Source organism: Notothenia rossii, assembly GCF_949606895.1.
Source record: "Notothenia rossii genome assembly, chromosome: 7".
NCBI lineage: Eukaryota > Metazoa > Chordata > Actinopteri > Perciformes > Nototheniidae > Notothenia > Notothenia rossii.
In genome coordinates, this window is record NC_136905.1 from 76079422 (window position 1) to 76203200 (window position 123779).

Consider the following 123779-nt stretch of genomic DNA (forward strand, 5'->3'; position numbering starts at 1 on the left):
GACCTTAACCACTTAACAGGCCAGGCCATCGGGAAACCTCCCGGTGGCCAGTCCGGGCCTGGGGAGATGTAGACAATGTAATGCAGCTGTTAGCTTAAGTACAGTGATGCATGAATATCATAACCTGGCTTATCGCAAGCCATGTGAGCATGAAACCAAATATAAATGAAGTGCAATATGCGCAGCATAAAATGATGTACGCTTAGGTAAATACTGAAACATGACCCATGATATAGGACTAGCTTAATTAGCAGATTAATTACGCCACGGTGAGACATAGATGGTGATATGCTTGATTAGATTGGGTGATTAAGACTGTCTTCTATCATCTTACATGAACTTCTCATTCTCCCTGAAAGAAACCCCCCAAAACCAACGGATGGGGCAGCACCCGTGACTGTTTTGAAGCTTGAAACTGCGGTACTTACCGAGCATTGTGACGGATAGTAGTTACCCGAACTGCATAACTCTATGCTGTAACACGTTACACCCAACACTGCTTGGAACTCACCTTAACCCTGAACTAAAGGCAGCAATGCATATAACGAACATCTCGTGAATTTGTTGCAAACTGCCTCTTGCCAGCGCTACCCTGACGCCTGTTTTAGCGGTGAGGCGCAGGGAAAGGAGGCGAGATCCTGGCTGTGCACTGAACCTGCTAGCCGCTTATGAGGCACTTAGTGTCCAGTACTGACTACTGAGCCGGGAGGAGAAGTAGCTTCAATGGGATATAGCTTGAGCCCTGCCTGCCTGCAAGAGGGGTTGTGGTTGAAGCCAGAAGTGGGTGAAGCTTCGCAAGTGATGAGGGCCCGTTCCGTGTGAAGGCCGGAAGCGCCGCATTTGAGCGGCCCTGATGCCAGTGATGCCCTCTCGAGAGACTGGAGGCGTGCGTCAATTGTTTGCGTGAAGTGGCCCGTTTCCATTAAGCCGGAGGAACTTCCGTGGAGCCCGATATCCTTGTCCTTTTTTTCCGCTTCCGGGTTTGCGGGGTGGCCGGCTTAAACCGCTAGCCAACTGGGGAACGCCGCCTGTAGCTTAATCCGCAAGACTGCAGAGCTGATGAATATATACCTGGAGCTGGGACGAAACCCTGCTGCTGCTTGCGTATTGTCACCTGAAATGACGGCTGACAAGAGGGAAGAGCAGATATAAAGGGATTAGCAGGTGCAACGATGGCTTGTGAGAATGGAGAGAGGAGTGATTGGTTAGCTGGGCAGTGATGCCTCCGATCACTTAATGAGGGAGGAGAGGGTAAAGAAGTGACGTGTAATATGAATGGAGAGCTTGGTCTTCCTGTTTGAACTTGCGCTAAACTTCATGTGTTCAAGTATTTAGAAAATGCACGAGTGGGTGTCATAGCACCTACGCATTTTAAATAATTCAAGGAAATGCGTTGGTGGGTGGCATGTTGTTTCAGGTGTCTCCAAGATGATGAGATCAAATTATGAAAGACAGCGAGGGGAAAAGATCCATTAGTTTGAGATCTTATCAGGTGTTCAAGCACTGTACAGTAGATTAATGCAGTGATTGTATGTATAATGTGTTTGTGCACAACCCAGGTGCACCATCATAAATCATTAAACTCAAGATCAATCACTAAGTTTAATTTTAGTAAATCACAAACTTGATGAAATGGTCAGCTTATATTCACTAGTGATTTAATTGCAAGTGTTGTTCCAGTAATTACTTTTAATTGATTGGATCTTTAGCCCTTTTTTCCAAATAGTTATTTAACAGTTGACTGAAACTTGTTTGAGGTGTTTATTAGAACAAATATCACACCAACCAATCACAAATATGTATTTTCCAGGCTCATGGCATGCGTTATCATTAATTGCGGCATCATTTTCAGTATTTTTTTTTAATGTTTTCCAACTAATACATACAACTTAGAGTGAAATGCAATAATCCATTTGGAAAAACAAGTTATTGATGTGGAGGCCAAATTTCCCATCTGCATACCTCTGCAGTGAGTGTTTCCTCCTCGTGTTACACGCTCTACATGTCTATCATGGTGTTAAAATAAGAGGAGGTGAGAAGAGTTTCTCGCACCTCGGAGACGCTGGAGCGATAACCAGAATCTGTCTGTCTTCTTCCTGTCTCTCTGTCTGTTTTCCAGGAGGGCAGTTATCCGAGATCCATCGGCTGGACTTCCACAAAAAGCATCTGGGACTCAAACCCCCTTTGCCGCCATCAGACTTTGGTTAAAAGCTTTGAAGCGTGGGCCAACACACCAACCTGCCTGCACTGGCCAGGCTGAGGTGTAGGATGGCTGCAGGGGGGGTGGAGATCACACAGGAAGTACAGAAATATGCCCCGATTTACATACACTGGTGGGCTTTTTCTCTTTTTTTGCCCATGTCCTGTTACACAGACTTTAGCTCCTCTGCACAGGGAACATGGAGATGTTAGGGTTCCACATGTTTCCATGTTAAAGAAGTAAGGTGATGATTTATGTCGAATGGATTCATTTATGGAAGGCAATAAAATCCATTGCAGTTAAGGGTTGCATCCTAGGTATTTATTTGTGAAAGCAGAAGTGAAGTGCAGCATCATATAAAGTTAAAGGAGTCCTTTGGTATTAAACATGGTGTAAAAAAGTTGGTGCATGTAAATAAAAAGTGATTCAACCCTGCCATAGATTTGTGCATTTGCATTGTCGGTGAAGCCGGGACAGAGAGTTATTTATTAACAGGGCAATAGCAGAATAATCAAAAATCAATTTTGGAGGGTAGGGGAGGAAGAGAATACTATATCAGGCAAAAGATGGACCAAATATCCCCTTTAGATAAAGAAAAATCCTTGAAAATAAAATACTTTATATTAAAAGATGACTGCCACCTTTCTATTAGGACTGAAAAAAACCCTTATATATGTAGAATTGTGAGTTTCAATGGATGTTCGATAAACTCCACTCATGATTCTCTGAAATAAAGTTAATTATCTAAATTACATTTGGCTGATTTTGGGTTGAATTTGGTTAAAAGTGCAAACTTTAGTTATCCACCATTAGTTTTTAGTCGTTATCTTAAGTGTTGCAATTGTCTATGTTGTCTAAATTTGAAAAATGTACAATACTACTATATGCCATTTTAAATGCATTCATGGGAAGGTGTTGTCTTAGAGGGTTTAACATTCCTGTCTTTGAGAGAAAGGTATCATCTACCCCTCTTGTCTTTAAGAGGGTCGGGGGGTTTGTCTGTGTCACGGAGCTGATGTCTATCTTGAGATCTGACCTGGAAACTCAGAGGTGAAGTGGCCCATTAACCTCCGTCTGGACGTCTGAAGGCCTCTTCACAGGAGCCACTTAGCTGCTGTCCTCTCAGCTCAGCTCCCTCTGGAGAGCAGTGACCCTCTCTTTTCAGGACAAGTCATCCATCCCACCCTCCATCCATCCAGCAGCAGCAGCAGTACGCAACAACACGCCTGCTAAGAGGTGTTCAGTTCAAAGGCTTTTTCCAAGTATAGGTCAGCAGAAACCCGTCCTCGACCACCTTCCCAAAATCCGCTCAGCTCTTTGGTTTCACTAGCAGGGTGGAAAAACACAGGTATTTTTGTTGTGGGACATCAAAGCTGAGGAACTGAAGAGAAGAAGTATGTGCTGGACGTGTTCCCCTGTCAGGTTGTTCGATGTTTATACACGACTTCTCTCTACTTTGACAGCTGCTGTGGTCAGAAGTATAGATTATACAATAGCTTGGCAAGCCTACTGTAGGAGTGCGGATGCCATTTTAAATCCTCTCAGAATAAAAAAAACAAAGAGTCGAACCCCACCTTAGTGTTAGCTTTTCATGGTATACCAACAATCCAATGAATCATCGGTTAAACTGATGAAACAAACATGATGCTTTTCCTGTGGGGAAGATTACAAAGACAGTCTGGCAGACTCAACCTCGGCAATGACGTGTTCAATCATACCGAAGATACAAAATCACAGGATATTCAAGAGGTTTGCCAAACCCATCACCAATCAAACACCATGTTCATACCTGAGCGTCACCGAATCATCGGTACGATTCACCAAAGGTACCACCGAAGTTATGACATGTACGTACGTCTCCACTGCACTGCATTACACAGCGCCCACTCAGTCTGCTCTGATTGGTTAGCTGACCGGCTCTGGTGTGATTGGCCCTATTATGGTTTTTAGGGTTTTCTCTCTGCTGTAGTGTATTATACAGTAAAGGTGTGTGTGCATGAATATGGTCTGAAAAATATTAAAATCCCCTAGTTCACTCTGAGAGTTTTCTCTCCAACCCCCCCATAATGTAAATGATAGTTTCCGTCCAAAAAAAAACATCACTTATAGTGAAATCCCAGTGGCGAACCGTCAGGGCCTTCAAGGTATTCAGAGAATACCCTGGAACACTCAGATAAAACAAACAAAAAATCGATTTGATTATATAAATAAAGTGTATGTATGTAAAATTAATAAATGAGAATCGTATCAGTGTTGTTGATCTGTAATATTACAGTGTTACGTTGATTTGTTTGTCCTATCTCTGGAACCCATTGGTCGATTTTGGTGATTGTCAACACTATTGAACCGTTGGAGCCAATATAATCGAGGGGAAGTTCCTAAATCCACCTACACGTTACCATTGAGGAGTGAGAGTGATGAGAATGCAGTTTTCCCAAACCGAAAGCTATGTTACGCTCTGAAAACTGAAAACTAGGCTTATTGCCATAAATATGATGATGGATTATCAGTAATCATTTCAAAGGGACACAGAGACATTGGATTAACCTTCAGCAGAGTTTATCTGCGTTTTAATGCCCTTGAATACAACTTTGATCAGAAAACAACAAAGGTAAGACGTATTTGCCGTTTTGGCTACGTAAAGTTAAGTTGTGTGTTGTCTTTGCTGGTTTTCGATGCTGCAAGTTTTGGTCGCACAGTGATGATACTTATACCATTGGAATCTCTGGAAGCTCAGCTTTCATATGATATTGAGTTTGTGCAGATCCGATGAAGTATAAAATATTTATACCGTGAGTTATGTGCCAAGTGCGTGAGCACTCTTTCGCTTAGTGCTCATTCAGAGGCTTGGCGTTAGACTTGTGTTTTGTTTCGGTAAAAATGGTTTATATCGTCAGGTAGCTGAGTTTCTTCCCGTTAAGTGGGTATGACACATTCATAGTTTGTTAAATGTTAACAAGCCCTCAGACCAGGGCTCGACATTAACGACCGCCCGATGGCCCGGGGCCATCTAGTATTTAGCTCGGGCAATGAAGCCTCACCTGCTGGTTGCCCGATCGGGCAATTATGCCAGTATCATGCAGCTCGCAGATCCAGTAATGAGTGACCCGACAGTAAAACTAAACATATCTATAACTAGATTAGGTGGTTTGAGAAGTAATTAAAATAGCTACGTGTGATATTCTAACCTGAAGTGTGTGTTTTGTCCGCTCACCGCTGCATGTGATCATGCAGAGCTGCGTGTCGACTCGTCAGCAGCAGCTGACTCTCTCTCCCGTCAGATTAGACTTCACTCGCGTTTATGTCCATATCGATCAGATCCAGCTAGTTCTAGCTGACTACCTGCTTATTAAAAGACAGCTAAACAATAAGTGTTGCTATGCAACTGGGTGAGGCCACAAAGTATAGCGCAGCATTATGCATTTGTTTACATGCCCACCGGAACCCCGAGGCATTACCAACAGATCAACGCAAAATCAACCCATACAGGACATCTCTTTCTCCACATTAAGTGTTAAACATTAGAATTGACTATTCTTGTCTGTCACATACTCTTCTTGTCATTAAGTTATTTTGACCGGACATTTTGACCGAAGAGATTTAGATTTGCCGGCTAACGGGAACTCTGACGTCGCCATTTTGTGTGCTTCGCGGATGCGCTCGGCTCCTCTCGACTGCTGCTCGGGTCTGCTCGGTCAGCTTCTGGATGAGGAGGCATTCGTTCGACCAACTTACAGTAGATAACATTACAAACATTTTTAACAGGGGCCATAATAGTGTAAATAATGTTTGTTTTGGCAGTTATAACTGAATGTAATGTTTTCTCCTTTTTACATCTGGGAAGGCATTTGCCTTCATCAGAGGAAAGTGTCTTGACCAACAACTTAAGTATTTCTTATAGCTATGCAGGGCATGTAAGCGAGCAAACACAAACAAGAACTAACAAACAAGTGAAATTAAGAATAAAATTGAAATTGTACAATATAATATTGTGGTGGTTCATCTTATAATTCAGTCTAGAGAATGCACCATACGGCATCTAAGACCTGCAAAAATCTAAATGTTCTAGGGGGATGCCCCCCAAACCCTTCGTGCGTAATTTTGTCCGCGCGCATTTTTCAGGGCAATCTCTATTGGGCTCAGGGCCATCTGTAAATTACTCATGCACTGCCTCAGATGCTGTTTCTTGCAAGCAGGGGCGCCGCCAGGGATTTTGGGCCCCATGAAAAGATATCACATTGGGGCCCCACCACCAGGCCCAGGCCACGCCAACCAAACACAATGCTGTAACCACACCTCCAGAACCCAACCGACTCATTTATGCTTTAAATAACTCTACCTGTACAGGCTTGCATCTATCTTGTATTCCAATACTAACTGCACAATATTTACTGACACTGAGCTGTGAACATATAACACTGTGCAGACGTGCAACATTCTGCTGCAGTAGAATTCACTATTTGATATAACACTAACATTCCTGACAATAGACCTCAATAGTCAACTTTTATGGTGTACATGCCTTTTTAATAACATTTTTGAATGGAACATTCAAACATCAAAATAAATATAACTTAAAGGTGACCTATCATGCAAAATGCACTTTTGTACGTCTTTTATACATGCATATGTGTCCCCGGTGTTCCAGGGAACTCACCAAATGTCAGAAAACACAACCCTCTCTATTTTCCTCCATACCCAAATCTCTTAAAAAGGGGCTGCAACGGATCTGATACAGACTGATCCAGATTTGAACACTTCTATGATGTCACAGAAGTGGCGCTACGGCTATTTGGCCAACTCCACCAATCAGGAGGAGACAGCCACGGACATTGCCATTCGAAAGCGCTGAAGACGCTGTAGTACATATGCCAGGCCTGTAGATGGTGCTGTTCTCACAGAATCAGCCCATGCAAAGGCAGTGTTAAATTGAGCGAAATGAGGAATGGCTAAAATGCATGATCTGTTTGGTATTTTGAAAAATAAAAAGTAGAAATATGCCTTATATAGGTATGGACCTACACTATATTATTAAAATATAGCATGATAGGTCCACTTTAAATATACATGACCTCTTAAATTAAAATAAAGTGAACATTAACACCAATATTATCATTTATAAAATGCTATAAAAAAATAAATAACAAGCAGCAGATTTTTTAATTAAATATACATATTTAATACAACTACAAAATAAGCGGGTATTAAAGTGTAAACGGACAACAAAACGGAAATGAAAAGGCCTGATGGTGGTGCTAAATCAGAGCCTGTTCTCAATCTTTTTCTCATCATGCATCTTGTGTGTAGTGATTCAATATCATTACCATAGCCTCGCCCTTTAACAGTTATTACGAGCCCTGGCTCAGCCTTACTCACCAAGAGCCCAGCGCCTAGACTTCTTACGGGCAAAGTCACTGATCAAGTCCTTGAAGTCCAGCTTTCTAGCCAACTGGATTTCAATGGACAGCATGGCAAGACTGCAAGGCCTTATGGGGGGACAGGGCTGCGGAGCCTAAATATGGATCTGTTGGTCCTGGCACCAGGGGAGGGACAACTGATTTAGTATGAATAGCTGCAAAAAATGTACCTGCATTTATTAAATGTCAGCTAAAAGAGCAGTGAAATTAAAAACCTCTGAATTTTCGGTGAAGATATTAACACTACTTAAAGGTGGGGTAGGTAATTTTGGAGAAACCAGCTCGAGTGCGCTAGAATTTGAAAATACACAACCGGAGAAAATCTGCTACTTCCTCACAGAGCCCCTCCTCCAACACACATGAACGCGCACATGATCAATGAGGGCACGAGATAAGTTTGTACACAGATGGAAGACTGACAGGCAGGTAGGCCATCCAGTTATTTTAGCCGGGCCGGCTCAGATGATTGGTCGTGCTTTTTACAGTACTACGGCTTCCACAGATGACTTTTTTTTTTTTTTTTAAGATATTCATTGCTATCAGGATGTTAAGAGCATTCAATGGAATATAACAGAAAGTGTATCTCGAGCCGGTCTCTCAAACGTACCCCACCTTTAATGTCAGCAAAACATTACAATTATTATTTACAATGGACTACGCTTAGCTAACAGACTAATTTCCACCACTCATGGACCACACCCACCTTTTCTTTTGAAAAACTGGGTGACATACTGTCGCCCTTTAGTCCCTCTCTCTTGTCTTTCTCTCCTTTCTTTTCTTTCTTGAAAGGCTGACTTTGTGAGTCGTTGAGACATCGTACACATGTAAGTACTAGCATCCCTGCTCCTCACATGCTCTCACACTCTGCTAGAAAGGGCCGGTGCCGCACAGTGTTTGGAGACAGGACCAAACCATTACATGTAAATAGAGAGGGGTGTACAGAGGCTTTGTTTAATTAACTTTTGGAAGAAAAAAAGTTAAATGAATTGTATGTTTAGTGAGTACATCATCAATATGACGTTATATTAATGTTAATTAATGATGATTGATGAAAGGTTACATAAACATTTTTTCTTAATGTTCTAAAAATGTTTGGGGCCCCTGTCAATCACGGGCCCTTAGAATCGTCCTAACTTTTCACCCCCTTATGACGCCTCTGCTTGCAAGATGTTGCTTGTTGCCCCGGGGGCGGGGGCTCCCGGGTTTAACAGATTAAGGGGCGGGACATCTCTAAGCGGGTAACCAATCACAACAGAGCTGGCCAGCTAACCAAGCTTGTAAAGCAGTTAAAACATTAAAGCATGTAAACATGTCAAAGTAGAGGCACAAAATATAATTATGAACCTGAAAATAAGCATTATAGGGCCCCTTTAATACATCCTGACACTGTACTGTGCTTAGCATTTTTTAGTACTACTCCACTGTGGGTATTAGTGTAGTACAGCATTGGGAGATCTGCCTGTGTGTTTACTGTGTGTCACAGATGGACAACAGAGGGACTGCATCTCATATGGTAATCATCGTAAACCTCATGTTTATCATAAAATAAATGTTTGTGTGCGTGTTGCATGTGTGCTGACAGTCACATCATGCATGCAAATGGTTAAGACCTCTGTATCATGCTCGGAGGCTTCAGTCAAATGGGATCAGGGAATAAACCTAAATAGAATTAAACATGTGCTGGTGATTAGAAAAAGGCCTTTTAGTGTAATCCGGAAGAATCCTCAGGTCTATTTTCTCTAGACCTCCTTGTAGTTGAATATACAATTTCTAAACCTGCAATCTGAAGACTTACTTTTGTATTGACAGCCAAACAGTAAAACTGTCAAATATTTGGAAAGAGCTATTAAAAGGGCTTTACCAGCCCATGGGTTGTGACACTTCCTCAAACCAAAGATGAACTATTAATCCTTAAATTCAAGCAGAAGCATGCTAAAAAATCATAAAAACTGCAGGGACAGTGTTGTCAGCTGACAGCGGCTTTAAGCTAACTTTCCTCCATTAAAAACTCTCTTTGGTTTCTGTCGGCTCCCTGAAACAGACAGACCTCAACATGTTTGATTTCAGCTACTCTAAAATCCCGAGGGCAGTGGGGGAGGATTCTGATGAATGGCCTGGTATCAAATAAATCCCTCACCCTTTCAACATATCAAACTATGGCACTGCAAACATCGCCTGTGGAGTCAACTGACGGGTAGCATCAGGTGCTAAAAGTTAAATGTGCCCAGGGAGGAGTGGGCAGAATATAAAGTCGGTCACAAATTGAATCCTGCAGTTTTTGTGGAGAGAGATGGAGTCTGATGTAAGTGTGAGTAAGACAAGAGTGGAGAGGAAGCAAAGAAAGACACATCAGAGGCGACTGGTACTACAAGTCAAAAGTACCCCAAGAGGAAAATTCAGGAAGACACAGGTAAGTGTAGTGTTTCACTTTGGAGAAGATTCAATGAGATAAAAGAGAAGAAGCAACACCTCTGATGGGCAAAAATACGAGACAAGCAGACAGGAAAACTGGTGCTAACAACAAAGTAAAAGATGCAAAGAGACTGAAAGCAGCAGCAGAGCCACTGTGTGAGTTCAAGGGGGGGGGATTTGGATCCAGGGTTCAGTTTCTGAAAGGGAGCCGCGCTGCACTCACGATTGACATGCTCACTCATAATGAGAGCTGATTCGGGACTTAATCACGCATTAAAGCCTTATTGTTGCACCTCCGGCCGACTGATGACACAGGGCTCCATCACGCTGCCTCACCAAAAGCCTCCACCTCACAGCGTGCTGATGGCATGACGTGAGGTGTGTGTGTGTGTGTGTGTGTGTGTGTGTGTGTGTGTGTGTGTGTGTGTGTGTGTGTGTGTGTGTGTGTGTGTGTGTGTGTGTGTGTGTGTGTGTGTGTGTGTGTGTGTGTGTGATGTCCAAGCTAAAAGAGAGGGGAGTGAAAGGTCAGAAAGTCAGGTCTGGTTCACACTGCTGTTCTGAATAATAAACATACTTAAAATATATAATTTAATAATATTGGTTGATACTGTATGTACATACACTGTAAATGTTCATACTCTTATAGATATTATTTGACTAATATTTGACATGCCCATAGAATAGAATAATGTAAATGTTTATAGTACTTTACCATTTTCTATATTTGTTGTCAATGTTAGTTATTGTGTCAATTTCCTCTAAATATTTTTCATATATTGATTTACATAGATACAATTTATGAAATCTAAAGAGCTAAAACTGTTTTTAAAATGCGTTTCATTTGAAATGGTTGTATTAATTAGAATTGTATATAAAAATAGTAGTTAATTTTTTGGGGTTAAATATGTGCATGACATCCTAAAGTCAATCTGTATATGTTAAACAGTATAAATACACTAGTATCTCATATGCACATATTTAGTCAAATCTTTAAATCTTGTAAAAATATGTAACTCTGTTTTAACATATGTTTAACATAGTTATATTTAAATTGCAGTATTTGATTTAAATTGCGTGTTTAGAATATAGGCGTCTTTACGTGCGAGTGCAGAAACCACAGCGAGCAACAACCCCAGTCAAACCTCTTCTTTCCCTCCAGGCTATCTTTCTAACAAAATGAAAAACGTACAGGCCGACATCATTTGATAAATTAAGTGTGTGGCACGCACTGTGTAAGCATATGAACATAATGCGTTTTACAGCATCACAATGAGCTCCACTCTTCTCCTTCCTGTACAGGCGTCTCCACAGCTTTCATTAGGAGTGTGCACTAAAACTCTGACACGATCCAGTCCATTTGTGGAGATGAATGGGTGGATGATGTTGGGACTTAAGGCGTTCCTCTCTCAGTTGAGGCTTGTCTATAAATGTGTAGCCTCGGGTGGTGTGCATGCGAGCCAGGCGTGCCGCATCAAACTCTTACGAATTCAAAAGGCAATGAAATGACTCAAAGTATTTCTCTGTATTCTGACTGAACGCCATGTGCGTCTTAATGACTTGTTCCTATTGCTTACTTACACAAATATCTTCTGTCTCCATGTTTGGATCAAAAACAGAAGGAGGTCATCAAGGTCAAATCTTACTCTCTGTCTCCTGTTGGAAAACGTCCCTTTGATCAGACAAAAGGTGTGCTGGGCATGTGATTATGCAGTAAATTAAATGTGATAACCCATATTTTCTATCAAGCAATTTCATTTTTCATTCTTTCCAAACGAAGAATAATTTTCAATTATTTGACATCACATGCGTTGCAATTAGAACAAATAGCAATGTGCTGCAAGAAAATCACAATGCAACATAATCTGCACAAATGTATTCTACTCTGTTTCTTCTTACAGCATTTATTTTTCTTATTTGTTTTATGTCCTATGCATTGTTGGAGGAGCTCGGGACTTACGTTGTTCATTGCCATGTCTACACTGTAGTTACTGTGCATATTACAATAAGGCCTTTGAGAAGGTACATACAGTAGAACATGAAAATGCTGCTTACATGTAAATGCATCAGTGACCATATTCTAATATTCTTTATCCCACTGAAAGAAAATGACTTTTAGGCCCTACTAAAATTTGCATGCAGGACCTTTGCATGTAAATCTTTGAATTCACGTTGTGGTATTTTTACTTTTACTTGAAGATATGAAAACTTTCAACACCACTCTCGTACCGTGTTGAAATGAACAGGGAATCAATCACTCATCATGTGTATACATTACAGTATGTACAGTGAAGCATGTATGTACAGTACAGTATGAATGAAACTGTTAGCAGAAGGATGCCGGTGTTTGCTCAAAGTGTGCGTTAGCCCTTTCTATTCTCCCTGATTACATACCCACAGGACATTAACATCAGCTATTTTGATGAGGCACCCAACCCACTTCTTACCCTACTAAATCCTTGATTCCCTCTTTCTGCACTCTCCTTCCCTCTGTGGAAGTGCTCATTGTTTTGAGTCCTCCTCCACACTTTGATGTGCAGGGGTCAGGCGGAGGTCCCTGGTCCCTGGGGAGCGGCGAACAGCAGAATATTCAGTGTCAGGAACATCTGGGAGAGCGGTGCGAAGCAGGGCTTACTTGGCAGGCGGTTGGTGTTGACACCGACAACCTTCCTACCGGGGGCCTTTCATCTCCGTTTGAACATGTGGACTCGGCCCTAACCCCGGGAGGAGGGCGCTCCGCCAGCTGAGAGGCCGAGGCGTGGTCGCTCCGAGAAGGAATCCGGCTCTCCTGCTGTCCTCAGGAGCTCCGCAGGGCATTCCTGCCTCCTCCCTGTCTCCTGATCCATGTGCTAACCCCCCCCCCCTCCCCTCCCCTCCCCTCTTGAAACATGCTCCAGAACGACAGAGGCTTCAACAGCTTCCAACATGTCAGATTGGTTCATTAGGGTCCGGGTGATGAGGGTTTTATCGCAAAGATTTATTTTTGTCAGGGTCGCAAATCATCTGCCAACTTCGGAAACCTGAGCAGGTTCTATTCTCTAAACCAGGGATAGCACTCCTTAAGGGCAGGTACAAATGTTTGGAGCAATATTGAGCCCACAGGTGCAATCCATTGGAAGATAATTGAGGTGAAAAATGTAATAAATCAAAGTCTTGAATGTCACTAATAAACATAGGAACAGAGTGAAATATGTCAGAACAATATCAAAGATCGCTTTGGTGCAAAATAAAAATATAAGACTTAAACCGACAGTATAATTTCAGTTTGTGGGGCTGGTAGGCACTACAGATAGTCAAATGTGTGCACAAGTGATTCAGTTTATGTCATCATGCTGTTACAACAATCATATTTGTGGACACAATCAAAGTACAGTACTGTAAAGATAACATCTAACTCATGTTAGCCACAATATTGCCTGGTATGGCAGCTGCACCGCCCTGAGGGACAGTTTCATCCCACAGGCCATAAGAATGTTAAGCACCTGCACTTTTGAAAGAACATGCATAACATTCATCTGTTTGCAACTTATATATCAATATTCCAATTACTTGTATATAGATTATTCTTGTACTATTTCTATTATATTCCGTTTTATTTGTATTATACTTGCACTATTTGATCTGTTTATTGTGTTGCACTGTGACCTAAGATTGTAATTGTCATAACTACACTGTAGCTATGTACAAATGACAATAAAAGCCTTGAACCTTGAAATCATCAACACTTTGATCTGATTCTAGCCTGACTTTATCAAAGAGAAAATGTCTCTGGTTCAGACTCAGAGTTTGTTTAGTTCATGTCGATGCAGGGAGATTACTACGGTGGCCGACAGGTGTAAAAGCATTAGGAAAAACTTGCTGCAGTTTAAAAGAAAACACAAATGTGCCAAAAGAACATGCACATAAAGAAACATCTTCACCAACTTGACAACCCATGCTAACTAAAAGTCCTAATTGAAATTAAAATGGACTTTAAGTGGAAACATTATTGGGAGACGTGGTCTCTCCACAGACTCACAGGGAGCTGGACAGCAGCAGAGGTTGCAGCAGTATTTCATCATCGCTCGAGTCGAGTGTGTGAGACTAAAGCTCACTGCTTGTGATCCAATGAAAACAGGTGTGTGTGTGGACTGAGTGGACTGTGAGTGAGAGAAGCAGGAGGCTGCTGGGGATTCATTGAGCCTCCCAGTTTCATTGTATCCTGGTCACTGCGTTTAAAATCTGAGCTGCGACACAGCAGCAGGTCGGGGCATTCCTCAGATTTCAAAAAGGCTATCACTGCTCGGGTAGACTCCAACAGATCTATTTCAGTTTAATATTTTAGGTGTAATTATGATATTTATGTTTCCTTCGATTGGTGTATCACCACAATCGGATACCAAAAAGCACCATTTCATTCGATTTAATTTGCACTTTTGTTGGACAAAAAGGTAGTTTAAATTAAATAACTGGAGTTTGGTGGTAAAAGAGTAAAGATATGATCTCAATCTGTGCACGCCACTGGCAAGTAACTTATTTGATTTACCCGTATCAAGTCGAGATGCAACATGGAAAATATTCAACTAGAAAACAGTTTTTTTTCATTTGCAGGACATTTCCTGGTCTTTCTGAACATGTAAAATGATATTTCTGCACGCAAAACTGAAATTCTGGTTGAAGATAGGCATTTTTAGTTTTTCAAATCAAACTTCATCTCAGCTTTATCTTAAATGGAGTTGAGAAGCTAGTAAATGACTTTGCATTCCTATTTTTGTCTATAAAATAGGACCATAAGTAAGGTGATAGCTTCAGATTTACTGTGCAGCCACCAGGATGTTGACCTTAAAAGTCCCTGCTCTGTGAGATCCATCCATCTCAGTGTCTCTGCTCCTCTTACCTGGAACTGATGGCTCCACGGCTCCTGGAGACGGCGGCATGGCAGCCGTCCATCTTCAGCAGATTATCCGCCACAGTGCCTCGTCTGTTTGGAGCCAGAAGATGTGAGACTTTCTGTTAAACATCAAGCTAAACCATCACATCACCGTGGAGACCGCATTGTGTTGGTCATTCAAATGATCCAAGAGGACGAACATCAAATGGACCGTGAAGCCGTGATGTTCTGTCATGAAGCTTTAGTGCTGTCCGAGCGGGGCGCTGGATTTATGATGGTGACATTTGACATAGAGGCGACAGGATACTTAACTGAACAGATCATAATGTTAAACGTTTGTCTTTAATGCTACACTGTGTTGTAAACTGTGACAAGTCTATTAAGAAGACGCTGTGGCTTATTTTAAGCTTATTGTGGAGTTTCCTTTGGCGGAAATCTTTTCTTTTTCTTTTATTATACCTATACTTAGTCTTTATGTCACATAAGACTCAACATTTTTCTATACATTTATTATAATTTAGGTCTCAGAAAACAGCACAATCAAGTATTTGGCATCTATGATTTCTTGACAAGTTGAATATCAACAATGTGCACAAATATGCAGAAATAATAGTCACATGAAATACATTTAATGAACACAATCTTAAGTGTATGTCTGTACACGATGACAAATAAAACAGCAGTCCATCATCAATCAATTTACCTTCTTCATCTTTGGAGGTAAAATCTGCATTGTCTGAGTCCAGGTTTCCAGATGACCGCTACTAAAAATGTCAGAAAGACACAAGAGTTGGACACGATTAACATGACTATAAAATGAATTTAATTAAACAGTGTCAACAAAGCAGTAGTAGTGTGATTTCTACAGGTGTGTCTAACTAATAATCAAGCTTCACTAAGCTGATAATAAAACTTTAATACAAATGGAATTACAACAGTTTCAGCCAACAGTATCACACATGGACTTTATAAACACAAGGTTGGCTAACTATAAAGCGCCAACACCACAGTCTATGGCCAACACTCATCCTCTTTATCTGGAAAAAAATCTCACTACTTCATGCTCTCACACTGAGAAGTTTTCCATGTGGTGGCCTTTTAAAAACAACAAACTATTTGACATTGAAACTCCACCAAAAACTCACTAAAGTGCCGCTGCAGCTTCCTCCACATCTTAGGTTTTAATGCAAGCCTCTGCTATGTTGTTTACATTGTTCTTTTCGCAAAAATATCAATAAAAAAGTCACTTCCTGAAAACGTCTCTTGAATGTCACCATTTGGAGAGTTTCGATGCTCATTGGCTAACCATGCTATGTGCCTAGCCAATGGAAGATGGTGACAGGATTGATTGATAGCTAATGCAGCCAATGGCTGACACACGCATGAGCTAAATGCAGCTTTCAAATTGAGTTTTTTTTGTTGCAATCTGTGGTTTGAGACAGAAAGACTGATGGCCCTATTTCTTGTAAAGAATGATGAATTGTGTGTTTTTGCATTCCAACGTCTTGTTTAAAGGTCCATGTCATGCTTTTCCAGTTATTACCCGTCCCCTTGCGTGTTATGAAGGTTTTTATGCATGTAAACGGTCTGCAAAGTCACAAACCTTCAAAGTACACCTTGTAGCGAGTACAACTCTTAACACAGAAAATACCTGTCTATGCTGCCCCAGAATGCCTCGTTGGAGATTTCTCTTTTTTCTCTCTCCACCAATCCGTGGAGCTCCACACACACACACACACACGCACACGCACACGCACACACACACACACACACACACACACACACACACACACACACACACACGCACACACAGGCCGTTTCTCAATCTCGAGGATACTGGTTTCCAAGCCAATATTTCAAGGATGCTACGTCATCAAGTGCCGCCGAAGGACTGTTCCAATCTCCAGCATACTTGGAATTCCACCGAGGCCGCGTCCTTGATTTGGGGGAAATGTCGAGGCTGCACATGGGTAGACTTCGCGTCCTTAAAATCCCCACAGTGTTTTGCACACGGACCAATTTCAAAAACCCTTGCGAAGAATGGCTGAACCGACGCAGCACACATTTAAATGTAAGTATGTCGTGACGTAGAACATGTGTTGGTAAATATGTTACTTTGTTACATGTTATCACCAAAAATGTGTTCCATGAAAGTAAAGCAAGTTCATGAGGTATTTATTTTCGGTACAGTTTATGTTGAAACCGTTAGAGAGAGTGGCACACTTGTTAGCCTGTTCCATTCTTCTTCGTTTTCCGAAGCCATGGCTTGGAAGTACACTTGCTTCGTTTTCTGAAGGAAGTGACTTGGAAGTACGCGACTACCCAGCATCCTCGAGATTGACAAACGGCCACGATACCTACACCGGGCTCGGTAGAATTCCAAGTAAGCTGGAGATTGGAACAGTGCTTCGGCGGCACTCGATGACGTAGTATGCTTGAAATAGTGGCTCACCCACACTCGGGCCGTTTCTTAATCGCGAGGATACTGGCTTGGTAGTCGCATACTTCCAAGTCACTTCCTTCAGAAACGAAGCAAGTATACTTCCAAGCCACGGCTTTGGAAAACAAAGAAGAATGGAACAGGCTAACAAGTGTGCCACTCTCTCTAACGGTTTCAAAATAAACTGTACCGAAAATAAATACCAGACGATGTCTATCTAATTATGAACTTGCTTTACTTTCACGGAACACATTTTTGGTAATAACAAATGCAACAAAGTAATATATTTACCAACACATGTTCTACGCCACTACATACTTACATTTAAATGTGTGCTGCCCTGCGTCGGTTCAGCCATTCTCCGCAAGAGTTTTTGAAATTGGTCCATGCGCAAAGCATTGTGGGGATTGTGCTAGTGGAAATGAACCCAGCTCACACTGTCCGCTCCTCGCAGCAGGTTGCTAATGCCATCGTGACACATAATCACAGATTTTCCGCTGTAACGGTGGTGGACTCATCAGAACCAGAGCACAGTGTGAGTTTGGAAAATTGACAGTATAAATCTATTCTAGTAGACCTCAACAATGGAATTATGATCAGTAGAAATGGCCATGACATGGGACCTTTAAGAATGAAAGGTAGTCAACCACAGATGGGTTTAAATAAACAAAGATAAATGCAACATATGTTGGTCATTCTAATGGGCTGGTAAACACAACACAATTTGAGGCACCAAAAGACCAAATCTAGACTGGTGAGTTATCAGTTTCTGTCAGAATATGTGTAGACTTGCTGCGCTCATGATGTCAATGGGGAGCATTTCACACAATTTTGGAGCCAGGGTAGCAAACTGGTAATGTTTTTGTTGACGGAAAGTAATTTTAATAGTTTTCCCAGATTTCATTAAATTGAAGATGCCCCAACATGGACAAGGAGTTCTTCAAGTGTTCAGAATAAATGGAAATGGAAACAACGGAAATCCTTTGACAATTGGTTTCACTTATTTTTAATTTCCTTCTAAGGTTCAGAATAGCTTCTACCGGAACTTCTATTTTAATGACAAAAAAAATAAACTTTTCAGACACAATGTTTTGCAGCTTCTACTTTATCCAGGACTGTTTCATTGTAACGCTCAGATCCAAAGCCCCCCACACTCTCTGACACTGCGACAGTGCGACATGAATCATGATGAAGCCCAACATGCAGCATGGAAAACCAGCAGCCTTCACTATAAGCAGCTCCTGGAGGAATCTGGTTTCAGCTTACACGCTGCATTGTAGTATGACAAGCAACCATCATGCCACCATTGGCCCGTCCTCCTTCTACTATACCATCCATCTCCTTCTCCTTCATTGTACTTCTTTCCAAGTAGGTCAGCAGTCGTGTGTTTTGTTAGTGCATGTGACCCGAGCGGCGATCCGTCCAGGATTCCAGACACGTTTCCCATTCTTCCCAAAACTGCCGGGTTAATGAACACACAGCACGACACATAACGTCCCGCCAAGCATTATGGATGTCCGACACAGCTGCTGGAAGGCTTCCATGCAGAGCGGGCTAATGTTAATCATTTCCCACAGTGTCATTAGGGCAGATGGAGGCCCGCCAAGGACTCACCTCATTGGACTGCCGCTAAACGAGGCGGGAGGCAGTGAGGTGGTGGAGGGGCTTTTAGAGAGTGTAAAGAGTGTTAAGACTACATTTTCAAACTGATACATTTCCATCTTAAAATTAAAAAAATACATTATGATCAAATACTAAATGAGACTTTTTACATTTTTTACAAAAGCTGGATATCTCATTTCAAATCCAAAGCCTCTGATATACCGAGTAATTTTTGTGAACAAACATTTCTTTAATCAAACACTTCAAAGTTATCTTCTCTGCTCTTTATTAAATCTGACAGGACGTGGCCAGCCTTATTAGATACTCCTAAAAACCTTCTCTAATGTAAAAGTAATATGTTGTGACACTACAAATGAACATAAACTAATCCTAGCCATACTTGTTCATCTAAATTACAATGTTGTCCTTTTTCATTTTCTAAAAGCATGCCGAGTTATATCATGTATATGTAACAATTACATTTTTCCTGGGTTTTGATTTTCTTTCAAGTCAGCAGGAGTTTTCCAACACATTGTGGACTTAATGGTAATCATCTAGCGGGCTAACTGGCTATAGCGTACTAGAAAACTAGCTTAAATGTGACCATCTTTGTAGGAAAAAGGTGGTCACACATTTATAAAGATAAATCTGCCACAGTTATCATTGCCATCGGCAATGGCATACAAAGTTCTAAAGAAATCTTGGTCGGAATAGCAACAGTAACTAAGGGGGCGGAGCTTTGTGAAGGGTCAGTTGCAAAATAAACATTGTTCTCAAATATGTTAACACAAACAACGAGACAAAGCTAAATGAACTTGGTATAAAATACTTTAATAAATAATAGGGTTGTTCTAAGAACAAACAAAAAAAAATTCCACTAACAAACCAAGACTTTTACCAAATTTTGTACAAAATAATTACAATGTTCTGCCCATTCAGAAGATTTACCAACAGAATATGAATTTGGGTTTTACGTGATTTGCATCAGATTTGTAACAAAATCATAAAACATAATGTAGTGACAACATTTGACTTATTTTAATTTTAAAGTTTCTCTTCTCCTGTGTGTTCTTAGTGCAGAAACAGACTCTTTACAAACATAGGACGACAAGCACAACAGTCAACAACATCAACAACAACAACACAACTTGTTCCCTTCATTAGACCATAATACAAACAGAAGGAGAGGCGGGGCTTAACAGGGAGTAACATTAAGGATTCACACTCATCCACTGCGAGTCCATTCAAAACCTCACACCTTCTGATTTGTCAGTGATGGGGGTTCAGTGTCGTGCAATAGGGCACTTAAGTAGGGGTGGGGGGGCGTGGCAAAACAAGGGTTTTCATACTCACTAAACACCCCGCTGCCCTGCGTGGCATCTCCACTGTCAACAGACTGTAAAATAGTGAATTTATAACTGAAGTACGAGCAGGCTTAAGAAGAGAGAGATTGGCAGCAGTGCTTTTACGTTGTTTGGACCCTGTGACCCGTAAGAGTGGATTGAAAATAGAAAACAGATGCATCAGCGCCCGGTTTAAGAACTGAATATCCTGCACAGGGCTACTTTAGTGTTCTTGTGTCTTTTGGAGTCCTAAAATGGAAACATAAAATGAAATAGGCGACTTGAAGCAGAGCTCTAAGCTTTAAACGGGTGTTAAATGTGTCTCTTGAAAAAAAGAACCGCTTCACACAAAATCAAAAAAACGTATCTGAAATGTGTTCAATATATCACTATGGAACAGTTGGTGTCAAATAATTAAAGGAGGGAGTCATCTTGGACAAAGCTAGTCTCTTTACATCGTAGATTTGGACAAAAAAGTGCAGAAACAAACCAGTTCAATTTCTGCAATTAAGCATAATTTCAAAGCCAAAGAAATGATTGATATTCTACCCTTTTGGAAAGGCCGTTAGCGTTCTTCATTTTAAAATAAAAATAGTTAAAAGAGAACGTGAAATTTGGCCTGTTGGCTGTTGCTTTGAACCGGATGCTAACAGAGTGTTAATAATTATTTACACAGTCATAGGATGTGAACATAGCTTGAAAAGTGGAAAAGACCAACAGTATTTTCCAAAGAAATCTCAGTGGTAGCAGCTAAAGCATCATTTTTTGAACGTTTGAAAAAACGTTGAAATTAGTAACATTTATATTTATATTTCTGACGGTTTAATAAGAATGAAATGGTTTAAAGAGGTGGATTATTGAATGAAGGGTGGCCCATAAGACATTTGTAGTTGTAAGGACTTTCAGAAACCTAAAACATAAATAGCTGTTATAGAAAAGTGAATCCTGCAGTTTAAGGGGAATTCTGATTTAAGGGGTTAAAACAAGTTTCTAATGAATTGAAAGGAATTTCCAAAAGTTGACTGACACCGAGCTTTATCAGCTCTTTAGCGAACCCCACTCAGATCCTGACAACCTCTCACAATGATAGTGACACGCTTAACAAACTCTGTATTTGTGTTCTCAACAGCTGTAACAAATAACCATAACACAGACAGACAAACAATCATGATCTGTTTTCTTTTCAGACTGATTTTCTTGATTCAACGGGACCCTGGACACGGTCCGAAAATCTGTATAAAACCTTTCGTAGAGTCAACAGACACTCAGAAACGGAATGACATCATTAAAAAAAACAACCACGGAAAAAAAAAAAAGTTAGAATAACTATGATACAAAGCATCACTTAAGTTACTGAATTCAAATATACACAGCCATTTCTTCATATTTACATTTGTACATCGCAAAGAAAATAACTTTTACTGCGTTAGAGAGCTGTAACTAGGACATCTTTCCCTTTAAATGTATTTCAATTCTGCATAACATCTATAGAAGAAAAAAAATAGGGCTGAAGGCACTTTTCTACCAAAGCAAACTGAAACATTATGGAGACCGGCAGAAGGCAATGACATCATTATTAAAAAGGATATACGTAAGAAGTCTTAACACGAAATGGAAAAGATGTTTATGAATGTAAACAAAGAAATGCTCATGCCAGGTATGATACAGTGGATTCTCTGTGCCAACTTTCAGACTTAAAAGTATTTAGAATCTTTTTTTTCTTAGTTTTGTTTTATAAAAAGACAATGATATGAAGACGGTGTAGAAAAGGCCCGCAGGTGTGGGCTAAGGCAGACAGGAGCCGAAAGCACCAAACATTAAAATAATGTTAACAGCTGCCAGCCGATGATCTGTTAAATCTCCGAGGTTTAAACGAAAGAGAAAGGGAAGCGTCACTTCTGATGAGTGGAAAACAGTTTTTCAACAAACAAACAAAATCAGGACCTGTGAAAAGAAAATTCACCTTGATTCCAACAGAGTGGTGACAAAATCCAGAAGAAGCTGTGATGTTTATTTTCCGAGTCTTTTTTCGTTGTTTTTTTTCTGTTTTTTTTTGGTTTGTTTTTTGGTAAAATAAGCCTCCGTGCGGCAGACAAAGGAGTTAAATAAGGTGTGACAAACAAAAATAGAAAATTAAAGCATCTGTAATCTTCACTTTTGGTGCTTTTAAGAGTCTAAAAGTCTCTGAAGACATTGCAGTGTTTCCTGGTGTTCATACATAGTGTTCTTTAATGTCCTCGCCGAGCTGTGCTGGGTTCAGGTTTTTACAGCGGTTGTCTTTGCGGCTGTACACTGTCCGGTGCGGCGCCTTGACCGGAGCGCTGCGAGACGTGCAGACGACCCCTCCCTTCCCCGTCAGCCCCTTGTCCTGCGCCCCCGCTGTGGGGCATTTTAGAGCAGGACACTTCTCCCCCATGCCCAGCTCCTCGTCTTCCTCCTGCTCCCCCTCCTGCTCCCCTTCCTCCTCGCCCTCGGCCCCGTCGCACGGGACCATCAGTTTCTTGCATTCGTACTGAATGTCTTTGTCGCGGTTGTCCTTGGGGGCGCTGCTCCGCGGCGGCTCCAGCCGGTTGTTGACCGTCGTGTCCTCGGATCGGGACGCTCTCTCGCGCTCTTTCTTCCTCTTGCGCGTCCACCAAACGCAAACAACGATGCAGAAGATCCAGAGGAGGCTGAAGACCACGCACAGCACCGGGACCAGGTAACCTGCAGGACAAAGTCAAAGGACACGTTAGAAGAATATTTCTCTGTAGGAAATAAAGAGTACTTGACCCTGTTTGTCTTCAACAGGCTTGAACACATGCAAACAAATTGCATTTACACCAAGAACCTTCCACCCTCTCTGCAAAGTATTAAAGAGGCCCTATTGTGATTTGGGGGGTTTCTCTTTCCTCTCGTGTGTTCTATAGGGTTTTGTGCATGTTAATGGTCTGCAAAGGGTAAAATCCCTGTGTTCCCTACAGAGGGAGTTTCTGAGACACCTCCATTCGACTTATCTGTTTACTTCTGGGACATAGTGACATCAGTATGTAACACTTGGATTTTATTGTACGTGATAGGCAAAGAGGCGGGACATCTCTAAGCGGTTGACCAATCACAACAGAGCCGTCCAGCTAACCAATCAGAGCAGACTAGGCTCTGGTTTCAGACAGAGGGTGAAAAGAGGTGCTGCAGCCCAGGCAGTATGAGAACAATAAAGAGCTGTTTGAACATTAAAGGATGTAAACATGTCACAGGGGTGTCAAACTCAAATACACAGTGGGCCAAAATAAAAAAATGGGTACTAGTCGAGGGCCGGACTGGTTCAATGTTTATTGCAAAACTTATTGAAAATAACTTATTGCACATATTAAACCTGGAACAAACAAAGCTTAAATTATTGCCTATAAAAACAACATTAAATAATCAGTTGCATTCATTTCTTATGGCTCTATCTGCAGAGTCATTTCTTATGATTAATTTTCCCACAGGCAAACAACAGCTTCAACAAAACAATTCCCTAAAAGAAAAAAACAAACATGCCCTGTTGTCGCAAGAAACAAAGTGCAGAAGGAAACATCCATGTAAACTCAGTGTGCTGCTCTGTGATGCTAGTTCAAGCCAGATACTTGGCATCTCATCTTCGGTGCAAGTTCATCAAAGTTTGGGCTCAGGCTCTGAGCTGAGGATATCCTCAGGATTGAGTGAAGGTTTGCGTGCAATATACCGGCGGGCCAGATCTAATAGTAATACAAAATTATCCTGCGGGCCAAAATTAAATCCACCGAGGGCCTGATTTGGCCCCCGGGCCTTGAGTTTGACACATGTGAGGCACAAAATACAAATATGAACCTGGAAATTAGCATTATACGTCCTTTTTTATTTAAATAATCTTCATATATAAATCAGGAATGTGTGACTCACCAACAGGCGGAGGCTCCACCGGCATCTCCACCTTGACCTCCACCACTGCCATCATGAGGGTGCTGTTGTGGCGTTTGGAGAGGGCGCTGATGATGGAGCTAGCTGCCTTCTGGATCTGTCCACGATCAGCGTCACTGGACCGGCCGTCCTGCTCAAAGGACTGCAGAGACAGAAAGATAACAAGATGGAGGTCAGGAATCAATTTGTTTTGCACTGCATTCCACATGGTAAAAAAAGGCTCAAGTGTTTTCACATTTCTGGGAGAATATGTAGGCAATGTTAATTTGGTGGTTTTGTAGGACCCATGAACATGCAACAAACAGTCCTTTCTCTTAGATACACTGCTTGTTTTCAATTAGTGTGGATCATCTCATAGTTTGTTACAGTGTGCCACATGTTGCCCTAAAACTTTGTGGTTACTTAAAAAGAACATTTAGCAATAATCAAAAAAAGGCGATTGGTACATAGTGGTTGAAAATTACAAAGGGACTTGGTTCAGTGAAGAAACTGACAGCACAGATTGATCAGCTGACAGCGCAGATTCAGTGCAGAAGGGAAAGAAAAATAAAGCCTATTTGCCAAATGGTCAGTGTTGCTTGAGGCTATGGAGAATAACAAGAGAGCGAGAGAGAATTAGGAGAAACACACATTCATCCGTCAGAATAAAAGAGATTCCCATCCTAACATCTGGCAGGCTGCGGACCCCCCCCCCCGCTGAGACCACAGAGGGTGGAGTTAATTGCCTAATAAGGTGCTGAGGGTGAGAGCAGGCAGGAGGTGGGGGGGCAGAGGGGGATTAGCTGTATGCTGTGCAGTTCAATTAGGACAAACAATAGAGAACAGGCCAGCTGTGCTCCCCGCTCGGCCGGGGACAAACACTCCTCTTTTCTTCTCCTGAGAAAATCCGCAGCTCATTCACACACCTCTAGGCCCGCCCCCTGAGTGATTGACAGGCCACATCACGCTGAGTATCCTGCCTACCATACTGCCGACTGTGTGTGTAGCACTGAGGATCAAAATGATCATTAACTAAAGGTTGGCATTCGATACTTTGATACTTGCATAGATATGTTTGTATTATTTGTATACTGTGTATCATATTAGTATAAAAAAGCAAAAATTAGCTGGCTCCTACTTTTTGATTGAACATTTTAATTATTTGTTTGGGACTATTTTCAGCGGCAGATTAATCCACATATGTTGCTCAAGTGTGTATTTGATGCAGAAGGGCATTGTATATGGGATTGGGTTACATACTTAAAGGTGGGGTAGGTAAGTTTGAGAAACTGGCTCGAGATACACTTCTTGTTATATTCCATGGAATGCTCTTAACATCCCGATAGCAATGAATATCTGAAGTGCTTTGACAAAAAATCCATAAAAAAATTTCATCTGTGGAAGCCGTAGTACTGTAAAAAGCACGACCAATCATCTGAGCCGGCCCGGCTAAAATAACTCGATGGCCTACCTGCCTGTCAGCCTTCCATCTGTGCACAAACTTATCTCGTGCCCTCATTGGTCATGTGCGCATTCGTGTGTGTTGGAGGAGGGGCTCTGTGAGGAAGTGGCAGATTTCTTCCGGCTGTGTATTTTCAAATTCTAGCGCACTCGAGCTGGTTTCTCCAAAATTACCTACCCCACCTTTAAATATAATGATACTACTCACAAGGATTTAATTAGCATTTAAATATTTTCTATGGTGTGATTACGGTAAAGAGGGAAAATGTCCCAGAGTGCAAAGTGTTTTTAGTCATTTTCGGACAACATTGGAGCTTTTATACACACACCTACTTTTTCTAAGACACTTAATGATTCAAGTTTGTTTGTTATTTGATTTGATGAACCAGACTTTCAATTTGATTAACTTTCATTTTAAAATCTTCAGTGAACTTTGAAGACTCAAAAGCTGGTACATCTGTATCAAGCCTTGTTAAAGAACATTGTGACAACCTGAAAAAAACCTCCTCATTCCTCCCCCCCCCACCCCCCCCACACACACTGAGACATATTGAAGCACTCAAGGCTTCGCAACAGAGCATCTCAGGCGTTTACAAACACACGGAGAGCCTTTAGAAGAGAATACATCCACCAAAAATGGCCACAATCTGCGGGGTTGGATTATAAAGATTTCCTCCACACGGCTGGCATTTTGCTGCAACACGAGCCGGCAGCGAGTGGGAGTGAGTTTTTTTCGTACTATATGAAAGCCTTGTTGTGGGGTTTGGGTGGATGTTGGCCACTCCTTTTCCTGTATCTGTCGCTCAAAACAGCCCTGCAAACATCAGAGGAGCAAGAGCTAATCCCATCCATTAAAAGCTTAGAGCCCCCGAGGTGACTGATTTCCCCCCCCCCCCCCGAGTATGGGTGGCCGAGCGAGGAAGAATGAGGGAAGACAGAGAAAAGAGGAGAAAGAAAGAGGAGTAGAAAAGACAGCACCGGAGAAAAAGGTAAGGAGAAACAGAAAACCGAAGAAGAAGAAGAGAGACGAAGATCAGCTAGGTGTCCCAACAGAATCGCTAAATCTCATCCAGATGTGTTTAGAAAGCTTCAAACGCCTCTCCCTCTTTCTGTCTCTTCCTATCTTTTCTTTTTGTTGAACAAAGAAGACAGATTCAGAAGTAGAAAAGCTTTGGTTTTTACTGGAGTCCTCTGGAAGCAATTTGCAGTGACAAATAAAGTGTGATTGGAGGTGGGAGAAGAAAAGAGGGAAAGTGACAGGCAGCTTCTAAATCTGTGTTGAAAATGGGAACTATGAAAATAAGCCCAACGTTGTAAGACACCAGAAACGATGCTCTTATAAGACGTAGATGAGGGTAAAGATGTTAAAGCGAGGAGGGCTCAACGTGTTGCCTTAAGCTAGCAGCTAATGCTATTTCCAAGGCACATTGTAATTAGCATAAGCTGCTAGCCTCCGTCCTGATGCAAGAGTGGAATGTGGAGGAAGAACAAGAACAACAAAATATGATGTTTTATGTAAAGGTAGGCAAAACTATATTAAATTCATCTTTAAAATTAATAATAGTGTTTATTTTGTTCAAGGTTGCAAATTGTAGACTTTATATTACTTATTAAATGTACATGAAACCAAGAAAGATCATGGACCATGCATGCAATCCAGAAACCTTCTAAAATAAAAGAGTACCACCAAAGAAAAACCTTTTTTTGGATCAACACCCTATGTCAATGTGTGTGTGGGCAGTTATGTGTGTGTGTGTGTGTGTGTAATATTCACCATTGCGACCTCCACGGCGTCGCTGTTGGAGTAGGAAAGGTCACAGAGGATGAGCAGCGCCCGCTTCTCCGCCAGCGTCTGAGTGACCGGGAGGTACCTCAGCTCCGAGCAGATGTTCTCTACAGTGGTGCCCTGACACACACACACACACACACACACACACACACACACACACACACACACACACACACACACACACACACACACACACACACACACACACACACACACACACACACACACACACACACACACACACACACACACACACACACACACACACACACACACACACACACACACACACACACACACACACACACACACACACACACACACACACACACACACACACACACACACACACACACACACACACACACACACACACACACACACACACACAGAGATTAGTATCTGCGCTGCTGGCGAGGAACAATCAGCTTCTAATTCCTCCTAAGTCTGTTTCAGATGCAGACGTTTATAATATCCTCCCCGGGGAGACTGTGGCTCAGATCTCAGATCAGTATCTCTTCAGAGGAACCGATTCATTTCCATTCATAAAACTTCAGTCAGAGCTGCAGGGAGGCCATTGAACGTTTGGTGATAGAGTAGTAAACAACAAAAACACCATGTTGACTAACAAGAGAGAGGATCCATTAACGGAAGAGCACATCTGCCACTTTAACTGGAAGTCTTTCTCTCGCTGCAGTTAAACTCTATTCCCTCCATAAATTGGCCGGTATAGAAAGCACATTTTTGTATTCTCCAACAACAAAGGAGATCCAGGATCCAAATCTATAAAAAATGTGCAGCTTCACAGATTTTCTTCCCTTAATGATTTGTTTTCTCAGCCTCCAAACATAAATATCTTCATGGAGGAGCTACACGCTGCGTGGTAGGGTTTGATGATGTGTGGATTTATAAAATGTGACAATCTGTCAACGGAGTCAAAAATAGGCTCTCATCTGAATGCAGTGAGGAATGACACGTGTGTGTTTGCGGTTGCAGATTCAAACAAGAACATATCTCAACACATTTTCTACCAATCCAGCAATTATCAAATGTTAACAATGCAGGGTGGGAGGGGAATGATTTCAAATGTCTTGTTATGACATGACACATCAACATGGATGAAAAATGACTTGATTGGATTGTAGGCGCGTTGGTGGTTTTGCAACTGTCTCTGCAGACTTTTCTCTCATTGAGAACTCGCCCAAGTATTTCCATGCACAAAGTGCTATGTCTTTAATGCTATATGGCAGATGTGGCTTTGAGAGGTCGTATTCCAATCAGAAGGTCAGTGGTTCGATTCCCAGCATACTGTACTGTACTGTAATTAACCCCAAACTGCGTCATGGCCACCAGTGTGTGAATGAGTATAAATGTTAGCCCCCCTGAGGACACAGTGTGTGAATGAGTATAAATGTTAGCCCCCCTGAGCACACAGTGTGTGAATGACTTGTAAATGCTAATAAATGCATTTTGCCATTATTGATGACCGAGCATACTTAATTAATTTGATACATTTCTTTGGGGTATAAAATGTAAAAATTGCATGGACTAATCCTCCTCAGGATTCACTCGTTAAGTCTGACCCGTAGTCCAAAAACGATCTTACAAGATATTACAATTATAACTTTACTTCTGTATCCAACAAACAGACCGCTCCTTACCTGCGGCACTTTGTCCTTCTTGAAGATGAGGGTGATGCGAGCGCAGCTGTTGTCAAGGTAACCGCTGTTGGGCTCGCACTCTGTGTGTAGGGGTGTCGGGGGGTCGGGCGTAGAACACACACCCCACTGGTGGCAGGGCGGCGAGAAGCAGGTGAGGAACTGATGCTCCACACACTCGTGACCGCCGGGGCAGGGCGGGGGGGTTGAGTCCGCAGGAGGGGGAGGAGGAGCCTTCGGGAGGAGGCAGGGCCGACGGCCACATCGCACCTGGGGGAGCACGGTCAGTCAGTCTTTCACTGGGTTTAAACATCTTTTATAAGTTGATTCTGTACGTCTGTGGGAAGCACTTATGATGAGGTTATCGTCAGTTGTCAAAGATAGCTGCTGTTTGGTTCAAAGTTAAAGCGGTGAATGTAGATGCTGCATTGAAATGTAAAACACTGAAAAGCCAAGGAAATCCAAGTTTAAGTGAGAGCCTGCTTCCTCAGCCTGACAGGACATCTATCCCCTATTGCTTTTAATGTAACTATATATTAACGCCGATCATCGATCTCCAACGACATTGCTTAATTGTTTGCCTGACTGAGCATCAAACTTGTGCTCCATGTAGATAAATCATCTTTTGATAGGATTGGTGAATAGAGGAAAGTCCCATGATGGGTTGTTCTCAATCTAGGGCATTGCTAGTTTTTATAACCACACTCAAAAGGTTTATTACAACATTATCACTTTGGTAATAAACAGTCTTCGCTGTGAGCCTTACCTTGGAGCAGTGCACGTTTCCGTTGACACACTGGCAGGCGTTACACTCCTCGTCCCAGCGGCTGCCGTGAGGAAACTGCAGACCGGCATGACGACACGACTTCCCGAGTCCGATGACTGGAGAGCACAGAGGAGAGTTTCAGAACAAAAGGAAGAGACTCGGTTGCCAATCCTCTTGTTTATGTACCCAAGGTACTCCAGGGAATCTACCAAACAGTATAAATACGCGATTGAGACTCATGGTACTCACACTTCTGACAGCGAGGTCCAGCGTATCCTGGAGGACAGACACAGCGGTATCCGTTGATTTCATCCATGCAGGTTGAACCTTCGGCACAAGGAGACGACTGACACTCATCGATGTCTGTAGAAAAAGAACATACATTTAAAAATTCAGTAGAAAAGAGAATTATGAGACCTTAACGTCAATACACTAGAAGCAAAGTGTCCAGTTGAATCCCTTGATTTACTATTGATGTCCAGAATACAGAGTAATCATGAGGAAGAAACTCAAGACTGATCCATAGACAGAGCGAAAAAGATGGGGAAGAGTTCTTAGTCCCTATATATCCTATCTTTTACAATTCACACAGGTCTTAATGCATTGATCTCCTTCAAGTATTTCTCTTTAGCCGAGAAAAATCTGAGCTTTGAGAGATTTGAATGTGATATTCAAATATCTTCAATGAGTGATGGAACTCAGAGGATCTTTCTTCGCACAATGGCTTTATTGCAGTTTGGTTTGAAACGCATCAATTGGATGACACTCTGGCTCTGAAAAGGCCTTTCTGAAGAGATTTCTCCCAGAAGGCCGCGGGAGAGCGCACTGACCCGTCTGACGGACCTCAGCGCTGACCCGGGCTCAGCGCAGAGGGGAGAGGTTAAGACCGTCTTCCTAAAAGGCTTCCTAATCTGCCGCCCTGAAACAATCGGCTCACGCTCCCCCGCCGCGGCCTTTCACCTCTGACCCCCCGCCCACCTGACCCCTGCACACGCCCCCTCCGGTTCCCAGGGACTCACTGATGCGGCAGTCCGGTCCGGCGAATCCCGGGGCGCACTCGCAGCGAAACCAGTTCACACCGTCCACGCAGAGGCCGCCGTTGTAGCTGCAGAAAGAAACAAAAGAAACATGAATTCACCGCTGCTGCAAAACCTGAGGTTCACAGTGAGCTCAAACAGTAAAGCTCCTTCTACGTTTCTTATAATGTCTTCCCTGAGGGGCAAAGCCTTCTCATGCTCCATGCTAAACTTTGAATCAAGTCCATCAGTTGACGTCCTTTCTAGGGAGACACTGATTGTGAAGTTGACGTCTGCCTGGAATTCACTTCAAATAAAAAGATAGCTGACTGCTGACTGATATTTGACATTTAGTGGATTTTATTTTTTACCAAAAGTCCTGCGGACACGTTGTGAACACTTAAATGTAACTATGTCTCATCCTGCCCTCTGAGCTGAGTGATATAAAGTCAAAAGTTTACGTTGCCTCGTTTTAATAATCCCTTAAAAGGAGTTTACAAGGAATCGCAAATGTGTCAAAAGTTCCATATGAAGACCAATGTTAAGAATTCACCAAAATAATATCCCTTGGCTTTATAACTATGATCTAATAAAAGAGGTTACTTATCATTTGTGCCAGCACTTGACCCATTTCCCTATGATAACTTCAGCTTTAAATCCTTAAAAACAAACGTATACAAAAATAACCAGTTTGTAGGGAAAAGAATGTAAAAAGAATAAATGTAGATCTCTTTTTCAGTTAAATCTCAAAATACTAACTTTTGGTTCTCAATTTTTTTTAACGTGAGGCCCTAATCCTCTTCCGTAGGAAAGTGAATAAACTGGATATTTATTTTCTTTGGTGAACATCTCCACACTGACCCAGAATGTACTACATTAACATCTACACCACTGCACGCGGCTGTAAAGCCATATTAAGCCTCTGAGGTCAGCAACAGGTGGAGTTAGTCTCACGTTGTTCCCCCTGAGCTACAACATCTACCAGACTTCTCTCCTGCAGAGACTCTGAGTGTCAGCAGCCTGAAGCTGATCCCTGATCAATGTCCAGACTTCATATGTAAATCCCTGCTGACCACATACTGAGACCCCCCCCCCCCCCCCCAAACACCTCCACTCCTCACAGCTACCCCCAGGTCGAAGCCGGTGAATAGTGAGAGGGGCTCCTCTTCACACTCACTCTACCCCCTCCTTTAAGAACCAAAACCTTCACTAATCCACCTGTCAGTCATTGGAGAGGGGGGGTGAGGAGGAGAGAAATGGGGGAGGAAAGGGGTGGCTTTTGTCCTGGGTAGCCTCTCTGATCCAGACAAGCAGTCAGCGGTTCTCTACTTGGTGATTTTTATCTCGCAAATACAAATACAAATGACAAGTTCTTAAAATTCAAGTTGATGCATTCCCAAAACCCTCAAGAATATGAAAAGAAGTGTCAGTTGAAATTGACATTGCCCAAATTTGGAAAGCAAAGATTTGAGACTTTTTTTCACATTTTAATCGTCAAAGGGAAAATTGGGAACGTATAATCAGAATGTTAGTAGGTCTTGTGTATGAGTTGATGGGAAAATATTAGGGATGCACCAAATATTCGGCCACCGAAAATTATCGGCCGAAAATGGTTAAAAAGGCCCTTTCGGCCGAAAGGGTTTTAGCACAAAAAAAATATCACCGAATGTCAGAGAACAGGGTTACGTTGATCATTCTCCGCATATTTGTCCGGGTGTTTTGATTTCAAGTGGTGGAGTAATCCCGAAGTGGTGAAAGCCTTTGCAGTGACACCCCCTCGAGAAATGTCAGCTGAACACGTTTTACAAATCACAATCCGCGCCTCTTTCTCTGATATTTTGAAATATCTCCAAGCGGCAGACATGTTGGCTGTGAGCCAGCCGCGAGCATGGTCACGCGCCATGCTTGTCGCCGCGTTTTGATTACGTCATCACAACAACATGTTAGGTTACCAAATTTATAGGTGCATTTGTTGTTGTTGAAGGCCTGGCTGTTACAGTCTTTATTTACACTATTTTGTTGTGGGCCTACTGGCCTAGATGTTTATACAGTTTTAAAGCACCTTGGCTTTGTTCTGAATGCACTTTGTTGTAGTTATCCTACAGAGAAAAGAAAATGCACTTGACTTGGAATTAGTGTACTGTATGCATTCAAAAGTGCTGAATAAATGTTTTATGGACCCATAATAGTGATTATTATTTAAGTTAAGTTTTACCATAATCATGCCTTTTTCCATAATCAGGTAGCTGAACAACATTGGTAAAAAATGTATACAATATATATATATATATATATATATATATATATATATATATATATATATATATATATATATATATATATATATATATATATATATATATATATATATATTTCTATTAATCATTTTCGGCATTCGGCCAACTGTTTCCTATTTTCGGTATTGGTTTCGGCCAAGAATTTCCCATTCGGTGCACCCCTAGAAAATATGTACTTACTCACATGCTCTCTATTATTTTTCCAAAACTAGACAGTAAATCTCTTGATGTTGGAGTTTAGCCAGACCCAAGCCAGGTGATTTTCTTACATTCATTTACACTAGACAGGAGTTGAGGTGAGGATAAAGCTGCCGCACGCAGCATTGATAAATAGTCACTACGCCTGGGGGCTGCAGTCAAGGCTTCAGATGAATCCATTCCCAGGATCAACTGAGGTCAAGTTTAACTGACATTTAGATAACAGTGGAAACTAAATCCTAATCAATACCAAAACAGGTAATAAGTAGTTTGACATCATCATTTCCACACGGCATCTATTGCACGTCCGTCCGTCCTGGGAGAGGGATCCCTCCTCTGTTGCTCTCCCTGAGGTTTCTCCCATGTTCCCCTTTAAACTGTGGGTTTTCTCTGGGAGTGTTTCCTTGTACGATGTGAGGGTCTTAGGACAGAGGGTGTCGTATTGTCATACTGATATTCTGTACAAACTGTGACGTCCACTGAGACAAATGTAACATTTGTGATATTGGGCTATATAAATAAACATTGATTGATCATTAAAAGGTTATTATAGGGTAAATTCTTTTTTTTTTAACCATGCAAGAAAACTCCAGCTAAAAGCCTTCAATGAATGTCTTTCAGACGTCTACATTTCATGATAATCTGCATCCAATAATAGGTGAAAATATTGCATTTCTGCTCTAAAAATCAAGTAAAACAATGAAAAAAAATTGTCTTACCATGGATGCGGATTGCAGTCGTCGACATCTGCAAAAGAAAGAAGAGAGACCGAATGGCAATCAGTTACTTTAACATTTCAATCCCAGCCAAAACCGGCTTGGATCATTTCCTCGAAATCAGACAATAAATCTGTTTTAATTGCTTTAAAGCTGAAGGTGCATGTGAGGTTATAAAAACAGCAGCGTGAGCACATCAGGTATTTCTAAGTTAAACAAACATGTTCGTGTCAGCATCCAATTCATAATAATGACAGGGAAACGTTGTGAATGATCTAATTTGGCACAAAATGATATGCGGATGAACTTGTCGGTTGACGCTCTCAAGGATAGAAAATAAATATTCATCCATGAACTCGAATTGGACTTTCTCATGTTTCATATTTGTATTTTGTGCTCTTTATTTTCTCATTCTGCCCTAAAGGGCCTCTTTAAAAAAAGGGACATACTCTGTGCACAGGTGGCTCCCTCCCAGCCGTCCTTGCAGATGCAGGTGAAGGCGTCTCCTCCTCCTCCGACACATGTCCCTCCGTTCTCACATGGACGGGAGTCACACGTGCTGTTCTTGGCTAAAAAACAAAAACATTGAAATCCTGTTTATGAATTTGTTTTTCATTCTGACCACCCCACAATGGGAGCGCTGCTCTTTTGGCCTGCGTTCACTTAGTCTCACAGATCGTAACTCTCCGGGACCATATATTATTATTATTACTCTACCATTAGCAAAGCCATAACATATGAGAGTGAGATAAGAACACTGAATGCCTACCTGTATTGCATGTGCTGCCACCCCAGCCTGAGGGACAGCTACACAGAAAAGAGTCTCCGTTGTCGTAACACGTCCCTCCATTACTGCAGGTGGTGGAGTCGCACTGGCTCTCACCTAAAGAAAACGATGGGTATAAATGTTACACTTTTGAAATCGGTGCCAGGGTGATGATTAGTGATTACTTCAGCTTCAAAGTCGAGATCAAAGACAGGGAGGAGAGAACAAGCCCACACAGCAGCAGGTGACGGCATCATGCATCAGAAAGGAGAAACTGAGGTCATAAAACACTATGAGACCTGACATGTTGGAGAAGATGGTACTGAGAACAAAAATGCATCATAAGTGTCACAGCCTTTCATTTCCTTTTTGCTGTACTTTGATGGTTAAATAGCCTTTTTTGCTAAACAGCAGCTGTTTTATTTCATAACACACCATTCGGCTAAAATGCCTGTTTAAACTTCATACACATGTTTCTTCCTTTTTTTACAACACCATTTACAAAAGACATGTAAAAGAAAACATGTTAGCGAAGTAGCAGTACTTGTTGATTTGAAAAGACTTACGGGAGTGGCAGGTCTTTCCCTTCCATTTGTCCACACAGTTGCAGTTGAAGTCGTTGAGCAGATCCACACATTGGCCTCCGTTCTGACAGGGGTTCCTGTTGCACTCATTCACATCTGGAACAAAGTTGAGCAATGGGATTATTTTAGTCATTGATCGTATAATGATTGCGTCGGGATTACACAGAGCCTTCATGTCTTGAAGCATGAGATAAACCCGTTAAAAACTTGACAGTTATTTTACTTTGGTTAGTTTTAACAAACAAATAGGTCTCATATAGACCATCTCTAAACATGAATGTACGTGATGGTGTCATCTGCAAACTGGCACACTTTCCAACTCCATTTCCACTGTATTTAGAATCATTCAGCTGGTTTAGTTACCACACTTTTCTGATTCCTTTCATGCCAAAAAACACTAGGTTGAATCGTCATCCATATTTTTCCCAGACTGCTGATTGTTCCTCTGCTGCTAGAGGCTAGTGAGGCATTTTCCTCAGAGTATTTGACTCACAGGCGGCATGACTTAACAAGGCTCTTTTCTAACGTTCACATGCCTGTCCTGTTGCTAACCCCCAAAAAACCCAGTTCTCACACTAACAGACACACACTCATACACACACTTACCAACATCACATAGATTACCCTCCCAGCCGTTTGGGCAAACACACTGGAAGGAGTTGATCCCATCGATGCAAGTGCCCCTGTTCTTACAGGGGGAGGACGCACAGTCGTTAATGTCTGCAAGCAGAGAAAGGACAGATATTTACAAATGTGAAATTATGAAAACAATTATTTGGCTAAGTTGTTGAATTTTTGAAAAGCATCAATCGAATTTTTGCATTTTGTTGGGTTTTGTCCTGCATTTTCTGTCATTTAAGGTTGCAGCGCGCTCAGCTTTTAATCATGCTGTTTAACTCAGCTTATGTCTCAAATATATATAAATAAAATAACACCCACTACTAACAGCTTTTTGGAGAATAAGTGAAAATAGACGAGTTTGTTGTGTATCACAAACATACAAAAGCATTATGTAATGGAACCAATCGAAAACTGCAATGGAATCAGATGCAAAATTATTTCCCGGCCTTTTCCTGCATATGTTTTCCTCTTGATTTGCTTTGTGTGTATTGTTTATCTGTATAAAGTAAACTAAGAGTTATAATTACTGAAACCAGAGTAGGATATACCGTAATAATCATGTGGCTCCCTGTGATGGAAACTGATGATAAATATAGTGTGTGTGTGTGTGTGTGTGTGTGTGTGTGTGTGTGTGTGTGTGTGTGTGTGTGTGTGTGTGTGTGTGTGTGTGTAGCTATTAATGACTCACTCTCGTGGCAGTAGGTGCCCGTGAAGCCCGGCTCACAGGAGCAGCTGAAGTTCCCGGCAGGCAGGCTGATGCAGCGTCCGTGGGGACCGCACACATTGGAGGAGATATGCCACACCCGCTTTTGGGTGTCATTTGTTGCCACAGCAACTGTGCAACTGTCAATCACTTGGGGTGAAAGAAGTGATATAAAAGTTCAGCAGGGCAAATAGTTTGTGCTTTATTAACACAAATATATTTAGAAATGATGGATAAAGGCTTTTCCAGGTGTATTACCTTGACAGCGGTTGGTCTTGCAGTGGTCCTTACGCTCTGAGCATGTTTTGCCCTCGTAATCGTCGGGGCAGCTGCAGTAGAAATCTCCCACCAGACTGTGGCACTGAGCCTTATTGTGACAGCGGTTCGGGATGCAGGGGTCATTCTGCACCTACCGAGGGAAAACAGGAAGGTAGAGTCACAAACAAGGGAAAAATAGCTGTAAGCACAAAACAGTTTTTTCACTAGCTGCATCTAGTCCTCACCTCACAGGTTTCACCAGCGAAGCCCTGCGGGCATTCACACATGAAGCCGTCGATCAGGGCCTGGCAGCGCCCTCCGTTCTTACAGGAGCTGCTGGTACAGCGGCTCCTCTGAAGCTCACAGTGCCGACCCTCAAACCCCGTCTGGCAAACACACTGGTAGCCTCGGGCCGCCATCTATAAAACAAAAATAACATGAGAAGTTGACAAACACTGCTGCCAAATGTCACTCAGGTGCAGATAATTAAAAGTACACAGATTCAAATATTAGATATCATTCAAGAAATACGTTCTTGTTTGGTTGAAGCAACAGCAAATGTAAATCCAAAAACATTCTTCCAGTTTAGAAATATGGGGATATTGGGAGCTATCACAGCCAAAACAATTCTATTGATACATTTCTGCCCAGTTTCTAGAATTTGACAAATGGCATTACAGAGTTCAAAATAAGCCCACTCACCTCAATGACTCAATTTGTCAATCATAACGATGCCAGTGTGATAATATGGCATTATAAATCAAAACATCAATTAACTACTTTTTTTGAATACCGATTATCGATCAACATGTTGTTGCAATTCTTTAAAATCATCTTGTCAATTCCCTCATCTTATAAACCTACATTAAAAAAGGAAAATCCCTTTAAGGCATTGCAAGTCATATGGCACAATCTTTCAAAACCATTTTCCCCTTGAGAATATGTTCAGGTTATTTGATGATCAATCTATAATCTTGTTCTTAATCCAGTACTGCGTTATGTTACATAACAAACTATATATAGCATAGTTCAACAAAGACCACAGTGTTTTTGAAAGCTATAAAAAACTCCACATTTGACATTTGTGAATCTCACCTTGCAGGTCCCTCCATTCTGACACTGACCATGGCAGCTGTTTGAATCTGAGAGGAAAACAAACAGAAAACTTCACGTTTGAGTTGGACAAATGGAAGGAGGAACATGCAATAGGTGCTGAAACATGCGGCTGCTACAGAAGAAGTAGCGGAAGATACAACCAAAGTGAGGTGATCCATGGCTGAGGAAATATCAGATGCAGGTAAAGAGTTGCAGCGAGAACATACATGCACTGCAGAAGTTAAAACTACCCCCTCAAGATCTTCTCTAAAAGATCCATCAGGAAGAAGCAAACAGTTAAGTCTTATAGCTTGGAAGAGTAAAGCCAGGGTGTGGCGGGTATAAACAGATACCTTAGAGCAAAAGAAAGGAGAATTAATAGAGAGCTCATTTACTAACCCCATTGTAATGCACTAGCACTTCCCCATGGGGATGCATTAAAACATGTTTCTGTGGTTGATGAACTTAAAACTTCTAATTCAACAAGAAAAAGCTACGTTTTGCTAGCGTTCAAAAATAATACATTCTGTGGGTTTTAACCATAAGCTTTATATCAAAATGCCATTACTATACTAGATCAGCATTCAACTACGAGTTAGGCTATGTTTTTGGTAGCCGTTGAAGAGCTATATATCATACAAGCAGTAATAAAACATTTTTTTTGTCCACATTATGAGCAAAATTAGCTTTTTACTAATTATTAGATAGTTTTGCTAGCATTGTTAGCAAAAGGCTATTAGCATTCTGTCAATGCATCATGAAACATGTTCAATTTAACTATGTTCAATGCTGACTTGGTTAAATATATAGTGTTCAGCTTTTACTCTCGAGTATAACATGATATGCCTCTAAAACTACAACTATATACTACAAAACAAATCCAGAAACATGATTGTTTTTCAGAGAGAATGAGAAGTGAGGAGAAGCTAGTGCTACAGAAGCTAGCCAGCCAAGAGAAGACTAGCCTCCTGCTAATGCGCTACAGGTAGGAGGAAAGAGGCTGAAGACGTATAATTTTCTGGATAGATACTGACTGATTTCACAGTTCTTGCCAACCCATCCACGAAAGCAGGTACAGAGATATCCACCAATGAAGTTTTTGCAAGTGTAAGCATTGAGGCAAGCCTTCCCCGCACACTCATTAACGTCTGCAAAATGGAGATTAGAGACACAGAGAGAAGGAATCAGAGAGCTGAGAGCGTGCTCATAAACCCCGTCACCAAGCATAGCTCCATGTTGGAAAACACTACAGGAGATTACAGGAGAAGAAGGTAGGTCTCTGAACTCTGACTTCAAACTGCTTTTTTTTTTAGGGGAAGCTTCTTTTGACGCCCCTCACAAACACCACATCTTTAATGTTGCTCAACCCTACTTGGAAATTGCTGCTCATTTTTCATCAAGAATGAATCACTGTTTTTGAAATCATTGTTAGGACTTTCGACATACGATACAATGCAAAATAATACTTTGACAGGTGTGGTTTACAGAAATGTCACACATGTCCCCCTGTCTTGAAGTAATTCAAAAATAATGTTTTTATTTCCAGAACTGCTCAATGATTGTTTTGGAAAGAGCCTTTACGGTATTTGACTGAAACTATGCATTAGTATAATAACTTTCTAATAAAGCTTTCTCTTCTTCCTCCTCATGAGGAAAAGAATAACCTTTAATGAAGTTACATAAAAAAAATAGCTGACATCAGAAGAACATATTTACTTGTGCAGTAGAAATGATTATTATGCAATAGCTTTTACAGTTTAGAACATCTCAAGTGTGTAATATGCACATTCGAGCCTGTGCGTGATGTGGCCTGTCTGCTGTATCTCAGATTTCTTTCATGACTTTTATAGGTACATTACCCAAGGTCTTTTTCATGTAAAATTGCCAGAACATTTACAGGGTGAACTCTATGTCTCACTGGGTTTCATGTCCAGCGCCCCACTGCTCTATCCTCACCCCTCCTTTGGGGTTAATGTCTCTCTATAGCATTCCCTGAAGGCCAACCTGCGGCATTCCAAGTGGTCAGTTTCAGAGGCAGCCATCGCCGCACCCGCCCTGCCGCCTCACTATAAACCGACTCAGTGCATTAATACTACTCCCAGGAGGTAAGCGGCACCTGTTGGCCGGCCTGAAACTAAACACCCCAACCCCTTCCCAAAAACCCAGCCTCGCCCGCTCCCACTGCCCCTCCTCCTCCTCATCCCGCTCCCAGGTACCACCCTGTTCTCTGAAAGGGGAAGCACTCTACAGAAACTGTAACACAAACCAAAGCGTTTCTGTTGCTCCCTGCGTGTGTTTACAGGTTATGAAGTGTTTCCTGGGTGAGGTTTAGAGGGGTAAGGGCTCCACTATGTCGGGGAGTCGCCTCACCGTAGATACAACCCCGTTACGCCCAGTCTGGAGCCGAATATAACCCCCTCCCCCCCCCCACTAGCATTTATTTTGTCCCAAGGCTAGCAGTTGCCAGGCTGGAAGTTATTTTTAGCTTTTCTCAAGTCACCTGGCTCGAGTTGCAGATGATACCCAGTGAGTGTGTCCGTTGGGCGTGCATATATACAAACACACACTCCCATTTGAAATGAGTGGCGCTCCTGCAGTAATACTACTGGTTAAACGACACAGCGGCATAAACAAACACCCAGGTATGCTGTAACTCTGCAAGCAAATGGGGCATTCGTTGTACGTGCAACACACACTGAACACATCGGCTTTATTACAGCAAATGACATTAAGCAATGATCAGATGTACACTAACGAGTTGCTCAAAATATAAAAGGCTAATCTTATGAATCACTCAGTGAGACGTACCTATCTGGCAGGTCTTGCCCGTCCACTGTTGAGGACAGAGGCATTCGAAGCCGTTCTCCATGTCCACGCAGGTCCCACCCTGAGCACAGGGGCTGGAGGCACATTCGTCTGTGTCTGAAATATAAACCAGACTCATGGTGAAGCCAATTATCATTTATAAAAGTCACACACCAGCTACCACTGTGGATATTGATTTATGTTTGCATACTCATCAGATAGTTCTTAAAATCAGACCACTAGGATGGTGAAACACTGCAAGTCGCTGCTAAATTAGCCTGTTTACTTCCTCTCCTAACTTTATCAATCCATCATAAAACCACTAAAAGATAAAGGCTTTACCCTACACCCTGCCAGGGATTTCAATCTGGTGGAAAAATACAAATCCCATTATTTAAAATGAATGTACCAATATGTTTTGACTTAAAAACTTCTTATTTAAAAGCTGTTAGTCAATACCTTTATATATGTCCTAATATCAGAATGAAATTGAAGCCCCAAATTCAAAGAAATACGTTTTGATCACCTCAATAATGTCCAAAATTGTAGCTTAGACTCTTGAGTTTGAATCCCAAACACAAGCACAAAGCTCTTTACAAAGAACATTAAGAATCAAAAACCAGATCAAGCAGTGAAGTAAATAGATGTTGTAGAACTTTTTGTGTGCAACCGAACAGACCACATCTTATTTTGTATTGCCCCCTCACCTTTAGCACAGGTGGGCCCGGACCATCCTGCTGGACAGTGACACTCAAAGCCTGATGGGACTTCATGGCACGTGCCTCCGTTAGCACAGGGGTTGGAAACACAGGCATGCTCCGCTACAGAGAAAAAGTTAAGAACAAATTAGCAATGCTTGTAAATCTTCAATTGGATATATCTAACGTTGCCTTGGACGTGACATGGCAAAAAAAACTTGGATTTTGAAGCTGGTTAATTTGATTCACCAATCTCGCAGTTTTTGCCAGAGTAGCCGTCGGGACAGGCGCAGTTATACTCATCGGGCTCTGTGTTCATACACGTCCCTCCGTTCTTACAGGGCCGGTTGGTCCCACAGTAGTTCAGATCTAGATGAAAAAAACCACTTAATTTACCCTCCTGTGTTTTTCTATGTGAAGCACTCGGGTAACAAATAATAGGCAACTTGACAAAGGGAGAATTAGGGCAGGAGATATCTGACAGCTAAGGAAATGTATAAAAAAAAACAATCTAAATATAGTTTAAATGTTGCACATGTCATCATTCTGCAGCTCTGTGCTCTTTAACACAATAACTTGTTCTTTCAGGCTACATTTCACTTTTTTTCCTTCCAGAACATCTGATTGTGGGGTTACAAGGAACACAATGTAAGAACATATTTACAGGAAAACATAATTTCTACTTCTGCATCTTGACCAATCACACGGTTACCTCATGCCACTTACGGAATGTGGCGTAAAACAGCGCTGTGCAGGTTTAGCCCATTTACTGGAAATTAAAAATACTGCACAATAGCTCTGAGTTTATGAGTTTGGGAAATCATACCGTAGTGTTTCAATGCACTTCTTGGAAGTTGCATGAGTTTTGAAATCTATCACAGTGAGTATGAAGCATGCATTCATTTTGTTAAAGTTATTATTTAGGGATAACATCTTGAACATGTTTTACATCAATGCAAATGGAAAATAATGGAAACTAATGTCCGTCTGAAAAGTTCAAAAACAATTGAATACGATCTAAATTTCTTCAGCATGCTTTGGAAAACCTAAGATATAAATTATGAAACATTCAGAGTTAGCGTATAAAACACTAGAAAAGTATTTTAAAATCTACAAACCAAATCAATTTGATACCATAATGAACTCCATCAATTATCCAAATGACCTGGAGAGGCCTTTTAGATCATAAGTGAAACCTCCTTGATAATCCAAAGCAAGTTGCCTCTGACTCGGCACTTATCCAAAAGATAGATATACGTAGTTATTGTGCTGCTGAATAATACCTTTGTCGCAGAGCAGACCCCCCCAGTTCTTCTCACAGGTGCACTGCCACGGCTCGTTGCAGGTCCCGTGCACACAGCCGGGGTACGGCAGGCACTCGTCACACAGCGGACCCTGCCAGCCGTAGTTACACCTGAACACAGCGTGGAGGAGGGTTAGTTTTATAGAGTGAGATATAATGTGCACCTGAGAGGAATCCCTGCTGTTTAATGTACTTCTTCTAGCTTTCATTCTTTCCTTCACACTATTAGCACTTTTTCCTACATTCCTTTCACACTTTCTTGAAGAGATCTGAAACCACAAACTAGGGAAAGTTCCCTGCGAGGAAAGAAACTAAACTTTCTTCTTCTTCTCCTCCTTGAAACAAAGTATTGGTCACTGACATACTTGAATGTTGTGACAGCATTGATAGCCGTAAAATCAGTGGATAGAGTTCAGCGGGTGCACCAGTGGGGTGAGAGTGTGTTCCTATTAAAGCTCCAGCCAGACAGAGGGGATATCAGGCACAAACATGCACTTAATAACACAGGGGGTGTTGTTCATGAAAAACAATGATAGTTACGTTGCAATAACAAACAAGTCATTTAATACGTTTACAATGTGTGAGCAGCGCATGGTGCCGGGCAGCGTGCCAGTTTAACGTCCCCTGGTAAACATGAGGAATGCTGGAGATGCCAGGGAAAAAAGGGAAATGCTTTCCAGTCATGTAGAAAGCGGAAGGCGATTAGATGAAGGAAACATGTTTAGTAGAAAAGTCCAGAATAAAACAGGAGGGTTGACTTGGCAGCTAAATGTCACCGATTTGTCGTACAGCACGTCTTCATCAAGGTGAATGACATGTTTGCTGCGGCTCCTAATCTTAGGACACACAGCGCCAGGGACATTCCTGAGTGTGTGTGTGTGTGTGTGTGTGTGTGTGTGTGTGTGTGTGTGTGTGTGTGTGTGTGTGTGTGTGTGTGTGTGTGTGTGTGTGTGTCCGCCCTAACATGCTATCAAGTGCTATCGTTCATGTTCATTTTGTACTTTATTTGCTGATAGTTATGAAGTCATTATGTCCTTAAGTGAACTCTAATAACTTTCTCAGTGCATACTACCAAGAATAAGACCCTTCACCAGAATCAAGTGAGTTGCTAAGATGCCAGTTATACACTAGTTATGGGCTGAAGCAGATGAATGTACTTATTATTGATTATTCTCTCTATTATCTTAATACCTCTTAATTCATGTAAAACATTTCTCTCACAAGTCCATCATCTTCAAATTGTAAAAACTGTATTTTGTTGTTTTTCTTTTATTGAATTGATTATCAATACACTTATATTGTTTCAGCAATGTTCAGAAAATATGTTAAGCATTCAATTATGGACACAAATGACTTGCTAAGATGCTCTTTTTTGTGTCATGTCTTCTCTCAGCCCTCTTCCTGAGTGTATCTGTGTGGGGGGGGGGGGGTCACACTTGGAATGAGTGTGACGAGGGTTCGACGTCTCGAAGGGGAGGCCAGCACAGGGTTAGCTAATCTGTTGGTTTATGGCAGCACTCTGTTATTCCAAGGCCAGTGGTAACCTTGCCCCACCTGTCCTGTCATTTCTCCGTCGGGGAGCTATTTAGGGAGCAAACACCCCCCCACCCCCTCCCTCCCTCCTCCTCCACTACCAATGTCCATCCACAAACACTTCAAAATGGATGCCGACCAAACACTTCTCCAAACAACATTGGGGTCCTGCTCTGTAGTGAGCTGTAATGTATTGCAGCATGCTGGGTATTGTCCGGTATCAGTCCCTTTCTTTATGCTCCATATATAGGTCCAGTGCAACTCTCACTACTTCTATCAGGATTGTTGTTATTTTGATTTGGTTTTACCTGGTGCAATGACAATAAAGGAAGTCTATTCTACTTTAAATCCAGGCTGAAGACTATTATGTTTGCAGCTGCCTTCAATAAATCAAATAACCACTCATATCTTACACTGCACTGTCACTTGTATTCTTGCATTTTATACCATTATTCTATCTTACTTTGTTTTATTTGTATTGTCTTGGCTTTTAATGACTGTTTTTATATCTATGTTAATGTCGCTTGTTTTTTTTATGTTTTTTTTTTTTACTTTTGCACTATATATCTTAATGTTATCTTAAAGCTTTTTAAATTACCTTTTGTTGAAATGTGTCATGAACATAAACTTGCCTAGTTTATTAATCCAGGTTTTAAAATATATCTTCTTCTATAACTGGGAACCTAATATTACCCTGTCAATAGAATTTCTATGTAGGTGGAGTTCCTTTATAAAGAACTCATTATCAATAAATCACATAATAAAAAAGCAATGACAAAGATCTGTTTATGTCAAAGCATGCACGACCAGTTTAGCTGCATTCACAATTTGTAAACTGAAACTCTCTTAACTGCAGTTTGACCGCAGCATGAGTAAAAGCCAAGTTTTGTGTGTGTGTGTGTGTGTGTGTGTGTGTGTGTGTGTGTGTGTGTGTGTGTGTGTGTGTGTGTGTGTGTGTGTGTGTGTGTGTGTGTGTGTGTGTGTGTGTGTGTGTGTGTGTGTGTGTGTGTGTGTGTGTGTGTGTGTGTGTGTGTGTGTGTGTGTGTGTGTGTGTGAGAGTGACAGAGCCGTACATTGTTTATGTGTGCGGCTGTCCGGCACTGTGGTCAGCGGTGGTGCCCTGCACACTGCAGCAGCGTGGACAGTCTGTCTGGCTGCATTGTGGGAGAGCAGGGAAATGGTTTGGAGCGAAGGGTGGCATTACCCCAAGCCCCGTCGCCGGGCTGCTGCCGTCCCATCAATGAGAGGGGCCTCAAGGGGCCAGCAGGAGCCCAAAATATCCCGCCTGCCCACAAACCCCTGCTCAGACAAACCACACCCAGAGGACGGGATGGTGGGCAGGGGTAGAGGGGCCTGTGTGACCCACAAGCTCTGTGTGTGTGTGTGTGTGTGTGTGTGTGTGTGTGTGTGTGTGTGTGTGTGTGTGTGTGTGTGTGTGTGTGTGTGTGTGTGTGTGTGTGTGTGTGTGTGTGTGTGTGTGTGTGTGTGTGTGTGTGTGTGTGTGTGTGTGTGTGTGTGTGTGGAATAATTTACAGGAAAGCCTCGCGCCCAAATCCAGTGGACGGACTTAGCCCGCTGTTGCCTAGCTACATGTTTAGTAGTGTCACATGAGGGAGCGTAGGTTGTGAATGCGCTGTGTGTAAGAAACAAGATACCAAACACACACTTTTAGTTTTCCTCTGCCAGGCTGCTGCTCTGCCTTTCTGTTTCTCACTGCTTTCTCTTTCTTTAACCCTTCTGTCGCTTCATTTCTCTCTCTTTCACTTTTTCATTTCATTTTCATATTAACTTTCACATAATTTGTTTGGAAAATGTGACAAAAGGATGATTGTTTTGTTTACCTAGGGGCTAAGTCAAGCCTTATTTTTTTTGTTTTGCTCATAATTTAAGTTTGATATCAGTCTTATATACTTTTATATTGAGTTAGAAACAAGCCAAGTTGTGGGAATCTTTTTCTGGAGCTTGCCACAAAAATTCACGTCAGAAACGCATTTGTTTCAAAATGTTATTCTAGTAGGGATGTAACGATACCAAAAACTCACGGTGCAATAATATCGCGATAAAAAGTCCACGTTACGATATTTATCGCGTTATTGAAAAATAAAGGAGAAAAATGTGCTTTCTTTTTTTTAATTAAATAATACATCTGATTTGTACAGCATTTTAGTCGGATAGGAGTATTTTAAAGTGTCAACAATATAATAATCAGACCCAGCAATAGAATAAATCAAGTTTCACTTTAGTTTTTCAAGTAACTCAACTCTAACTCACTCACTCAGCATCATCAAGGTTATCTTTTAGGAATATGAGCATGTCCACATTTCCAGGTAGAAGCTGGGATGTTTGGGCGTTTACAATATCCCCTGCTGTGGAAAAAACTCTCTTGCTTGGTACTGATGTTGCTGGGACAGAGATATGCTTTGGCCATGGGTGACAGCAGTGGGTCAAACTGTGCATTGTCTCTCCACCACTTCAAAAACAATACCGTTTTTGCCAAGAAGGTGAGGCCTATTGACAGGGCGAGATATAAATATACTGTTGGTACTTGTCAATGTCTCTAGGTATGTACATGTAGCCCTGTAAATACGATGTCATAAGTGTTATCTGTTGTTTTATGTTCATGTTGTAACCTACTTGTTGCCATGTTGGACAGGTCTCCCTTGAAAAAGAGATCAATGATCTCAATGGGACCATCTGGTTGAATAAAGGTTTTAAAAAAAAAAAAAAAAAAATTATTTATTATTTTATTTATAAAAAAGTTGCGGTATATTTTGTCAGTCTCACGACGGTATTGAGACATCTATTTACCGCCATATCGCGATATTCGATATATCGTTACATCCCTATATTCTAGTGATGACTGAAATGTAGTTGAAAGCTAAATAACGATGCAGTAAGTACACTATAAATTATTTGTCAATATTTAGGGTACTTCAGGTCAGAAGTTACATTAGAAATGTATAATAGTTTCAGCATCATCCTTGTTGTTTGAAATGTTTTTGATATACATGTATGCGAACTAGCTTTTGCGCTTACAGCTGTTCTCCTACACTGATGATGCCACCTTGTGAATAACATGGACTTTCATAACAAAAAACGTTTGTATCCTTATATTGGATGGATGTTCGCTTCTCTTTTTCTCAGCTATGTGTGTGTGTGTGTGTGTGTGTGTGTGTGTGTGTGTGTGTGTGTGTGTGTGTGTGTGTGTGTGTGTGTTACTGATTGTGATAAAGCTCTAAAATCACATGTTGAGACACATGTTCCTCTCTCTTCAAATCCTCCGGCCATTTCCGATGGAAATGTCAGCGTCACTTTTTCTTTACGAGATCTTAACTAAATCAAACCTGCCTCGACATTTATAAATGTCCTCCACCCCCTCCCCTCTCGCCTCTTCCCAAATACTTGCTACTGTGTGTGTGTGTGTGTGTGTGTGTGTGTGTGTGTGTGTGTGTGTGTGTGTGTGTGTGTGTGTGTGTGTGTGTGTGTGTGTGTGTGTGTGTGTGTGTGTGTGTGTGTGTGTGTGTGTGTGTGTGTGTGTGTGTGTGTGAGCAGTTGGGCTTTTTAAAGCTCTCATGCTCCGCTGTGTCTAAATGTACAGCTCAGTTTCTCATGTAATCAAATCTAAATGTCCCTCTGCTGCCTTTCCTCTTTACATAACTGCACAACAAGCGCCTGTCAGCCTTTTTTAAAATGTCATAATACTGTATCTAAATTCACTCCATCTACGATAGAAATGGCCTGTTTCTCATTCAGTTTCCACCTATTTGTCAGTTTCAATCTCGACTTATAATTCTCAAAATCAGTTATTTCTACATGAGCTATTTTTGACACTAGAGAAGATAATACAAACACATGAGTGGCCATTATCCGGCTATCAGTCACCAGACTAACTTTTGGTTACTTCCTTTTTTCAGTTTTTAATGATCTTGACTATGAAAGTAGTCCCTTTAGCTCATATATCCCTCCATCCTCTCTGCATCCCTGCCTGTTGCCTGCAGCCTGTTATTGGGTGGAATGCATCGAGTGCCAGCCATAACAAGACCCGGGATGGGAAGAGGTGATGCGGGCTGCAGACATTACAGGGGGGGGGGGGGGGCACCGTGCCCTCTCTAATGCTGGAGGAGGACGAGGGAGGAAGTGTATAACAAAAAAAACAGAGCTTGTGTGTGTGTGTGTATGTGTGTGTGTGTGTGTGTGTGTGTGTGTGTGTGTGTGTGTGTGTGTGTGTGTGTGTGTGTGTCTGACAGCTTTACAACAGGAAGCAGAACAATGGCTTCTGAATCAGAGTGGAGCTGAGGGATTGAGGTGTAGGGACTGGGTGGGGGGGGGCACTTCATACAACTTGGATGGGGGAGGTAGGGGGTGAGGCTGCTTGCTATGTTATCAACAACAGACCCCCCCCCCCCCCCACCCCTGTTCCTCATCATCCCCACTGTTCTCCTCATTAAACTCTTCCCATCCAAACAAAAGCATGTTCGATATCACTTAACAACAAGTGGAACAAAGGTGAACTAAGTGGAATAAAAAAACAAACAAACAATTACAAATGACTCACTTGCATTCCCCCGGCACGCTGCATGTCCCGTGTTCGAGGCTGCATCCCTGTTTGCAGATGGCTTTTGGAAAAGGAAGCAGAACGTGACAAGTTAGTGTTAGTTTCAAATCAGATAAATTCCATCAGCATTCTTTACACCATCACTTCAAATGATTTCAATGGAAGTCTTTGCACGGCTGGCACTTTGTTTTGCAGGTGCTCAAATCATTACAATCTAATTTCCTGTGTTTTTTCTTGTTTGTGAAATGCAGGAGAATCTCTGCAGCGTTAACAATGGATGGCAGAGGCAATGTCGGAAAATTGAAGGTCTCTACATCGCTGACGAGAGTTTCCTCACATTCTTTGAATTCTTACAAAGTGACACTTGACATGAACATCAGTGCACTTCCAAGTGTTTTTACGAAAAAGGGCAGTGAGGAGGTAGAGACTACGAAAGCTTCGTCCATGTGATCACAAACTTCCCTTTTAACGTACAGGAAAAACAAGACCAGGTACTTAAGGAATGCAAATATCTGATCAGATTTCAAATGCTATAGGAGTACAAGCACAATAAAGTTTGATCGTTTAATGTTTTCCTTCTTCATTTGATAAAATCTGTTGTTAAATGTACCATATTTTTGTATTTATTGATTATGTTTGTGTTGAAAAAATGTAATCAATGTCAATGTCCAAAATTGTGATTCCCATTAATAATGTTGGTTTAAAAGAAATTGAAAAGATTTGCTAAAAATATATATAAATAAATAATATAAATAATACATTTAATCTGATTTCTGGCAGGAAATGAAAACATTAAAAAAAAAAAAAAAAAAAATCACCAACTTACTGGACTTTATGTATACTTTCATACTCTTGATTTAATAATAAGGCTTTGATAATTGCTTACAGCTCTACTAAATAGTAACAAATCTCTTATAATTCAATATAAATCAGTTCTAATTAAATCCCATCCCCCTGTATCCTGTGTTCTGCTGCAGACCCTCCTTGTACCTGTCTCGCATTCAGGCCATATCCAGCCCTCCATGCAGCCTCTGTTCCCCAGCTGGTCGCACACGTAATGCCCGAAGTAGTCGTCACGGGGACGGCAGACTTTGTTGCACTTGATGCCGTAGTAGTTTTCATCGCAGCGGACCCGGATGGTGTACTCGAGGCTGGTGAAGGAGCTCTTATACTCTACCACCTGCTTCTCGTCGCCGGGGTTTATCATCCCTTTGTGGATACTGCGCTCAATCAGAAGCTCATCATCTGGAAACAAGACAAATAAATCAGTGTTAGAGCAGAAAAGAGTTGTTTTACTAAAAGGGGCTTAGTATTAGTCTGGCTTTGATGTAGTGTTTTAGAATTATATGGTTTTATTATTTATGTCACTGTAATGTATGGATACAGTTGAACAATTTAAATTGTTACATTTATTTTATTTTTAACTTTTTACAACTTGTTAGCATGGTAGTTTTGTCAAAAGCATTTCGAAGTGCATTTCATTTGCTAGAATGTTTTGTATAAATAAAGTTTTGCTTGAAATTGAATAACAAACAATTTTTTGTAGTATTCGGTCTCTTATTTTCATTATCATCTTTACCATTTATCTCAATGTAATTTTTGTAAACTTTTGAGCATTATGACTTCATCATATTATTTTTTAACAATTTACTACTTGTATCGTCCTATTTTTTGTCAGTTGCTTGTAAAGCACTTTGAAGTGTATTTGATTTGCTCGAAAGCTGCTCTATAAATCATGGTTGACTTGATTGACTAAATACATTAAAAACACTCAACAGGTCAAGTATTTGTGTCGGTTTGATAGCATGGTCTAAAAACAACACAAATTCTGAATGACATTCCAAGAAGCAGCGCTGATTCCAGTAATGGGATTTGACCCAACGACCCGGTGTTTAGTGATATAAGACGATCCAAGAATAATGGCTGTTGTGAGCACAGATCAGAAGGAAGGACTCACATCAGTCAAACATCACTCTGTTGCACCAAATATGTTGCAAAAGAAAGAAGGAGGAGAAAATAGGAGAATAAAGCGGGCTCAAACCGAGGGTGTAGCGAGGTATGCAAGAACTTGGTAACCCAAAATGCTTTTCTGCCCACCCCCACTCTCAGGATATCCACCCCCGACTCCATTGGAGACAGGCCGGAAATAATAAGAGAAGTGGAGCAGACGTGGAAGGGCGACATAGGAAAGGCCCTTTAGCTTGTTCTCAAGGAACAGGAGAAGTGTGACCCAGCATGCTTTGCTGCTGTCGCTAACAGAGTGGAGTATGACCTGGAAGAGACAGAGCAGGAAGGAAGAGCTCATCGTACTAACTCAGCTCTGTCTTCAGTGGGAGGAGCTAAGTGGAACACTGCTAGTAAATGTCTTAAAGGGGCCCTATTGTGCTTTTTATAATATAGGTTTTTTTGCATGTAAATTGTCTGCCTGAAACCCCTCTATTGCACTACTTGCTTTACTTTTGGAACGTAATGACATCACTATGTTAACACTTGCGCGTCTATTGGCTAGCGCTCCAACACATTGTACGTAATAGGCTGAGGGGCGGGACATCTCCTAGTGGATGGAGAAGGAGAAGGAGAATGTTGTTGACTCATAAACAAATGGGAAATGGGGATTCAATTAGATTAGTTTGAATTTATTGATCCTAAATTGGGAAATGTATGCAAATTCTGAATATGGTATCAATAAGGTAAATATAATTAAATTAATTAAACTTTTGTCACTTAAGATTAACATAAAGATGTATTGTTTTATCTGAACTCTAACAATTCATTCTGAAATAATAGTTTACCATTAAAAAAGTACGTTTCCTCTTTTATACCTTATCCGCTGGATTAGACTTTCTGCATTTTCATTTAGCCATATTTATTAGGGATAACTTTACATTTTTTCTGACATTTACCTTGTATAAAATGTTATGTTTTCATCGCATAAACTGTGTAAAACTTTAGACATATCCCTTTGCTTTTCTATCATCTCCATAGCTGCTGAAGTTTGACACTGTATAGAGAAAGGATCCATTTCCAGGCTGTCCTGATTTACTGAGTCTCTGTGCGAGCTAACCAACTGCCACAGTTTCCAGTCCCACACCCACCACCTGAAACACTCGCTGCTGCTCATCTCCAGCAATTAGATATAAAAATATAGACCAATGAGCTCCCTCTGTAGTGAGGAGACACACTAAGAGAGGCCGCTGTTACTAGGGAGAGCAGGAGAGAGTGGGCCATTACAAAAAACACATTACATAAACAACAGGGGGCTTCAGATCCGAGCAGCTGATCGTGTCCAGAGAAAACTGAGGAGAAGATTCATTTCAGAGACAAAGCGTGACTTTTTTCTACTTGAATGCAACAAGCTGCCTGTAACTGGACCGTTTTGTTAGGGGGCTGTGACACTTTTATTTTGACCTTTGACCTCTTGACAGCTTGTCACTTGTAACAGTGAACTGAAGACAGAACTGTGTTTATGATGCTAGTTAAAATAATTTGATTTTGTTTTCCTTCACCGGACATCTGATGGTTTTCAGAAAGAAGCGCAGTCACATTTTCCCCATCTGGCCCACATGAGTGTGTCTTAAATGCTCAAAAATAAAACCCCAGCAGTTGATTATTAGTGGCTTAATTTGAGGAATACACGCACTCATATACAAAGCCCCCTTTCTATTTCATTTTACAAAAGAAACCAACGTCGTAAAATGTTGGCTAAACACATGCCGTTGTTAGTGTTTTGCAAAAATAAAATGAACATTGTACACATTGCACTAGGGGTGTAACGGTTCACAGAATACACGGTTCGCTATGTACCTCGGTTTGGGGGTCACGGTTCGGTACGGGTTCGGTACGGGTTCGGTACAACAAGAAAAAGCAAAAAAAAGTCCCAAATGCATCATTCCAGGTTTGTTGTTATTTATTTTGAACAGTAATGCAAGTTTCAGTTTAAAAATAAGGAACTCTAACATTTTGAATAATTAACTGTATTACAGTTAAAAACAAACCACACACACACACTCAGATGGCCATATTATCTATAATGGCTGATGTCAAACAAAAAGGTTCAATAAGCTGTAAAACTAAAAAGAATGTCTTGAAAATATTACAAAATAAATAATAAGATAGTGTTTCAATCACAATCAATAAAAGCCGGGGTCCTCTACTATTGCATAAGGGCGCAGCATAGCCCTTGAAAAATATATGCCAAAAGCTTCTGTTATTTATTTTGGTCTCTCGGCTTTCATGTCTATTGGCTTCTTAAAAACAGCGGGGATAAGCTGTTGAACTGCTGTTGTCTTTTGCCGGGCTCCGGTGATGCCTTCTGATATGATTTAGTGGTTCTTATTATACATCCATGGTCCCATCCACCACTTGCACTCCATCGTTATTGTAGTCCAAAGGGAACCCGAAATGTTCCCACACAGCTGATTTAAAAGAAGTAGGTGGGTCTTCTAGCTCCTGTGTGTTATCTGAACTAGTGATGTGTCAGTTGCGAACGAGCCGCTGTTTTAAGTGAACGACGGGAGCCGGCTCGCGTCCGCGAACGAGCCGTTTTTTAAAAAAGTCATACAAGACAGAATGATATGATGATATCCACGCTACGGGTGCTCCGTGCATGCATGCAGTGACATGTAATATCCAAGGATTAGAGACTGTTGGATGCTGCTGTTTTGAGCATTGCAATATATTTATTTTCATTATGTTATTTATTTATGATTATTTTTAGGCTCAGCGAAGATTTGTTGTCTGTTTGTATAGGTGTTGCTATCTGCTTTTTTTTAGCGTGGTTCTACAATCAGAGTCAAAGGGTCTGTAAATGCAATGAAAACAATTGGCCACAGCAAATCATTTATATTAAAAATGTAAATACTTCAGTACAAAGGATGTATTGAATAATTTAAGTGATATATGTGTACACAATATAAATCATTAGTCAAAACAGGGCAACATTTGATTGAATTATAAAAGGTATATTTCGCAGATAAACCTATTAACCCCGCCCCCTTTGAACAGCTCTCGTAAAAGGAACGGAGCTATAAGATCCGGCTCCCTTCAAAGAGCCATAATTCCTATCACTAATCTGAACTCCCGATACTAACTTCTCTTCTTCTTGTATTTTGTTCGTTTTGTTTTCTTCTTCTTCTTAAATTTTTTGTTTAAGGGCGGCTGGCAAACAGCTTTTAGGCGCAATACCACCCCCTGGACTATATATATAGTTTAGTCTGTCCTGAATGGCAGACTTTCTTCCCACTCGTAAAAAAAAAGACGTATTCGTTGTGTGACTTCATGCACCGAACTGTGACGGTACGGGACGAATACCGTTAAACCCCTACATTGAACGTGATAGGCTAAGGGTCGGGAAATATATAGGCGGTTAACTAACCACAACAGAGCCGGTCAGCTAACCAATCACATCGTTTCCGGTTCACATATTCACAAATATGAACCTGAAAATGAGCAGAATAGAGCCCCTTTAAATTAAATTGTCTTCCAGGATTTAGTTTTCAGTGAAAACCATGATCATTGGATTTAAAAAATATATGTAAATGTTGAATTTCCATCACATATCCTAAGAGAACAAAAATCTCCTACAACTAGAAACTATAAAAAAAAACCTGCAATCATTTCGTGAGCCCTTAGTCTTATGTTGGTTGCAGATAATGGCTGCAAATGAAAGCACAACAGGAATGAGAAGCCGTGCCCGAACAACCCTCTCACTCTGAAAGTGATTCAGCGATGATAACCCGGTTGTCAAGCAGTTATTTTGTTTTGGAAAGCATCTTCCTGCAGGCGGTTCAGTGTGGCACCGACAAACTGTTAAATACATTTGTGATCAGTAAAAGAGGTGGATATACCTCTCTTCTCTCTCTTTGCTGATTTGTTTTAACCTGCTTGTTGCTTCAGCTGGGTGGAGTTCAAATTATAAGGTACAGAAATTGCACTTAATCAACCTTGAAATGGTTTTGAGTGATTGCAGAAACATTATAATGCATCTTATTATTGCAGCATACAGCTTGCGGCACACTCCAACGTCAGGAAATATGCAAATTATCTTAAGTTCATTGCTCCCATTATGCTTGATCATTATACGAGTAGGGTGCCACTTATAGATACCACAGATATTTAAATTGTTAGTTTGTGGTAATGTGACATGAATTAGTACAGTTTCGTTACAAATACCTCATTTATCCCCTTAGTTGTTTTCAATTATCTAAATATAACGTGCACAACCATCAGTGCGTCAGTGTTGAGCGATAAGATTGGCAATACTTTGATCATATAAATTGTTTTTATTGTCAACAAATCCCATTAAAATATCAGTTCAAGGCTTTCCAAATATGTGATGACTTCCTGTCTGTAGCTCTCATTCCCACTGGTTTATGATAAAGACGTTAATCTTTTAAATCTACCAAATATGTTATTTTGTTTTAAGCAAACTTTACTCAACAAGGAGGAAAAAGTAAATGTGTTGGTGACTATTTTCAGCAGCAGAATAATCCACACAATAAACTACAGTGTGTGTGTGTGTGTGTTCATGGTGTGTGAATCAATGAACTGTATTTAACAGTTGATGGATAACAATAGAGCTTTATGGAAAAGAGGAAGAAGATTAACAGAACGAAGCTATCTCAACTGAATTCTCCCCTGGTTTATGACGGAGGGGATTACCCATCCTTACCCAGTGTAAAAAAAATAACGTGTACCCTCCACACCAGCCAACAATCCACCGACACAGTCAACTTCATCATCATCATCTTCATCATCATCATCATCATCATCATCATCATCATCCTCCTCTCCTGCGCTTTCTATTTTGTATTTTAAACAGGCGGGGGCTTCCTGAAGCCCAAACAGCTTCCACGCACACTTCATTTTCTGAGAACTCTCCAACCTGCTGCCCAGACCTGTTCACACAACGCTCACTGGAGTAACCTCGCTTCTTTTATAATTGCCATCATAACCTTTCACAGAGTTTCATCAATTAAAACATTTTGAATCTAGCGTCTCAAATGTTAACATTGTACGTCTTCTTTGACAGTGAATGCAATACCTAGGATAAAAATAAAATCGTATGTCAATATCGGCTCTAGGAAATTTGGATGAACTATTTTCAGTATTTTCTGATATTTACAGGAGAGAATCAATGGTGAAAAACAGAACTGAGAAAAGCAGCACATTCTCAAACTTCAGAAGATAAGACCATTGGAGGCTTAGGCCTTTTTCTTAATAAATTCATTAAACTTTTGTAAATACTGTTGTCCAACTGACAATCCTCCCCCATCAATAATAATCAAAATACTTTTGAAAAAAACCAAATATGGGCTACTTTGTGTTTTCAGAAAGCTCACACGATGTCACACTTAGTTTTCTATTTTAATTTACCGTGGGTCCACTTTAGATTAAACCTGTATTACGTACAGAAATATAAGACAGTGTTGAGGAATGGGGCCTTGGGCCAAAAAAACTTGATCGTGACATCTTTCCATTCTTATTCCTGTTCACACCTGGCCTGCTATACATGACGATTCTCTAGCACTCTCTTTAAATATGCAACAGTTTCAGTAATGCTAGATGCAACATGTTTATCCCTGCTCTCTGACGTTTGTCGAAAGCAACTCCCAACAATGTAGGAATTCCCAAAGTGAAGTAGGAACATTCGAGTGAAAGTAGATACGCAGAGAAGTAAATAATAACAATTTAAGCCCAAATACCTGCTCAAATAAATCTGAGCATCACATCCATGGAGGAATGTTTCTTATTATTACATTTATATTCCTAACTTATGTAGTATTTGACACAAAAAAATTGCTATGTTTGAATTTGACACTTGGCTGCTGACAGACTCACTGACAGATTTAAGAATCAAACTTGATCGCGCAATGAGAAAAATCTCCCAAGTATTCAAGATAGGACACGGCGCCCCCGGCCTGCCTCACCACGATGAGGATTATTAAAGAGGACATATTATGCTAATTTTCAGGTTCATATTAGTAGGTTGTTTCTCTCCTGCGACATGTTTCTATGCTTTAATTTTCAAAAAGCTCTTTATTGTTCTCATACTGCCTGTGCTGCAGCATCTCTTTTCACCCTCTGTCTGAAACCAGAGCCCAGTCTGCTCTGATTTGTTAGCTGGCCGGCTTTGTTGTGATTGGTCAACCGCTTAGAGATGTCCCGCCTCTTAGCCTATCACGTACAATGTGTTGGACCGCTAGCCAATAGAGCACTAGTGTTACGTAGTGGTGTCACTATGTTCCGTAAACTTTGGGATTTAAGCATTTGCAGACCAATTACCGTAATTTTCGGACTATAAGGCGCACCTGAATATAAGCCGCAGCAGCTAAATTGAATGATGTGTACATATATAAGCCGCACTGGACTATAAGCCGCAGGTGTTTTAATGTTTAATTACCATATGTAAGGGTTCGTGCACAGAGGGGATTGTCGGGAAAGAGATGGCTGTTTGAGGGAGCTCCCATTTATTAACATTTCAACAAACAAGTTGCATATTTGCATAACGTATTCAAGTGTTACCATTTAGTGCAATAGTAGCTACAGAACATGTGCTGTGTAAACTGTACTGTATCACATAGCGTTTCAGACACACAAACTTTTCAACTTTCAAACTTAAACGGTGCGCTCCCAGCGCACGTACCGGCAGTGATCTACAGCAGTGGTTTTCAACCAGTGGTACGGGGACAAACTGTCTCGCTCTCGTAATGTCTGTCTGTCTTGCTCTCGTTCTGTCTCTCGTACCAGTCTCGGTTCCACTTTTACTTTTGCGCGCCAACTGTCTCACTCTTTTCCGGCCTCCAGCTTTTCCTGCTGGAGCCCGCCGCTTAAAGGTGGGGGGTGCGGACCGGCCATAGAGCCCATAGAGTTAAAGGTGGTGGACTGTAACCTGTAAAATCCATAGATTTAGGAGGTCCCCTAGTGGCCGTTAGCTGTAAAAATCCATAGATTAGCCGCACCGTTATATAAGCCGCAGTGTCGAATAATGGGGAAAAAGGCGCGGCTTATAGTCCGAAAATTACGGTACATGCACAAAAACCTATACAACACACCACAAGGAAGGAAAAAGCCCCAAAAGCCTAATAAGACCATTTTAAAGCATCCCTCCACCCATGACACTGCACCATCGACAGGTGGTGGAGTGATCAGAAACCAAAGTGTGCAGAAGCTGCTGTCCAGGCCGGGGCATGGCAGCCTAGATGCCAGCGTGTCACAGTGCTTCAGGATAATGAAGTGCGTGCAGTAGCCGGACAGCTGTCGGGATGCTAATTAGGAGACAGACATCAGAGGAAAGAGGGGCAGGGGGAAAAGAAAAGCTGCTGCGGTCCGTAATTAATGGCTTAACGATGCAATGCTCTCACAGGCTTTATATAGAGATGGCCAAAAACAGTCAGAGTGACCGTGAAGAGGGCGAGAAATGGGAAACGGTGGTGGAGGAGCGTTAGGAAAACTCAATGACAAATCAGATCTGTGCATGAGGATGTCAAGGCCTCACTTTGAAGGTGCAGCGTTGATGGGTAAACTTGACATGCCTGTACAGATTCACAAATCTCACAACATGGCACACGTCTCCCATTCTTTTCATGTTAGTCAACAGATTGCAGGTGTTTCATATGAGCCGGTGAGTTGGCTTTCTTTCCATTCTGCTTACCAAATAGACCTCGGGCGTACAGGTGTCAGTAAGCATGACATAATGTCCCATTTTTGCGAGTTCTTGTTAATGCTCATCACTTTCACTGTGAACCATTACAGTAGATGGGAATAAAACTGTAGATTACGATTAGATTAAGAAACGGATGAGTTGAGCCAGAATATGACACAAACTCCATGACCTAAGTATAATCACATTAACTAGAGCTGTGATATATAAAGACAACATTAAAGGACGGACATCGGAAAAATGTTTAAATTGGTAAAATGATGCTTACCATTGCTGTGTGTGCCATTGTCCCTGTCCCACGCCTCCAATATCACAGTGTACGCTCGCTGAAACACAGAAGGGGGGGGCAGAGGTTATCACAGTGCACGCTAATACAGAAACACACACACACAGAAACTCAGATATGCCCACTTCAAGACATGCACATGATGTGGAGTTTACACAGAAACCTAGATACGAGATGCCGTAACTCATAAACAGAAACACACGAGTCTTCACACACACACACACACACACACACACACACACACACACACACACACACACACACACACACACACACACACACACACACACACACACACACACACACACACACACACACACACACACACACACACACACACACACACACACACACACACACACACACACACACACACACACACACACACACACACACACACACACACACACACACACACACACACACACACACACACACACACACACACACACACACACACACACACACACACAGCATTAAGGTGAATAACGGTGGGAAAATAATTCTTGTTCCCACACTGCTGTAACTGATTAGCCTCCATCAACCCGAGGCTAGTTAAAGAGTGCAGCCACTGTTATGATGAAAGACAACACATTCACACGAGAATCAACTGTCTTCTCCATATTTCACCTGACAGGTCTTATTTATTAAAATGATTTTGTTTTAGAACCCAAAAATTAAATCCAGTTTTCCTTTGTCACTTCTGGATCTCGATGATCTTTTTCCATGACACCGTATCGATATCAGAGGGCGTACGTTCGTCTTCTCCTCGATCCACCGGGAGGTCAGCGCCCCGTGAAATCGTAGGGATTTGATGACTTGCTCAAGGGCATTTTGAGTGGTAATGTATTGATTTCCAAAGAGGGGAATTCATTTTTCCTTGCCTTCTTCCACATGGATCTGGTAAGGGCTTGGTGTGTCTTTTAATTCAGGTGTCAGGGGAGACTCTTTGGGTGATGGGATCGATACCATTCAGGGTTTCTTATAACACATTGTAGACTAAAGTAAAAGCAAATGCTAGAAGAAATTATAATGATTTCATGATGACATTTTTTCTAGATTATATTAGATTTAGCTTTATTGTCATTGCACAGAATACCAATAACAAGAATGATTAAGATACAGTGCGATGTATAGATATAACATATAAAATGTAATTACAATACATAGCTTGTGCGTAGAGTTTGCATGAGCATTCTGACTGCCGTGCATCATTTATTGGCATTTGTTGTACGCTTCCTCAGAGTAACACTTGAGTGTGAGTCCGAATGAGGAAAAAGGCAGCAAGTGACAACACAACGTTTTGAAATCATTTGAAATGCGATCAATTGTCGCAATGTTTGGATATATTCACCGCATGTTCTAACTGTAAGTTTAAATTAGTGGTGGGCCGTTATCGGCGTTAACGTGCTGCGTTAACGTGAGACTCTTGTCGGCGATAAAAAAAAATATCGCCGTTAATCTATTCTCAAAGTTGGGTTGGGAGCTGGGTCTATACTACGCAAGCGATGATGACTTTCACCTTGATAATTTAGCGCGGATGTATACCTAGCCGAATTGCACTGTAGGGGGCGAGATCGAGTCTTTGACCTGTGTTTCTTCTACTGTCTATGGATCTGACCCCGGTCAAATCAGCCACATTAAACGTGACATGCTAACATGGATACAGCAGGAATGAAGCCGCGGGGTTTGCTTCAGGGGACATTTATTTTTAAGAAGCTTCCCGATGGAAACCTCGACAAAAATTAGGTTGTTTGCACCTTGTGCAATGCGGAATTAGTTTACTGTAGGAGTTCATCCAGTCTCAAGTACCACCTAAACGCAAAGCATCCCTTAGCTAATGCGGAAGATGCCGGGCCGAGCACTGATGTAGCGCGGGGGAAGACTCGTCGTCAAACAACTATGTTTGAGTGCAACCGAGGCAAGCCCGTCAGCACAGCTCTATCAGCCAAGCTAACTAGTCTCCTCGCTCAGTGGATTGCCACCAGCTGCAGGCCCATTAGCGTGGTTGAAGATGACGGGCTCGAGCTTGTTCTCCAGGCGGCCACAGGTGACCCATCTTACAAACTGCCTGCGAGGCGAACTATCATGAGGAGAATACATGACCAGCACGCAGAAGAGAAAGCTACGAAAGTTGAGAAGATGGTAGAGGCGAGGTCTGTAGCACTGACTGGGGACCATTGGACGTCCGTTAACAACGACAACTACCTCGGCGTTACAGTACACCTCATCGATGCTAGCTGGGAACTTCACTCCTTCGCTTTAGGTATGCTACGTTATGTCATTTTAAATTACATAATTTAATTTTGTAGCCTTTTAATTACCACCACGTTATGTTTGCTTCTTGATAATTGCTAGTTGTTTACTACTAGTAGTGAAATTATTCTAATTTACTTTGTCTGTCTTTGTCAGTTTGTGATGCATTTTGGAAACTGGAGATGAGCCCCTGGTCTAATGCACCACCTGGCTTGAGAAACCCGTTCTCAAAGACTTACTTTTAGTCATTATTTGGGTAGCACACATATTCTGAATGCCTTCGGCAGAATTCAAATGAGCCATTTTAATCTAGATTAATCTAGATTAATTCCAAGAATACAGTGAGATTAATCTAGATTAAAAAAATTAATCTATGCCCACCACTAGTTTAAATTCATTATAGTAGTGAGACATGTAGAGAAGTAGAAGTATAAAGTAGCATCAAATACTCAAAAGCTGAGCAGCAGGCTTTTAAATATTCCTCAAGTCGCCGAAAATATCTTTCATATTGTTCAATTTATTTATAATTTTTTATAACTGTTTTGTATGAATTCACTTTTCTTTATGTTTATACAACTTTTACTAAGTGGATAATCTGTTGTAAACTTTTTGATTATATTTATTTATTTTTATTCTCTCGACTTTGAACTGCATCCTGTGAATGAAAAGTGCTTTACAAATAAAGCTTTATCATTAATATTATTAAAGTACATGGATGTCAAAATAGTACTTAAGTGCAAATGTACTTAGTAACATTCCATCACTGGTGTTGTGTATAATTCACATCAATATTAGATTAGACCATTTAGTGCTGCGATACAGTTTTCTGTGGATATTCGGAGAGTAAGCGCAGAATGCCTGCACACTATGGCCTACTTCCCAGAGGAGACGCGCTCCGCCATCCCACAGCAACAAACGCACACTCTGGATTGTTTCAGGTGCAGGGCTATTTTTTTCCTTCTTTTTCACGGGCATCAGCAAACAAACCAAAATGGAGCTCGCTGTCCGTCAACTGCATGAGGCCGGACGAGCAGCTGTGAGTTCCCATGACCCAAGTGTGACTCGCAGCGACTTAGGCTGCAGGGAAGATTACAGGGGAGGCAGCAAAGTGGTGCTGGGGGAGATTAGAGACAGAGGGACGACAGAGACATGAAACAAGAAGGTAGAGGGGTAAAGTGCTTTATAGTGCTTTAAATGTGATTTTACGGTGCTTGCATTTAGTTCACAGGGGGACAGAAAAGACGCAAAGGGAGGAAAAGTCTTGACTCAGATGTGACACCGTGTTGTTACAAGTATTTGGTAGTTGCTTTAGGGTGTATTCACAACAAGCAAGTTCAGAGCTGCAATTCAAATTAGACATAATTTACTTGGCTTGCAATAAAAGAGGATAACCCACATTAAAAACATAGGGCAGGACATCAGAATCAGAAACGGGTTTATTGCCAGGTAGGTTCACACATACGAGGAATTTGACTTGATGTCATGGTGCATACATAACATGTAAAATGTGTCTGACATCATCTACAAGAGAATACCTCACAATGGAAAGTGTTATGCTCATTACAGCAGCAACTCATTTAATACATTTTCTTTTTGACAAATTGTTGATTCTTTAAAACGTCAGACGTAAAAAATAAATAAAAGAAGCCCACCAAGTTAGTGAGGGGTCTTGAGTTAAGATTGTTTTGTTAAATGCTATCATTTAACAGCTAATGCTATTCATAGTAGACAGAAATGTGCAAAAACCGTCACTGGTGGTGCCATTCATACATTTCAATGATTGCATTTTACTGTTGTTTGCTGGCATTACATTTCACGTAAGCAGCCCTAAAACATGATATAACATCTCATATGAAAGTAAACTGATCTGATGACAGTTCTGCTGTATGTGCAGCTACATTAGAGTGCAGAGTTGCAACTAGACTGATGTCTCCCTTTCCCTGTATGACTTAACAGAAACTAATCAGTGTTTAGTATTATAATAGAGACTTGAAGCAAATGATGACCTCTGACTATGAGGCAGACGATTCGAAGCCAAATGTACCTTTCTTTCCCTCAGTGAGAGACACACAGCTGGGCAGTTACATCACTACAATTATCGAGTAAATCTTATCAAATGGCTGTCAAACAGGGTGTAAGCAGGTTCTCTGTTTCCGCTCACATGATCAGGGCTGGTTAAGGGCAATGTTAAGTATCAGTCCTTTCTAACAGACCGCTCAACGTCTGGTTCAGGTGTGGAACTGAATTTTTAAACTACACTCAGATTAGATAAAATCAGTAAAAATCTAAAAACGATGACCCTCAGTCTAAAGAGGATCATGCTGTTAATACCACACTCCTCTTCATCATCTCCAGATGACACAGCAGTGATTTATGAGCAGCCATAACTCCGTAATGAGTGAATATAAGTGAACATTATCATAATCAATCTTTCCCTTTGTAATCAATTTTAAATGTCACCGCCGCTGGCTCCCAAACAGATGGGGCTGTCCCACGGCCTCAGAGCAGCCTGATTCTGGTGTGTGTGTGTGTGTGTGTGTGTCTAGAGTGTGTCCTTGTAGGACAGGAGCTGGAGTGTCATGTCCCCGCTGTCTGCATTGAGACGACCAACCTTATGAGTCGTAGTGTGTGTGCTCTTTAAGTGTGTGTGTGTGTGTGATATGGGAGGGGGGATAGTGGGAGGGTGGGGACGTGTTGGGAGACACTTGACACCGCCTAACCAATTTACAGGAGTCAGAGGGATTTGAGTTTTCATTAGGCGAGGAGAAACCGACCCACTTCTCGCCGCCTTCACCTGTTCAATGAATAAATTACAGCTCCACCACAGCAGGAACAGCCGCCAGCAGCACACCACCCTACTGAGAATACAGCGCACAGTCTGGAGCGGCTCTGTGAATTTATGATTTCTATACACACTAATTAGATGTAATCTTCAGTACTGCTACCACACACTTCTCAGAGTCATTTTACTTCCTTACTCCGAAAAACTCTTTTCGGCTTTGGTGAAGTGTCCCTGAAAACGTGCAGTGTTTTTGTTGATAGTACAACTGGTTGTAGCTACATTGGGCGGAAAACTAATATTTTCCTCATGATCTGGAGAACTACTGCACAGGAAGCACTGATTGATTAAACACAATATAAGTCACAAAAGTCAATAGTCAATTATTTCTTTAGTCACTTGACAGAAATGACCAAAAGTCGATAACACTTTAAAAAATATGTATTGTACATAATCGTCCGTTGCAGCCTGGCGTTGGCATGTCTTCATTTTTTTTTAACTGAAATTGGACACATAAGCATAGATTTTCACAAAAGTGAAGCAGGTGCATATGGTCCATGTGTGTAGGAGAGCAGTCTTAAGTTTTGGATGTCCAAACACACATCCTTGAGGAACGCTAGGACTGACGAGGACAGATTAGGGCGACTGTGGCTGTGAGGGAGTGTGGTCGTCTTTCAACCAGAAGGTTGTGGGTTTGATCCCAGCCCATGCAGTCAACATGTCGATGTATCCTTGGGCAAGATACTTAACCCTGAGTTGCTCCCGATGGCATGGCCAACATTGTGTGAATGTGTGTGAATGTTAGGTCCTAGAGTAAGGTACACTGCTCTGTATGAATGGGTGTGAATGGGTGAATGACATGTAGTATGTAAAGCGCTTTGAGGGGTCTTAAAGACTGGATAAAGCGCTATATAAGTACAGTCCATTTACCATTTAGATTACTAAAATGTTTCTCACAAGGCTCCCCTAGCAGTTAGGGCATGCTCATAATTCCCTATTTTACAAATAATCTTCATTTGGGGGTGATAAAGAGAGATATAATAATTGTTGATTTGATCAACTTACAGTATGTTTTTTTGTGTATTATTCAGTTGTGGGAAACGGAATTGTTAACAAAAATACAGTGATAGTGCCAATATAAATAACATGTATGGTTTGTCTATAATTAATAGAAGAAGAGCTGGGCGGCTGACAGCTGGCAACAAAAGAAGAACTGGAACTTCAACACTGAGAAGATCCAGTGAACACACAACTCGATCGATGAGATGCACAGTTAAAAAACTCCACAATGTGTGCTCTGCCATATGAATTTTCCACTTTAAAATGGAGTTCAAATCGAGAGGAATGTTCCTTTAATTAAAAATTCACAGCAGCATTTTTGTTAAAAAAAAAAGAAAAAGCGAAATCCCGAGACCCAATTAACAACTTTTCCCGAGTTGTGATCAGAGGGAGAAAGAAAAACAGCAGCAACACCTGTCACGTCACACCTGTTAAGTCTATTGACATGAATAAAACATGTCGCTCCAGGCAGAGAGAAGCTGAGATGGTTAATTTAGCACATTATTAACAGAACAAGCCCACCGCCCCTCCACCACCACCTCTCCTCTCTAAGGAGGCCTCACCGCAACCCCCCCCCCCCTCCAGGAGGCCTCGTTCAGACAGCAAATCTAATCAAAGCTAATCTAATCAGGTCTTTATACTGAGCTGCAGAATGGAAAATGACCCAATTCACTTTTCCCACACCAAATGCATGAAAGCTATTTCTGTCGCTCCAGGTTACGCAGGCTGCTCCAGCGACTGAGGAATTCTGGGAATTTGTCTTTTATAGTAAATCGATGCCACGTATGCTCTTTAAAAAAGGGAGAACATATCGCCTTAAATCCATTAGTTAGTCCTCTGATTCAGTCAAATACTTGGAAAGAAATATGTCTTTCAGTTCCCTTACATAAACATTATGCGTCTCTATGTTCAAATGCATTAAGGGACTACCTCCGCTTCAAATTGGATTTGTTCATTATCAAATTAAGGTGCCAAAGACTTCAAACAAAGCCTCAATAAGTCACAGCGCGTACCCAACACTGAGCTCAGTTTTCAATTATCTCCCCGTCAAATCGTCTGTAATCAGATAATGCCGCTGGGAATCTGGCGGCACTGACTCAACTTACACATACACACTGAGAATACACAGTACAGTAGAGTGTGTGTACTGCAACCACAAGCAGGGGCAGAGATGATTTGTTATCCTTTCAAACTTTACTGTATATCACAACCACATATCACTCATCACATAACACTTATAATAGAATCCAAGGCAATTATGAATGAACTGTATCCTTGAATACAGTATAAAACGTATTGTGCATTTAATCCTGGCAACTGTGCTTATGAGCAAAATTGGACCGATCAAAATCAATAAACGGTTTTAACTAGAGGATTCATTCTAAGGAAAAAAGCTAAATTTGGTATCTCTATTTGGGACTTGCGCAATACTGGGAATGTGTCAGAGACCAGTTCAAATGCTTGGCTGAAGCTATTCATGCGATAAGAGGCTGCAAACAGAGTGAAGTGGAAAAAAAAAGATTTAAGAGAGACTGAGAGAAGCGAGTCCAAGGCACACCAACCATGACCATAAAAGTCTGCAGTGACTCACTAAAGAACATTTTTACATTTTCAGAATCTTGTTAAGACTTTGACATTTCATGATTGAAAAGATTTTGATGTGTCCCAGTGTGAAGCGTGGTAGCTTTGAGTACACATGTCTAAAGAGTTACGAGGATCACAGGTGTAAAGATGCTATGTGGCACAAAGTGGTGCATCAATAAGAAGTTAAAAAAGTAGTAGTCTCTCCATAGAAACACAACAGGAACGCCAGCACAGAGCCGCTTTACCATTTGTCTGGTCACCAAAAACAAGCAGGACTTACATGGGATGCTTGAGAATGTATAACGTAGGCTCTTAGACAGCGCTAGTTTCTCAAAAGCTGTGAAATATGTGTAAATCAGGTGGATGGCACTCTCTTGGAGGTCCAGCAGGCGATACAAGAATAGCTTCAGTTGCTGACATGGATCCTAAATGTGACTATTTTGGTCTGCTAACAACTGGATGCAGCTATTTATTCAGAGCGCTGTGTGAAGCGAGGAGCCAACACCTGAAGCAGGCGTGAATACCAGATCCAGCATGTTGCACTCTGGAGAGCAGCACAAGAGAGGGCTTATGTAAACGCTCTCGAATCCACTCCTGACATTTTGCCCGGTGCAGCTGCCCTCCTCTATCTCCGCTTCTCTCTGTTTCCATCTCTCTCCTTTACCCTCTGTTTCCCCCCTCCTTCCACTCGTCGTGATAACTCAATATGTGGGCACAAAGGCAGAGGTATAAAGTCATTGTTCCCACTGAAAGGTGCGCTGACAAAAAGGTTAAGGCAGCCCTCAATTCCGCAGCGCTGGTGGGAAAGTGATATTCACGCCGTGGGAAAACCCCATCGGCTCCTTCATCATTGATCCACCTGATGTGACGAATAAACGGCCGACAGCTTACACAAATCAAACCCTTTCAAGTCGAGGCAAAGTAGAGGTATGCTTTCGTAGTTTCGTTAAAACCACGTAGGATTCATTTAAGCGTGAGCACAACAACAGGAAATACAGACATATCAGGAGAGGATTGCCGTAACCTATAAAGAAACGCTTATTCATAAAGTTTAGTTACCTAAAGATTATTTGCGAGTGACAAATCATGGTCAACTTAATCGCTTCTTCTGGAGCTTTTGACCAAATCGAAACCATTCTCATCTCATCAGCAGACTGTTATTGTTGAACTTCTCTGTACAGATGTTGCAGTTTTGAGATGTTTCTAAATTGGATATGCACAATATAATCAAAGCTGACAGAAATAACTCAAAAAATATGACCCTATTTAAAATAAAAAAGGCCATATTACCGCAGAACCTTTACTTCATAAGGAGCATTTCAGATATGTTGTGTACTGATAAGTGTGTGAGAGTGTTAGAGGGGTTTCTCCATTGAGGGGGAGGTTTGCTAACTGACAGAGATTTGGGCCCAGATGTGTTGAGAAACCCTGCTGAACCTTCAGCCAATCCCTCTGGAGAGGACCGTTAGGACAGGCTGCACGACATCCATGTTGCAGCAACATGCAGAAGAAGAAGAAGAAGACTGTACAGTACTAACACTTGTCAGGTACGGTTTGTATAAGAGTGCTCTTTTGAGTTCATGAGCATACTTTAAGAAAGCCAAATCATGAGACAGGGTATGTTCATAACAAGCGTGTCTGCAGCGAATTACTTGAACTCAGTTTAAAGAATGACAGTTGCGTAAAGAAGTCATTCTTTTTAAGAGCAGGGCACTGTGCTCTTCGATGAGATAAACATTAGAGGAGGAATAACCCAGACAGAAATCCCCTTCAAACAAGGAATTCCAATTTGGTGTGCAAGAATTACTTTGTGGAACTACCATCCAAATCAGGCCATGCATACAGTCTCCTGCATGATGGGAACAAATCTTCTCACTCCATGTAACTTTGGATCATAAGCTGGTTCACAATGTGAGCCTGAATGAGCCACATATACAAATACAACACTAGAACGTTTCCCACTCCGTTCCGGACCAAAGAAAGCACACTGTCGGTGCGATCACACCCTCAAAGCTAGCAAAACAAGCTAACAAAGCTGGAACATGGGAGCCAAGTAGTTTCTAACGCACAAAACATGTAGCTACAGGGTTTTCCCCTGGTAGGTGCTCCGAGAGGGAAAGGGGAAGATGGACAAGATAAACAAAATATATCAGGAGATAAACAAATACGGCAACAATGGAGGGTTTGGTCAGCTCTCTTTTTATTTCCCATCTTGCCCTCAGTGAGGTCCAGCTGAGCTGCATTAGCCCTGTGAACAACCCCTGGGAGTCAAGTGGGAAATTAAGCTGAGCTTGTCTCATGCTTTAATCACCACTGCTCACCTCAGTGCTCACAACGCATGCATTTCATTACCTCTGCCCCGCCTACATATCCTGTAGTGTTTCTCTCCCAATCTCTCATCCATTAAAAATGTCTTTGTTCTCTCTCTACTTCCCTACTTTAAACTATATACACAAACACATGGCAGATGATACAATATTACATCAATGCTTCTTTACTCACAATGCTTATGTCTCTTTACATTATCTGAAATAAATCAAATATCATGAAACTCATACAATTGTACATCTAATGCTTGTTAAGAGCTAGTGCACTTGCAGGATTACTTTATGTTGTGAATTTACATACATTATAACGACACATACAGTAGACCCCATTTCCACCCAGTATCAGGATGAATCAGTAAGCAGATATCTGATGTGGGTAAGGAGGAATAGGTGTTAAAACAAGGTGTTAATGCACACATTGCAATTGGATGATATCGGATGAGTGAAACCATATCCGGAGGTGGACTGTGAGTGGATCTCAGCAGGCGTAAAACACATCTAGAATGAGACTTATTCTCAAGAGACAAATGCACCTACCAAGCTAAAAGCAAAATCATCAAATCAATAAACAACGATGCTAAATACTAAATTAAAATGGATGCATCTAAGTCATAAATAGATGCATAATAAAGGTCATGTAAACAAACACACATGCATGAAACTGATCTGCACATACTGTACACACATGCACACTGTGCTTGGCAGAGATTTAATAATATACCATGGCTATGGAATAAATACTCCTTCCTGATTGGCTGGCAGGTGTCCATTGACACTGTATATGAGAACATCTTAAAACTAGAGCAAGATTAATCACGGCGTCTAAATCAGTTCTCAGTGTATGATGAACTATAGGTAACCGTAGAAACGATATTAACACTATCCACTACACTAGGTAAGAGGTCATGATATAAAGGTTGATATTAAAGGTGGGGTAGGTAATTTTGGAGAAACCAGCTCGAGTGCGCTAGAATTTGAAAATACACAACCGGAAAAAATCTGCCACTTCCTTAAAGAGCCCCTCCTCCAACACACACCAACGTGCACATGACCAATGAGGGCACGAGATGAGTTTGTGCACAGATGGAAGGCTGACAGGCAGGTAGGCCATCCAGTTACTTTAGCCGGGCCGGCTCAGATGATTGGTCGTGCTTTTTACAATACTACGGCTTCCAGAGATGACATTTTTTAATGGATTTTTTGTCAAAGCACTTCAGATATTCATTGCTATCGGGATGTTAAGAGCATTCCATGGAATATAACAAAAAGTGTATCTCGAGCCGGTTTCTCAAACTTACCTACCCCACCTTTAAGTGATTGACTGCCGAAGAAAAGCTGATTTGTTGTTTTATTTATATATGGTCACTTTATTTTCCTTGTATAGACATATACTCATATAGATGCTTAAAGTCACTAAATACATGTAGGTCAAAAGTAACCAATGACCAACAAACAATCCCAGCATAAAATGATATAAGGATAATGTGTGATAAGGTTGAATATTGGTTTATAATATCCTTGTTGAATTACAACAATAGAAAGGAAATTATTTCCAACTAAACAACAATTCACCGAGATCAATCTAATGAATATTGTTTCAACTGTTGCAATATCTCAGACTCTGCGTTGATTGTGCAAGTTACCACATGGTTGACATTAAATCAATTATATTTTGTACATCCAAGTTTTCAACCCTTATCACATGTTGAGTCAAGAATGAACTTTAATGATTACATTGACAAAGCTTTTGATTCGCCTGGATGAAGGTGAATCTGGCTTTTCATCATGTCATTTTGACTGCTGGTAAATATCATAATTGTATCAACATAATGCATATGTAAAGATCACCGTCATGGGTATCTTCATCCCCATAATGTGGGATCTATGTCCACACACAAGTAAACAAAGCTGCCACTGTACACTCATCAGTCACACATGAGAGTGAGACCAGGTCCAGCAGCGGCATCAACAATCGATCAGAGGAACAGACGGAGCGGCTAATCGCACTTTTCTACACCTCGGAACCGGGTCAGCTGACATGAGAGCAGCGACAGCGTGGGAAAGATGAGCAGGATCCGTCTGACCGCAGTTAACCCAGCAGAGAGCTTTCAAACGCCTTGTCGGGCCGTCACACACCACGTAACGGAGCCCCGCTGTGGCCTGCTGCGGGCTTTTAGGCTTATTAGTACTGACACTGAGCAGAGGGGGGGTGCAGAGGGAGCGTTCGGCGGTCTGACTTTGTTACTTAACAGAGAGAAGCATGTTCCAGATTCCCCTACATGCTGCACCAGACAAAAACCTTTGTAGTTTTAATGTTCCAAAGTCAGATTAGCATAGAGAAAAGGAGATCCTTGCACTAATCTTCAGTCTTACTACTCTGTAAGAAAGTATTTTCTGCTAACAGTGCTACGAAAGCTAAAGCCACAGCACAGCACACGCATTGAGTTACTACAATATGCACTCAAAAAGTAGATGGTAGTTGAATGCATTAGCTCTTTTGATCTAGGACAGTCCTAGACAATGACATGGACAATTCAAGAATAAGTGCACCTGCTGCAGCCCTCTGACAAGCTTTAGCTAAACTAGATATCAAACATTTACAAAGAATAGACAGATATTGATAATGAAAAAAGTTTTAGTTTTTTGTTGCAATATAATCTCTGATTACGCGAGAGGGGAGTGGACTGAGTCGTGTGCAGATTTGAGCGAGGAAGCTAACGCTAACTAGCCGGCTGTCTGCAGATTAATGCGAAGAAATGCCAAGAGCATGGGGAGAATTACTGAGCGGACTTCACAAAGCTGGATTTCATGGTTTTCCATTGTTGCAGCATCTGGTAGTGTTATTGCACAACTGTTTTGCATGTGTGAACCTGAAGAAATTAAAGAATTGTAGTCTTTTTGAATGTTGCAGGATCCCCACTGCTCCACATCATCTCTCCTACAGCTCAGCTCACCTATATCCAAGTGTGTGTTCTTCTCCTCTTTTCACCAAATTAATCAACCGTAAAGCGTCACCAAACCAAGAGTAGCTCCTGAAGGAAGCAGCCAGGGATGCACTCGGCAAATGAGCCAAACGAGCCAACGGCCGGCAGTGACGCCATCGAGGAAACCAGCGAAGAAGACTCGCCTTCATCCAACACTGCACTTTGTGATTGCTCACTGATACTTCCTCCGAGCGAGGTGATCTTCTGCTCTGTAATCATAGCCTGTTTTCCTAATGCTATTTCAATAAAACATGTATTCTAGGAGGAGGAGGAGGAGGAGGAGGAGGAGGAGGAGGAGGAGGAGGTCTCCAAACAACAGCTGTTCCACCTCTGTCCTCTCAGATCTGCCAGACTCAGGGGGGAATTCTGACAGGAGTGGGGGGCAGAGGAGAGGAAAGAAAAGAAAACCGGGCCATGAAACTGAAGGAGTACACACCCTTGATCCTTGATTTACTCACAGAGGGGTGAGGGGAGGACATGCAGCTCTAAAAATACCCCCATAAGGAGATGGGGAGGTATGGGTGAGAGGGGGAAACGGGGGAGGAAGAGGAGAAGAAGTGAATGCTTGTTTCTGCTCCACTCACTACTGTATAAAAACATCATAAGTTTCTGCATCCCTTAAAACCCACCTCCCTCGTGACCTTAACTAGGAAGCTTGATGGATTCATTTTGATTTTCAACAAGGGGTTCTGCTTCCTCTCTTCCCCATCATCCCTCGGTCAAACCCTCCCCCCCCCCATCCTCTTTTATAAAATACTAAAGACCTGCTGAACAGCCAGAGGGGTTAACATGAAGGGGAAATGATCGGCAGAGGGCAGAACAATGTCCTTCTTCTTTTTTTTTTTCTGCAGCTTATTCATGTCAGCACCAGTGGCCCAGATACCGGGGCCGACTGAGGGAGTCCACTATAGCAGCACCAGAGGCTACAGGCCACCGTCTACCACACACACACACACACACACACACACACACACACACACACACACACACACACACACACACACACACACTTAGTGGCTGTCAGCATGCCACAGTACAGTCTAAAGTGAGAGTGTGATATCCATAATTTCTCATCCTTCACAAACTTTTGATAAACCGTGCAATGAAAATACATAGGGCTCTACAATCTGCAACTTATACAACCCCTTCCGCTTTTTGTAAAGACGGGACACCTCAGGACGAGCAACAGAGAAAGGATCCCTCTTCAAGGCTCGAAGAAGCCATAGAATAAGTAAAGATGGAAAATTCTTAAAATAATAATATGATTCATTGATTCAATTAAAGTCATCCATTGAGAACAAATTGCCAACAATTCTAAGCATTCTCCAATCCAGCTCCTCAACTATGAGAAAGTGCAGCTTTTAGCTGTTTTAAATCAATGTAAATGTAATATATTTGACTCTGAGATCAGTCTGATAATGAATGGCAGATTTCCTTATTTATAGAAATGGTATAGCCTAACTGGATAATTTGTTCACAAACCACAATTTAAAGCCCACAGTATTGTGTATTAAAACTTAAATGCAGCTGTTTTGTTGTATAATGCACACGGGTCCAGACCACATACCTAACGACCAATTCAAACAACCTGTGAAAACTTTATGGCATGTTCGATTTTAAAGCATGAGGTGTGAGGACATTTTTAAAAAGCCTGCTATAGCGCGCGCACACACACACACACACACACACACACACACACACACACACACACACACACACACACACACACACACACACACACACACACACACACACACACACACACACACACACACACACACACACACACACACACACACACACACACACACACACACACACACACACACACACACACACACACACACACACACACACACACACACACACACACACACACACACACACACACACACACACACACACACACACACACACACACACACACACACACACACACACACACACACACACACACACACACACACACACACACCTCGGGTAGATAGTGGAAAATACTGACCCCACACACACCGAGTGAGACAATGGCCGAATAGCGGATAGAGCTTGAACCCTGAGAGGCGGCGAGGTAAAGGCGTCCCCCGGCCCAGATTGACCGAGGATCTTCACTTGTTTGAGTAGTTGGTGACACTGATATCCACCGCCTGTGTCACACACAACTTAGTGGTAACCCTATCCGCCTGCAGGGCCCCAACTTACTACTTCCATCTTCCCCTCCGCTGACAGCTGACCATGAGGAGTGATGAATGGAGAGGTCACGTAGCCAGCCGAGCACACAAAGCACCCGATATGTACTAGATGTACATTCTGACATGGACACACACACTGCTTCTCCAAAGCAAGAATGTCTGAAATGAGGATCAAAGTTGAATGATTGCAAGCTTGGAGCAATTGATATCAATATACAAGTACACAGTTTCATCTCCGGAGCCTGCAGAAGATTCAAGAAATACCATCCCAACTATCTCACCATCTCAACGCTGTATCTTCACTAAAGGCACTCTCTGGCAAATGTCGATCCCCACATTACAGGAGCACAAGCCAAGTCTTCAAACAGCCTATTTCATCAGAGCAACCATGAAAAGCACTCAAAATATTCAATTTACAGTAATATAAAACAGAGAAATAGGAAAAGAAATCGAGATTTGCAAATGCAAGGAGCAAGATTTGTTATGGATTTTTTCTTCATACAGTCTAAAAGTCCATGTCTCTAAATAGTTTAAGATCATTCAAATGTTTTTTCTCAAAATGATCGTCAGTATCACTTCAAATGACACAACACATGCAAAATTGTAAAAAATACTTTAAACAAGCCAGTAAATGTTTTTTTAAATCTCACTTGTTTTAAGAAGAAGTTACTTTTTATAACTAAATAAAAGCTAAACATGACTCGCACTAAGAGTGAAAGTCTCACAGAGTAACTAACTTACTAAAGTAATCACCTAAAGACTCAACAATATTGACATGTCGGTTAAAGGACTAATCACTTCAGCACAAACTATTAATGGACAGATGGTCAGTTTTGACTTTCATCCTCTGTGTAACCAGTTTGCCTCACGATGAGCAGGACTCTTGTTTGACAGCTCACTCAGCTGTTGAGGGAATCAAACCTGTGACGTTTCCTGCACAGGACTTCACTCTCACCGTTACACCTCTCTGAGATCTCTGAGTGTTACAGCAGCTTTCATAAATCTCTGATTGTCACCACTGTTTGTTTCCCACGCTTGCTCTCCAAATAAGGAGCAGGTTAGTTTGGATAAGATAACGAGTTACCTGCCACTTCTTAATCAGCACTCACTTGGAAATCCTTATTTCCCCACTTCAAACACTCCCACCACACACACACACCCACACCCACACCCACACACACACCCACACACACGCACACACACACACACACACACACACACACACTCATCAAACCGAGACACCACTGCTGTACGTAAAAGTCATGCGTCATGCATGCTCAGGGCTTTATCTTCGTCAGAAACGCACAGAAATTCACAACATAAACTCCAAGAGAGGAAAGAGATATCCCCTCACGAAATGCCTGATCATGTAGAGACGCCAAAAGTTGCAGGCGGAGGGAAGAATGAGCGGCACGCAGAAACCCAGACAGCTCTGACAGACTTGTTACAGAAAATAGTGCCAAACTGTGCCAAATAACAGCCTGGATGAGCGCTTTTAGCCTGTGCCATGATTCAACTCCAAAACATACAAACTCCCTTTGATAAGTCAACTTTATCACATAACATGAAGGATCATTCACATTAAATCACGTTGTATGTAAATGATCAACTTTGAGGTGCATCCAGGTGAATAGTTTGAGAGATCCACTTACCGGCCACGCGAACTGGAAGGGAATTAGGATCTTCCCGGTGTCATGGTTCCGGTTCTGTCCGGTTTTCTGGCCCTTGAACTGAAAAGTATTCCCACCGATAACCTTAGTAGTTTCCGAGCCGTACGTGCACGTTCCTTTGGTCGCGACCTCCGTTTGGTATTCCTTTAAACACACTTTGAAGTACGTGTCGCACTCGTCTGCGTCGCAGTTGCCGTCCGCTGCGCTCGGCTCCGCGTCGCAGCAGTCCCCGTTCAGGAGCTGACCTGTGGGGTTTTCCACCGAAATCAACTGCAGCTCGAAGTAACCAGTGGAGTGAGACACCTGAGGAGAAGAAACGAGTGAGAAAGGCTGAAAAAACCCTGAACGAGGTATTTGCACTGCAATAATGTCATTTTTTTCTATCTTAAAATGCCATTTACCGACTCTAAACTGACATTTTATACTCTTGTTATTCTTTTTTTTTTTTTATAGAAAGGTGTATAATAAGTTGTTAAGTCGCAATAAAAATCTGTTTAGAACATTGTTATGATGAATCAAGTCTTTAAATGGAAATATATGTTGTTATCAATGGAAGTAATCTCCCCATGAGCAACTTGAAGGAAGAAATAGGACTTGTTTTGGCAATGTGCAGACTGCCTGCAGTCCACACTACAGTAGTTTGGCACAGTTGAACTTCAGGGCTACTCAAAGACCTACACTCCAATTTAGCCCACTCTGCATTTCAGGCTGCAGCTGTAGTGCAAACATGTACACCTAGTTCACGAATTTACGATTCTTATCCACCCCTAAATCATGAAACTCTAGACATAAATACAAAACGTTCTCCAGATAGTAAACACTTTAAGATGTGCATTGCTTTGAAGCAGCCAATGCCTGTATTACCTGTACCGTAGCCTATGTGACAGATGCTTTTTGCGTTGCCTGTGAATTAAACTTAAATGTATCTCCCCAAAGGAATTTAGACATTCCGAGATCACATGATCGGACTGTAGAGAATCAAATTCAATTAAAGGCTGGATTCTAACCCCCTACAAAACTTCCAGTGGATTGGTAAATTAAACACCGTCAGAAACACCATCTTCCTCTCATATCAACGCGATAAAGTTCTCACCTCAGCGCACAGCGTCAGGAGAAGACACACTATTGAGAAGCGGTGCAGTTTCCCCAGATTATTCCACATGTCTCCGGCTGCCCAGTGATGGTTACCATTAGGGAAATGAAAAATATATATGTCTCAATCAGTCAAAAATTATATTAAAGCAGTATCCTCCTTCTGGTGTGGGAGGCATTCACGGCGCAGTGCTCCCCGGGATACCTGCAGGTTCTGGAGGATGAAGCGCGCGCTGCTGCTGCTGCTGCTGTTTGGTCCTCTTAACAAGACGCGCGAACAACACTTCCCTCAGCCGCTCGACGCACTAAACAGCAGAGAAGCAGAGCAGCGGTGCGTCTCTGTTGCCAAAAGCCAGAGCCGGGCGCTCCCCCTGGTGATGGACAGCCGGCGGACCAATCACAGGCCGTTTGGGTGGAACGTTCGTCAGCGGAGAGCCAATCAGGAAAAAGTGGGCGGGATCAGGAGTGTAGGGGAGGACCGCTGTTGGATTTATTATGGAAGTTTTCTCACACAGGAGCTTGTATTTTTATTATACATACACACAAACACACATTAAAATGTAATTGTATTGAACATGCGGATATATATGGCAATACATGTTTGTTCCATACAAATCAATCTCATAATATGTTTATGGTAAAGAATTTCTGCAGAATTATAATTCAGAGGGTTCTACTCAAACCATAAAACAAACACACAGTATAAAGCTATAAATCAGACTCATAAATAATGTGTAAAAGTATGTAGAGTGCAGCACATGTTGTGTTTAGTAGAGGATACCTGACCTGCAGGCAGAAGAAACATGGCTGTTAGCGCCCTCTACTGACCGCCTGCAACACATCACTACAGGGAAAAGTGATGACAGCTGGAGAGGCCTCTACATTTATCAGATACTGGAGGTTTTTGTTTTGTACTTACATTTTAAACACTTTCTCTTCTTACTTCAAAGCATTTCAGGTGAGACATGTTGATTTCTCTTTGCCGGTATTACACAAAATGTGCAGTTCAGTTTTCAAGTGATTTCAAAGAGTAAAGATATGATTCCTTTTTTTTCTGTTCGTACTCTACAATATCCATATCCATTCATCACTGTTTGATTTTGTTTCTGTCTTACCAGTTCAAAGATATTGTAGCAACTTTCAGGTAATATATATGGACGTTTAGACACTAACATTTGAAGACCTTTCTCACCTAATCTTTACGTAATAAATTCAGCATGACCATCAGTGAGTGCCTCAGCCTGGAACACCATCTAATCTTTATTAGCATTATTGATTACCCTCGTGTCCTCCATCAGAACACTTTATAATGAGAACAAGCAGCTAAAGAGGCACTGGAGGCAGCTGGGACGATTTACTGCCTCTGTAAAAGAAGTGCTCGTGAGTTTCAAGTGGTGGAGAGTAGCAAAGTTTACTTTAAGTGCCATCTTTAAGACATAATTGTACTTGAGTATTTCCATCCTATGCTACTCTATACTTCTGAGGCAAATGTGGTACTTTTACTCTACTAGATTTATTAAACACTACTTTTTATATATCAAAACATGTGATTTGCATATGCTTTTTAAAGTATCTAAAATTGGCTCCACATTGACAAACTACAACATTATACAAAGAATATTATTTTGAACAGAGCAATGAATACTGACACTTTTGATACTGTACATCTAGATGACATTACTTCTGTACTTCTACTTAAGTAACAATTTGGACTTTTACTTCTAATGGAGTATTTTAAGACCTTAGTATTTCTACTTAAGTAAAGCATCTTCCACCTCTGTCAGTTTCCCTATGATAAACTGTCATTAGCTGCAGATACAAGAGAAAGAAAGACTTAAAAAAAGTTGATTCAAACCGATTAGACTGAAAATAAATTAAGTTTTTGAGGAACACCTAATCGTGTGTGTGTGAGTGAGTGTGAGTGTGAGTGTGTGTGTGTGTGTGTCAGGTAATTTCCAATATATCTGTACTATGCGTAATCGATGATGAGCACATTGGTATTAAACACATTTACTAACATAATATAACTGTGTTTTTTTTAATACAAAATGAAAAGAGGTACCTGCCTTCTTCAGCTGTCGAAAGTAAAAAAACATGAAACACTGGAGGGGAATCTGGGCATCTCAACAAACATCAGTTTGAATCTGAAAGACAAGTTAATGACACATATTACTTTTTAATTAAAACATAAAAGACCCAAGTTAGTGGAGGTAGAAACGATGTCTGCGAGTGCATGAGCTTTCTAAAAGAGAACAAGCTTTGGCATCGCGCTCAGCTCCTCCATCTGCCCGACAGCCGAGCGGTAAACAACGATTTTATTAATCTTCTGAAACATTTTAATCATTGATGATACCATTGGCTAGCCGGTTATAAGTTATATTTCTGGAATCGGTACAACAGTGGGACATTTATGGGAAGTATAGCAGCTATCCTGATATTCACAGGAATTGGGACACCTTACGTTCTGAACAATGGTGCTCTGTTTGCCAACACACTCTGGGGGGGTTTTAAGTAATAAATCTTAATGTCAGAGGCATCCTAAACAACTCTTTATGTACGTGCAGTCTTCCATGAACTCATGTTTACACAGCAGGTTTCTGCACAGCATATTCCACATCTTAGGCTACGTTCAGTACCAATAAATAAAGTTTTGTGTTGACAAGTGGTTAAGAAATAATGATGCATTCGTGGAAGTGAACGGGGAAATAAAGCAAACAACTTTGATGAAAAGACGATTCGTACCACGTCTCAAATCAACCATGACAATCTTTCATTTAACTTAAAAGGAAGAGCATCTCGTCTTAGTTTTTTTTGTGATGACAGCAGCTGCGGTCGGGTTCATTGAAAACAATTACAGGCAAACCACCATAATGTATTTGAAGAGAATGAAAAGTATCACACTGCCTTGGGCGTTTTGATGTCCTATTGTTTAAAGGTTCCGACGTTTAATTCATGAGAGCCATTTTTGGATGTCACTTCCTCTCTCTCCACCGTCAACCCTCTAATAAAGGCATAACATGTCCCAAAAAAAAGACTTCAAAAGCATCAACGAGACAGCTAACACTTCAATGTGGTTGCACTACTGCTTCATCTATTCAAATGCTCTACAAACATATTACATCAACATGCCAGTCACAAAGCTGTTGATGGCTGTATGTTAAAAGTGAGTGGATCACCAAAGTTATTAGGGTATCATAATAAGAGAATGAACAGTCACATGTCATGATAATGCATACAATGTTTTGATAATATGCTAATCAAATAAATATTAACCCTATGTTAGAGCAAAAGGTCATTCAGTAGGATTCATCCTCTGGGAACCATGTACACAATTGAGCGTGCCAATACTTCTGACAGGGATTTTTTTCATTCTTATAGCCATGCAAAATACAGCTAAATATTCATATAAATCGTTATTAATCTGTATATTTACATGCTTTTCTGGTAATAATCTTGTTTTTATCAATTGAGTTGTGCCATTGAGGATTTGTTTCACCATGTTCCTGATGATTTCCAAATTCAACCCTTTTTTATTCAAGAAGTCTGTGCCCTCTAATACGTATGAAAACCCTGTAAATGTGTTACTTCCAGCACGCAGACAAGATTTCCTGTTGCTTTCATATTCATTCGACCTCTCAGATGGCGGGCCACGGGGCGGTCTTATTGGACAGCTGTTTCTCCACATTTACATCACCCTGCTGCAGCTTTAGCCCGCGCACAGTGGATCAGTTCTGCAGGCCGCTCAGTGGGGACGGAGTCAGACAGGTGGCCTCTGACACCCTGCAGCAGATGTTTCCTCCCAGGGAAGCAGGTGCAGACACAGGACACACACACACACACACACACACACACACACATTTTGCCATTTGCACATACTTGTGTACATATGACTCATTGACATGCCTGCACACAGACACAAATGTCTTGTCTTCGTCTCTTTACAGCGGCTCTTATCAGCAGGGATAAGGAAGTCGGGGAAACAGATAAACTAGGGAAGTATTTGAGGCTAGCATGAAGCTCACTCCTCTGCTCCGGGTATAACACAGAATCAATGGTAACTTCACAATGTAACAGTTTAGTTAATAAACCTGCATTTACTTGAATGTACAAGACCTGTCCTGAAGTAAGATTTTAAGATACTTTGCTTTTTCGAGGGATGTCAATGTTAACGCTGGGGATTTATCTGAAAACACAGCACATTCAATCGAACCTTACTTTCTCCCTTAATTCCAGCGTGGATGTTTACCCTGAATTGCATGGCAGTAAAAGGCAAACACATTGGAGGAACTGGGACAAGAGACATATACTGCACTGACAGTAAAAACCATCTCTACATCGCTGTAACGTCACACCTATTCAATGACAAAGGGTATGCACTCATCCTTTAGGTGTGGTGAGAATGAAGAAAAGGCCTTTTGTTAAACCGTGCTAAGTGGGTAAATGATTGAACTTCAAATCAATAAACCAGAAATCATCAAAATTAAGCTGAGATGATATAATAAAGTTAAAAAAAAACTCTTATTTCTCTTACCAGTGTGTCATGCATTACATTACATTACATGTCACTTGTTAGACGTTTTTATCCAAAGAGACTTACATACTCAACACTGTGGGCAATCCCCACAGGAGCAATTTGGGGTGATGTGTCTTGTACAGGGACACAACGACATGCTGACTGCAGTGGGGTTTGAACCTGTGACCATCTGATCCCTAGACCAAGGCTCTATCCACTGCACACGCCTCCTCATGCATTTCTTTATTAAATCACACGTTTTCCAAGCAGAACACAAGGAAACACTAGTCTTTGAAACATTTGTCACTAATCATGAGACTTACCCGACACAGAATTTCAGATGAAAGAATTGCACCATTTCCTCTTGAGATGGTTGGATTAACATTGCAGAAAAAAGTCCCATTTGGCATTTATATAGAGATAAGCTTATAAAATAACAATAACACCATCACTCACATTTGATTTCTTCATTTCCTAATAGATACAGCGTGCCACTGACAACACCAGCGTTGTGTAATCATCTATAGAGAGCCAAACTCGTGTTTCAATAAAGTTCTAGATGACAGAAAGTTGGCTTCTTTCTACGAATGCAATAATTGAATAGTGTCTTTAAAAATATCCCCTTTACACAGGTGTGAAGGGCATTTTTTTACCCAACAGTGTTTTCATAGCAACAAGTCATATTGCCATATATAGCGGCTACATGCCAACATGAGAACAATAGCGTGCTAACGTGCATACAGTAAGAATGTTTATGTGTTAATAATTAGTGAACACTGGACACTTAAGTTTAACTACTTAGAAAAATGTTGATCTAAGCATTACTCTCAAAGTCAATACTGCTGAGCCAACACTTAAATTCAGAAGTGTCCTGTTAAAATTGAGAAAGTCCGAAAAAAAAGTCAATATAATCATTGTCTGGGAACCATGGATGTTTATGGAGAAAACTACAAAGGAATTGATGCAATTGTTGTTGAGTTATCGCACAAATTAAAGTGCTGGAGAGACTGAACAACCAACTAACCGCCACCTACTGTACAGCAATTAAAAAAATACAAACCACTAACTTAGTAAAACATGTTCCACATTTTATTTTATTTAAATTAAATGTATATGTATTCTGGTAATGTTATTTCCTTTTGTAATTCAAAATACATTTTTTGCTTATTGTATGTATGTAGACATACATTTAGATGTATATTTTGTATCATAATTATCTTGTCTAATTTAATTTAAATATATATGCATTTTTTGCTTATTGTATGTATGTAGACATACATTTAGATGTATATTTTGTATCATAATTATCTTGTCTAATTTAATTTAAATATATATGCATTTTTTGCTTATTGTATGTATGTAGACATACATTAAGATGTATATTTTGTATCATAATTATCTTGTCTAATTTGATTTAAATGTAGGCCTATATGTATTCTTTTTTTTTTATTGTATTACACGTTCCAAATAAATCAAATCAAATGTTTCTCTGAAGAAGTGCTTGATTACTCAACAACAAAAACAAGTTTGACCAAGAGGCATTTCAGTGCAGAATCAAATTGTATTCATTCACTGGGGTGAGGCGCGGTCGTGGCACTCTGAAAACTGGCTGAAGGGTTCCCTCGAGCAAGCTTCTGGCCTCCAGAGTCCAGAAGGCAAACCTTTTTAACGGTTTCATTAAACAAATAAACAAAAAGTCTAACAGTTGGTTTTGCAGCGAATCATCATAGGGCCTAGGGCCTAGGCTAACAAATTACTCTCTGTAAAACTCACATTTAGCACTTGTTGCATGTATTGCTGTTCACTTTAAACAAACAACACGATTCACATTACTCACACTCTTACTGTAATTAGTGATTACATCAACAATTAATGTAGGACACCTAGTTGGGCTTGCCAAAATCACCCTAGTTTTATTAAACAAATAATCAAATATGCTAACAGTTTATTTTTGCCGAAAGCTATAGCTAACGAATAATGGTTTTTAGGCCTTTAATACGGTTAGAAGCTATCATAAGCTAACAGGTGATTGTCTGTATTGCCTTAAGACTATCATAGTTAACGTTAGCTAATCACACTTCATTTCAAGACACCGGAATTGTTATTAATGTTAAACAAATAAAACTTTAAAAGCACTTCACATCACACTCACATGTGCAGCAGGCGCCGTAACCAGGTGAAAAGTTAGGACGATTCTAAGGACTGACAAGGGCCCCAAAATGTTCAGAACATTAAGAAAAAAATGGTAAGTAACCTTTCATCAATCCTCAATAATTAACATTAATAGAACGTTATATTGATAAATTACTCACTAAACTTACGATTCATTTAACTTATTTTCTTCCAAAAGTTAATTACCCAAAGCCTCTGTACACCCCCTTCTATTTACGTGTAATGGTTTGGTCCTGCCTCCAAAATCGCTGCGGCACCGGCACTTGCAGACTAGTGAAAGCATGTGAGGAGGGATGCTAGCACTTATATACGTGTGTTGTACCATGTTTCAACGACCAACAAAGTCAGGCTCTAAGAAAAAGAAGAGAAAGAAGAGAAAGACAAGAGAGAGGGACTAAAGGGCGACAGTATTTCACCCAGTTTTTCAAAAGAAAAGGTGGGTGTGGTCCATGAGTGGTGGAAATTAGTCTGTTAGCTAATGTTTTTTTGTTTACTAAGCTGACATTAAGTACTGTTAATATCTTTACAGAAAATTCAGAGGTCTTGAATTTCACTGCTCTTTTAGCTGACATTTAAAGGTATGGTAGGTAATTCACTTCAGAAACACTTTTTGTTATATTCCATGGAATGCTCTTAACATCCCAATAGCAATGAATATATGAAATGCTTTGACGATAAATACATGTGGAAGCCGTGGCGCTGTAAAAAGCACGACCAATCATCTGAGCCGGCCCGTCTAAAATGACTGGATGGCTTACCTGCCTGTCAGCCTTCCATCTTTGCACAAACTTATCTCGTGCCCTCATTCAGGACACCTCCACTCTCAGTACATTGCCACTTTCCGAACAGGAAATGCACGCAAATGCAAGCCTTTATATTATTAAGGTACAGCGCCACTTTCCGAACCATTGATGAATGCTTGTGTGTAAACAAAAACGGTAGGCAAAACCGTTTTAAATGTGTGTTTCCTGTATGGCGAATACAGCTGCTTTATTTATGTCTGTATGAAGTTGTGAGTGTGGAGGGAGCTACAGGTTAGCTTAGCCTAATCGATCAGTGCACTATGAAGCCAGTGCTAGACAGTGAACTGTCAACGGGGGGGAGCCCCGCCGGTCATTATCGGCCGATATTCACTCTAAATAGTTTGATCGGTGCTCTCTATAAAGGCCGATCAGGAGAGCTGGATCTGATCGATATGGACATAAATGCGAGTGAACTGTAGCCGGACGCGAGAGAGATCAGATCAGCTGCTGAGTCTGACGGAGACACGCAGCTCTGCATGGTCACCTGATGCTCCACCCTCTGTTTAGCGAGCTGACCGGACAGCGCAAAATGCGTATATGAAGTGTCATGAACGCAAGAAATCATACCCTCGTGGGGGCGCGCTCATGTGATTGGCTTAGACTGGAGGAGACATCTGATTGGCTATAGATGAGAGAAATTACAAGTACGAATCGGGTGAGCGTCAGGGGAGTCTCAAAAAACCCACACACGAATGCACAGCGATCCGTGCACAGAAAGCGGTTTGTGTTTGCAGGCTCAGGGGATTTAAACGGAAAACAAATATGTGTGGATCAAAAATACATACGTAAAACTTTTTTCTGTGTTTACATGTATATGAAACGGAACACATTTGTATGTGTATTGAAGAACACAAGTGTGGATCAGGAAATACAAGTGTGAATCCTTCTGTGTGCATGTGTGTATTATGAGACTGTTCTGAGCCCATACATTGGTCATGTGCGCGTTCGTGTGTAAGGAAGTCTGAAGGAAGGGGCAGATTTTTTTCGGTTGTGTACTTTCAAACTCTAGCGCAATCGAGCTGGTTTACCCATTCTTACCTACCTATCTTTAATGAATGCAGGCACATTTTTAGCGCCTATTCATACTAAATCAGTTGTCCCTGCCCCTGGTGCCAGGTCCAACAGATCAATATTTAGGCTCAGCAGCCCTGTCCCCCCATAAGGCTAAACCTGAACCAGCTTTTCTCCCAACTGAAGGAGGTGAGCAGCATTGTGTTGAATGACATGCCACTTAACATATCTGAAGGGAGACTGGAATACAAAATACATATATATATATATATATACAGTATATAACAAAAAGCTAACATCTCATTTAAATTATACATTTCAAACACAGTATTTTCCCACATAGCCAATGATCTATATAAAACAAAAAACTGCTTTTAGTCTATCTAGGATGATGGACAGTTTGAAGTATTGAGTGATCAGTCTGTAAACAAAATGTTAATCACCGACATTTTGGTTATGATATTAATACTAATGTTATTATATTAAAGCAGGGGTGGGGAACCTCTGGCCCCCGGGCCGTATACGGACCACTAGACCATTTGGTACGGCCCTCGAGGTAATTTATAACAAAGTGGCCTGTGCCGGGCGGTGGGGCCCAATGTGATATATTTTCATGGGGCCCAAAATCCCTGGCGGCGCCCCTGTGTGGCGTTGTCATTCATATTCATGTCTCCTGCTCGCTAGGTGGCAGTGTAAATAAAAGCTGTTTGCGATCCGCCTTTTAAAAAAGAGAAGAAGGGTCAGAAACTGCGGGTCAGACACTGCGGTCTGCGAGGCTGCAGCTTCATTCTACTAAAAAAAACAGCAGCTGAATGTACTGTAGTTGGAAGGACAGATGAAGGATTTAACGATGTTATCAGGTGCATTAACACATCCAGGCTCGCAGCTCTCCGAACCTGAACTAAAGAACTGCTGACTTTTGAGCTAAATGCTAGAATCAATGATTGTTGGGGTATTTCACTCAAAACCAGCAATGTCGATCACCAATGAGACCATTTTGAAATAGTAATTTTAGTGAGTAGGTTTTATCGTTAAGGGATCATAAATGGCAGTACCAAATGTGTTGCCATTGCATCAAGTAGATCACAAAAGTTATATGAATGTCAACATGGCAAAATCTATGCCAATCCATCCAGTGTCATTGAGATATTTCACTCTACAATGAAGGGTGAACAATGCGTTAATTTGAAACTACTTATCACAAAATCTTTTAAGTCATCCTCTGGGGACCATGAACTTCATATTGTACATACAATACATACATGTTACTTGTTAGACGCTTTTATCCAAAGCGACTTACATACTGCCACATTCATGGCAATGCATCCAGAGCCATTGAGATATTTGGTTAAGAACGAAATTGCGGACCAACAGAGTACATTAGCTCCCATTGGCACATTTGGTAAACCCCACTGTAAAGTACAGTATGTATAGATCTATTGTACAAGTTGACTTTTGTTTTTAAGATGCATGAGTACAACTTGGAGAAAAAAACTGTTTTCATATTCTCTAGCTGAATGTCTGAAGGATTAAGAAATATGGCAAGAGATAAAGAACCATCTCAAGTTGCTGGGGCCTCTAATGCGGAGCAAAGACTAAACAAGAGCCTGCAGCTGAAGTCTATACAAGCTGATCTGATCTGGCTGAAGGGAAGATATGATGCTGCTGTTTACCAGCACCACACCACCTCCAATACTACAGCTGCCATCCACAAGGGTTTTCGTAAGCATTATTGGTATTGAGATATTTAGGGTTGCAACATAATGATATAAAGGAGTATTGAGACTCTAAATGTGCCGAAAGAGGACTTTAGATGTGAAGAGAGTTGCTTTCCCTTTTGGTTTCTATTTTGAACTTTTGCTGTCTACATTAGATTACATTACATGCTTTTATCCAAAGCAACGTACATTCTCAATACAGTGGACAATCCCCAGAGGAGCAATTTGGGGTGAAGTGTCTCAGGGACACAACGACATGCTGACTGCAGTGGGGTTTGAACCTGTGACCCCCTGATTCGAAGTCCAGCACTCTATCCAATCTATTTATAATTAGATGAACAGTTAACTATCTTTGGATAATCATCTGCCAAGGACGTTGTGTTTTTTGGTTTGGTTTGTTTGATTGTCAGCAGGATTAAGAAGAAAATACCGGCCCGATATTCATTAAACTTGGTGTAATGGTGTAGCATTGGACGATGAAGAGCCCATTACATTTTGAAATGGATCCAAATCATTGAGGTGGACACACACATTACTTTTTGTTCTTGTTAACGTTGCAAGATGTGACGTTTGGCCTTGGCGGATGCTCTCCAGTTGCCTTCTGTTTTGCACGGCATATGTCCTGCACTGCTTTACAAGCTCAGGTCTGTCTCTGCACCCATCCCATTGATATACATTCCTGCACATTAATCACACCTGGCGTTAAAAGTAAGTGGGGCATTTATGACTTTACATCTAGGTGGACATGAAACATTCAGACATTCTACGTTCTGAGTCAGCGCTGGAGGGGAGTAGAGCCCGACGTGTGCCTGCCTGCTGAATAAAGAGTCATTTTTGTACTCCCTTTCACTTTTTGTTGCTCAATTTAAAGTGGGTATGATGACTTTAAATAGCAATGACTCACTCTGCTCAAACTCTGTCTATCATTTTGAAATATAAACCTAAATGTGAAAGGATTCATTTCATAACTCGGTTTAAGAGGTCAAAACTGAGTCTGGTGCTTTCTTTCTGCATTGCTGATGGAGATATCTTCTGAGATCTTTATGTAGGAAAAAGGTTTTCATATCACAAAAATGTGAAACTTGTGTGTTTTATTATAAGGATTGTAATAGGATTAATTTAGTTAAAGATCTTAAAAGTGTTTTAACATTGTAAAATCTGAAGGAGATTTGCATATGATTGTGACTTGTTTAATTGTCTCTATTATTTGTCCAACCCCAAACTGCCAGATAATTCCTTTATTGAATCAATGTTTTTTTCTAGATTAATAATAACATTTTAAATCAATGATCACAAAAACAAAACTGCTTTGTTTTACATTTTCTTCTGTAGTCTTTTTACTCTATGGTTGCATGTGGCCATAATATCAGGGGTTTTTCTAGAAATATTTAATACGAGGGCGCTGATCTTGTATATAAGATGTATCAATTCTCGCAAGAACACGACGCCCATATACAAGATGACGGCGCGGACCTAAACAACAACACGATTCGGGACTCCGTAAAAACAAAGCACAATGTCATTACACCGTTTTGGACGCACAGAAATATTGTTTTCTGACATAACCTTAACATTTTATGGGGAAAATCGGCATTTTGGTATGAGGGCGCATGCCCAAAGTAAGAGGGCGCAGCGACCCTGTTTAGACAAAACCATGATAATATTTCTAAATGAACCGTAATCATTTCTATTAACACACTTTATGGAATGAAGGCTGAACATTCCAAACTTTTATTTTAAATCAACTAGGGCTGCACGATATTGAAAAAAACTGACATTGCAATTTTTTTCCCCTCTGTGATATGTATCGCGATATGAAAACATACAGGAATTGAAGAAAATACCGTTTTCTTCCGCAAACCATATTTTCTTTAACTATATATATATACTTTAATGCTATACAATTGGTATTTTTTTAACTATATTCAACCGGATGAAGGATTTTAGTCACGGACGTCTGGCTCTGAAGTTATCAGAGCAACAAGCTGAGCTAGCTCGGTTAGCAGCGCCGAACTGCCCTGGAGAAACACATGAAACTACTTTATTCAGTGTTTTTACCTTTAATCACGGGGTCCGTTTGCTTTGGAGATTTGATTGGTGGTTTGCTGTGCATGCAGAGCCTGCATGTGACTCACTTAAGTACCCCTGACATGAGAGCCGCGCAAGTTTTCCTTGTTAAAAATTGCACGTCCACGCGATGTGAATATCGCGATTATCGCCACGACACGATATATCGTGCAGCCCTAAAATCAACACACCTGCATTTTTTTTAACCAACAGAGTGGATCTGTTGTTTAAAATATGTTTTCATGGTTGCCACAACAACTGACCAAACTGCATACCAAAAAAACGTCTTCTAGTTATCTGGAAAAACACAAGACTACGAGCAAAATCTACTTTATCTTTTCACTGAAGGCTTATCACAATATCATGTTGTTATTTTTGGCACAGAACAAACTTCATAGATTTCAGTGAAATACACTTTTTCTGAATGTCAATGAGTGAAGACTAAGCTTTGGAAAATAAAGGAGTGTCTGTGATTTCCCTTTGTCATGCCATAAATCTCTTTGACTTGCACAAATATATCTGCCAATATTTCAGAATATCAACTGGCACAAGATTTAACAAGAAACAGTTTAAATGTTGAAAGAAAATCACTTCTAATTAGACAAACTATATCACTTTCTATGACTGTGTAGCACTTCCTTTCTAATATTTGCATTCATGTGACTTCCTTTTCTGCCCTCCATCTCGATCTTCGTCTTTATGACTCAGGAGCTACTGTTGTTCAAGGGTCTCGTTGAAAATCAAAGGGGTGTATGTTTTCAGGAAGGGATAACGCAGAAAACACAATGGCTTTTACTTTTACCCACAGCTTCTGCACACAATGTTGAGAGCACACTAACAGGCTGAGGGCTGACCGAGCTGCCATAGAAACGTTTACAAGTCCCGTCCTGAAGAATGCAAACAACTGAAGGGGCTCTTATCTGTCAAAAGAGTCAACTTTTGACAGTCCTGTTGCGGCTTGTCTGTGTGGTCTCTCCACTACAAGACGGCCCCATTGGAGGATCCTTTTCTCAGAATGGGTGATTGTCTTAGTTTTACGATCCTTGTAGAACACAGCGAATTGGATGGTAATTTTTTTTTTTTGTTTAAGCAAAGAACATGATGGACTAACCAATTTAATAAGAAAAAAGAAGAAAAAAAGTTTGAAAATGGAAATACATTTTTGTTTACAGGAAAACACAAATTCACACACTCAGTGCATTCCTCAGAGGCATGTGACACTGGTGATGATATTAGGGAGTGGATCATTACTGGTTCACTCTCAGTTCCCAGCAGGGATTCAAACGTATGATGCTCAATTCCCAAATTTGCAAATATTCCTGCGATGGATCAGTGTTGCTCATCACAGGGTGGGGTTAACCCTTAGATGCACGAGTGACTGGACCCTACACTCTTCCATAAGTGGGTAAAAAAGGATGTGTTTTTATGCCATTTTCATTTTGGTTAAGAAAAATCACTTGTATAATATTTAGTATTATATTTTGGTTCACACTAGAAATATTTTTATATTAACTGTTTCACTATTTATAATTCCAGACATTTTTTTAACATTTTGAAAATTCCATAGGAAATGCATGTGGGTAATTTTTGACCCACTTATGGAAGCTTGGGGTAGGAATACAAAAACTACAATTTCTTACAATTTAAATTAAAATTTTGAATGTCATGATATCAAAAACATGTTTTTTGAGGAATAGCTGGAATATGAAATGATAAAAAAATGTAATTACAATGATACTCTAATAGAAAACCACCTCACCGGGTCAAAAAAGACCCACTTATGCATCTAAGGGTTAAAGGCCTGGGTCAAATGAAGCCCTGCAGGTTGTGTTTTTGATGAGGCAGTCTGAGACGAGCATGACATATCCAGAGGTGATCAGCGTCTGGAAGAAAAGCTTGAGTAATCGTGAATGTTTTCCGATAATGGAAACGCTGTCTGCTCCACGACCGTCTCTGTCTGTGGTGCATGAGTGCTTCAACAGGAAGCAGCTTGAAGTCACAATGTGATTTTTTGGCTAATGTTCATCAGCAGTCTGTCAGTTAGGGGGAGTTTAAGGTTTCTGCATCCCTTCAATGCAGAGAATATTGGGAGAAGATGTTGAAAAATGGTAAGGCAATGGTTAGCGTAAGTTAGACTTTAGCAGCACTAGAAGAAGAAAGGGGCAATATTTGCCCAACAAAAAGAAAATACATAAATGATACATAAATCCATGTCTACCCGTTGTTTTACAATATATCTGCTTAAATACTTTCCCATTTATGCATTGCAGTGGAGGAGAATAAGTGAAATGACACCTCTCCCTGAGGTTTCTTCAGTTTTTTACCCCAATAATTGTGGGATTTATTTCCTTTTACACTGCAAGGGTCTGAGAACAGACTGTGAAACCCCTGAGAAAAATCTGTCATTTGTGATTTTGGGCTTTTTTAAATCAAATTTGATTTGATTTACACTTTGTAACATCACATCTTTTTTTTTATACTTTTATCAAGAAACACAGTATGTGCAATCAACCATGAGGATACAAAACTGAAGAATAGCAATATTCAATACTAACATACAATATGTTTAAGGTACAATTGATTGATGATTGTAAATGTCCCCTCTGTGGGACGAATAAAGGTATTCCGATTCTGATTAAATATTGTACCACCGCTAACACAAATACATTTGTTTTGTGTTTAAGATCCAAAGTGAACAGCAATCTGTTAGGATGACTATAAAAAGGTAAATAAAAGTAAGCTTGGAGGAGTAGAATCAGAGTGCTGCGTTATGCCAAAGGTGACACAGCTGCAAGGTTTGTTTCATCACGTTTTTCATAAATCCTGACTCAAGCAGTCAGCAGTATCCAGAGTCATGGTCTACAGGTAATATGTTATGCCAAATTGAGTGCTATTAATTGATGATGCAAAGTGCAGACAAAACTCTGAGTGATGTGCCGTTCTCTAGGTAGACGGGTGACAAGAGAGTTTAAAAAGAAAAGGGTATTTGACCTCAGTCTGCACCTCCTCTCACCTCTGCTTTAAAAGGCTTACACCTTTAGAGGAAACTCTGTTTGATCAGCTGAAAGCTCGCTGACAGGCTGAAGCCCACTCTCCACCTCTGCACATACCGAGCAGGCAACACACACACGCACACACACACTTATGTATAACTGAGTGCACTGTTGGAACAGGCATGCCAGATGAAGCATTATTCTCCACTTAAACCATCCTCGTGTCGCGCCCCCACACACATATTTCCCCTGTTGACGTAGTTCTAGTTCATCCTGTGGAGTCATTCCTTATAATGCGTGCCAAAAAAACTGGGATTAATGATAGTGGGCTTGTCCACAGGCTTCAGATTCATATCACGCAACATTCAGAATGAAAAGTTAAAAAAAGGACATTTGTAGTGATGCTCCAATACGAGCACTGTGTCAAGGGCCACAATATAACCAGTCTGTCTTTTAAAGAGGCCCTATTATGCTTCTGGGGCTTTTCCCTTTCCTGTAGTGTGTTGTATATTATGTTTGTGTGCATGTAAACGGTCTGCAAAGGCTAAAATCCCAAAGTTCTTTCTGGTTTCCATTTTGTTTTTAACTTAATTTGACTTAGTTTTATACTTAATTGTTAAAGGTTTCGTAGGAAGTAGGTCCCAAAAGTTATAAAAGATAATCAATAAGTGAAAGTATTTTATTCTATGTTAAAATCTATTGTGTTATAAAGTTAAAATGAGACATACAAACATATCACACACCTCCTCATACATACACGACACACTCCGACATGCCTTAAGTCTAAGATGCAAACAAAAAGCTCAACTTAGACCAGAGGCCTGTACTTCGAAGCTGGATTTTCCTAACCTGGATATGTTTGAGTTAGCCGGTTGGCCTAATCCAAAACATACGCGCTCTCGCTAAGCTGTACTACGACACTGGTTATCAAATGGACCGCTCAAGCCCTATCTAGTTAGGTGCGCGTTCACATGAAAGGGGTGGTATTTGGAGCATTCGACCAATCACAAACATGGAGAAGCATACTGACAGTGCAGCGCGTCATACTTCCTGAATGAAAAGTAAACTATAATATTAGACATATGAAGAAGTTAAACTTTAAACATCCATGACTCAAACACTGTATCCAGGATAAAAGCCACATAGCTGCACCTGCAAGGTGAATACAGCTGGTACAAGAAAAAGTGTTTGAATGCGTACATTAACAGGTTTATGATATCACTGCCCCGTCTAAGACACCATCTGACTTTAATTACATTTGACTCGGGTGTTTCGTCAACTTAATGTGTTGCTTAAAATAATACTTCTGCATACAGTATGTGACACTGTGAGTGTTGCACGGCCAGATACGGCTCAGCTGACTCAGATAAGGAGATATATGATACATTATGATGTGATATGCCGCGGACTGTACTTAATGTTACTTTGATCCGGTTACTTATGTTGTGGCAGATATTTAAGTAAGCTTTCTTAACGCTAATGTTATAATAGTCAGATTGCTCTGACTATTATAACATTAGCGTCTTTCCTGCAACGGCAGCTTTTCTGTATTTCCTTTCTCCTGTAATATGACTTGATCGCTTTAAACTCCGCACACGGAGCTCTGATTGGTCAGCAGGCAGTGCTTTCACTGAGTTGAGCTCTTAGCCTGCAACCTAACCTGGTCCCGACCAGGTTAGCCGCACAGCATAAGTTACCATGGAAATCTAGCCTGCTAAAAAGAGAACCAGCTTCGTAGGACCGGAAAGCCCGAGCTTTCCCTGAAGTTAGTCGGCTAAACCAAAATCCAGCTTCGTAGTACAGGCCTCTGCACATACCCATCCACACACACGCACACCTACACACACTTGATCCAGACGCCCACACAGGGCAGGTGGCAGGCGAGCAGGTGTGTGTTGTCGGGTGGTTTTAGTTCCCCTGAGCTGAGGTCAGTGTGTGAGCAGCAGCAGGTGCAGCTGCTTTAAAGCAAAGGTGTGTGTGTGTGTGTGTGTGTGTGTGTGTGTGTGTGTGTGTGTGTGTGTGTGTGTGTGTGTGTGTGTGTGTGTGTGTGTGTGTGTGTGTGTGTGTGTGTGTGTGTGTGTGTGTGTGTGTGTGTGTGTGTGATAACACTGTAGACATGATGGTTTACTGCCTTTATCAGCAGCAGAGAGCAGGGGGCAGACAGTTAAACCTTTACACCTGCTTGTCCATCTGTCTGTCTGTCTGTCTGTCTGTCCGTCCACCTGCCTGTCCATCCGTTCTTCCGTCCGTCCGTCTGTCCCTGTCTGCCTGTCCGTCCGTCTGTCTGTCTATGTCTGTCTGTCCCTCAGTTTTTCCAGGTATCTTATTCTCAATGCAATGCAGGTTTTACAAGTTGCAGAGGAGGAGCTAGAATCAGCACCTCATGGTTGCATGTCTTCACCAACATGTCCAAATGTATATATTAATAAATATATATATATATATATCTTATACACAATAATATATGTGTTGTTAAGTAGGTAGGGATATCTCTGCAGCTTGGCAATACTTGTATGAAAACATTTATTTTAACACATATTTAGCCTTCACAAATATTGCTGCCTACGATTTTGATAATGAGCTCGTCCATATTGAGAGATCCATAAAATATCAAGTATTTGAATAATGGCCAAAAACGTGTTTTCTGACGTCACCTTGAACATTGACCACAAATGACTGTGCAACATTTGAAGAAATTCGCTCAAGAGAAGATATCACGTTCAAAACAGACAAACAATAAACAAAACTTTTAGCCAACGTGAAGATATAAAAGCAGCAAAACTAGCAGCAGGGTTTCTTTGGATGGCAGTTCGGCTGATTCATAACGAATGAGTGACTTTCAGACACCTCAGAGTTCTTCCTCCAAAAGAAGTCAGTTGAAGTGTTTCAAGTATGTGATAAGGATGTCTCATTGACACCTCCATGTAGACGGTTTTCAGGCAGTTCCAGGCCCGTATACACTTTCAAAACGGTTGTCGGATAGTCCTCAAATTAAGGTATTGAAAAAGGCACTATTTTGCATCATGAGGCCAGGTCGGTTTCTGAGTCGCCTACATGCTAAAAGCCAGGTTTGAATCAGTTTTTAGTGGGTTTTAACTTAAACAATTTAATTGAGAGAGAATGGTGTTTTTTTCTTCTGGTTTAGCACTTTGACTGACATCAGTTAGTTCTCTCACCTCGCTGCAGGTCGATGGAGGCAGAAGTCTCTGATTTCAGACCTCAAACATCTTAACAACGCCAAAAACACAAAGCAGGTCCCTGTCATCTCACACAGCAGCATATGGGCCCCGGTTCCCACACACAGCTCCATGTAAACATCTCATTAAGCCATAAAGGGAGGGGAGCCCTCAGCCATAAAAGGAGGGGACATAACAACAGCGCCCCCCCTCCCCACAGACAGTGTCAATTAGGCCCCTGTTTGAGGTGTGCAGGTCCTGTGAAGCTGCAGGTAACCACTGCAAATGAATAACTGCGCAAGCTCAAGGGCTTTCTGTGAACTCTGTGAAAGCTTTTAAAAGGTAAAGACGAGGCTCCCTGCACTCTGCACAGCCGAGGAGTCACAGGAGTGAGCATGTGGATTAGACAGTAAGGTGCTAAACATCTTATCACAAGCATTTTACAATGAGTATATAACTGCAAACATGAAAGACAAAGAAGTAGACACTAGAAAATAGGGAAATAGATGTATTTTGTGAATTTTCAAAGCAGTTATAAGTTTGAGGAGTCAAAGGGTCACCTGAGGCAGATCAGGACTTTGGTCTCTGCTGGAATCTCAGAGGGAGGATCAGCGTTGAACACAAATACCTAAGGCTGTAAGGGCCTGTGTCCACATAGCTACCTTTTCTGGTAGAAAACAATGTTATCAATTATATGCTAGTTTTTATCTTATATGTTTGTTTGTATGGATAGTTTTATATTTAGGTGTGGAGAGCTGAGTGTAAGCATTTCATTATACATTGAAAATGCCTGTTATAATGTACATATGGCAATTCATATCTTGAATCTTAAGAAAGGCGTAGTAGTATTGCGCTAGGGAGATATGTTGACAACGTATCGCCACTGGTGTATGACAGACTAGCTTCGCCCCCCCCCTGGATTGTATTTTCAACCATGACTCCCGCCAAAAAATGCTTCCTCTTACACTTTGTAGGAATGAGCTTCTCACTGCTCAGTCTGACATCTGTAGAGCGAGGTAGACGATTAGCGTAATGACACGTCCTCCGGCCAATCTGCTCCCAGAAATTAGCTTTTCGGTCTTGCTATAATTTCTGTAAAAAAAAAACTGGCACCTCGTCCAAATTCTACAGTGACATCAAAGGCTCTTTCATAAGAAAACTGTTTGTCACCCGAAGCGTTTGGAAAGGCCGCAGATGTGTTTGGAAAAAATATGCGTTTTGTCGGGTCGACCGAGACCTTCAGTCTTCGCTCACTTTGTGGAAACAGGAGGGTTTTGTTGTGTTTTAATCTTTTACCACCTGAATGGATGGCAGGTATCATCCGTATCTCTCTCCGATCGGAGGCTTATCTGCACTCGGCCTTTGTGTTGTTCATCTGATGGTCTGATTCTGCAGATAGACGAGGCAGAAACCACAACTTTCTCTGTTTGGTTCCACACGCTGCCACGGACACCGAGTGTGAATGAACACTTTACATTCTTTGATGAAAAGAGATAGATTCCAGCCCGGCGTTGTGTAACCTCACAGGTGAAAAACAACGTCTTTGTGGATTGTGCTCAAACGTGTGGTCAGTTTTCTTTGAGACTAATAAGCTTTACTCAATAAAGATTACTCATGGATTTCATAGTTTCCCCTCTGGTCATAAAGGTTTATAGTTAAGAAGAATATAGTCTAAAACAAGCTGATTGAATGAAAATAAAAATAAAAAGTAGATAAAAGTTTCTTGCAAACCTAATTTTTGATAAGATAGTTTAAATAATAACAAGTGTTTGTGGTGGTTTTTGATTTGGTGATTTTCACCTGAATTGTTCTACAGTATAGAGCTACTTTTTTTTTTAACACTCAAGTATTGAAATAGTCACGTACGTATGGTAGGAGTTAGGAACATTTTAGGGACTTTTACCCGACAATGAGCTAAACTCAACTTAAACATTAACATATGATACTGCAGAGTACAAGTAAATGCGCTTAAATTAAATACATCTATACAAATATGGATTCCCAGAAGGAAATACTTAACTAAAATACCAATAATTTATTCCTGTTTTTAGCCACAATACTTGAGCACATGTACTGAGTTACTGGACTTTCCATGTGTGTCCTGCAGCGGTAGGAGCAGCAACATGTCGGAGCCTAATAAAGACACTTCCTGACCTGAAGAATGCCACTCGGTCAAAACATGTTGCATCGGCCGTCATTTTGCTTTGATTCCTTCTCTTTATTTTTTCTTCCTTTTTTACTTTGCATAACATCCTTGGTGGGAGGTGAGCTGCATGCGGGAGAGGCTTCACTCTCACCACCATCACCACAACCACAACCAGGAGCGACAAGTGTGTGCTTGACTGCATATTTGTGGAGGTGGGCATGTTTGCCTTGGCTCACACGAATATTTTTAGTCGAGTACAGTATGGTGATACCCACACTGGGTGAATTCACAGGAAATGAAACTATTTAATAGCTTTTGTGACACCAGAAGAAGACATAAATCTGCTCTTTTGACTCTGAAAATATCACAAATGGGTTTAGAGAGTTGGCGCCATGACGGAGAACTGTGTGAACACCATTTGTAGTTTGTATTGTTTTAGATGTTATAGGAAAAAAAAAAATCGGGGCTATGCTCATATCTTAATTATGATTCATAACGTCGGCTGTCAGCTAAGGCTACATTCAAGTAACGTCACAGAGGGGGGAAATACATATTGTCTGTATAGGTCTGCGTTTACGGCCTATTGGTAAATGATTGAGGTGTCCTTTCAAGGCGAAACACTCCATTGTTTTGCTAACAATCCACAATCTGACGCAGGAAGTGACACACAGGACACAAATACAATGACCAGCGCGGCTGCGGCTTAGCGACAACAGAACGGCGGCTCCACGGAGCAGTGGGAACATTTTCCACACACACAAATACACAAAGCATACAATACAAAGTTGTGTTCGAGCCTACAGATACTGTAAAATTGCAGCCTTTTGGATAATACATGGAAAAAGCCTCCTGAGTAATGGATTTTCATGCTATTCGTGAAAAGAAAAACATAATTATATAGGCAAACCAACATTCATCGTGGATATGTTTCAATATTGCTTTGAATAATATCATAGACTTGATTCTTGGAGCCAATCAGGGGCCTTTTCCATGAAACACTTGACGTTCCCTCTGTTCAACCTTCCCCCTGAACTCAGACCTGATCCGGCTCTTGTCTAATGAAATATAATTGCTTTTCCTGTCAGCTTTCTATTTCTTTATTTAGGTTTTCTTTATTATTTATGAAGGGCACAGGAACAATAAGGTGGTAGTCTAAGAGCTGCATTGCTTACTAGAAATGTTCTGATGTAATCGGGTGGAGTTTAATTTTGGACACAGGATAGGTAGGGTTGTTTAAGGCGTAAAATGAAATGTCCAAACTTACTGTTGAACCCGATGACTGATTATAACTCTACGTGGCAACTACATTTGGTTTGGTGCCAAAATTAGAACAAAAACATATTTAAATCAAACAATTATTGAAATTAGAGCAGCTTTAAACTCCATGATTTTGAGTTGTATCTATCTCTACTGACATAAGAGCAGCTAACGAAGATGAAAGTTGATAACAAAATATATGATAATGATAATATTTGTTCAAGATTTTAAGGAACTCGAAGACACTTGAAGAATAATGAATACATACATTTAAAAAATATATATTTCAACATGTCAAATGTTAGTAAGCTAGCCTGTTTATTGTCAAACGCTGATGTGATGTTATTTCATGGTGTTGTAAAGGATGTAACACTATTGATGTTATTACAGTCCGATTGCTGGATTTGACTAAAGTTCAAAGCCAATTTTCTTTTTATAAAATTACATTTATCAGGTTTTACTTCTTGAATGTCTTCATTTGTAAGTCTACATTTGTTTGCAGCCTTTAAAACCTAAGTGTTATCTTTGTGTTCGATGTTCCTGTTGGTGAAGCTGCATTGACTCAAGCATAAAACAAAAAAAGTACAAATATAAGTACATGTACAATTTGCTGCCAATACTTTGACCAAAAGTAAACTTGTGTGGGAGTATTTTTGAAAAGTGGCATTATGGCCTGGGCACTGTGTCGCTGACTGATGAATTGGTAAACGGTTGAATGATCAGAAAGCAGACACAGGGGAGGTGATCGTCTTTGAGTCTTTGTAGTCACACGCGGGGTAAACACAACGCTGCTCTCATTACACCGACAGCACTCATCTCTGTTCATCTCTCCCCGAGCGCTCTCTGTTCTCTGTTTACCGTCAACACAGATAAGAAGCCGCTTCAAACTCTGATTCTGTTTATTTGTCTTTATTCTTTTGTCCCTCTTCTCCTTTGGATAATAAGATCTCCAGCGGAGGAGCTGCATTATTTGTGAGCACTTTGTCTCAGGATTGCTGGTCTAATCGCTCTGAAACTCGATGCGGCTCATGGCTGCAAGACTCTCTCAAAATACCTTAAGTGGGAAAGTGTTTAGTGGTTGCACTTAAAAAAAACGAAACATTAGTGTTCATCTTAGGAGTCCTTTCAGTTCTGCTCTTGTGCCTGTGGTTGTACTTTAATTGACTAATCTGATTTTTAACCAATTCAAAAAAAATGTTTGAGTTTTCTTTTTATTTAATTGGCTAGCAAATTGTCTTGAATAAAACATCAGCTTGAAATTTGCACGTTTGCCATTTTGTTACAACGGCTGTACTCAGAAATCTTAAAATATCATTCTCACTTCTACATTTCTATTCAATGTTTAATTAGATGCTCATAGGAGAATATTAGATGGACCGCTTTGATCCCCGTAGGAACATTTCAGGTGTGTTAGCAGCAACCAGGGTATACCCAGGAATCCTGAAGTCAGATGGAATACCTTTTAAGACCTTTTTTAAGACCCTTTCCATACATTTTAAGACCTCATCGCCACTTTGAGTTCTAACCGGTTACCTTGGCGACACACTTTACCTCACATTGACTATATACAGTATTGATTCTCCTTCCTCCTTATCTTCCAACCATTTGGACGCAAACTTGCATTTCCCCATAACGATGTTGTTTAACAACCGGCGTAAACGGACCTTCGCGCGCTATCAAGCAGTGAGCGTCCGATGTCCTGTTCAGATGACGTCAAATCCAACGGGATGCCATAAATAAACTACACAGAATCACACTACACACCTACGCAATGATTACATTCAGGCAGACTGTAGAATACAACCTCTTTGGACAATTAATATACTTATTGAAAACAAGCTACAAAATGTAATAGCCTTAATTTTTGCTAAATTGATTGATCAACTTTTAATACTTTTTAAGACCCCGCGGCAGCAACAGACTCAGAAAGAAACACATGAGAATACACATAACGATAATAATAGTACAAAAAATATATATAATCAGAATAAACATGTAGTAACAGGATGAATGTACATATACACAGATATGTATATATACATTTAAATGTGCACATTGTCAAACTGCAGATGTCTGTGAGTTAATGTAATGGGGCATGCACACAGAGCTCTGACACGGCCTTGACACCATAGAGCTGCCCTGATTATGCCAAGAGAAAAAAGGAAAAAAGAGCGAGGAAGGCAATCTGATAGGAATGCCTCTGGAATTCCCCGGAATCTCCCCCCTTCCCTCCCTCCACTTTCCCCCGTCACCGTTCACAAATCCATAAGGAGTTTTAACGTGCAGCACAATAGACAAGGGGAGCTATTCTGCGACCATAATGCAAGGAAACGTTACCTCAGTGCAAAAAATGTTAGGAGTATTGAGGCCCCCCGTCCTGGAAACAATCAGTAAGGAAGCCGAGGCAGGTGCCCACCTCCTGTGAAAATATCCTCCTGCAGAGGGAGGGGAGGGGCGTGTCCGCGGCAACAGCAGCAGGAGAGAGGAGCAATTAACCCATAAAGTCATAACTGCGCACCACAAATCACTGAAGCAAACTCCAAACAAAGGCGCTCGCATGCAAGGGACGAGACTGCAGTTACAGCAGGACTTCAACTCGCTGTGTAAATCATTACAACTGTCAGGTAGTGTAAATGCAAACATGCAACAGATGCCATCCGTTATGAGTGGTGGTGGGAAAAGTAAATACAATTTTTCTTGCAAATCCACAGTTTAAAAAGTCCCACTACAAGTCTTGAATGCCGTTTGTGTGTCAGTGTTTCTGTTAACTTCCATAACTGGACTCTGAACAGGAATATCGGTTAAAGTTGGACAAATTAAACTCTCTCGGTCCTAATCACACATTTTAAAGTGAATACAAAAATAGGATGAATAGACGAGCTAGCACAACCCCGCCCTTATTGATTCAACAAGCGTGCAACAAGATGCCATCGCTGTGAGGATGCTCTCTGCATTAATGGAAAACAGTGCTTTATTTTAAGTTGGCAGCAGCACAACTTAACTAAGACGTTATGAGCCAGATGGACCCTTGGTTCTTTAATAAATAATTTGTATTCAGTTCTACTGTGTGATTCTATCCCCCATTGATTACTGTTTTACAAACTGGTCGTTTGCTTGTGCCACAAACCTGAAACCAATAGAACAGCTGTACAAGAGGGCTATCAAGGTGTTTGACAGAAAGCCAAATTCATACCACCACCATCCTTGAAAAACACAATTTCCTGAGTTTTGACAATTTGATGTCTTTTAAAAGTATGTGTTTTTTTATAAATGTTTAAATGGACTGGCCGCCCCTCCCTCCCTTAAGGGAATCCATCCACAAAAAACACACTGGACGCTGCACTAGGTCAGAAACCAGAGGAGACTGTGAAGTCCCACCTTAGACGGACCACTTTCGGTCAAAATGTCCTCTCCATTAAAGGCAGCTCATCGTGGAATAGCCTCCCAACTGAGATACGGGATTTTCCCACTTTGAACAGTTTTAAAAGGTCAACTCAAAGAATGGTTGAGAAACAAACGTGCAATCACCGCTCAATGCACTTTAACACAGGGGTATCTCCTCTTGCACTTGATGTAGCTCTTGTGTCTTCTCTTGCCCTTTATATATCGTAGCTGTTACATTGTACTGCCATGTGGTTAATGCTTGTGTATGCTGCTCATGCTCTTTCTGCATATCATGTATTTATTTTTGCTATGTTTATAAATGTCATGTTCTTAAATGTTGTGTGTTTAGCTAAAAGCTCAAATCCGGCATATTTACATTATGAAGAATTAATTGTTAAAAATGTTCATCAATGTGCATCGTCCCTCTTCTAATAAACGATTAAATGAAAATGAAGTTGTATTTAATATGAGAATGGAACCACATTTTTCAGAAACGTGATCTGTGTACTTATTTTGTATCTTTGATCCAGGACCATCATACTACATGATACAGTATTTATTTACTTATTCGATTAACTAATATACTGTAAGTCATTCTTCATCTGCAGCACTGAGCGAATAGCCGAAGGAACAATTTAACCACTGAGCATGAACCTTTCCCCACTTAATTCTTACATTTTCCAGCATTATTAAGGCTATACACATAGAACTCAAAAGTGTAAAAAAATTGCTCAAATTACTAAACACAGCATGAAAATATCAATTCTAAATATGGATTTCCATTATAAATGTGCGGCAAAACCAGGCTAAAATTGGCACCTTTAGTTTTGTAGAGCATTTCTTCTAAGCCCCCTTTCTTTGAAGTCCATAATATTTCCAACCACACAGACAGACAGACAGACAGACACACACACACATACTACACACTTCCTGCCTGTGACATGATACTGTACCTGATGACAATCTAGACTACAAACGCTGTGTATCGTTCGATAAATTACAGGGCATTAGGGGCACAGAATACTGTATTTTTTTTTTTTTGTGCGCTGGTTTTTATCCGACATAATGAACGGCTGGGAGTTCCATGAGAGGCGGCCGGGATCAAAACTGTGCGGCCTCCCGGAGGACTTCCTTTAATGTCTTTGTGCACGTGTGGATTTGATACCCTCCCTGCTTTAAATGAGATCCCACTACATCCATTAGTCATGCCTGTTAATATGTCTCTTCAGAGAGAGGGGACCCCCACATAAAGGTCTCTACCAGCCCATTGTGACTCTGAATGGACATTGGGATGTTCTATAGACAGTAGGCATACCCAGAAAAAGCAAAAAAAGACGACTTTTTAATTTGATTTAGTTTGGATGTAACTGCATCCACTTTTTCTGTACTTTTTATAGATGCGCAAAAAAAGTTTGTAAGTTGTATTAGTTGTATAGTTTGTGGAACAAGTACGATATTTTTTTCAAAGCATTGGCGCTGTTTAGATAGTATCAAGGTGCGGCTCTGATAAGCTCCAATAAAAAAGGGGCTTGGGAGAATCCATTGCTTGCAAAACTTTATTCGCCAGCCAGTCGGGAAATGGACTATGCCAAGTGTACACCCTCGGAACCTTGACAAATCCAGTAGCCATATATTGCACCAACTTAGCTAACATTTGGTCCTAAATGGGTGCATATAATAAGAATAAAGCTGAGTTAGCAGACACTCAACTTTGACTCAGCTGAAAACCTTCTAGGTTGTCTTGCTTTCCCTGTTTCCCCTCCGGCTTTTCCCTTTCACACTCAATCTTTGAACAACTGCATCCCCCCCAAAACAATCTTACAGTATCCTTCATGTAAGACTACAGCACAGCAGAAAGGATGTGAGCAAATGTGGGAGCATTAGGTCAAAAAGCCAAGGCTGTGTGACTTCATGTGTTCAAGGGTGTGTGGATGTGTGTTTATCGCTGGTCAGGATCTCCAGAGGGTGCAGCAGCATTGTTAATACGCCATGGTTTTGTGCTGAGTGACAGACGGGCTGGAAAAGTACGTTCCTGGCTTTCTTAGGAAGGTGGCAGCGGGCCGCACTCGGGTGGGTTTAGCTTAAGGAAATGACACTTTCTCCCGTCAGATTTCAATCTGACGGAGCGCGCTGCCAGGCACAACAATGCGGTGTTGAAAATGGGAGTTTTCCGCATTATCCGCCCCCGGCCGGCCCGGTTCCGAGCCGAAGGAGTGGTCCGGCTGGTGGGTCCGATAAGCACCTGCCACGAGGCTGGGAGAAGTCGAGGGGGAGCGCCCCGTTACAAACTGTTCTGATTAATACTCATTATGTCTCCCACCACTAAATCCTCCAGGGAAGTAAAAGAAAAATGGGGTGATTCATTTAAGGTGCGGTGTGAGCAGCTATTCCGAAGAAAAAAGATTCACCTGAAGATTAAAACACTTGCCGGAAATTACAAGTATATACAGGATACCAACAATAGATGAAAATTGCGTCCTTTCACGTAGATGAACATAAAAAAACGATAATATCTAAGGTTTTTTAACCGTTAGAAGTGAAATAACAAGGGTTCAGTGTCTTGATGCTTATCTTGATCGACACACAGAGCAAAGACCTCGTAGCGGGGATTGATGTCAAGACTAGAAGGACACACTGAGAGCAGAGACCTCCGCAAAGACCGATTTCACCAGTGAAGATTAATCTGCGTTGATTTGGAACCACTTTAAAATGTAATGAATGGACCACAATGTTTCACTCTCATAAGAAATCCGTCTAAAAGTCCTTGTAGCTGAAAAACAGATAAACGATCCCAACAAACCAAACCAAAAACATGAGGAGTAAATTAGCGTTTTGTAGGATGACACAGACAATACTCACATAGATGATCAGGCTTTTGTTATACATAATAGGGGCAAAGGGCAACATTAAAAGGTTATTAAATAGAGTTAAAATCTATCTTAAACATGAACACAACTGTATATCAAACAAGGGTAAAGCAACCACAGTCAATGATAGATATGCTGATATGTACAAGTTTAGTTGGTTGATTTAACTCAATTGCAATTGAATTGTCATCTGTTTAAAAAATGATTGAAATGACTGAGTGAGAAAAGGTTGGTGATGCGAGTGTTGGATGTTCAAGCACATTACCCTCTCAGATCCTAATTACAGAGGCCAACAGTGGGACACAGAGAGCAGGAGACATGTCTGGACATGTGGACAGAGTCCAACACTTGGGCCCCCTAACCCCCACACACACACATGCATACACACACACACTAACATGTAACTGAGACTCAGTCGCCCTGTCAGTCAATCTTGAGTATGAAAAGCATTTTATGGTTTATTTAATCCTTTTGAATTGTTGAATGGGTGTGGTTTACCACATTACAGAATACAATGAGCAGTGAAGTGTTCAATCACAGGGAAATATTTTTTCAGCTCGCTCACTTTAACTTCCTGTGAGTGACAACTTGCTTTAAACACACACACACACACACACACACACACACACACACACACACACACACACACACACACACACACACACACACACACACACACACACACACACACACACACACACACACACACACACACACACACACACACACACACACACACACACACACACACACACACACACACACACACACACACACACACACACACACACACACACACACACACACACACACACACACACACACACACACACACACACACACACACACACACACACACACACACACACACACACACACACACACACACACACACACACACACACTAATCTGAGAACAGGTTGACTAGAAAGTTAATAAAAATGATGAATATAAAAATTGCTAAGGAAAATACTTCAGAGCCACTGCGACCCTTTACGGTACGTCCACAGCAGCGTTAAAAAAATCTTCCAACGCTTCTGCCCATTCACTTTGAATGGCCTCACTTTTCGCTGAACTGCATTGTGGGAAGCAAAGCGGAGATTTCCAGGCATCTTACGGTACGTCTACACTACAGGCATCAAAAAATGCTTTCAACGCTTCACCCATTCACTTGAATGGGGTGACGTAGAAGATTTTTAATCTTCGCCGAACTGCATTGTGGGGAGCATGGCATGGCTTTGCAAGCATCACGAGCATCTATCGGCATCAAAAGTTGAACAATGTTCAACTTTTGAGGCTCGATGCTTGGCATCAGCCAATGAAATCCCGTTTATGCAAATCCCGCCAGTGCAAGCGCAGCCAATCAAACCGCGTGCAAGCTGGGAGAGCCAGACCGCAGTTAATTTCCTCATATTCCAAACGAGATATTACGGTAGCAAATCACCCGGTTCTTTACGACCGGAACTATTTACCGGGATACAAACCGGAGGAACCAGGCATGGAGGGAGGTGGCAGAGACAGTGGGTGAAACTGATAGTTTTTTCGCCTGTTTGGAGAGTTTATATCCAGTTTACTTCGTTTTAACATTGCTATTGCTTTGTATGTCGGGGGCGGGAGATTCATGTGATTGGTTGCTCGCAAAAAATCGCCAAGCTTCAGACACGCCCAGCTCCAAGATTTTTTCATGCCTGTAGTGTAGACGGGCCGTTAGGATTCAAAAGTTGAGCAATGTTCAACTTTTGAATCTTCTGAAGCTTTCGGTGGAAGCGTCAGCCAATCAAATCATATGCCAGTACAAGCTCTAGCCAATCAAACCGCTGCTTGTGTGTCGGGGTCGGGAGATTCATGTGATTGGTTGTTGGTCGAGCTTCAGACACGCCCGCCGGCAAGCTTTTTCCAAAGCCGCTGTGTGGACGTACCGTTATTGATATAGCCTACTGTAGGTGTGGAAAGGGTTGTGCATGAACACGATTGAAGGGCGTTTCTGTGAATAGTTTACTGAACTGATCAATTAAATCTCCCACTTGAAAAGTAATCATGTGTTGAAAAGTTGCGAGCGATTATGGAGGGTCAAGCTTGCACTTGTAGCATCTTGTGCGTGCCAGACTGCATTCCTGCATGAAAAGCGGAAATGCTCCCTCCTAGAGATGATTTTCAGAGGGCTCCTTGGATAGTATCACATGCAACATACTGTACCTTGTTTCTATGTGCACAAGTCTAATAAACAAGATCTAAACAATTAAATATATATAAAATTGGAACAAAACAGTACAGAGCTACTTCATTTCAGAATACTCAACATGATAGGTAAAACTGTGATGCAGGATAATATGCAATGGTGCAGTGGTTTTAAATGTGTTAGGCAACAGAGATGATTACACTAGTTCATTTCCGTACGGTACATTAAGTATTTATATAAACATAATATAAACATGAACTGTGCGAACTGAACTTTGAGCTAGCACTTTTTAAATGTTACTGGTCTCAGCTAATATCAAAATCATGTTTAGACTGGTTTTGATACCAAACATTATCAATGAAAGTGTATTTTAAGCCGCCCCAGTCTCTGCGTGCCTCACATGATCCATGGAGGCCGGACACAGGCGAGCGGCTTCTGACAGGCATTTCAAACCTCCTGCCCTCTCCACCTTGTGGCCCCGCCGATAATGGGAACCTGATCGGAGGGAGTGCAGAGCGGGCGGCGGAGGTGGTGGGGGTGTGAGGGAGTGAGGGAGGGGGGAGTGTGTGGTCCGTCTTTTGTGAGAAAGTCTTCAAAGCGTTGGCCCTCCTATTTGTCCACTGGAGCTCTTTGTAACGGTATCCTCCACTGTCATGTTGCCCCTTTTATTTTTAGGCAGGGCTATTATTGCTCCCATAGCCCTCACATACCCCTAGGCTTTGTGTCGAGGGGCAGGGTCAGGTTTTAGCTTCTTTCTTTTTTTCATCCTGTTCAGAACCTTCTTTTCTTCCCCTACTCTAAATAGAGAGTAATACCGGCAATGGGTGATCTTCTAATTCCTGGTCGCACTAGGAATGGGAAAGAGCAAGTCTGGCCCGTTATTGGGACAAACATTTTCACTGCTTTATGTCTGACAAATACTATACGCCAATGTCATGCTCATTTATCATTTACTGTGTGAAAAGTCAATTTATCCCCAAATCAGATTACAAAATAACATTACCTGAAAATGATCTTTATTGTATATATGTTTGGCCACAAACTCGAGATACAATAAGACAACTATTGCTGTGTGTTTCCAAATTGAGTTACATAGCAATTTCTCATAGAAGTTGGTTTAAAACTTTCTTGGTTTTCTGGAAGTTACACGTGTACAGCCTAGAACAACAATTGAAACTTTCAAACTTTTAAAAGTTCTAACAAATTCAAGAAAAGCACAAAAACAGTGGTAGCAACTTGTCAATCACAAACTACCCGATGCCCTTAAGCATACCTTGCTTTTTTTTTTCTATTTACTCTAAATGGAACCATTATTGACAAAATAAACATCATGTATTGAAAAGGACCTGACACTAGCATTTGAGACCAACAACTCTAAGTTAATAAATCAAGTGAGACGTAAGGCCGTTCTCTCATTGGCTTCTATACTATCGGTCACCCTCTGCAGGAGAATTTGATTTGATATAGAAAACACTGGCAGTTCAAAGTCTTTCACCTAAGATGTTGCTGATGTACCATGATATCAAAACTGATATGAGGATGTATGTAATTTGGACTTGGAACACATACATCACCTCTAGCAAAGAGAAATGAAACTAGTCTTTGATAGCAACAGGGGAACAGATGGGAGAAGAAGAACGAGAGAGTTGTCGGGGACAGATGCATCTTTAGACAGAGCCCTACAGTCTCTTCCTGGCTGCCTCCTCATCTTTGTGTTAGCCAGCCTACTCACTTCTGTTTGTGTCCACTTCCTGACCCTGTGGTGCAGCAGTGCATGTCGCCCCCCCTGTCCCCCTGTAATATCTGACATGAGTAGATGAATAATACATCAGAGGCTTTAACTGCCCGGTAACTCTACCCGAGTCCCAGGACAGGAGGCAGGCCAGCGGCGGCAGCCAACAGAGGGCACGTGACCGCAGTTGAATAGCCATTCAGTGTGACCGTTGATGAGTAAAAGCTGCATTATTACCGCCAGTCAAACACCATGTGGTTGATACGGACCTGGTGCCTACAACTGGAGGCCCAGTGTGCATCCAGCTGCTGCAGACAGCTGTGGAGGGAGAGCTGTGTGCGACCACAAGTACACAGCCCTGAAATAATGGCATCTGTGAAGTTATTGGGGTTGGGAGGGTTACTTTAGAAATGTATTCCATTACAATAATTAGTTACATGTAAAGAAATGTAATCAGTAACCTAATGCGAGTATCAAAAATGTAAAAGTAACTTGACTACTTTCCGTTACTTTTGGAGTACCTCAATTTCAAATGCAATGCAAATAAAAACAAGAGAAAATTAATAACAATAAGATGATTTTTACTTTAAAAGAGACCAATATATTTCATAAAAAATGTGATTAACAATAATAGTTTACCAATGTTGTTTAAGCTAAATACATTCATTAAAAGCAAACTGTATGTATGTTAAATAAATCAGGTGTCCACCTAAACGATAACAAATACATGTATTTAAAGTAAAGAAGAATTACAGTATCCTTTGTATTGTAACATTGTAATCCTGCTAGTAATCTCTCATTTCAAAAATGTGACAGTATTCTGATTACTTTTGTAATGTTGTAATCGAATAGTTACCTTTTTTCTATCCTGATTATGTAATCTCATTACAGGGATGTGGCCGACACATTAAGTTTATACACAGTGTATATCTGTTTTGTAACAGCGGTGATAACAAACATCGCCCTGGGACAATAAATCTAATCTTAATGACTTGATGTGTAAATGAGAGTGTGGTGAATGTTCATTGATGATGAAAATGTACAAATGTCATAATACTCTTGGCTAAGATCCAATCACAATACGAGCCTGACTACCTCTAAATTCTCTGCATGCACGAATCTCATAAACATGCTTTTTTGTTGATGTTTTTTCTATCTCGGTAAGATATCAAGATACAGACTGCGTGTTAAAACAAGAGGTCAATAAATAGGGTCTAAACAGTAAACCAAACTAAAACTTAAAATAAAGTTATGTAGAGCTAAAGAGTAGATTTCACATTATACACTTTTTTTCAATTTCCCTTTCCTATAGTGTGTTATATGGGTTTTTGTGCATGTAAATGGCTGAAACGCCTCCATTAGACTCCTTTGTTCACTTCTGTGACATAGTGACATCATTACTTAACACTCGCACTTCTATTGGCTAGCGCTCCGACACGTTTTAGCTAATAGGCTAAGGGGCGGGACATCTATAAGCGGTTGATCAATCACAACAGAGCCGGCCAGATAACCAATCAGAGCAGACTGGGCTCTGGTTTCAGACAGAGGGTGAAAAGAGGTGCTGCAGCACAGGCAGTATGAGAAGAATAAAGAGCTTTTTGAACATTAAAGCATGGAGACATGTCACTACAGTAGAGACACTAAATACAATATGAACCTGAAAATGAGCATATAGGGCCCACAAGAAGAAAAGGGGAGTATGTGTTTTATCAGGCGCTGGGATCTGAGGAGAAACTCTATCCGGCCTTGAGTTGAATAAAGAGTCGATTACAACCAACCCAATCACCACAGCGCATCTGATTCACACATTGACCAGAGAATAATGCAGCACGCTTGGATACTCACAAAACAAATGCACCGATCGGGCACACACACACAAATACACAAACACAACACACACACGGCAGCCTCTACGGAGAGGATCGGGTTTCCCTCTGTGTCCAGTGGCTTATTAAACATTAAGCTCAACAGCTTCCCCAAAGGAGGGGGGAAAGGCCTCCCCCACCTCCCCTCTCTCATTACAGCTGTTGAGGTATGAGACAACAGAAGCACGGCCACAACAAAGGGAGCCGCGGGCCGATAGCCAATCACTACGCTCGCTGTAGCGTTCGCCCAGCGACAGCAGGTAGGCCTGAGCAGGTGAGATTAACTCTGTCATTCTTTTCAAGGAGTAACGGTAATTTAGCTTATTTATGTGGTGGCCTGAATAATGTTATACAGTTTAGAACTTACTCAAATGTATTTCAACAAGTAATGTCATGCACCTGTGGTACCGTCTACACAGAAACACACATACAGATCAATAACAGATGGAATTTAAATATAAAGTAGAGGAAACTAAAGAAAACTGCAACCCCAAATCCATTATTTACAAAAAATAAATCTACAAAAGTTGATTAGTAAGTTACAAAACCTCTTCCATGAAAAGTATCAAATGTAATAAACTTCTACATTATTTCAGGTTAAGCTCGTTTGTGTATTAACACAGTGGGAAACACTAAAGTAAAAATGCTTAACATCTTTGGCAGCAGCAGCAGAGGTTTGTAAAGAACAAACAAGAGGAACTGCATAAAGCAGGCGACATCGAGGGAACATCAGGCAATGGTGATTGATCCTGTTAAATAGAATCTAATATCTGAAGAGATTTCTTCACAGTGTGTTGGAGCGCTCCTCTCTGAGGGGTTTCTCAGCCTCTCAGGTGTTGAGGCGACACTCCCTCAAGTATGTGTGGTTGGTAGTTTGATACCTGACACCTGACCACAAGCTGTGTGTGTGTGTGTGTGTGTGTGTGTGTGTGTGTGTGTGTGTGTGTGTGTGTGTGTGTGTGTGTGTGTGTGTGTGTTCGATGTATTCCAACAGGTTGACTAGAGTAAAACACTAATCAGCTTCATGTGACCGCTGCCTAGACACTAGTGCCACCTGCTGGCAGCAGCGGCACAAACATATATTAAAGGTCCCATGTCATGGCCATTTCTACTGATCATATTTCCATTGTTGAGGTCTACTAGAATAGATTTAAATTGTGCAATTTTCCAAAATTGCATTGCTTTCTCATACAGCATCTCTGTATAGTATGTGTATTCACTCTCTGTCCTAAACGGCTTGTTGGAGCTCCTGCCCCTCCCTCCCTGTGAGCCCAGTGTGCTCTGATTGGTCGGGACGTTGCGAGCTCCTTGCTGCTCGCAGCTGCGAGCTTCTGCGAGGAGCGGACAGGTTTCCGGGTCGGCGATATAGCGAGAACAAGCGAAACTCATCCTGAGCACACACAAACACTAACAGCCGAAGTAAAAACAATAAGTGTGTCTTGATATTGAGTCAGAAAATGGTTTATAACGCTGTGAGAATGGGTCTGCGGAGAGTCTATTACCAGCATTCAGGGAGCTCTATGCAAGTCAATGGGACTCCCTGTTAGTTAGCCAAGGGATCCTGGTGTGTGAGGTGCTCCGCGGATTGGTCCATTTGGGCCAATCCGGTCATTTGTTGTTGATTTGGGTGTTCACGTCACAGAACCCAGGAAGCAAACAATGGAAAATGAGAAATCTCCAACGAGGCGTTTTGGGGCAGCATACACTGTGTTAGAGTTTTACTCGCTACAGGGTGCACTTTGAGGCTTTTTGACTCCGCAGACCGTTCACATGCATAAAAACCTTCATAACACACAAGGGGACGGGTAATAACCGGAAAAGCATGACATGGGACCTTTAATATTCTACTAATTAAACTTTGGGTAAATTACACCACTGGTTGGATTTAACAAGCACAAAATAGATTTAAGGGATTGTGCTGAAGAACACTTTTTATCCAAATGTACTGAATATCTCCGGTTTCATTGCTACTATATAATTCCACTCCAATACAGTTTGAATGAGATGATAGGACACAGATGATTTGTCAAATCTAAAAAGGGATGGTTCACCCGAAACGTTTGCTATTTATTGTCAACTTTGTTTTTGTGTGAGTTGCTGTTAATAGGAGTCAACAACAGAAAAATAGAGAAGTTTAATGTAGGAAAAAAAAATTCTACCAAACGACACCCACCAAGCGTATCACAAAACAGAAGGAAGCTAGCAGCCGTCTTTCACAAGCCTCTTGTTATTCCAATAGAACACTTTTCACCAAAAACAAAAAACAATCAAAACAATCTAGCTAAATAAATAGAACAACAGTTGAGATTGAACAGGATGTGTTTTGAATTTTGGGGGAAACTGTCCCTTTAAGTGTGTGTTGAGGATGAAACTACATATCAATCAAAACTAAGAAGCAGTGCAGGAGGAAGAGCATGACAAAAAGCAGTTCCTGTATTAAAGAAAAGTGTAATTTGAAACGGCAATTCTTCTCACACGAGGCCTCACACACTATCTAAAAGCTGTAAAGCCGTACACATCCTAGGCTTCACTTAAAAACTCAGCCATCATGTGACTCTGACCTTCATCATCTCCACATCTAATTCCAGGAAACTCACTTCCTTCTGTAGCATCCGATAAGCATCAAAGAAACTAGTCATCTCTTATATCCTGCCCATTCACAGAGGCTCTCCTTCATCCTACAGTGAGGCAGGTACTGGTAATGCATTATGGGCCGCAGACAGGGTGGCAGACACTTGAGTTATCTAATTAGCAATAATATTGGATTAGTCTGACTCAGAAGGGGTGAAGAGACAAGACAAGCCTCCTTCAGGGCCCCTCAATGTCTCTTGAATCTCAGTTTGGAGTCTGGGGGGACTTTCAAGATTAACTGACCAATTTCTGTCTCTGAAGAGCAAAAAAATTTAAGAAAAAGAGCAAAGATAGCCTAACACTGAGGCCTAAGCAGTGTAATTAGGGTGACCAGATGTCCCGCTTTGCGCGGGAATGCACAGCATTTTAACGACTGTTGGTGCGTCCCGCAAATTGAAACGATTTCCCGCATATTTCATTTTGATTGGCTAAAACACTTTTCTAAAATCTGATTTATGACATAAATCAGATGCAGAGAAAGCCCCCCCCCCCACAGTGTATCACTGGTGGTGATAACCAACAACTTCCTGGCAATGTTACCCACTGTGATTGGAGGCTATACAAACAAACAAACAAATGTAAAATAAAGATAAACACCACACAACTGTGTGACGATGCAACTGTCAACTTCGTTTACCTATAGAAGTGGTTCTGACCCGGGGCAGACTGGACCTCTTCCTGGAATGGGGTTGGTGCCCTATCCTATTTTTACCCAGGAAATAAGTGCACACAAAGGTATTTATTGATTTCATTTTCACAAATTCAAACCTACATGGTATAATTACATTTGTAATTAGTCTTACCCAATCAGACGCTGGTTGTGGGTGCCTGAGAGGTCTGATAAAGGTAAACAACAAATATATTCAAACTACTGTACTGTTAAAACATTCTGCTTCTTGTGGCACAACATAATATGTTGACAATGTTTTTATTTTACCCTAGCAAACTGTTAGTGCTCACTTTTGGAACATTTGGAATGTCCCACACCTGCATACACACAAATGACTGACTGAAATAAAAATAAATTCACTTTAATTAAGAATAGATGCCACGATAAATCCAAACTGACCTAGGTACATTATATTGTTTGTTGATCGTCCTTTAACTCACATAGAGAGCCGCAGTGACGCGTCCTTAAACCCGGAAGTAAACTTCTTCCGGTTCCTTCGTCTAAAACGCAATGCAATTTCTCCATAGGATTTAGGAAAATAGCTCGAAATAAGGTCTGTGGTTGACACATATTTAAGAGATGGATCACGTTTTGTTCAGCCGGATAATATCCACATGTCAACCCTACTTTTATAATTTTCTGCGGCTCTCTATTAGGATTTACATTGGGGCACAATAAACCAACTCCTCTCTGCACCTATAATATATCTATATGATGTCAAGAGTTACATTTTGGTGCACAGTGCTGTCTCTTGACTTGCAAACTCTTTTACCAAGCAAGCTAACGCTAGCTGGTTAAATATGACGCTCTTTGTATTAAAACAAAACTTACCTTCTTATATATCGACTTTTTCCTCCGGCTTCAATTTGCAGCACTCTTGTTCGTTCTCTCTATGTCTGGTCAGACATCAATGTGTTCCACGTAGCGCGCCCCATAGAGGCCTAGAGCACTTCCGGAATGTTTTTTTTTTGTATGTGTTTTGGGATTTGTACTGCTTTGGACTTTGCATATCGTTTTGGTATTTGCAGCGTTTTTTTGTTACGTTTGTTTTCGGGATTTTGTGTGTTATATTTAGTTTGCATCATTTCTGTAAATACAGCGTTTTTTGGTTGTAATTTTTTCAGGATTTGTTTGTTTTTCATTTTAGGATTTGCAGCTGTTTCCTGCTAATGTATGTGTTTTTGGCCGTTGTTCCGCGTTTGCACCTGTCGGCCACCGTATTAATCACGCTTTCACCTGTACAGCCATGTTTGACCCTATGGTTTACCGCACCGTGTGAGTGACATTTACCATCCGTTACAAAGGGGGCTCTGTTTTACTCAAAAGAGAAAACTCCAGGAATGTGAAGAAGAAACTTTACTTTTTTTCCCACAACATCATGGCTTTCAATATTAAAAATAAACAAATAATATTGGTGCGAGAAAAAAAAACAGATATAAACAAATCAAAAACAGACAAAACATTTAAACATAAATTAAGAAATAAAGTATATACAATACAAAGGGATAGGCTTTTTTTTTTGTAAATCATCCAAAAACTCACATTTTTGTTGACCTTAATTGGAAACATTATAAACTCAACTATACTCATTGTGTTTCAACTTGCTCATTCTGCTACAATGAGTGATATCTTCCTCGTTGCCTTTATTCAAACAGTAATTTTGATGATTGTATTTTATATTCTGCATTTGTATTATACGTCACATGACAGACATGGAAAGCAATCGGAATTGCAAAGCCTTTTCATTAACCTCTTAACTTGATATTTCCTCCTTACTGGATCTGAGGGGCCCCGGGGTCCACTCTCCCACCACTTAACAAGGCCTGAAAATGAGCCGACACACACGCCGACACACACACACACACACACACACACACACACACACACACACACACACACACACACACACACACACACACACACACACACACACACACACACACACACACACACACACACACACAGTAAAATGCAAATGATACAAACTACCATCTCCACCCAGACCGTCTCTCACTCTCAGCTGGACACATCTTAATGAGCACCGCCAAGTGAAAATCACTATCACACACACACATCAAACACATGTGTTCAAAGCACTGGTTAAATGCACACACACACACTATCTGTAAGTGATCATACAGCACCACATTAATAATGTATTAGAAGGAAAACGATCCCTCACCTAAAAAAGGGTTATTAGTGTTTTAATTAATTGCTCTTTTTCCTTTTTCTGCAGCCCAAGGACGTGCTTTAGTGCTTCTGATATAGATGCACACTGGGAGAAGAGGAGGAGGTGGAGGAAGACGAGGAGGAGCGAGCTGGGAAGGTCAAGTAGAGAAAGGAAGGGGGAGAAAAAAATTGGAGGAGGGACTAAGGGTAGAGAGGAACAAAGAGGAAGAGCCTGAAGAATTAGAGAAAGAGATACAAAAATAATGTCATTATTTTTGCACACTTTGTCTAATCTATCCATACAGTATATCCATCTATCTATCTGTCTGTCCGTCCGTCTTTGTATCTATCTATAGACAATTTAAAGGAAATATAGAAGGCTGAAAGAAGGCGACAAAAGGGAGTTGAGACAGGATGGAAGAAAATCTAGAGTGATTGGATTTATCTTATCAATATTTGTCATAATATGTTACTTTGTATTAACGAGTGTTACCCATTCATGTGGAATTCATTAACTTCCTTAGTTACTTAACAAACTAAAAACTTTAATTATTGGTTCCATAATAAGAGTGAAGAAAGGGGTTTTAAAATCAGAGTAACAAAAAAAACCTGTTGTATTTCCACCACTAGATGGCGCACACTGACCATCTGTTACTGCGGGTTAAGCTGTCTCTCTGCGTCACCTCACAATCACTTACAAAAAAGCACACAGGATTTATCAGCCATAAATAATGAATTATATTTCAGAGCAATTTGTCACAGTTTATCGGTTATTTCAGGACAAAGTGGTCTTCAAATAAGCTTTTAGTGAAAGTGGCTCAGCTTTGACCAGTGTGAGGTTGACTTACATGCCTAGATAGAAAGCATTTTGTGTTACAATGAAGGTCTCTGTGGAAAATCATATCATAAAACTACATGTCCTCCGGGTTTTTCTCATGAAAACTGAAAATGCTGTTGTAAACTGACCATACTGTTGTATCTGCTACTTTTACTCAAAGATAATGTGCCCAAAGTACGTAATTTCATACAAATTATACTCCTTCTGCTTTTTAATGTAAGCCCTATTGAGGGCCTTTAACTGAATCTGAGGACTCCAACCTGCCCCAATGTTGTGTGAATGTATCCCATAGGCTAACTTCAGTTTCTGATCATTTCAAAACATCAAAACCAATCAAATCTAACATTTTATTCAACTGTAGTACAAAAATGTACAATATTCAGGACAAATACAGCATAAAAAGAGGAAAAGGACTTTAAATATGTCCTAAACGTCAACTTTTGTTTTGGTTTTCTTTAATATTTTGTCTCTTTGTTGTTCTCCATTCATCTGTTTAATTTGTTTTAACATTTTGAAATCATCAATACAAACGTATACAGGACCAAACATTAAACAGAGAAAATGTAGGGGGTAAAAGTCATAGTTGGAGCCTAGTAGCTCTCACTACTGCTAAATTCGTGAAAAAATATACAGAGATAATTCTGTACAACCTCACATTACATCATCGTCCTTTATCTAATTCCCCCTGAATGTGGCACGAAGACTACAAATACTATTTTAATCTTTTATACCTTCTCTGAAATATGAAAACATAGCCCAGAGAAGTGAGCTGTTTATCACTGCCTGCTAATTATAACATCGCTGTGCTGTCATTAAAAAGTACAAAATTAGAATGCTGCGATTTAACGGTAAATGTGTCTCCTGGAATCTCCGTTTCCATAATTACAGGCCGACATTATAATGAAATAATATCACTGTGGAGGTGACTCTCGACCAATCACAGGGCTCTCAGAAACACCCCAGAGATATAATGATGGGATGAGTAACTTTTTCCTCCTTTGTGTTGCCTTGTCAAAGAGGAAATATAGATTCTCTGACTAATTTTCTCGGAAATGAATACCTTAATGTAGCCTTTCCTCCTCTTCCTCTTCTCATCTTCCTCATCTATACCTCACACTCTTGTTCCAGGTTAACTCAATTACACAGAATCTGCTCTTCCATTGCTCCTCACTTTAGAGCAACTAAGGCCATTTCTCTATATTTTACTGGCATTATACTTTCGTTTTTTCAAAAACCTGATACTGGACTCCCACTCTGTACCCTTCATGTTTTTACATGAACAGGAGGTTGAAGTGGTGCTTGAAGCTCCACTCAGCATTGTTTTGAATAACTCAGCAGATCTAAGAAGCTTTTCAAGGCTCTCTAGTTCATGGTTTTGGTTCAAGACTGTGTACAGAAAAGTAAGGTAAAAACTTAATCATATAGGCAGTTTTGCTAAAAAAGCATACATGTCAAATAAGTGGTGCTAGAGGAAAAATGCTCATCAAAGTCATTAGGATCCATCCTCTGGGGAGCATGAATGTCTGTAGAAATTAAAGAAGAAGAATTTGAATAAATGTTTGGGTATTTCGGGACCAGGGTGGCGAGTAAGAAAGAGCAAGAACCTGAAGAACACAAGAACACATCTGATGTTACACATTTATGTGAAATTGACCTTATTGATGTCGAATAATTTATTATGAATTAATAGGGGAGGCTGTGGCTCAGTAGTTCAGTGTGTTGAGCTTCAGATCAAGGGAGCAAAGGTTCAAACCCCACTGAATTGTTTCTATTGGGATTGCCCACAGTATTGAGTGTATGTAAGTCGCTTTGGGTAAAAGCGTTTAACAAGTAACATGAACGAAATAACAAAATATATTTTAAAGTCAAAGTAGTTTTCCACAGACTCATTTATAATTTTTTGAATCTGTAGCGATTTTTTATTATTGTAACCTGAACTGTTCATATTTGATATCAGTTATTTTGTTATTTTTCATGCATTCTCCTGTGAACCCCTGCATTGCAGTACTGTTTAGGAACAAAAATACTTGGTTAAATGTGAAAAAACGATTATAGTTTTGGTAAGTTAGCACAGTACATGTTTTTCCACAGTATACAAAATAGTCTTTTGTCAACAGTTCTTTAACACACATTAGCACAAAAGTTTTAAAATTATTATTCATAAAAATCTCTTAAATATAAAATCATGGGAAATTATTTTAACCTGTTAAAGGTCCAATGTCATGCTTTACGGTTATTACCCGCTCCAGCGTCCCCTTGTGTGTTATGAAGGTTTTTCTGCATGTAAACGGTCTGCAAAGTCACAAACCCTCAAAGTACACCTTGTAGCGAGTAAAACTCTATCACAGAAAATACCTGTGTATGCTGCCCCTGAACGTCTCGTTGGAGATTTCTCTTTTTCTTCCTGGGTACAGTGACGTGCCCATACCCAAATGGTCCCATTGGTCCAAATGGACCAATCCGTGGAGCCGTAACGTTACGTCCGCCGAACCGTCCAATCCACGGACTTCCTCACACACACCCACTCAATCTTTTCTCAGCTGCAGCTCCGCTGATTTCTCCTCCCTGAGACGGCGTGACATGGCGAGGCTGTGAGTCGGTGTGTGAGCACACACACAATCTCCCAGCCAGGCTGCGGGTGTGTGTGTTCGGGCTGGGTTTCGCTGTGTCTCGCTGTGTCGCAGACGACCTCTTGGCTCATAGGGAGGGGGGGGGAATTGCACAATGTAAATCTATTTTTAGTAGACCTCAACAATGGAATTATGATCAGTAGAAATGGCCATGACATGGGACCTTTAAACATTATTTTGCTTTCTTAACATCAGCTTGAAAAGGACAATATGGAAACACAATTAGACCATGTTTTTAGTTTGAAGGCTCAATGAGAGAGCAGTGTGTCTGATGTTGTTAGAATAATAAAACATGTGAGCCATGACATGACACCATGTGACCAACGAGGCACCTTCATCATCCTCCTCCTCCTCCTCCCCAAAGCTGCCTGAAAGCGCTGTGAAGTGGCAGATGAAATATTAATCTTCTTGAATTTATGATGGAGGACAGCGGGTGGGGTGAGAGAAAGAGAGGAGGAGGAGAAAGGGAGGGGGGAAGATTGGCTGGTGAATAGAAAGAAATTAAACCAAGACATGAGGAGAGGTAGAGGTGAGGGAGGACGAGGAGAGGAGAGTGGGAGAGCAGAAAGAGATCTGTAGAAAAGATCTCTTAGTTAAAATGATTTTTTTCCAACACGAATTCACATTTTCATTTCAAATACGTTTTTTTGTATGAGAACTAGAAATTTTTTTATTTTACTTCTGTAAATCTCACTTTCAATGATATGCTTAACCCCTGCAGTGTTCAACTAGATTTCTACCACCTGCAAATGAGTGAAGGTGCGTTCATTAGGTCTAATTGTTAGCATTGACCCTCTTAAAGACCACCTCCATTAGTGGGTTGAATACAGAAACACAAAAATGTACACCCTGTTAGCAAAGATAAGCAAACAAGGACAAAAAAGTGACAATTTTGGTGTAAGGGGACAAGAATAAGAGTACAAATATAATTACATGATGTGTAATACTGTTACAGAATAAAGAATGAATAGATTGCTACGAAGCGTGTTGCCAAAAAGTGTCACTCTAAAATAAAGCAGCCATGATGCAAACAAAACATTTCTCAGCTAATACTCAATCAATCAATCAAATGTTGCCCAATATCACAGATTACACATTGCTCTCAGGGGGCTTTACAGTGTGTACAGCATATGAGACCCTCTGCCCTCAGACCCCCAGTGCGTACAAGGAAAAACTTCCAAGAAACGCCAGAAGGAATGGAGAGAAACTGAGGAAACTTCAGGGCGTTGACGTTGTGAAGCAATACCGTAAACAAATACATAGAACATTTCAAAGGAAATATATGAACACCTCAAACAGTCGCAGCAAAATCACACCTATACATTCTCAGAAGATAAGCTGCTCTCTCGCACCACAGATTTATTTGCTACCGGAGGAAATATTCAGAGGTGACTTTCTTATACATTTTCTGCCCTTGAAAAATAATAATGATTCTGAATTTGCCGCTCGGGTCTCCCACCGTGTCAGCAGCAGAGTGGAAACAGAGGACACAACCAGGAAGAGTTTAGATCTTTACAGTGATAAATGCAATATAAAAGCATTTGGTGAATCAGTCACAGGAAATGTTGAGGTACGCGAAAGAAAATTCAATCAGAGGTAACGAAGGAAAGGGTAGAACAAACACACAAATAATTCTTTTTTATTAACAATAATTAGTAAATCCTGTCTCGCTTAGCAATACTTGATTATTGTATAATTGGCACACACATTATTATAATTACTTCCAGTAAACTCGCCGTAAGGATCGACTAAAGGAGACTTCAATATGTGCAGTTTTGCAGCTTGCAAGATCTATTGCTCATTAGACTCGTTCTTACACAAACGCCTACATCTGTTCTATGCCCGTGCAGCCGGAGCCGTGTTCTGGTGACCACTGAGCAGATGCACTGCAGCGGGGGGGCGCCGAGCACCTTGCTCAAGGGCACCTTGATGCTGGGTAATGAAGGGGAAGGGGCAAAGCTTCAGTGTCCCTTTGTGGACTGCTGGAGTCAGTGGGCATTTCAGACACACATCCAGTTAAAGTCCTATTCCTCAAACCTGGATTTGATGAGAAAAATGTAATTGTTTACTGCCCTGCGTTACTGTTTACATTACAAACACTGAACTAAGAATAGTATTTCTGTGATGTGTCCAGCGCAGAGTTCTAAAGATGATTTGTTTTGTTTAGGCTTAGTTCAATCTGGGAGTAGAGGAGGAAAGAAGATAATGGGACTGGGATAATCTGTAGATATTCAAATATTTTCATTTGGGATATTGATTTTTCTTTTTTTTCCAAGTGTGCTTCTTTTTCTTGTTTCCCAAATGTAATGTTATGTATTCCCATGTGGAATAGGTTAAATGTTTGGTAGACAGAGAAATGAAAAGCGCAAGTGAATACGTAAGAGGTAATGTGGAGCCAGGCGGTCATTCATTAAAAAATATCAACAAAATGGTGATCACCATCCCAAATTGACAGAATCGGGTATTCAACCAAGCCGTATAATTACAAATAAAAAAACATTTTATGCTGTGTTAAACCAGGAAGTATGACTCATCTAAGAAGAAAATAGTTGATTAGTAATGAATGAAAATGTATAAATATCGTCTCCAGGTAAAACGGATTAACTCATTTAGTTTCTCTAATAGAAAGGAACAAATGCAGTGATTTGGCAGCAGAATGACTATTTTACTGTTCCTAAAACATCTCATATGGCTTGTTTTCTGACCTGCCTCCTCAGAATTTTAGTTTGGACTGATAGTGAGCAATTAAAAAATACTGCAATCACGCTTTAAAGAGACCAACAAAAGATAACAAACAGGAAACTCAGTCTTAAGGGACAAAGTGAAAACACGTTGTCCAGCAAACCAACCCCTGCAGCCTCTGGTTAGGAAAGTCTTCCCCAGGGATCACACACGCTCAGTTTCTGTGCACTGAATGAGTGATGGAGTCCGGATTGATCCACAGAGTGAGTGGGAGTTTATGTGGTTCAGTTTGTATGTTGCACTTTGGAAGAGGAGAAACGTTTTTTGTGGCTGAAACAGAACTCCTCCTCCTGTTCGATCGATAAAAACAATAAATGATAAGAATTCGAATCGTGTTAAACTGCAGGTGCATCTCCTGGTGTGTCCACACACACACACACACACACACACACACACACACACACACACACACACACACACACACACACACACACACACACACACACACACACACACACACACACACACACACACACACACACACACACACACACACACACACACACACACACACACACACACACACACACACACACACACACACACACACACACACACACACACACACACACACACACACACACACACACACAGTCTTCTGGGTCACCGCTACAAGGCAGGTCACCAGAAATTGATTTGCTTCGATTGGCGGCCACAATAATCACCCATTCATCACTTCACATGGTGAAGGCTGACGTCTGGCGAAAATCAATTCATCAAAAGAAAGAAAGAAGTGTCTAAACACACACTTCTTAGTTTGTGCTGGTGTCTGGCTGCTTGTGAGGCCGGTATTGAAGCTATTGTTGAGCCATAAGCTCGCTTACACGTCAGCCATCGGGCTGTCAGAGGCTGTCAGGATGACGCGCTGGATGGAGGCTGGCGTGGTCGTGCGGCTGGAGGGCGGATGGTGTTTTGACAGATGAAGTCGCACTGACAAAAATTACAGCTTTCATCTTAACACAATCATGTTGCATTGCCACTGCCAGGGTAGATTATAGTTTACTGATGAAAATGTGCATTTGTTTTACAAAACGCTGTAATAATTGCCTGCTCCTACTTTTAAATTACAGTCTATTAGTTCACACTCTCATGCAGAGTGACTGTAAAGCTATGTTAGAGCTGTTCATGTAATTAAAGTAAATCATTTGTAATGAACCATGACGGTAATGGCAATTGACATTTATTACTGTGCTAATCAAATTAATGTAATGAATTCTACCTTGGTATATCAAGACTAAGGCGCTCAAATCCCTATTTTTCACGGGATATACAGCACGTTGTATTGTCGTACAGTTTTAAAAAGTCCTAATTAAGGGTCATGGGGTC

General features: G+C 41.0%; 1 protein-coding gene and 2 long non-coding RNA genes across 8 annotated transcripts; 1 reads left to right on the top strand and 2 right to left on the bottom strand.

Moving 5' to 3' along the window:
* Positions 1 to 2861: 2861 nt before the first annotated feature.
* Positions 2862 to 16165, bottom strand: LOC307046300. The gene is made up of 4 exons (XR_013810129.1): positions 16042 to 16165; positions 15600 to 15660; positions 14903 to 14986; positions 2862 to 3526 (listed from the first exon to the last, which is right to left on the bottom strand). It is a non-coding gene; the product is annotated as an uncharacterized lncRNA (long non-coding RNA).
* Positions 16166 to 19748: 3583 nt separating this feature from the next.
* LOC307046294 (protein jagged-2-like) lies at positions 19749 to 114945 on the bottom strand. 6 transcript variants are annotated; one of them, XM_079692684.1, is made up of 30 exons: positions 114906 to 114945; positions 114208 to 114241; positions 114042 to 114106; positions 78957 to 79034; positions 76892 to 77371; positions 75781 to 76101; positions 58933 to 58990; positions 49994 to 50248; positions 49004 to 49064; positions 42896 to 43026; positions 41862 to 41981; positions 41622 to 41735; positions 40918 to 41031; positions 39144 to 39257; positions 38110 to 38156; positions 37260 to 37433; positions 37015 to 37165; positions 36742 to 36906; positions 36039 to 36152; positions 35415 to 35528; positions 34852 to 34965; positions 34532 to 34651; positions 34086 to 34113; positions 30875 to 30960; positions 30105 to 30218; positions 29856 to 29971; positions 29093 to 29359; positions 27417 to 27548; positions 24185 to 24344; positions 19749 to 22987 (listed from the first exon to the last, which is right to left on the bottom strand). In XM_079692684.1, exons 5-30 carry the CDS (start codon positions 76958 to 76960, stop codon positions 22494 to 22496), a joined length of 3753 nt encoding a protein of 1250 aa, XP_079548810.1. In that variant the 5' UTR covers positions 76961 to 77371; positions 78957 to 79034; positions 114042 to 114106; positions 114208 to 114241; positions 114906 to 114945; the 3' UTR covers positions 19749 to 22493. The 6 variants fall into 6 exon arrangements, with proteins under 6 accessions (XP_079548810.1, XP_079548808.1, XP_079548809.1 ...); XM_079692682.1 differs by having other exon boundaries at positions 77677 to 79034; XM_079692683.1 differs by having other exon boundaries at positions 77672 to 79034.
* LOC307046299 lies at positions 76018 to 82506 on the top strand. The gene is made up of 3 exons (XR_013810128.1): positions 76018 to 76148; positions 80482 to 80701; positions 80835 to 82506. It is a non-coding gene; the product is annotated as an uncharacterized lncRNA (long non-coding RNA).
* Positions 114946 to 123779: the final 8834 nt, after the last annotated feature.

Coding starts and splice junctions, on each gene's coding strand:
- LOC307046294 (XM_079692684.1), bottom strand. CDS start 76,960: ATGTGGAATAATCTGGGGAAACTGCACCGCTTCTCAATAGTGTGTCTT. Junction 43,027..49,003: donor AGCGTGCCGGGGGAATGCAA/GTGAGTCATTTG, acceptor CGCTGTGTTCAG/GTGTAACTACGGCTGGCAGG. Junction 34,652..34,851: donor TGGCAGCACATGCAATACAG/GTAGGCATTCAG, acceptor TTTGTTTTTTAG/CCAAGAACAGCACGTGTGAC.